At 42.0% G+C, this 135,945-nt stretch overlaps 7 protein-coding genes and 1 non-coding gene across 8 annotated transcripts; 5 read left to right on the top strand and 3 right to left on the bottom strand.

Moving 5' to 3' along the window:
* Positions 1-5,187: 5,187 nt before the first annotated feature.
* Positions 5,188-20,690, bottom strand: LOC109889083 (RNA 3'-terminal phosphate cyclase-like). Its single transcript, XM_020480258.2, has 11 exons — positions 19,914-20,690; positions 19,699-19,799; positions 19,021-19,164; positions 18,069-18,192; positions 17,552-17,610; positions 17,314-17,455; positions 11,050-11,171; positions 7,402-7,460; positions 6,629-6,723; positions 6,300-6,404; positions 5,188-6,181 (listed from the first exon to the last, which is right to left on the bottom strand). Exons 1-11 carry the CDS (start codon positions 19,956-19,958, stop codon positions 6,083-6,085), a joined length of 1,095 nt encoding a protein of 364 aa, XP_020335847.1. The 5' UTR covers positions 19,959-20,690; the 3' UTR covers positions 5,188-6,082.
* An 8,110-nt stretch (positions 20,691-28,800) lies between these two features.
* On the top strand, positions 28,801-37,549 carry LOC109889084 (lipoamide acyltransferase component of branched-chain alpha-keto acid dehydrogenase complex, mitochondrial). Its single transcript, XM_031822500.1, has 11 exons — positions 28,801-28,927; positions 29,578-29,704; positions 30,049-30,124; positions 30,305-30,486; positions 30,720-30,847; positions 31,398-31,650; positions 31,780-31,946; positions 32,715-32,792; positions 33,046-33,237; positions 33,470-33,541; positions 35,399-37,549. The coding sequence occupies exons 1-11, from the start codon at positions 28,883-28,885 to the stop codon at positions 35,564-35,566; spliced, it is 1,488 nt and encodes a 495-aa protein (XP_031678360.1). The 5' UTR covers positions 28,801-28,882; the 3' UTR covers positions 35,567-37,549.
* LOC116374067 (small nucleolar RNA SNORD94) lies at positions 35,167-35,299 on the top strand. The gene has a single exon (XR_004209896.1). It is a non-coding gene; the product is annotated as a small nucleolar RNA SNORD94 (small nucleolar RNA).
* A 106-nt stretch (positions 37,550-37,655) lies between the features above and the next one.
* On the top strand, positions 37,656-43,130 carry lrrc39 (leucine rich repeat containing 39). The gene is made up of 8 exons (XM_031822502.1): positions 37,656-38,772; positions 38,880-38,985; positions 39,132-39,288; positions 39,509-39,645; positions 40,034-40,179; positions 40,283-40,435; positions 40,688-40,860; positions 41,251-43,130. Exons 1-8 carry the CDS (start codon positions 38,651-38,653, stop codon positions 41,322-41,324), a joined length of 1,068 nt encoding a protein of 355 aa, XP_031678362.1. The 5' UTR covers positions 37,656-38,650; the 3' UTR covers positions 41,325-43,130.
* On the bottom strand, positions 39,944-50,593 carry trmt13 (tRNA methyltransferase 13). Its single transcript, XM_020480259.2, has 11 exons — positions 50,230-50,593; positions 45,735-45,784; positions 45,567-45,633; positions 44,089-44,151; positions 43,803-43,872; positions 43,607-43,713; positions 43,350-43,517; positions 43,157-43,229; positions 42,708-42,782; positions 42,103-42,526; positions 39,944-41,960 (listed from the first exon to the last, which is right to left on the bottom strand). Exons 1-11 carry the CDS (start codon positions 50,362-50,364, stop codon positions 41,786-41,788), a joined length of 1,407 nt encoding a protein of 468 aa, XP_020335848.1. The 5' UTR covers positions 50,365-50,593; the 3' UTR covers positions 39,944-41,785.
* On the top strand, positions 50,412-72,738 carry sass6 (SAS-6 centriolar assembly protein). The gene is made up of 17 exons (XM_020480262.2): positions 50,412-50,868; positions 51,214-51,274; positions 51,864-51,943; positions 52,015-52,119; positions 52,204-52,378; positions 52,704-52,781; positions 52,901-53,020; positions 54,092-54,283; positions 54,524-54,718; positions 61,513-61,602; positions 61,845-62,024; positions 62,215-62,296; positions 62,438-62,571; positions 63,072-63,197; positions 63,548-63,651; positions 63,881-63,975; positions 71,950-72,738. Exons 1-17 carry the CDS (start codon positions 50,804-50,806, stop codon positions 72,015-72,017), a joined length of 1,950 nt encoding a protein of 649 aa, XP_020335851.1. The 5' UTR covers positions 50,412-50,803; the 3' UTR covers positions 72,018-72,738.
* An 8,757-nt stretch (positions 72,739-81,495) lies between these two features.
* Positions 81,496-99,094, bottom strand: LOC109889089 (hippocampus abundant transcript 1 protein). The gene is made up of 12 exons (XM_020480263.2): positions 98,766-99,094; positions 95,719-95,814; positions 95,211-95,273; positions 94,984-95,111; positions 94,611-94,725; positions 94,151-94,369; positions 89,283-89,396; positions 87,629-87,700; positions 84,270-84,382; positions 84,080-84,177; positions 83,396-83,562; positions 81,496-82,960 (listed from the first exon to the last, which is right to left on the bottom strand). The coding sequence occupies exons 1-12, from the start codon at positions 98,844-98,846 to the stop codon at positions 82,754-82,756; spliced, it is 1,473 nt and encodes a 490-aa protein (XP_020335852.1). The 5' UTR covers positions 98,847-99,094; the 3' UTR covers positions 81,496-82,753.
* Positions 99,095-111,712: 12,618 nt separating this feature from the next.
* On the top strand, positions 111,713-115,922 carry LOC109889090 (B-cadherin). Its single transcript, XM_020480264.2, has 9 exons — positions 111,713-112,114; positions 112,230-112,360; positions 112,498-112,670; positions 112,757-112,885; positions 113,042-113,227; positions 113,407-113,648; positions 114,711-114,850; positions 114,971-115,195; positions 115,335-115,922. The coding sequence occupies exons 3-9, from the start codon at positions 112,509-112,511 to the stop codon at positions 115,496-115,498; spliced, it is 1,248 nt and encodes a 415-aa protein (XP_020335853.1). The 5' UTR covers positions 111,713-112,114; positions 112,230-112,360; positions 112,498-112,508; the 3' UTR covers positions 115,499-115,922.
* Positions 115,923-135,945: the final 20,023 nt, after the last annotated feature.

The following is a 135,945-nucleotide window of genomic DNA, read 5'->3' on the forward strand; positions in this document are numbered from 1 at the left end:
ACTTTTTCCACATTTTGATACGTTACGGCCTTGATCTAAAATTTATGATTTTTTTTATCCTCATCAATCTACACACACTACCCCATAATGACAAAGAGAAAACAGTTTAGAAATTCCTTATTACATAAGCATTCAGACCCTTTGCTATAAAATTGAGCTCAGGTGCATCCTGTTTCCATTGATCAACATTAAGATGTTTCTACAACTTGATTGGAGTCCACCTGTGGTAAATTCAAATGATTGGACATTATTTGGAATGGCACACACCTGTCTATATAAAGTCCCACAATTGGCAGTGCATGTCAGAGCAAAAACCAAGCCATGAGGTCGAAGGAATTGCCCGTAGAGCTCCAAGACAGGATTGTGTCGAGGCACAGATCTGAGCAAGGGTGCCAAAAAAATGGTGCCAGCATTGAAGGTCCCCAAGAACACAGTGGCCTCCATCATTCTTAAATGGAAGAAGTTTGGAACCACCAAGACTCTTCCTAGAGCTGGCCCCCCAGCCAAACAGAGCAATCGGGGGAGAAAGGCCTTGGTCAGGGAGGTGACCAAGAACCCAATGGTCACTTTGACAGAGCTCCAGAATTACTCTGTGGAGATGGGAGAACCTTCCAGAAGGACAACCATCTCTGCAGCACTCCACCAATTAGGCCTTTATGGTAGAGTGGCCAGACAGATTATCTGGTCTGATGAAACCTAGATTGAACTCTTCTGGTCTGATGAAACCTAGATTGAACTCTTTGGCCTGAATGCCAAGGTTCACGTCTGGAGGAAACCTGGCACCATCCCTACGGTGAAGCATGGTGGTGGCAGCATCATGCTTTGGGGATGTTTTTCAGCGGCATGGACTGGGAGACTAGTCAGAATTGAGGGAAAGATGAACGGAGCAAATATAGAGAGATCCTTGATGGAAACCTGCTCCAGAGCGCTCAGGACCTCAGGCTGGGGTGAAGGTTCACCTTCCAACAGGGCAATGACCCTAAGCACACAGTCAAGACAACGCAGGAGTGGCTTCATAACAAGTCTCTGAATGTCCTTAAGTGGCCCAGCCAGAGCCTGGACTTGAACCCAATCGAACATCTCTGGAGAGACCTGAAAATAGCTGTGCAGCATCGCTCCCCATCCAACCTGACAGAGCTTGAGAGGGTCTCCAGAGAAGAATGGGAGAAACTCCCCAAATACAGGTGTGCCAAGCTTGTAGCGTCATACCCAAGACTTGAGGCTGTAATCACTGCCAAAGGTACTTCAACAAAGTACTGAGTAAAGGGTCTGAATACTTATGTAAATTGAATATTTTTTAAATGTAAAAATAAATACATTTGCAACCATTTCTAAAACCCTGTTTTTGCTTTGTCATTATGGGGTATTGTGTGTAGATTGATGCGGATGATTTAAAAAAAATACATTTTAGAATAAAGCTGTAACCTAACAAAATGTGGAAAAAGTCAATTGGTCTGAATACATACCGAAAGGAACTGTATGTCACTTGATAGGAATTTAATAGGATCTCTATGGGTATCATCCTCTCGTGCCAGTATGTATGTGGTTCACCCCCAATGAGAGGGAGTAAGTGAGTGAACTGAAAGCAACCCCTTGTTTTTGTTGCCATCGTGCACAGTTTGGGACTACACAGAATGTATGCCTCCGGAGCTGCTGTAGAGAAATGCTAATTCTTATGTAGGTGACCAAACTATTGTTAAGGGGGGGCTACCACTCAGAGTTGAGCCTGTGGGGTCCCCTACAGGATAGCTCCCGCATTACACTAATGGCCAAAACCAGCGCACACACACATGATCTCCGTTGTAGCTGAACGTTGAATGCCCGAAGAGGATTCTACGATGACGGACAGACAACTGAGCCAATGGCGGAAGACTACAGACTACACCCCAGATGAACCAATCCAAAGATCCGATCTTCCAGAATCAACCTACATTATTTCCTATATAATAGTGGTGTACTGATTGTAACGGTCTCTTCTTCGTCTGCGCTTCCGTACGAACCAGCGGGAGAGCCGTAATTACGTTGTTCTAGATATCTTCACTCTGAATAAACTGTAGCTTGTCATACAATTTACCACCTTGTCTGAATCGATCCTTGACCGACTCGTCCGTCTACATACCAAATTACTAACACTGCTCGAGTCAAAAAAGTCCCATAAATTGACAGAAATATAATCCAGAACATGACCGGGACAAACTCTGGCCTTTCAAGGTAGGCTTTCTTAAATGGATGGTTCACTTATTACCTAGGCTTGTATCAACTCGGGTTTATTTGGTAAGCACAAAATGATGTACATTTGTATTCTTATTAAACCATTCTTTAAAGACGGAATCCGCAGTAGGGAAACAGCGTCACTGGCCACCCCTCGGATGTTGTTTTTGTTTTGTTGACGAAGCAGAGCTGAGGAGCGTCGCACAATGCGCACATTTTTTTTGTTGCTGCGTCGGGAATGATGTTCAAGGGAGAAAAAAAGTGCTCATTGTATACAGTAACTTCTTTGTAATGTCATAAACGGACGTGGCAGTTTCACTATCTGTGATAGCATGCCTTGATAATAGTAGCTGTTTGTTTCATTTTCATTCAATCACAGGATTGCAATAAAGACCGTGCCTGTTTTCGGTGGAGTTTAGAAGAGACCACATAAAACAAACCCCAATCCCAGATATAATACTCATTGATCCTAGTAAAGATTGATGCCTCTGGCAGCAGTTAGGGAGAGTGTGGTTTTCAATGGATCTAGCTCACCTGCTATGAGAGAGATCCAGACCCGCTGGGGGGCTGATGCCGCGGCTGCAGGCTGGCTCCAGTCACCGTGCTCCTGGGTCCTCCAGGAAGCAACGTCTGACATGCCTTCATTGGGGTGCAGCAAAACGGGAGGTTTGGGGGCCACCCGGGACCTTCAGCGACAACTCTGTGGATCACTGTGCGCTCCAACCCCAGAATATAAACAAGTCGATGTTTACCAAACGATAGAAAGAGGGGCTTTGTGAGTGCTGTACCCCTGAGCATGCCAGAGGAACACAAAGCTAGCAAGGTGGGATCAGGTAACCACCTCAGGTTACTGCAATGTGATCGGCCCTCACATGGGGCTCCTGTCCTGTTACACAGCAGGCAAGGTGGGAATTTCAATCTTCCTTGAGTTCCCTCTCCGATTGATCAACCACTAATGTGCCATTTACTCTATGTAGATAGAAATCCATCTGCCCTATAAATGCTGCTCACTTGTCATCTGATTGCCATGCTTTGTATTACAGTATTTCACACACACCATTCATTGACGAGTTGTTTGTATTTGATGTTGAGGCAACTTAATACTCTCCATGTCTGACATCATGGAAAAGAAGGACAAGCAAACCTGTACCTGTAAAGCAGTGGACGGCTCATAAGAATGGCTAGAACGGAGCAACTGATTCCGGTCCAGCCATTACCACAAGCCCGTCCTCTCCAATTAAGGTGACACCAACCTCTGTGCTGTGAAGAGATGGCTTACCTGCACTGTGCAACAAGGAAAGCAATTTCAGACAAGAGAATGTTTGGATGTGCATAGTTTCCTCTCATCAGTTTATTCTAAAGAACCACCAGACAATAGGAGTATTAGATCAAGAGAGTTGTCTTGACAGAGTGTTTTGCGAATTTAAAACAGTGGCGTGATGCAATTTCCCCAACCTCTCAGTGTTGGGTAGTTGAAATAGCACTGGTTTTGAAACATAGGCTTTTATGGCTCTGCCAACTCTCAGAGTAAATCTTTTCACTTCAGAAGTGTGTTGACAATAATCCCTTATGCAACCATTGTAAGGGCAGTTCAGAAAGGTTAAGCAATGGTTGACGAGGAACAACATAAGTGTGTATATTTGACAAATACAGGTTATAGTATATTGTTTACACTGTACATTTTCAGGCCTGTTCCTACACTATGAACCTGATAAGATTACTATAGTTTGTTTCTCTTGCTTTATTTGCAGTAAAAATGCTTCAACGGCCCTAAAATCATGTGGTGTTGACATACTGTATCTATCAGCACCGCCACGGTTTGTGAACACAGAGATGACTGATTGTAGGCCTGCTGTACTTTAGCAAACAAATCTTTCTCATTATCATACTTTCAAGTCCGACATCAGCTCCCTAAATGGTCTTTAAGGTTTGGAACCTTTTATTGCATCTGAGAACAGACAAACAGGATGGGTGGAGAAAAACGATGAAAAGATGGAAGGAAACAGGCCAAGATGATAACTGATAAGATTGCACAATATCCCCTGCCGTGAGTACATAGCCAGGACCTGGGGTGTCCCTGAAATAGACAAAGCAGACTAAAGTTTATATAGTGGTGCTATTATGGGTGTAGTACTTTGAGATAATTTTTTATTGAGAATTTGTAGTTTTATGTACTGTAAAATCGGTATACAATTCAGTGACTGAGCTACCAATAGAAACAATTTTGTTTCAATCTAAAACAATAGCTTAAAATTAGGAAGTTTGTGACTATCAGCAACACACGTAGATTACGGTTGTGAATAACTGGAGATTGAGAAAAAGCTCAATGTTCACAACAACCTCACCAATGAGATGTCCACACATTTGGTGGTGAGTGAAGAGAATTGGATTAGGCCACAAAAATAGCTAAGCAACCCGCCTTGCAATCAACCCTCAAGCCCTCACACATTAACCACTTTCTTAACCACTCAACAAGCAAAGCTAAAACATACCATAGTTGACCTTCTCATTACTTGGAGAGCTTGTCGAAAAAGTTGTCAAGTAGTTGCAGACGGGAGGAAAAAAAGTCAGCTTTGCTGAGAGAAGTTGCATAAGGTTTTTCACGGGTCTACACTTCACCACTGAAGACTTAGTTGTCACATGCACAAGTACAGTGAAATGCTCAAGGTGTCTGACTGCATGCTTTCCAGTCAGACAACCCTGCAGCTATTTCTGCTAATGATCTGGAATAAGAACACCAAGCACCTCAACAGTTGCAATGGCAAAAAGCAAAGGTTCTTGCTGGCGAATCATTTGTTGGCAAGTATAACATGACCATGCTATCAAGCTGGGTCAGCTAGATAGCTAATAACTATCAGACAAGCAACTCCATGCTATGGCTATGTACTCTTCAGCACATTAAGATTCCTGGAATAAGTCATTCACTGGAATTAAATAGTCTCCTGTACTAAAATAGTTTGAATCACTACCATGATATGTAAAGACATGGATTTAATTTTTTAATGCAATGAAAGGGTTACGAGTGATGACAGACATCCAGCTACGCTTTTCTGGGGGTGAGAAGATATCTGAATCAATCCATGATATGTCAGAAATCCTTTACTCAAGATCATCTTTTGTTCAGAGAAGGCAAAAATAAGGTATTTTATTCATATTTTCTCAAAACAATGTGGAAAACAAATCTCCACATTGTCTTTTAAACATTATCTGACTAATACAGTAGTCAACACAACTCTGCAGTCTAATCTGCATTACCTGAGTGACAAACAATGCACCAAAAAAAAATCTAATAAGTGAAACAATTCACATAAAGGAAAACTCCACCCAAAAACAACATATTGGTATTTGTTTCATTAGTCCATTGTTGTCATAGCCCCAAAATGTTTTGCTTTTCAGCAATCACTTTTTCAAGACATATCATTCAAAATACAGAAATCCTCCCCGTATGAAGCAAAATGGAACTAGAATGATCAACTAGGGACAGAGACCATGAACAATGTTTTTTTGTTGCCATAAAAGCCTGTATGCACTGAGACTGCTGAAACGTACACCCCTTCTACACAGAAATCGAATGTTTTTATTATAACAGTGTAAGGCATTAATACCCTGAGTTATACAAGCTACGAGGGTAATGACAGTTAATGCAATAGGGGGAAAGGACAACGATGACCAACTGTCATGTGGCTGTGCGTTTGTAAACCAATAATTCATTTGCTTGAATATCGTGCCACAAGGGCCATAATAAATCCTAATATAAATAGAAGCAGCATCCGACCGTTAGGTGACATCACAGTAGTGTCTCCAGTGCCTCTTCTATCCACGGCTGCAGGTGGAGACAACATAAAAGGGGCGGTTAGACACATGGGTGTGGCTAGAAATGAGGGTTGGTGACACCCACTCCTTGGCACTCGATGATGTAGGTGTCATTGCTGGCATTCTCGTCATCTGCCTTGGTCACTGTAAACTTGGCCTGGGAATAAGGAAAGAATTTGATATAAAAAAGTTGACTTTATAAAACCATGCACTGAGTGCTCATTTTCCCATCAATCGAGTCATTGGAAATCAATTAAAATGTGTTTTGGACCCACCTGGGTGAGCTGTTCTGCCACATGGATTGCAGTCTTTGTGTGTAGGGTGACTGGGCCAGTGCGGATTCTGGAGATGCCGTTTGCCAAGGCCATGAAAAGGATGAGCTGCCAGAGAGTGAAAGAAGAAGAGTTCAGCAGCTGACTCCAAATAGAGTAAGTTCAAGTGGCTGCTGTGAGATGGACAGTGAGGCAAGGAGAGGTATGGTGTCAAGCACCCATTCTTAACTTGAATTTGGAAGTATACGTTAATTACAATGATTCTAGATTACTTACAGGAGGACACCCAAGCTTGCTTTGTGAAATACCCGTGTGCATGGTTCATTGCTAACCTGGTCCTGCAGAAACTCGTCCACACAGCCGTTGTGCCTTATATTCCTGAGCAGCATCTCAGCAGCCTCGAAGCCCACTTTGTCTGGGTACACACCTGAGACATTGGGGGACCAGCGTTAGACAGCCAATCTGCTCAGCACGCGTTATATTTTTTCCCCCAATTATTTTATCTGGGCCCATATTTGTAGCGTCTAAGAGCAGAAGTGCTGATCTAGGATCAGGCTTCCCTAGAATAATCAAATCATTTTATGATCTAAAAAGCAAAACTGTCTCCAAATCAACAGATATTTTACTCTTAGAAGATTTGAGAATACTGGCCCAGAGGTTATCGGTGTGCGAGGGTGTGCCAGAGAGTCACAGGGGAGGTGCAAACCAGGTCATTGGATAGAGCTGGGTTGGATATTTAAATTATTCAGATACATAAACTTCCTAACTCTGCCCCCAATAGAACAAACTTTTGTTCATGTAACGGTCACAACATACAGATGCATACGATAGCAATTTGAAAATGTTAGCCAACAACATTTTCCTTTTTCTCAATATTTCCCTATTCTCTGCTGTTGACCTCTTATCTTGTATGGCTTTAGCAATGCTTATGTTGAAGCACAACTTTACTCACCATCCAAGCTTATAAAAAAAATATACAGTTTCATATCATCATAACATTGTCAAGCATGTCTTTCTTTGTAGAACGTTGCCCACTAGTGGTACATATTGGTCTGTACACTTCACTTCAAAGACCAAACAAGCATAAGAACAATGGATTTCTCACCTTTCTTGCCAAGAGCTGACCCTGCAAATATACAGCCTGTGGAAGACTCTGCGATGATTCTGGGGAGAATAGACACACCATATCAAAAATGTGGTAGAGGTGGATAGCATTTAAGATGACAGACAACTCATGGCAGTTCTGTTGAAAGTAACCTTCTCTATTGTCTATCCACCAAACTAGGGACACAAAACATTATGCAAGCCAGTCTACTGTCATGACTTTCCCTCCTGGGTGAGGATCAAAGATAAGCCCTCCCACCCCCTCCTCTCTCTCTCCCACCATGAACATACTATTCTCCTCAAATTGTATCATTTATTTACATATTAGGGTACCTGAGGATTGATTAGAAACATTGTTTGACTTGTTTGGACAATGTTAATTGGTAACTTTTGGGATTCATTTGTATGCATTTTGAACGAGGGAAACCGGTGGATTACTGAATCAAGTGCGCCAACTAAACTGACTTTTTTGGGATATAAAGGACTTTATCGAACAAAACAAACAGTTGTTATGTAGCTGGGACCCTTGGGATTGCAAACAGAGGATGATCTTCAAAGGTAAGGGATCCATTTCAGACTTTCGTGACACCTCTGCTTGTTTGGAAAATGTTTGTAATGCTTTTGTACGTGGGGCGCTGTCCTCAGATAATCGCATGGTATGCTTTCACTGTAAAGCCTTTTTGAAATCTGATAAAGCGCCTGGATTAACAAGAGGTTAAGCTTTTAAACGATGTTAGACACTTGTATTTTCATGAATGGTGAATTTTACGAATTTTGCGCTCTGCAATTCAAACGGATGTTGGCTAGCGTCCCACTGATCCGCAAGAAGTTAAGGACGGTAAAACAAAAAAACTATCTCTGAAAGTGTACACATTCACAGGGTCAGGTTTACATCTAAATGTTGTACAACAGATGATTAAATATGAAACAATTTGTGAGAAGATGAAATGTGATTTTAACCTTCTAAATTAGATAATTCTTATATAAAAAACGTTTGCCAAGTCGGTAACCACGCCCTTCAAGGTGAGTGCATAAAAGGATTCCTAATGAAATTTACAGTGGACCAGAAAACGTGGAGCGGTGGCAACACATTGAAATGGTTGCAATTTAAATATACCCCAGTACATTGCCGCGTAGCTACTGGCGTTTTAACTTCTTGACGCTACCCATCCCTGTAGCGGGATAATTGTCATAAACAACCGCTGAATTGCATAGCGCCACATTCAAATAATATTACTAAAAATATTTATATTCATGAAATCACAAGTGCAATATTGCAAAACACAGTTTAGCCTTTTGTTAATCCACCTGTCTTCTCAGATTTTGAAAATATGCTTTACAAGCGAAAGCAATCCAAGCGTTTGTGTAAGTTTATCGATTGCTCGACTAAACATTATGTACACTTAGCATCAAGTAGCTTGGTCACGAAAATCAGAAAAGCAATCAATATATCATTTACCTTTGATGATCTTCGGCTGTTTTCACTCACGAGACTCCCAGTTACACAATAAATGTTCCTTTTGTTCCATAAAGATTATTTTTATATCCAAAATACCTCTGTTTGGCGCGTTATGTTCAGAAATCCACAGGAAAGAGCGGTCACGACAACGCAGACAAATTCCAAATAGTATCCGTAATGTCCACAGAAACAGTTTTTATAATCAATCCTCAGGTTGTTTTTAAAATTTATAATCGATAATATATCAACTGCAACTGTCTTTATCAGTAGGAGAGGGAGAGGCAATGGCTGCCCAATCTCTGTTGCGCGAGCAAAACTCATGCGAACACCTGATGCGATGTTATCTTTCTCGCTCATTTTTCAAAATAAAAGCCTGAAACTATGTCTAAAGACTGTTGACACCTTGAGGAAGCGATAGGAAAGGAATCTGGTTGATATCCCTTTAAATGGAGCTTAGGCAGGCTATGGAACATGGAGCTTTCAAAATAGAAGCCACTTCCGGGTTTGATTTTCCTCAGGTTGCCCCTGCAATATCAGTTCTGTTATACTCACAGACAATATTTTGTGTTTTCTATCCTAATCTGTCAATTATATGCATATTCTAGCATATGGGCCTGAGAAATAGGCCGTTTACATTGGGAACATTATTTTCCCAAACATAAAAATAGTGCCCCCTAGCTTCAAGAGGTTAAACTACTAGCCCAGTATACGTGCAGCATGAGCTGAATACGTGACAAATGGTCTAAAACTACACGACCCACTACAAGACCCTGCAATCTAACGAACACTTCCAAAACAAAGAAAGACGACAACAAATACAAAGGACACTGTGACCTCTGGTGGACAAACCAGAGACTTCTGTCGAATGACTCCCAATAGATGGACCGGGCGATTTCAACAGAGACAACAAAGACATACACGCGTAAATATATATACACATTGCAATTGTTTTTGAATGAGCGGTCGTTCATGTGCAAAGTATTCATATTCCCATGAGCATAGCTTCACACGTATGTATAATAAATTAACATGCCCCTCCCTTTTCATTGTGTACCAAGCTGTCATATCATTTCATTGCATTATGCTAGTAATCAACATAATCTATCGTGTGTGTGTTTATGTAATTCTCTGTAATTATTTAGTTAGTAAATAATTAAGACAATTTGTGTATCACTGAAACATTTAGACTAGGGTTCATGCAGATTTGAAGTCAACGACATTCCGAAAGACTGATATGACGTAATAATAATACTAATAATTAATGAATGGATGACTAATTTTACAATATATTCTGATATTCTTTAGTTAATTCGGGAAGCGGTAACTCATGAAACAAACTTTGTGGTGCCCCAAGATTGCTAATGAGTTAATTGTTACATGATTAATTTAAACACGTAATAATTAAACAGTTAACTGATTGGATAAAATAACCATTACGAGTCACGTCACTACCTATGAATCATGTTCAGATGACACCCAATGTCCTCCACTAGTGCAACTGTTTTGACAAAGATCTTCACAGAAAACATAACCATTGATTGTGATTGATCCAGATTTACTGAGGTCATACAGGTATAGACAACTTTTAACAGTGTTTACAGTTTTATCTGGTGTCCCTCTAATTCTCCCATCGCTCTCCCCTCCCGGAGGACCATCTGGACTGATGACTCCTGGGTGTCCATAGTCCACCTGGTTGTGCCTCTGATCCAGTTTCTGTGGCGATGGAAAACCTGACCTGTTCCCCAGAGGTGCTTCTTTGTCCCGGACCTGCTGTTTAGACCCTCCCTATCCCATCTGCTGTCTCGACCTCAAAGCCAACAGACATTTACTCCTGAGGTACTGACCTGTTGCACCCTCTACAACCACTGATTATTATTTGACCCTGCTGGTCATCTATGAACGTTTAAACTTCTTGAAGAACGATCTGGCCTTAATGGCCATGAACTCTTATAACCTCCACCCGGCACAGCCAAAAGAAGACCCCTCAGAGCCTGGTTCCTCTCTAGGTTTCTTCCTAGGTTCCTGCCTTTCTAAGAAGTTTTTCCATGCTTCTACATCTGCATTGCTTGCGGTTTGGAGTTGAGGCTGGATTTCTGTATAAGCACATTGTGACATCTGCCAATGTAAAAAGGGCTTTATAAATACATTTGAGTGATAATGCAATGGTTAATGTCATGTAAATACGCTCACATGATGCCGTTGCCGCTTCCACAGGCCATGTCCTTCTCCTGCAGTGTTTGAATGTTGATGTAAAGGTCCTTTATCTCTCGCCTGATAACTCTTGTTGCAGTCGTGGCCATGTCCTTGGCAAGCTGGAGGAAAAGGAGTATTTGAGCTCACTCAAATCTGATCTCAGAAACTACTTCATTTTATCATGTGCATTTAAGTCCAGAGGGGTAGCAACTGGACAGGAAACTGCTCCATCACATGCATTTCACCTGTCCAGAAAGGTCTAATCCGTTGTTTGTAAGTACACAAGTGGAATAAGGACCAAACCGCAAAATTTCAATTTTACTTTGTCACATGCGCCGTATACAACAAGTGTAGACTTCACCGTGAAAAGATTATACAAGGAGTACCGGTACCGAGTAAATGTGCTGGGGTACCAGGTAGTTGAGGTAATATGTACATGTAGGTAGGGCTAAAAGTAATCACTACAGTGCTACATTAAATACATGCTCCGGTATTTTGGTGACTACCTCCCTATTTGGGCTGGATGTGTCAATCTGTAGCTTATACATAAAGATTTTTTATTTAACCCTTATTTTCCCAAGTTGACGGAGAACACATTCTCATTTACAGCAACAACCTCGGAAATAGTTACAGGGGAGAGGGGTGAATGAGCCAATTGTAAGCATAATGTCTTACCTCAATTAGCCACGAAATCACTAGTTTGAAAGAAACGTTTTCTTGAAGCTGCGCCATTTTCCCTAAATTTCCAACCCTTGTGGGCCAGCCCCATAGGAATTTGAGTTCTACCCAAAGAGCTTCAGCCCCTCGCATTTGAGTGACAGCTACCAAAAGGCCTGCCCAGCGTTAACCAATAAGGTTGCAGGGCAGGGCCAACAGCTCAGTGGACACAGCAGAGAGAGAGCCGGAGAGCAATGAGGTTGTGCACATGACATAGTACACAGAATCTCTTTCATACACAGCCACAGATTGTGTTTTTTTTTTTGTTTCTTTGCGTTGTTTGAAACTTATATTTTTTACTTATTTTGTACATAATGTTGCTGCAACCGTCTCTTATGACTGAAAAAAACTTCTGGACATCAGAACTGCGATTACTCACTACGAACTGGCAGGATCCTTTTTTCCCTTTAACGAGTCCAACGTGAATGACATACTGCTTTCCCGGGAACAGGCCCAGATCCCCGTCATTTGCATGAAGAGAAGGTGGAGAAAAACGGGCTGGAGGGCAGGCTGCATTCTGAGAATTCGTAGGCCAACGAATAAACCCCCACTGCCTTCCATTCAGCTAGCAAACGTGCAATCTTTGGAAAGTAAAATCGATGACCTACACGGAAGATTAAACTACCAACGGGACATTCAAAACTGTCAAATCTTATGCTTCACGGAGTTGTGGCTGAATGACAACATTATCAACATACAGCTGGCTGGTTAAACGCTGTACTGGCAGGATAGAACAGCGGCGTCTGTTAAGACAAGGGGAGGCGGACTATGTATTTTTGTAAACAAGAGCTGGTGCACGATATCCAAGGAAATCTCAAGGTTTTGCTCGCCTGAGTATCTCTTGATAAACTGTAGACAACACTATCTACCAAGAGTTTATCTGTATTTTTCATAGCGGTCTACATACCACCACAGACTGATGCTGGCACTAAGACCGCACTCAATGAGCTGTATTCCATCATAAGCAAACAGGAACACACTCCCCCAGAGGCAGCACCACTCTTGGCTGGGGACTTTAATACAGGGAAACATAAAATCACCCTCCATTTGGCAAATCTGACCATAATTCTATCCTCCTGAAACCTGCATACAAGCAAAAATTAAAGCAGGACGCACCAGTGACTAGATCACCACATCAGTCATTGGCTTCATCAATAAGAGCATCAATGACGTCGTCCCCACAGTGACCGTACGTACATAACCCAACCAGAAGCCATGGATTACAGGCAACATCCGCACTGAGCTAAAGGCTTGAGCTGCCGCTTTCAAGGAGCGGGACTCTAATCCGGAAGTTTATAAGAAATCCCGCTATGGCCTCCGACAAACCATCAAACAGGCAAAGTGCCAATACAGGACTAAGATCGAATCGTACTACACCGGCTCTGATGCTCGTTGGATGTGGCAGGGCTTGCAAACCATTACAGATGATAAAGGGAAGCACAGCCGAGAGCTGCCCAGTGACACAAGTCTACCAGATGAGCTAAATTACTTCTATGCGCGCTTCAAAGCAAATAACACTGAAAGATGCATGAGGGCACAAGCTGTTCCGGAAGACTGTGTGATTACGCTCTCTGCAGCCAATGTAAGTAGGACCTTTAAAACAGGTTAACATTCACATTGGCCGCAGGTCCAGACGGATAACCAGGACATGTACTGCGAGCCTGCGCTGACCAACTGGCAAGTGTCTTCACTGACATTTTCAACTTCTCCCTGTCTGAGTCTGTAATACCAACATGTTTTAAGCAGACCACCATAGTTGCTGTGCCCAAGAACACTAAGGTAACCTGCCTAAATGACGACCAACACAAAGCACTCACATCATTTGCATACTGCGCTGACAGATCCACAGATGATGCAATCTATTGCACTCCACACTGCCCTTTCCCACCTGGACAAAAGTAACACCTATGTAAGAATGCTGTTCATTGACTACAGCTCAGCGTTCAACACCATAGTGCACTCCCTCAAAGCTCATCAATAAGCTAAGAACCTGGGACTAAACACCTCCCTCTGCAACTGGATCAGGAACTTCCTGATGGGCCGCCCCCAGGTAGTAAGGGTAGGTAACAACACATTCGCCACGCTGAACCTCAACACAGGGGCCCCTCAGGGGTGCGTGCTCAGTCCCCTCCTGTACTCCCTGTTCACTCATGACTCATGATCTTTACTAGAGGCTGTTCGCCTACAAATCTCACTACAACCCCCCTCCGGGTCTCTGATCACTACTTTGCTTCCTTTTCGGTCTCCCTTTCCTCAAACCCTAGCTACTCAACCCCTACCCAGACGGTCATGCACCGTCGCAATTGTCGCTCTCCCACTACTCCCTCCTCCTCTATCCTATCATCTCTCCCTTCTATTAAATCCTTCTTCAGTCCCCCCGGGTGGCAATGTGGTCTAAGGCACTGTATCTCAGTGCTAGCTGTGCCACCAGAGATTCTGGTAATTCTGGAGGTCCATGGGGAGACGCACAATTGGCCCAGCGTTGTCCGGGTTAGGCAGGGTTTGGCCGGCAGGGATAGCTTTGTCTCATTGCGCACTAGCGGCTCCTGTGGCGGGCCGGGTGCAGTGCACACTGACCAGGTCGCCAGGTGTACGGTGTTTCCTCCGACACATTGGTGCGGCTGGCTTCCGGGTTGGATGTGCATTGTGTCAAGAAGCTGTGTGGCTAGGTTGGGATGTGTTTCAGGAGGACGCATGGCTCTCGAACTTTCGCCTCTCCCGAGTCCATACGGGAGTTGCAGTGATGAGACAAGACTGTAACTACTACCAATTGGTTCCCACAAAATTGGGGAGGGAAAAAAAGGGGTAAAAAATAAATAAATCCTGTCTCCTGATTCTGCCTCGTCGACCCTACTCTCCCCTCCCTTTCCGCATCCTATGACTCGCACTGTCCCTTATCCTCCTGGCCGGCTCAGCCCTCCCACTATGTGGCTGAGTGACTCATTGCAAGCTTACAGAACAGGGTTGCGGGCAGCTGAGTGAAAATGGAGGAAAACTAAACTTCCGCAGGACCTATCATACTTTCACTCCCTCCTCTGAGGGAAAGGGTGATACCTTGTCAGTTGTACAATTGAATGCCTTCAACTGAAATGTGTCTTACGCATTTAACCCAAACCCTCGGAATCAGAGGGGTACGGGGGCTGCCTTAATCGACATCCACGTCTTCGGCGCCCTAGGAACAGCGGGTTAACTGCATTGCTCAGGGGCCGAACGACAGATTTTTACCTCTTCTGTATCTGCCGCTAAAGCCACTTTTTATCACTATAAATGTCAAGCTTCTGCCTCTAACCCCAGTTAACTCTTTTCAACCTTCTCCTTGCTCCTTAATCCTCCACCCCCTCCCCGGACAACTTTGTCAGCCACTTTGAAAAGAAGGTTGACGACATCCGCTAGTCATTCACTCAGCCTATTGATTCAACTGGTCCACTCACACAGAACTTCCCTACGCCGTGACCTCTTTCTCTCCTCGCTCTCTCCAGATGAAATCCTGCAACTAGGGAGGTCTGACTGCCCAACAACCTGCCCGCTTGAACCCCTCCCCTCCTCCAGAACATCTCTGGAGACCTTCTCCCTGTCCTCACTTCATCAATTAATCCCTGACCACTGGAAGGGTCCACTCGACTTCAAAACGTCCGGAGACGCTCCCCTCAAAAATACAACACTTAAATCATCTTGACATCAAAAACTATATATTTTTTTATATCTTTCCAAAACACTTTGATCAACTCCGATAACCAGTCAGACTTCAAGACTGGTCACTCAACCAAGACTGCTCTTCTGTGTCACAGAGGCTCTCCACACTGCTAAAGCTTACTTTCTCTCTCCTCTGTTCTCATCCTCTAATCTAGCCACTGCCTTCGACACCGTGAACCATCAGATCCTTTTTTAAACACCTTTATTTAACTAGGCAAGTCAGTTAAGAACAAATTCTTATTTTCAATGACGGACTACGATTAACTGCCTTGTTCAGGGGCAGAACAACAGAGTTTTACCTTGTCAGCTCGGGGATTCGATCTTGCAACCTTCTGGTTGCAAGATCATCCCACTTCGCTGCAATCTCCACTGGCATCCAGTCGAAGCTCGCATCCACTACAAGACCATGGGGCTTGCATACAGAGCAGCACGAGGACCTGCCCTTCCCTACCTTTAGGCTATGCTCAAACCCTACACCCCAACTCCGTACAGCCACCTCTGGTCTCTTGGCCCAACCACCCCTACAGGAGGGCAGCTTCTGCTCAGTCTGGTCCAAGTTCTTCTCCTGACACCCCAATGGTAGAAGAAGCTTCCCCCTGAAGCTAGGAAAGCAGAGTCCCTGCACATCTTCCAAAAGCACCTGGAACCCTACTTCTTCAAGGAGTATCTTAAATAACCCCTCTCCTTTATACGTGTGCCTTTTTAAAAATGTATGTATTTCTGTCCTTGAGCTGTTCTTGTCTAATGATGTTCTGTATAATGTCATTCTGTATTATGTTTCATGTTTTGTGTTGACCCCAGGAAGAGTAGCTGCTGCTTTTCCAACAGCTAATGGGGATCCTAATAAATACCAAATACCTTGTTTTTAATAATACAATAACTTTCCTGAACCAGCACTTCACAAAAGTCTTGCCATAGATTTTCAAGCAGATTTAAGTCAAAACTGTAACTTGGCCACTCAGGAAAATTCAGTCTTTTTGGTAAGCAACTCCAGTGTACATTTGGCTTTATGTTGTAGGTTATTGTCCCACTAAAATATTAATTCCTTTCCCAGTGTCTGGTGTAAAGCAGACTGAAGCAGGATCTCTTGGGTTGTGCCTGTGCTTAGCTCAGGATTTCCCAAACTCTGCCCTCTGGACCCCAAAAGGTGCACGTTTTGGTTTTTGCCCAAGCACTACACAGCTGAGTCAAACAATCAACTAATCATCAAGCTTTGATCACTTAAAATCAGCTGTGCAGTGTTGTGGCAAAAACCAAAACGTGTACCCGTTTGGGTCCTGAGGACCGAGTGTGGGAAACACTGGCGTAGCTCAATCCTGTTTCTTTTCATCCTGAAAAACTGCCCAGTCTTTGCCGATGTCAAGCATACCCATACCATGATGCAGTCACCACCATGCTTGAAAATAAAGGAGGCAGTTACTCAGTGATGTATTGGATTTGCCCCCAAACATAAGGCTTTGCATTTAGGCCAAAAATAATCATTCCTTTGCCGTGTTTTTTTCTTCCTCAGTTGTTTTCACCCATCATAGCCATTGAACTCTGCAGCAGTTTTAAAATCCCTAATGGCCTCATGGTGAGTCCATATAACTTGTGATTTGTTAAGCCAGTTAGCCCCCCAAAAAACTGTAATTTGTAAAATGAGTAGAATTCTCTTTTCACTTTGACATTATGGAGTATTTTGTGTAGATCAATTTTAAAAAATACAATTAAATCTTAAATCCCACTTTGTAACGCAACAAGATGTGAAAAAAAGTTCAAGCTGGTGTGGACTTTCTATAGGCACTGTATAACAGTAACTTAGAGTAAAATGCATAGGCAACTCTAACCCATAGCCATTGCTTGGTATGGTACCTTATAGGGTAAAACCCCAGCAACAAAGGACCTTCCATAGATCTTGGAGATGGTTCCTCGTTCGGTCATGTTGACAGGGCTCAGCTCGCTCACTGGGCTAACCTTAGCCACCACCTCACCTCCGCCTTTGGGGTAGTAGCCCCTATTCAAGACAAGAACATGCACGAATGGTTATAGTTTGGGGACCAGGCAGTATTTTTTACACAAACTCTAATCTAACAGGGAGGACGATACTAACCTCATTCTCAAGTCACAGTTGAAATGTACACCAAACTTCTCCACAATGGGCTTGAATACCTGGGGGAAAATGTCAAACTGACTTTAGGAGTACATATAACGGTAACACAAAGAAACTAACTTAAAAATAAGTAGATGGCAAATAAGAGGATGTTTAGTGACAGTCATAAACCAAGCAGTCCATCTTCGTGCCTGTCTATAGACAAGGTATTTAAGAATTTGTGAGAACTAAAATTCATGATTTCCCAGGAACACAACCCACATTACGGCAGGGTAGCCTAGTGGTTAGAGCGTTGGACTAGTAACCGAAAGGTTGCAAGATCGAATCCCCGAGCTGATGAGGTAAAAATCTGTCGTTCTGCCCCTGAACAAGGCAGTTAACCCACTGTTCCTAGGCCGTCATTGAAAATAAGAATTTGTTCTTATTAACTGGCTTCTCTAGTTAAATAAAGGTAAAATACATTAAAAAGATTACAACCACTGGTACCTCTCCCAACACAGGTTAAGGTTAGCCATACCTTGATGGTGTAGTCAATCTGCGGGGCCATATCCGCGTTGGTGCCCCCCTTCAGACAGAGCTCAGAGGGGCCATCAGCGTACAGGGCACAGGGTAGAGAGACCTGCAGCAGCAGCCCCACACTCCTGGAACAGAGCAAGATAGAAGTATGAGATAGACTGACTAGGTTTCCCCTTTACCTTCCCTGTTGTACAACTAAATGCATTCTACCAAAAATAAACCCAAACCCTCTGAATCAGAGAGGTGCGGGGGGTTGCCTTAAAAATCGACATCATAGGTGCCCAGGGAGCAGTTGTTGGGGGTTAACTGCCTTGCTCAGAACGGCAGATTTTTCCACCTTGCCGGCTCAGGGGATTCAAACCAGTGATCGTTACTGGCCCAACGCCCTTAAACGCTAAGCTATCTGCCGCCCCAGGAGACTAACAGGGGTTCCATACTCCCAAATGTAAATATCCCCCATCATTATACACAAAATTTATTTCCATTTAAAAATTGACACTGAAGTATATTGTATCGTCTGTGGCAAAATTGTTTTTTCCCCTGCTATTTTGTGAAATTGTCTAACTCTACATAGTTTTGGGTAATGTTTATATGGGTATCACGTCAGATTGAAAGTAACAAGGTTTTTAACAAGTGCATTTGGATAGCCATCCACAGCTCTGTCTTTCTTTGGGGCGGCAGGTAGCCTAGTGTTTAGAGCATTGGGCCAGTAACAGAAAGGTTGCTAGATCGAATCCCCGAGCTGACAAGGTAAAAATCTGTCATTCTGCCCCTGAACGAGGCTGTTAACCCACTGTTCCTAGCCCTTCATTGTAAATAAGAATTTGTTCTTAACTGACTTGCCTAGTTAAATAAATTATTGTCTGAGATTAGGAACCAAAAACTGTGTGTCCCATACTCCCATTGAATGTGTGCCGTCAGGAATAACGGTGGTGCAGCCTAACATGATTTACCCTGCCGTTTGTGGGTCTGCGGTGTGATTCCCAGCTTTTATTTTCCCAGGGGTGAGTGTGACTTCTGTGGATCCCACTGAGCCTCCCTCAAGATTTCCACAACAAATGTCCCTCACCAACTCCAACCCTGACAGATGCTGTGGTCTAGTAGTGAAAAGGGGAAGGGGGGCAAGGGGTTAACAATGAAAGGAAAAAAACGTAGCTATTTCAATTGAATAATGACAATATGTAGGCTATGATATCATCTGCACTGAATGACACAAGGCAATGAGGGAAAAGTTTTCTAGTTCAGTTGTTGATAGAAATAAGTCAACTGCCATGTGCTTGCACATTACCAACAAAGGATCACATGAAAAATATAGCTATGAGGGTGGGCATCTGCCATTAAATATTAAACAAAAGATAAGACAAGTTATAGACCATGGGCTGTAAAACAGCTAATTGTCAGATTAAAGTTGAAGCTCTATCTGCTTGGAAAATAAAGGTCCTTTAAACCAACTTTGCTTTGTTTTCTGATTGACTAAACTTCTGTCTGGAGACGCCGGCGATTGCCCCAGGGCTATAGACTGCAACTCGAATGAAGCTTTCTTATATTAGTAAGATGACGTGTGGCTTTTGTTGTCGTCTAGCCAGCTACATACTCTACAAATTCATGACATGGATTTAGGAAATGAATACCTTAATCCTGGTGTACCTCTACCTGCGCGAATTTTGTTTATTCTGATGGAAGCGCCGTTGATGCAACTCAGTGCGGCAGATACTCTCAAAATTTGCCCGCCCTGAAAGAGGACAAAACATAATATACATAGTAAAAACATATTCTAAGTTCAATGTCAAATCATGTTGATAAAATATGTAGTATAAAGTGTATTTTAATCGTGTGAAATACTCACACCCTCCATTATACTTCCGTCCATTTCCACCATTGCTGCGGCCATTTTTGAAACAAGAAGAAAAATATTTATGTTTTTCAATGACTTCTCCACTATAAGAAATGTATGATGTCTGTCCCTAAAGATATGAAAACACGCAAATGTGGATGCTCTGCTCTGAAGTAGCTTTTTACAGCGTTTGATGTAACAGACACTCCGCCGGCGTCTGGGGTAGCTACTCCAATTGTGAACTTCCCCCAACCGTCACTGCGCAGTGCGGTAGTTATCAATGAAAGCAATTTCTTATTACTTGGGAGAGAAAAAAGGAAAATCCCACAACGATACGAAAAAACGGGTTATATTTGAACTGCGATGTTCACGTGTTATTCACATTTTTCCATGAAATGTTGCTCAGCATTAAGGCTGCTACTCTTAATCGTGTTGACTGTTTGCACATGCGCAATTGTGATCAGCAAGCAATCAATTGACTCACCCCCTCCCTGTTCAAAGTTGGGAAAGTAGTGGGAAAGGCCTAGAAAAAAGACTACAAATCATAACAATTAATTAATGCATATGCATTAAAGGGATGGTTTACCAAAATTACATTGGTGTCTTTACCTTAGATATTTAGCATTTTCGTGCTTCATGACCAATGAATTGTGAATTGTGTAATTCAACCGCCCTTTAATACGCATTACGGTGTGTGTGTGTGTGTGTGTGTGTGTGTGGTGTGTGTGTGTGTGAAAGAGAGCGAGAGAGCATTTAAGGCATGGCATTGCAACGAGCAACACCGCAGATATTGAGATGAGCGAGATGCAAGACTTTGCTTTCACACGGTCACACACAGTATCTGCGCAAGCGCGCATTTTCGCTTCACACTGTTACAGCTTAAAAGCCACGGGACTGAAACTGCGGAGAAGTTGAGCCTCGGGCTTGTTGAAGGAAATTGACCTAATATGCTGTTTACTTTCTGCATCTACGTCATATTGCTGAGTCTACCTTAATAAACACTGCCACATAGGTACAGTATGTTCCTATTATTATTGGCATTTTGGCTAGTAGCAAGTATAATATTTGTCTTGGGGTCAAAGGAGCCAGGTTTTTGCCCCATTCAGCACACCAAAAATAATACTGGATGCACTTGCACCCAATAAACATATCCATACGTTAGCACAGACATTCTATTAGGAAGATTTTCCTATGCAGTCAAGGCTCTGTCTCCTCCTCTGATCAGGTTGGATACTCTTATTGGATAAGCAACAAACACCCACATCCCTTTGTTGAGATGCATCAAAACAAAAAGTTCAACAGTGGTTACAGACCTTGTCTTTGGATAGGCATCCCATTGTTTGATTGGTTCCCAGTTTTAAAATGTATAACACATTCATAACCTATGCATAACCCATTCATAACCCATTCATATCACATTCATAACCCATACATGATCCATTCATAACCCATACATAACACATTCATAACTCATATTTCACCCATTCAAAACCCATACATAATGCATTCATAACCCATAAATAACATATTAATAACCTATAATAACCTGACGCATTCATAACATACATAGCCCACTCATAACCCATACATATAACCCATTCATAACCCATACATAACCCATTCATAACCCATGCAAAACACATTGATTAGCAGCACTTGATAATTTTGCATGTTCAAATCTGCAGTATAACAAACAAACTACATTTACTGTGTGATATATATCGGAAATATCAACTTGTGGTTGTTATTGATAATGAATGCGTTATTCATGTAACAGGGTTGGTTATGTTTCCACTTGACACAGCAGAAATATATTTATATTAATTGATTGAATTTAAATATCAATAAGGTTTTATGCCGTTGGTTACGTTTGCAGATAGGGGAAGATTACGAACATAAATTCTTCTTAGTCTGATATTGACATGCAAGCGGTAGGTCACGTTCTGAAATTCTATATTCTATTTTCATATTTACAATGTGTACGAGTTCACTATGTAAATGTCCTAATGTATATACACTGAACAAAAATATAAACGCAAGATGTAGTGTTAGTCCTATGTTTCACAAACTGAAATTAAAGAGCCCAGAAATGTTCCATATGCACAAAATTGTATTTATTTATTCTTATTTCACCTTTATTTAACCAGGTAGGCTAGTTAAGAACAAGCTCTCATTTACAACTGCGACCTGGCCAAGATAAAGCAAAGCAGTTTGACACATACAACAACACAGAGTTACACATGGAATAAACAAACATACAATCAATAATACAGTATATATTTCTTTAAATAAAATAAATAAATATGTATATTTTTTACGTCTATATACAAAATGCTAATTTCTCTCAAATGTTGTGCAAAAATTTGTTTACATCCCTGTTAGTCAGCATGTCTTCTTCTTTCACAAGATAATCCATCCACCTGACAGGTGTGGCATATCAAGAAGCTGATGAAACAGCATAATCGTTACACAGGTGCTGGGGACAATAAAAGACCCCTCTAATATGTGCAGTTTTCTGACATAACACAATGCTACAGATGTCTCAAGTTTTGAGCAAGCATGCAATTGGCATGCTGACTGCAGGAATGTCCACCAGAATCATAAAACACGGGACGAGATGTTAAAACTGTCCATTGTGCCAATAGATGGTATGCACTCACATGAGATTTGCCGTGATGTTGACAGAGTGGCATGGGAGGTTTATTTCTTAGATTGGGTTAAGATGTCAATTTTGGGACACATACTCAGTAGTGTGCCTTCGAATCAGTGGGTGTTTCGGCCTTTAATCACTAAACACCCTCATCAAAGGTGGCCAGCTAAAGGGTGGTCAAGCCTTAGCTTGTGTCCCATGCACAATTAAGATTTCCCACAGGACTATGCAAGGCAGGGGCGTCCTCTTCCCTGAGCCAGCCGTACAGCTGACCGCATACCTCATATGCCCTCCTCAAGTTGGAGGGATCTGAATTGGGTTCTCAGGTGGGGGTGGGGGGTCAGGAAGTTATAGCCCAGCAAGGGTCCTTTCGTTTGATCCAGATCCACTCGCTGCCTCTTTCAGCTGCTTGAGAAACTGCTCTGACGGTCTTCCGCAGAGCCTGTCCATGGATTCCAAGTTCTTTCAGCAACCTGATGGTGGAATAAGCCACGAATCATCTGCATCCCACTTCAACTGGCCAGACTTTTGCATTCCAGCCACACTGAGTTGCGTCTGCTGCCAACACTGTGTAACGCAGTTTCTTACGCTCGTAGGCCTCTTCAACAGAGTTTTCCCACGGGACAGTGAGCACACAGCCTTTCGTGAAGGAGACCAGAGTACCATGTCTGGCCTAAGGTTGGTAGAAGCAATCTCAGGTGGAAAAATGAGTTGCTGGCCAATATCGACAAGCATCTTCCAGTCCCGGGCCATGGCTAGGTGTCCAGTTTCTGGCTTCGTAGGAGGATGCTTGGGCCTTTTCTGTCCCTCCCGGATGAATGTTGTTGTTTTGACGGGATTGCTTGTTTTTGGAGGTAATGAATTGGTTGCACTCCTCTTGGTCTCAAGTGCTGCAGAAAGGCTCTTGAGGACCTGATTGTGCCTCCAGGTGTAGCGGCCTTGTGAGAGGCTGGTCTTGCAACCTGTCATTATATGCCTGAGAGTCGCTGGAGCTGGGCAGAGGGGGCAGGTCGGGTCCTCGCCATACCATTGATGTAGGTTTTTGGTGATGGAGGCACATCATAAACAGCTCTTATGATGAAGCTGATGTTGCTTGCCTCCATTTGCCTCCATTTGCCAAAGCTCACTCCAGTTGATCTTCCCACCGCGTCCATTGCCCTTGTTTAGCAAGAGAGACAGCCTTTGCACTTCTTGCAGTCTCCTCCTGTCTGCGCACCTCCTCGACCACCAGCTTCCTGCGTTCAGATGTTGTTGCCTTATGGAACGTTGGTTTGCTTGCTGCCTGGCCAAAGCCTCCTCTTCCATGCTGGATATTCCCCACAATGTCTTGGTGTCTCAGGGCTGATGTTGCTTGCTGCACAGCCTTGTATGATGTCCATTTCCGTCCAGTTTGTAGGGGAGGTGCAGCCTTGCTAATGGTCTGATCTTTGGAGTCCTTCAATGTCATCTGAAGTCTTACTTTAGAGCACTTGTACTCCTCCGTTAGACTTGTAAGAGGTAGTTCAAGGACCCCTTTGCCATAGAGGCTGATGTTACTCAGGCATCGTGGGACACCCAGCCATTTCTTCACGTATGAGGTAATAGTTCGCTCCATCTTCTCCACTGTTGTTATTTGGACCTCATAGACGGCGAGTGGCCACATTACCCGGGGTAGAAGTCCAAACTGTAGGCACCAAAGCTTGAGCTTCTCAAGACCGTCGGCGATGTCCTGCCTTACTTGCTGCACTTGATCTTTATCCCGGAGGCTTTCGTTGTACCATCTACCCAGGCTCTTGACGGGTTGCTCAGACATCGTTGGTATCGGGTCATCTCCAATGCAGAACCTCACATCTTCAAGCTGTGCCTTGACTATGGAGATGCTTCGAGATTTGCTTGGCCTGATTTTCATCCAGGCCCACTTGATGTTATCCTGCAGTTTTGCAAGTAGCCCCCTGGTGCATGCTGCAGTGGTGGTCAGTGTAGTCATGTCATCCATGTATGCTCGGATAGGTGGGAGACTTCAGATGACATTGAAGGACTCCAAAGACCAGACCATTAGCAAGGCTGCACCTTCCCTACAAACTGATCATGAGGAAGGTGAGGGATCAGCCCAGAACTACACGGCAGGACCTGGTCAATGACCTGAAGAGAGCTGGGACCACAATCTCAAAGAAAACCACACACTACGCCGTCATGGATTAAAATCCTGCAGCGCACGCAAGGTCCCCCTGCTCAAGCCAGCGCATGTCCAGGCCCGTCTGAAGTTTGCCAATGACCACCTGGATGATCCAGAGGAGGAATGGGAGAAGGTCATGTGGTCTGATGAGACAAAAATATAGCTTTTTGGTCTAAAGTCCACTCGCCGTGTTTGGAGGAAGAAGAAAGATGAGTACAACCCCAAGAACACCATCCCAACCGTGAAGCATGGAGGTGGAAACATCATTCTTTGGGGATGCTTTTCTGCAAAGGGGACAGGACGACTGCACCGTATTGAGGGGAGGATGGATGGGGCCATGTATCGCGAGATCTTGGCCAACAACCTCCTTCCCTCAGTAAGAGCATTGAAGATGGGTCGTGGCTGGGTCTTCCAGCATGACAACGACCCAAAACACACAGCCAGGGCAACTAAGGAGTGGCTCCGTAAGAAGCATCTCAAGGTCTAGCCAGTCTCCAGACCTGAACCCAATAGAAAATCTTTGGAGGGAGCTGAAAGTCCGTATTGCCCAGCGACAGCCCTGAAACCTGAAGGATCTGGAGAAGGTCTGTATGGAGGAGTGGGCCAAAATCCCTGCTGCAGTATGTGCACACCTGGTCAAGAACTACAGAAAACGTATGTTCTCTGTAATTGCAAGCAAAGGTTTCTGTACCAAATATTAATTTCTGCTTTTCTGTTGTATCAAATATTATGTCATGCAATAAAATGCAAATTAATTACTTTAAAATCATACAATGTGATTTTCTGGATTTTTGTTTTAGATTCCGTCTCTCATAGTTGAAGTGTACCTATGATAAAAATTACAGACCTCTACAGGCTTTGTAAGTAGGAAAACCTGCAAAATCGACAGTGTATCAAATACTTGTTCTCCCCACTGTATATATATATTCACAGTACCAGTCAAAAGTTTGGACACAACTACTATTTATTTTAACTATTTTCTACATTGTAGAATAATAGTGAAGACATCAAAACTACGAAATAACACATATGGAATCAAGTAGTAACCAAAAAAGTATTAAACAAATCAAAATACATTTTATATTTTATATTCTTGCCTTGATGACAGCTTTGCAACCCTCTTGACATTCTCTCAACCACGAAGGGTCAATGATCCACACACAATACTCTGTAATGTCTTAAGTGGAATAAAAAGTATACTATATACTATTATACTTGATTAGATAAGTATTCAACCCCCTGAGTCAATACATGTTAGAATCACCATTGGCAGAAAATTACAATTGTGAGTGTTTTTGGGTAAGTCTCTCTTGGGTAAGAGCTTTGCATACCTTCAAGCGCTGTCAAGTTGGTTGTTGATCATTGCTAGATAGCCATTTTCATGCCATCGATTTCAAGCAGATTTAAGTCAAAACTGTAACTAGGCCACTGAGGAACATTCAATGTCATTTTGGTAAGCAACCCCAGTGTATATTTGACATTTTAGGTCCTGCTGAATGGTGAATTTGTCTCCCAGTTTCTGTTGGAAAGCAGACTGAACCAGTTTTTCTTCAAGGATTTTTCCTGGGATTGCTATTATGTTTGCTTTATCCTAAATAACTCCCTTGTCCTTGCCAATGACAAGCATACCCATAACATGATTCAGCCACCACCATGCTTGAAAATATGAAGACTGGTACTCAGTGATGTGTTGTGTTGGATTAGCCCCAAACATAAATTAATTTATTTGCCACATTTTTTTGCTGTATTATTTCAGTGCCTTATTGCAAACAAAATGCATGTTTTGGAATATTTTTATACTGTGCGAGCTTCTTTCTTTTTACTCTGTCATTTAGTTTTGTGGAGTAACTACGATGTTGTTAATCTATCCTCAGTTTTCTCATATCATAGCCATTAATCTGTTACTGTTTTAAAATCCCCATTGGCTTCATGGTTAAATCCCTGAGTGGTTTCCTTCCTCCCGGCAATTGAGTTAGGAAGGACGCATGCATCTTTGTAGTGACTGGGTGTATTGATACACCATCCAAAGCGTAATTGATAACTTCACTATGCTCAAAGGGATATTGAGTGTCTGCTTCTTTTCTTTTCACCCATCTCACAATAGGTGCCCTTTGCGATGCATTGGAAAACCTCCCTGGTCTTTGTGGTTGAATCTGTGCTTGAAATTCACTTCTTGACTGAGGGACCTTACAGATAAATGTATGTGTGTGGTACAGAGGTGGGGTAGTCATTCAAAAATCATGTTAACCACTATCATTGCACACAGAGTGATTCCATGCAACTTATAATGTGACTTGTTAAGCACATTTTAAAAAATGTAGACAAGACATTTCAGATTTTCATTTTTTATTAATTTGTACAAAATTCTAAAAACAAAATTCCACATTGACAGTATGCGGTATTGTGCATATATCAGTGACACACAATCTTGATTGAATCCATTTTAAATTCAGGGTGTAACACAACAAAATGTGGAAAAAGTCAAGGGGTGTGAATACTTTCCATGCCAAAAGACACAACACGAATCTGCAGCCATCAACATACTGTCCTGCAAATCTAATTTGCTTCCTCTATCTATCGTCAGGTACTGACTGATTGTATTTTGTACTATTTTTGTCATTGTTTTGATGTTTCATTACAAAAAACCTTGTCTGATACCGACTGACAAGCAACGAATCACAAATCTACAGCCATTAACATACTGTTGTCCTGCACATCTAATGTGCTTCCTTGTGTCTATTGTCAGAATAAACACCAATAAACCTCGATCGCTGACTGGACAGTCCTTTCTTTAAAAATACAACACAAGAGAATTACGAAGTACAATGACATCTGTTACATTAACATCCCCTCAAGTAAAGTTGTACTGCGTATGTGTTATGAATTTGCTAATACATTTGACATTTTAGTAATTTAGCAGACACTCATAAGCAGAGCTACTTCCTGGAGCAATAAGGGGTAAGTGCCTTACTCAAAGGCACATCAACAGATTTTTCACCTAGTCGTTTTACCTAATCACATAGTCGGCTCAGGGACTCAAACCAGCAAACTTCAATTACTGGCCCATCACTATTAACTCCATTAACATCGCCTCAAGTAATGTTGTAACACAGACACAAGGCAAATATTTTTATTTAACTAACCTAAGAGTGTGAGATTGAACGAGATGGATTTTGGCCGATATTCGGCACATTTTCTCGTCGATTAAACATTTTTATTTCAAAACCGTTTTCTTATCCCAAAACTAAAATCTTTATGAACCGAGTGGACTAAGTTTTTTGTAGACTTTACCGTTTGCAAAACTTTTAAAAATCGCGTTGTTTAGAAGGAGTACAAAGGCGAATGTAGTTTCTGCACAGGCACACTTCACATAATATGTGTTCCCTAACGGAAATTTACAGATATATATGTTGGAACGCGCCAATAGGATCTCGCTAGCTTGTGCTTGAATCTGCCCACCTCATTGCTTTTTCTGCCCACTATGATTCTTTATTCCCATTGAAAACAATAGGCTGTGGTCTATCTTGGTTTAGTTGTAAAACTCTTTGGCTGTAGCATCCGTTCAGAACTTTTTCTCACTCCCAACTATGGTAGTGAGAGGCAGTCCAGTCACGGGTTACTTAGCCCAGTAAATACATTTATGTTCCTTAAACTAGAATATGTTAAAATCACAGTGCACTTAGTTTTAAAGACTTGACGAGCAATTCACGAGGGAGGCGTTCCCCTATTGAAATATGCAAATATATGCTACAACGCGCCAATGGGATCTCGCTAGCTCGTGCTTGGCTTTTCCCACCTCCATGCTTGTTCTGCCCGCTATGATTAATATGCTCCCACTGTAAACGACACATATTAACTATTTTGGGTTAGTTAAACATATATTTGGTTGTACTGCGTATGTGTTATGGATAATGAATGTATTATCAACATCCCCTCAAATAAAGTGTTAAGGAACTTTCTTAGTGAATCAAACAGCCAAGGTAAATGGAACACCAATTTAGTTATTTTGACTGGACTAGCAGTCCAGAATATACTAGTGGACCACTAGTCCAGTCAAAACTAACTTGTTTTCTATTTAGGAGTGGACAATCTCTTCACGCTGCCCTATTTGTGACTGATCTCCGATTGGCCATTGAAAGGGGTGTGCATTGTCCGTCAGATCCGAACGAAACAAAGATGGCGGCATTTACTAGAGGCTCATTCACATTTATGAGACGCTTGGTATGTTTGTTTGAGTTTTTCCAAATGTTAATCCCCACCTGAAAGCTTTGCATAAGTAGTTGATGATGCACAAGTATCATACGTTTAGAAAACCTGCCACTATACCTCAATCTAGAGACTTTACCCATGCAGCTGCTAGCAAACAAGCTACCTAGCTGAATGGCTAACGTTAGTTAACTAGTCTACACTACAGTGGGATTGAAATTAAATGTTTCGACATAGCATTGTTTGTCAATACAAAGCAATCTGCTCGCTACTACTAGCCAACATATGTAGCTAGCCAACAAATTGACTCAAACTCTTGACGTTGTGTGTGATGACAGAATTGAACATGAATGCCAATGGTTACAATGTCTTTTCAACAAGTTTCCAGTTAACGTTAGCTAAAGTAACTTTGATAAACAATTTAGCCATGAATGGCTACAACACTTTGGGATTGACGATTTAACTTTGTTGGATGTTAAATTGGTTAGATAATAAATAACTTAACTTGCTTTGCATCTAGTTAACTTTTGATAGCTACCCAACAGTCATGCTATATAATAACTAAAGATGCTGTGTATAGAAGTAGCGAGCTCCCGCAGTGTCCAACCCCATCAAATTAATGGTAATGACATGGATCTCTTTATTGTCAATGTTTATCATCCCAGATTTTGGAACACCGGCACAAGCGTTGCTGCTCCAGGGTCCAAACTGGCCGACCAGACTACACCCTCCATCCCCACTCTGTCTTCATCCCTCAGCTGTGCAGCACTAGGTTTTTTCGCACAAGTTATGGTGAGTAGGCTTCTGCACTAACAGTATATTCCAACTGAGGTGTGTTCTTGTGCTGGGGGGGGGTTTAGCTTTTTTTTAGACCATTCCCTTGGTCCTTAAATTAAATCTCCAACCACCCGGGCATTGTACCATTCAAAGCGAACTAGCCCAATAAGGAAGAATGCTGTTGACAGTGTACACACAGGCTGTAAACAATCGATCTTACAGGTTCAAATTATGTTAAAAATATTTTGCTTTAAATAATTCAGTTCTATTACAACAGATGTCATAGACATAAGGCTATGTGGAAGTTTTATAGGCTAAAGAATTAATGTCGTTTTAATGATCACTTGTTCTTTTTACAGTCACACCAGGACCAATTCTGCCATTCAAACTTTCAGATATTGGTGAGGGCATCATGGAGGTGACGGTGAAGGAATGGTATGTTTTCAAAATATGGTACACCGATGTGAGCACCACTTTTTTTATGAATTAGGTTTTTATAAGAGTTGCCACTAGAAGGCACACAAGTTCAATTATTACAGGGCTTTGCTGCTCCAAGATTTGCTGCTCCAAGATACATATTTTGTTCGGGTTCAATGTCTCTTTCTCTTCCCATAGGTATGTAAAGGAGGGAGACAAGGTGTCTCAGTTTGACAGCATCTGTGAGGTACAGAGTGACAAGGCATCTGTTACCATCACAAGTCGCTATGACGGTGTCATTAAAAAGCTCTACTATGAGGTGGATGCTACAGCCTTAGTGGGCACAGCGCTGGTGGATATCGAGACAGAGTCCGGTCCGGGTAGGTAGGGCACCAACACTAGAGTAATGGGAATCTCCCAACTTCTTATGTATGAAGTCGCTGACAGTGAACATTTTCAGAACAGTTGGAACTGGAAACCTTGAAGCCATTTCCTTTACCTTTTTATATTACCGTTCATCATAAAAATACAAATGTAGAATATCTGGATGTCCGAAAACAACATTGACTCCCATTGGTTGGTGGTGATGGTGACTTTGTGGTCGATCTTTCAGAGGTGGCCCATGAGGAGGATGTTGTGGAGACCCCGGCAATGTCACACGATGAGCACACACACCAGGAAATCAAGGGACACAAGACCCAGGCCACCCCTGCAGTCCGTCGTTTAGCTATGGAGAACAATGTGAGTTATTAAAACATACACACACTGTCAACACAAAGTATAGCAGCACACTGCCCCTTTAACCAGTGGTACCAATGCTTATCCTAGAGAGCTAATGGGTGTGCAGGATTTTGTGGATGTCCACTAGGGCTGGGAATTGCCAGGGACCATATGATGTTATTACGATACCAAGGTGCTGATATGTATTGCAATATGATGTTCCAAACATATTGCTCACTATATGTTCTACTACAGAGAGACAAGAGAGCATGAGAAAATTTGTTTTGATCAGTCAGGAAAATAAGTGCTGAAAACATGGTTTCTCACTGTTTAAAAAGAAGAACGACCACAAGTTATAGGTAGGAAAATACAGCAGTTTTGGCGCAGGTGCAGCCGACTAGCGCTATCTACAGTAAAAAAAAAAAAAAAAAAAAAATCAATAACATTGCGATATGTAAGTGTATCGACCCCCACCACACTAATGTCCACCTGTCTGTCCTTTTACCTCATTGCCACTCCCCATTATTCCTTTACCTCATGTTCACCTGTCTGTCTCATTACTCCTTTTCAGATAAAGCTGAGTGAAGTGGTCGGAACGGGGAGAGACGGACGGATCCTCAAAGAGGACATCCTCAACTTCCTGGCCAAACAGACAGGGGCCATCTTACCCCTGACCCCATTCCACGAGATTCAGCCTCCACTTCCCACAGCATCCGCCCCCTCTTCGGGTGTCAAGCCCAAGGCGAAGTTCCCACCAAGTGTTCCGCTCCCTGCAATCTCCAGGCCTGTCTTCTCGGGCACGGACAGCACTGAGCCCCTGAAAGGTAGAGGCAGTTTTACAGAGATGGTTAATGCTTCCAATAAATGTATTTGCTTTCTGGGATACATCTCTGATTCAGATAATAATCACTATGGGTGATCCCTTTTCCCATTGTATTCCTTGGAACGACCAGGTTTCCACAAAGCGATGGTAAAGACCATGACTGCCGCCTTGAAAATTCCCCACTTTGGGTACTGTGATGAGGTGAACCTGACCAGGCTGGTACAGCTGCGCAAGGAGCTGAAGGGCCTGTCAGAGGCTCGTGGTGTCAAGCTCAGCTACATGCCCTTCTTCATCAAGGTGAACTTTGACTCCTGACATAATATAATGATGTTGTGAGGTGACATTTGGGTGTCCAGCTGCCCCTGAACAAGGCAGTTAACCCACTGTTCCTAGGCCGTCATTGAAAATAAGAATTAGTTCTTAACGGACTTGCCTAGTAAAATAAACTTTTAAAAATGACATTATGCATCCCACTGCATCATGAGACTTATGACACCTGTTGTAGTGAGGTTGCTCTCCAGTCATAACAGAAGCCATTTAATTTGTCATAATAATAATAATATGTCATTTGGCATGGGTGGTCATAAATTGACATGAGCTTATAACACTCATTTCAATGTCATAACAATCATGCCAAATAAAGTGTTATAGTGTGGTGGCAAGGTGGCACTATAACACTTTATTTGGCATGATTGTTATGGCTTCTGTTATGACTGGAGAGCAACCTCACTGCAACAGGTGTCATAAGTCTCATGATGCAGTAGGATGCATCATGCCATTTTTAAAAGTTTATTTAACTAGGCAAGTCCATTAAGAACAAATTCTTATTTTCAATGATGTCCTAGGAACAGTGGGTTAACTGCCTTGTTCAGGGGCAGAACGACAGATTTTCACCTTGTCAGCTCAGGGATATGATCTTGCAACCTTCCGGTTACTAGTCCAACGCTCTAACCACTAGACTACCTGCCGCCCCATACCATACCATACCAAAAGGACTATGTTGGAGGATTTGGAGAAATAGTCTGTTTGCTGTGATGGTGATAAATATCTTGTCTGTTTGAGCAGGCTGCTTCTCTGGGCCTACTCCGTTTCCCCATGCTCAACGCCTCGGTGGACGAGGCTGTTCAGAACATCACCTACAAGGTAAGGCTGCCGGAAGGTCCCCCAGCTCTAGATATTGCAGTGTTATTATAGATAATGATGCATCAAAATATTCAAATAAATGGTATATTTGTGCTTGATCACGGCGAGCACAATTCTGGACGGTAGAAATAGAAGGAATCATTAACATGAACATGAAGAGTGTTTAAACTTCTCAGACCCCCCCCCCCCCCCCCCCCGTCGAAAAGATTGAGAACCCAAACTGGGTCAGCTTCTTTTTCGTCTCCTCCACCAGGTGTCCCACAACATTGGTCTGGCCATGGACACGAGCCGGGGTCTGCTGGTACCCAATGTGAAGAATGTGCAGATGCTGAGTGTGTTTGAGATTGCCGTGGAGCTCAACCGCATGCAGACTCTGGGCGCCACGGGCCAGCTGGGCACGGCCGACCTCACAGGAGGCACCTTCACCCTCTCCAACATCGGCTCGGTGAGAGGGGGTGGGGTTTGGGAGCCTTGGGAGAAACTAATGCTAAAGCTGGGAGGATGCGCTTGATAAGTAATACTGACAAATCAAACTGGTTGGGCTTTGTGGTATTCATCTAGCAATGCTTACTTGAATAGTAATTGACTGCTAGCTACTGCATTATTTGTTTCCTATGCTTGCATGGGTCGCTGTTCAGTATTTACATGTCATGTATCTGTGTATTCCCTTGAATCAGATTGGAGGCACGTATGCAAAGCCAGTGATTTTGCCTCCAGAGGTGGCGATTGGCGCTCTGGGAAAGATCCAGGTTTGTGAATCCTAAATTACTTTATCAGCTACAGTTGAAGTCGGAAGTTTACATACACCTTAGCCAAATACATTTAAACTCGGTGGTCCACAATTCCTGACATTTAATCCCAGTAAAAAATTCCCTGTTTTAGGTCAGTTAGGATCACCACTTTATTTTAAGAATGTGTAATGTCAGAATAATAGCAGAGCGAATGATTTATTTCAGCTTTTATTTCTTTAATCACATTCCCAGTGGCTCAGAAGTTTACATACACTCAATTAGTATTTGGTAGCATTGCCTTTTAATTGTTTAACTTGGATCAAATGTTCCGGGTAGCCTTCCACAAACTTCCCACAATAAGTTGGGTGAATTTTGGCCCATTCCTCCTGACAGAGCTGGTGTAACTGAGTCAGGTTTGTCGGCCTCCTTGCTCGCACACGCTTTTTCAGTTCTGCCCACAAATCTTCTATGGGATTGAGGCTCTTTGATGACCACACCAATACCTTGACATTGTTGTCCTTAAGCCATTTTGCCACAACTTTGGAAGTATGCTTGGGGTCATTTGGAAGACCCATTTGCGACCAAGCTTCAACTTCCTGACTGATGTCTTGAGATGTTGCTTCAATACATCCACATAATTTCCCCTCATGATGCCATCTATTTTGTGAAGTGCACCAGTCCCTCCTGCAGCAAAGCACCCCCACAAAATGATGCTGCCACCCCCGTGCTTCACGGTTGGGATGGTGTTCTTCTGCTTGCAAGCCTCCCCCTTTTTCCTCCAAACATAACGATGGTCATTATGGCCAAACAGTTCTATTTTTGTTTCATCAGACCAGAAGACATTTCTTCAAAAAGTACGATCTTTGTCCCCATGTGCAGTTGCAAACCGTAGTCTGTCTTTTTTATGGTGGTTTTGGAGCTGTAGCTTCTTCCTTGCTGAGCGGCCTTTCAGGTTATGTCGATATAGGACTCGTTTTACCGTGGCTATAGATACTTTTGTACCGGTTTCCTCCAGATCTTCACAGGGTCCTTTGCTGTTGTTCTGGGATTGATTTGCACTTTTCACATCAAAGTACGTTCATCTCTAGGAGACAGAATGCGTCTCCGTCCTGAGCAGTATAACAGCTGCGTAGTCCCATGGTGTTTATACTTGCGTACTATTGTTTGTACAGATGAAATTGCTCCCAAGGATGAACCAGACTTGTGGAGGTCTACAACTTTTTCTTGGCTGATTTCTTTAGATTTTTACTATGATGTCAAGCAAAGAGGCACTGAGTTTGAAAATAGGCCTTGAAATACATCCACAGGTACACCTTCAAATGACTCAAATTATGTCAATTAGCCGATCAGAAGCTTCTAAAGCCATGACATTTTCTGGAATTTTCCAAGCTGTTTAAAGACAGTCAACTTAGTGTTTGATAACTTCTGATCCACTGGCATTGTGATACATTGAATTATAAGGGAAATAATCTGTGTGTTAACAATTGTTGGGAAAACTACTTGTCATGCACAAAGTAGATGTCCTAACCGACTTACCAAAACTATAGTTTAACAAGAAATTTGTGGGGTGGTTGAAAAACGAGTTTTAATGACTCCAACCTAAGAGTATGTAAACTTCGAACTTCAACTCTATGTTGTCCATGATGGCTATGGTGAGAAGCACAGGGGTACGGAACTCGGCTGATAATGGGAGCTGAGTGTTGGTTCTTAGCTCAGTGGGCATGTGTCTGGCTGACTGGGAGGTGCAAACACGATACAGACGCCTGACTGAGCCTCATGACTCTCTCTGTACTTGTTACATTATATTTATGGTGGTTATGTATGTCTTGATTGCTTTATGAATAATAGTCTCCTGACATGTCATGCCCCTTTCAGGTCCTGCCGAGGTTTAACTCAAGGGACGAGGTGGTAAAAGCTCACATCATGAATGTCAGCTGGTCGGCAGACCACCGGATCATCGACGGGGCCACAATGGCGCGGTTCTCGAACCTGTGGAGGGACTACCTGGAGAACCCAGCATCAATGGTCCTGGACCTAAAATGAGCCTGCCTCACCCTGGACAGCCTCCTCTGGATGGAGCTCTGCGACGCAAAACCAGTCACCATGATTATGTGAAAATGGTCTCCTGTACTCTGACTCTCTGGGTAGTCACATTGACTGGGTGTTACTGGTCCCCATACTGCTCCCGCCTCCTTGGCCGTCCAAAACCTTTCTTCCTCAGAATATGAATGGCTGCACATGCCACAGACACTACAAGTTACCTACTACTCAACATTGTGAAACTAATATCTAGTTGCAGGCTGTTTTATCTTTGTGTGTGGCCTTAGTTTTATTTCTCTCTTCTGGTTGCCTTACTGACATAGGATGGTTAGGAACAGTAGCGCTTCTTGCTGAAGAGCTGAATGTTGGAAAACAGACCTTTAGTAAACCTGCTCTATTTCTGAAATACTGTATGGCTCTGTAAAAAAAGGCCCTGCACCTTTAAGGGTATTGGTGCCAAAACCAGGCAATAACCTTAAAGGTGCAAGGCCTTTAAAAAAAAAAAAAAAAAAAATTATGGCCCCACACATTCCCACAGCAACACTAGAAAGCTCTTTTCAAGAGAATGTGTGATTTAGTCCCCTTGAAAAGCATCATTGCACAACATGCACTTGCGAGTGTACACATCTGCTATGAGTGGACATAAGGCTCCTACAATAGCTCCACAATGGTTACTTTGATCAATTTATCTGTTACAGTTGCTTTTATTGCTGTCAGATAATGTATTGCTTTAAAAAAGAAAGTATAAAGTTATGGTTGGAAGTGAACACCTAGTGTTGTGCATTATATGTTCCCCAAGACTCGTGAAGCTCATTATTTTGGCAAAATAAAGCCTTTCATTTATCTATATCACGTGTCAATCTCATTCCACGAAGGGCAGAGGGTCTGCGCGTTTTCTCTTAATCGATCTACAGCTATGTATGTCAGCTCAATTTGGAAATGACCTTAGTTTCTGTAATGTTTCATCAATACAGATTGAACAGAGCCCTAGGTTTTCATTGAAAGGAAACAAACAGCAGACACTAGGACAGGGATCAACTATACTGAACAAAAATATAAATGCAACAATTTCAAAGATTTTACTGAGTTACAGTACATAAGGAAATCTGTCAATTTCAATAAATGCATTAGGCCCTGATCTATGGATATCACATGACTGGGCAAAGGTGTGGGCCTGGGAGGGCATAGGGGAGCCAGGCCCAGCCAATAAGAATGAGTTTATCTCAACAAAAGGGCTTTATTACAGACTGAAATACCCCCTCAGACGATCCCGCAGTTGAAGAAGAGGGATGTGAAGGTCCTGGGCTGGCGTGGTTACACGTGGTCTGCAGTTGTGACGCTGGTTGGACGTACAGCCAAATTCTCTAAAATGACGGAGATGGCTTATGGTAGAGAAATTAAACAAATTCTCTGGCAACAGCTCTGGTGTACATTCCTGCAGTCAGCATGCTAATTGCGCGCTCCCTCAAAACTTGAGACATCTGTGGCATTGTGTTGTGTAACAAAACTGCAGATTTTAGAGTGCCTTTGGTCCCCTGCACAAGGTGCACCTGTGTAATGATCATGCTGTTTAATCAGCTTCTTGATATACCACACCTGTCAGCTGGATGGATTATCTTGGCAAAGGAGAAATGCTCACTAACAGGGATGTAAACAAATTTGTACACAACATTTGAAAGAAATTAGCTTTTGTGCATATGGAACATTTCTGGAGTCTTTTAGTTTAGCTCATGAAACATGGGACCAACATTTTACATGTTGCATTCATTTTTTTGTTAAGTATTGATTCAGCCGTGGGGCAATTTTGTTCTTGAACAGAATTGCTAATAATTTGTAATCCTGCAAATTTACCACAAGAAGCCCAAACATACAAGATGTGACTGAACCATAATGTGTAACCTTGCTTAGATTTGTATACGAGCACATATCTCTATGTTGGGAATCATTTGGAACAGTATTTCAAAATTAAAATCACATTTTTGCTGGTGTTTTTAGAGTATTTTTTGTCCAACAATAATTAAATCTATTTTTTTGGGGGGGGGGGTGCAAATTTGGTCCGAACCTTGCACTAGGCCCTCCATGGAATGAGTTTGACTGCCCTTATCTATAGGAACTGAAATGTTGTCACCAAACCTGAAAGTAAGGCATGAAGAGAAGTACAGGTTGAACATTTCCAGTATTTATTTATGACTATTAAAAGGTCTATAGATCACATAGGCCTACAGTCTATTTCAAATGTAACCATCTTTCCATTGACCATTGCTCAATCTTTTAGTCTGTCTTTTGGATTTTGAAACAAATAGAGCTGATCCTAAATTACTCTTATTTCACTCCCTGTTAAACAGAGGACAAACATGTTGCATGGACATTGAAGGTTTTCCACCACAAACTATTTCACTCTATTCTTTCTACCGTCTCCTGAAGGTATGTGTTGTCAGGGGAGACAGAAGTCCATGTGCCAAGTTTAGCATGTGACCACCGACACTATTTTCAGTGTTCTACCCCTGACTAAAATTAGACCTCCTCTAGGGTCACGTTTCATCACCACTGACAGACATGGGACGAGGTCTATTGCTACTCTGTTAAAAGATTTTCAAAGCAAAGAAGTTATTCCATCAACACAATGGAATACACTGAAGAGATTTGTGAGGAATTTATTACAAGGTTTTTCTTGAAGCAAATCTGTCCTATCTAGAAAGTACTATTTTACCATTTCTTACAGGACTACTACAGCTGTGCTCCAATCGGTTTTGAACTCGCACATTGTGTTAGTGCTTCCTTGAACTTTACAGTCTATTTGGTGTGACAGATGTATTTAATCATTTTTGTCAATTATGTGAAAGAGTAATCTCCTCTTGATATGGAAGATGAATCCAAATAAAAAACAGGCTAAATAATCTTATGTTATCAATCATCATTATGAGTGAGTTTCCTTCTGCAGTGAATAAATCTGAGCAGAGAATTTCCTGCATCTGTCCTTGTCTAGCTCTGTCCAGCTAATTAAGGGAAGCAGTGATCAACCAGACTCCAGTCCTGTTTTGAGTTGACTTTTTTGGGAGCTGTTTGAACAGTTGGTGTAGGGTCACCATGACCGGGGTGGCAGTGTGCAGTGGCTCCGTCAGCTCTATCAAGTCCCTTTGGGAGACTAGAATTAAGAAAACGAAACAAGATCTGCAGAAGCAACAGGAACAAAGGGCCGGTGTAGGTAGGTGAGTGATATTTATCCTTCATCATCTTAATAGAAAGTGAATGAGACCAAACCCACTGAGATATCTTGGACCTGTCTATGACGTATTGCTCTACATCTATACCAAAGGGTGAGACATAACTGGGAAGATCGGATTATATTGGCCAAGCTGAAAGAGAAGGTGGTGACAGAGGAAGGACGTGTCATTTTAAGGATAGAGAAAGAAGAATGGAAGGTACCTTCCATCATCTTAACTCTATGCCGTATGATTGTGTAAAAACACTTGCTGTTCTATTTTGATGACAAACTCTACTTTTGGGGAAAATTGACAAGCATAGCACCAGATAACCTTTTTTTATGTTGAATACTCTTCTTTTACAGACTTTGCCTCGAGCCTTGGTTCACTTTCCTCAACTCATGGAGTGGCAGCTTCACAGGGTTGGACTACAGACAATCCCCCGCTTCGTTTCCAGCTTTGAGAATCTGCTTGTTCTTGACCTGTCCCGAAATGCCATCACAGAGATCCCAAAAGAGATTGGTCAGTAAACCAGTTACATGTAACATCCCCTCAATGAATGTATCACAGGCGCTGCCCACTGGGCACACACTGGTTGAATCAACATAGCGTCCACGTAATTTCATTGAAAGTATGTTGAACCAACATGGAATAGACATTGAATTGACGTCTGTGCCCAGTGGGTGATGACTTGTGCTTCGTGTCAGAACACATTACCTACTGTGTAGCTTTCCCTCTCTAGGTAAACTGACCAGGCTAAGGGAGCTGCTGGTGAGCTACAATAGAGTGCAAAGTGTTCCAGAAGAACTGGGCTGTTGTGAGAACCTGGAGAAACTGGAGCTGGCAATGAACAGGGACCTTGACGAGCTGCCATCAGAGGTACTCAACATGGCATGATTGTTGGTTTAACGTTAAAGGGAAACTAAACCATTTTTCAACTTCCTATTCATTCTCTCCAGAACCACCCCACCATCAACATATGTGAAAATGTTGCTTTTTTATTTTTTGTAATAAAAAAAGATATAGGAATTTAAGTATTTCCAATGACATCATCGGTGTGCATTGTGTGATTTTGACCAGTTGTGAGTAGGCATTGCCTACTAATTTGTTGATTTCATTGGAAACGCTTATGTTTCTCAATATTTTTTACTACAAAACATAGAAACGTGCCATTTTGACAAATATTCCTTTATTGGAACCTTCTAGGTACATGATGATTCATGTGCTTGTCCCTCACTGTGCTAATTCCCCATTCTGTTGTCCTCAGATTAGCAACCTGAAGAAGCTTTGCCACTTGGATCTCTCCATGAACCAGTTCACAGAGATCCCAGAGAGTGTGGTGAGTCTGCCTGCCCTGGAATGGTTGGATATGGGTGGAAATCGGCTGCAGAGCTTACCACATGACATCCACAGGTAGGCTTACACACATCTACCATAATCATATATGCAAGCACAGCATATTGATAGAAATACACAAGAGAAAAAAACTACATACATATGTGCTTGCTCTGTCCAGAATGGAGAAGCTGCATACTATGTGGCTGCAGAGGAACGAACTGGAGTTCCTGCCTGACAACATCTGTTACATGCAAAGCCTGGACACGCTGGTGCTTAGCAACAATAAGCTACATGACATTCCCTCAATGATGGAGGACATGAACAACCTCAGGTGAGTGCCATGTCTAGGGGTGGGAGCTATTGGTTGTTTTGGGGATGAGTGGACTGTAGACAAACAAATGTATTGGCCCAGATCGGCAACAATTAACCTAATAAAAGCGGGTAAACAAATACGTAAGCCAGGAGTCATTAATTGTATTTACAAAAGCTTTATATTCATATTAAAACTAGCAAAAGATTTCCATCAATGTATTTTATATCAAAACAAATTAATCTTCATTCATCATGGTCGCTATACTTGCAGGTTTGTGAATTTCAGAGACAACCCTCTAACATATGAAGTGGAGCTGCCTGCTGCCCCGAAGAAATCTGAGGATGAGGATGACAGAGAGATGTTTGGCCGAGATTTCATGCGCATCTACTGCCAGGAGGCACGGAAAAGAGTTAACGCCATGCTAAATATGCATCGTGTAAATCGTATGTACCAACAAATATGTACTTGAACTATATGGTGATCTGTTGACTAATAGCAGGGTAAGCTGACATATTATTGAAAAGTTTATTCAAGTTTAATCCACGCAGAAAAACAAAGTAGGCAAACAAGCTAACGTTACCACTCCCAGTCCCAAGAGGTGAGAAAAGTCCTCAACTCATCCACCCAACGTTACGTTCTATACGGTGCCATCTAGTGCAGTTTGACTCACTAGCTAGCTTCCAAAGACACGTTGTCATTTGCTGACTACTATAAATATTTATGAGGGATATTACTAATTGTTCCTGGAACAAATCGTGCCAAAAGGTATTTGCATTTTTGTAGACCCCCGGCATTGCTCTTTAATGACTGTCCCTTTGAAATGTCTGTTTCAGCACCTGAGTCAAACTACACCTCAGAACTAAATGTGACCCTTGAAGCTGTGGCAGAATCTGCACCGTTACTGTGACCTACTGTAGCAGTCATTCATGTTGGCCTCTGTCGGTTCCTGCCTTGTCTGTTGTGGACAGCGTCTCGTCTTCCGTGTGGTGACTGCCTGGTCTTGTCAAGCATGTCCTTCTGAGCATTTCTTTCTCTTTTTGGGAAATCTAACTTGTCCAACATTGGGGTCAAATCCACTTAATTTCCTGGACATTTTAAAAATAAATTTACAAAAATTAAATGACTAAACTTTAAATGGAATTGACTCCAACCATAGTCTTGTCTGCTATGTCCTGAGCTTTTTGCCTTGTTAACAGTCTGTTTTCTTCTGTTACCAGTGTAATGTTTTCTGTAACTGCAAACAGGTTTCTTGCTTTCTTGGGCTTAAAAAAAAAAAGAGGAAAAGTATCAAGATAAATAGCACTGCTCAAAATAGAGAGTTGTGCTGCCCGTGCACCGTGCAGGTTGCACTGTCAATGGAATTTATTTTCACCGGGAGGCGGGAAGTGCAGTCAGCAACACGTTTTCTAGAGAAACATCTGAGCTGGTGTAGTAGAGTAGGCGGGAGTCAAATCCCTTCTGCTGCAGGAAGTGAACCCTGCCCTGGTCAATCAGCAGCTTGCACAGGCGTCCTATGTGTTCACGGTCCTCAGCATTCAACACTCTAATAGTACAGAAGAAGAAAAAATATTAAGCAATTGAGGTTTATGTTGGACACAATGTGACGACAGGTCTTCAGTCTATGTTACAATGACTATGCAACATGGGTGAAATGTATGTCTCTACAGCTCAATGGCAATACTCACCCTTCCAAGCTGTCTAATTCAGCCTCTTCTGTCGCCTCGTGCTCCTCTTCCTCAAATGTTTGGTCAGTTTGACCTTGTGGTGGAGAGGTCTGTGTTGCTTGTCTCGAGCCACAGGTCGCCCAACTTGACATGCGCAGGAAGGCAGCGAACTCAGAGGCACCTAGTCCTTTCTCCTTGAAGAACTCCTTGCCTACATAATGCCTCCAGTCACAGCGGTGGTGGCAGCACAAGGCGATGGCCACCCCACCCACCCTCAGCTCCTGGCCGGCAGCTGTCTCCCCTGCCACCCTGGGAATGGGCTGAAGCTCCGGTCCTGTAGACTCTCCAGGCTGCTGCTGGAGCTTTGAGCGCTTGCTGGGTGGCTGATCTTTGATCCCATGGGGTGCAGTCTCCAAGCTGCCCAGTAGGCATTGAAGAGCAAGGTCTATTCAGTGCGGTGGAGGTTAGTGAGCAAGGAGTGACTCAAAGACTCATTAATCAATAACTATTCTTTTTGGAATCACTTCTATGTTGCCTTTCAAAATTCAACACCATTCAAGATTCCAGTACAAGATCTTTCCCCCTTGGTGAGACCTAGTACTCAGAGATGTAGTGCCTGGTCTTACCTGTTGCTGCGCCACACAAGTGTTTGCCCACTCCAACCACTGGAAGTCCCTTTTCTTGGAGGAGAGGAACTTGACCTAAAAGGCAAATAACAAGAAAAGGTTTCAGAAAAACTCAACTCAACGTGCCTGCTAATGCTTTGTTCAATTCTTAAATCAACTATGTACTTGGCTTTACAAATCCTTCTAATCTTCATAATATATAAGTGTGCTTCTCAGGCAATTTGTCAGTGCCAACTTGTGTTTGAAGGGCGATCTCATCGGGTACATTTTTAGAGGGTGTGGCATCTCTTTCACTGTGTTGAAAAGTGTAATCCACTTCACCTCCCGAAAACACTAACAGGGTAGGGTGCCTGTATGTGATGACGTATTTTACATGATAACTGATTGACTGTTTAATGTGAATAAATATTATTCAAATTAAAATGTGGCTTTTAAATGTAGTTACTTACGCAAATCAAGGTGCTGAATATCCACTTGTAGTCTTTCAAATTTGGTATCAGAATTCTGGTGTTTGCCATCTACCTGAATGAGAATGAATTGGGGGGACAATTACCTAACAGTGAAGATGTGTGCACAGCCAAATACATCACTTTATGTATAAACGGGTTGAAAGATAAGCTGTTTTAACAGGTGGTGTTATACTTTAAAACGAGCGCTTGATCTTTCCACAAGCAGGAAATGGATGTCGTCATAGGCTTTCAGAGCGACATGGATCCAGTGGGAAAGCTTGCCTTTCCCTGCACCAAACTCAACAAAACACCTGTTAGGTCCAAGCAGGTGCAAATCCTCCATGTTTCCTAAAAGGGACGCCTTTTAAAACAGGCAAATCATACATTAATTTATATTGAAAGATAATGTATATAAATTAATGCAAATCATGTGAGATTAAATTAAAGTACCTGTTGCTTCAGGTGTTTGAATGCAGAGTCCCCATTCTTTGGATCATTCAAAGCTTCATGGAGAGCAGGGTGAGATTGTATATTTTCTTCATGTTTGCATTTGAACCCTGCAGAAATATTGGGGGCGCATACATTAAGCACCACATTGGATGAATCATGTTCAGCATGTCAGTGAATGCTGTTAGGTATTGCTTACCTTTGACGGCAGTCTTCAGTTTTTTTATGAGCAGGTTCAACTCTGCTTTGCTGCGATCTGATAAAGGTACCTAAAAAAAGTGAATCATGTAAGTATGGCCTTAATCATGGTGTCTCTCTATTGTAGGTAATGTCAGCATCTTTCTAAGGTTCTGCTCATAAGACATACACCCAGTTTCTCGTATATAATGTCACTTTAGTGACTCAATGCTGAAATCAGCTAAGCTTCCAACACTAGCAAAATGTTGAATGGCCTTTCACGTCAATGTAAATGCATCTGACATTACCTCATCTTTGGGGGTGTCCTCAACAATGGCTGGTCCAGCATTAATATCTTGCACATAGAACAGCTACATTTGCATAGAAGAAAGAAAGATTAATCAATTTAGGCTAATAGAAGGGACATTTATGCCAATGTATTTGAGATACCTGGGTATGTTTTCTCATAATTACACTGAACAAATGGGGAATACAGATATGCATCTGTTGGTCACAGATACCTTAAAAAAGTAGGGTTATGGATCAGAAAACCAGTCAGTATCTAGTGTGACCACCTCATGCAGCTTAACATATCTTCTTTGCATAGAGTTGATCAGGCTGTTGATTGTGGCCTGTGGAATGTTGTCCAACTCCTCTTCAATTGCTGCGTGAAGTTGCTGGATATTGGTGGGAACTGGAACACGCTGTCGTACACGTTAACCCAGAGCATCCCAAACATGCTCAATGGGTGACATGTCTGGTAAGTATGCAGGCCATGGAAGAACGGCCATTTTCATCTTCCATGAAATGTGTACTTTTCCTTGCGACATGGGGCCGTGCATTTTCAAGCTGAAACATGAGGTGATGGCGGCTGATGAATGGCACGACAATGGACCTCAGGATCTCGTCACGGTATCTGTGCATTCAAATTGCCATCGATAAAATGCAATTGTGTTCGTTGTCCGTAGCTTATGCCTGCCCATACCATAACCTCACCGGCAACATGGGCACTCTGTTCACAACACTGACATCAGCAAACCGCTCGCTCACACGACGCCATCTGCCCGGTACAGTTGAAACTGGGATTCATCCATGAACAGCACACTTCTTGAGTGTACCAGTGGCCATCGAAGGTGAGCATTTGCCCACTAAAAGCGTTTACGACGTCAAATTCGAGTCAGGTCAAAACTCTGGTGAGGACAACGAGCACGCAGATGAGATTCCCTGAGACGGTTTCTGACAAATTGTGGAGAAATTCATCTCAGAAAATCCTGCAAGTGAAAAAGCCGGATGTTGGAGGTCTAGGACTGGCGTGGTTACGGTTGTGAGGCAGGTTGGCCTCAACTGACAAATTCTCTAAAACAACGTCGGAGGCGGCTTATGGTAGGGAAATAAACATGAAATTCTCTGGCAACAGCTCTGGTGGACATTCCTGCAGTCAGCATGCCAATTACACTCTACCTCAAAACTTGAGACATCTGTGGCATTGTGTTGTGTGATAAAACGACATGTTTTAGTGGCCTTTTCTCCCCAGCACAAGGTGCACCTGTGTAATGATTATGCTGTTTAATCAGCTACTTGATATGCCACACCTGTCAGGTGGATGGATTATCTTGGCAAAGGAGAAATGCTCACTAACGGATTTGTGCACAAAATCTGAGAGAAAGAAGCTTTTTGTGAGTTGGATTGGAAAATGTTCTGGGATCGTTTATTTCAGCTCATGAAACATGGGACCAACACTTTACATGTTGCGTTCATATTTTTGATCAGTGTATATTCAACTTACAGGTTTGGGTTTCTCTCTGGAGTTGCACTTCTTCAGATGTTTTGCTAAAAGATCTTCGAATACAGTGCTACAAAGACAGATGAAATCATAGATTTAGAGGTTCTCCTGAAATTGTACAATTTACCTTTATAAGATCTGGGATTTTGTCTCTCCCAAGTGCCAACTTACTGTTTTGGATCCAGAGGACATGGTATTCTTTTTTTCTCACAGTCCTTTTCCTAAACACAGCACAAGAGGAGAAGTTGCAATATGAAACGTATATCACTCCTACTAGCTAGGTTTTCATCCAATTGGCGACAGATTTTCATGTGTATATTCTAAAATCTGCATAAAAACATATGAGATAGGTTTCCATCAAATGTACAAACGTGCAGAGAAAAGGCTCTGCGTGATGACGTAATGCACATAAAAATACATTTTGCAGTTAAATTCCATGTACCGAATATAAAATACAAGTTAAATGGGTTTCCATCGCATTTTCAATTCTACTGATGGTTTTCTCACAAAAATGTTTGTTATAAAAATTGGCTCTAGCCAAAAGAATGCAGATAGAGTATTGAGCGGTTGGCTAGAGCGCATCTATAGCCTATATCATGAGATTATTATGGACAAATAAATATTTTTATTTGTCAAACGGCAGCCTAGTATCAATGATCATGTCACCTGAATAAAACCCTGCATATTTAATAGAAAGGAGAATCAAGCTCATCACCTTGCACTTTCACTACCCTGTGAAGGTCATCATAATTTATTTAATCTGTATCCTAATAAACAGCATGCTTTCCAGACGAGTTGTAGGAGGACCACAAGTCATCACGTGACTCCAAGTGTACTTTGATATGTTATTATATCCATATTTGCGAATAAAAGCATTTCCACCAACATTTCTCGCATAATTAATTTTACAGACACAAAAAAGATACCTTGTCTAGCATATTTTGTTTTGTAGACATTTGGAAAGTTCAAATTTCTTTCCCATTTCCATCAGGCCGGTCATTAAAAAAAAAGGTACTATACTCCCATTAAAAAAGGGTAGTGAGGTCTGGACAACGCATCACCGGGGGCAAACTACCTGCCCTCCAGGACACCTACACCACCCGATGTCACAGGAAGGCCATAAAGTTCATCAAGGACAACAACCACCCGAGCCACTGCCTGTTCACCCCACCCCGCTATCATCCAGAAGGCGAGGTCAGTACAGGTGCATCAAAGCTGGGACCGAGAGACTGAAAAACAGCTTCTATCTCAAGGCCATCAGACTGTTAAACAGCCACCACTAACATTGAGTGGCTGCTGCCAACACACTGACTCAACTCCAGCCACTTTAATAATGGGAATTGATGGAAATTGATGTAAAATATATATCACTAGCCACTTTAAACAATGCTACTTAATATAATGTTTACATACCCTACATTATTCATCTCATATGTATATACTGTACTCAATACCATCTACTGCATCTTTATGTAATACATGCATCACTAGCCACTTTAAACTATGCCACTTTGTTTACATACCCTACATTACTCATCTCATATGTATATACTGTACTCGATACCATCTACTGCATCTTGCCTATGCCGTTCTGTACCATCACTCATTCATATATCTTTATGTACATATTCTTTATCCCTTTACACTTGTGTGTATAAGGTAGTAGTTTTGGAATTGTTAGGTTAGATTACTCGTTGGTTATTACTGCATTGTCGGAACTAGAAGCACAAGCATTTCGCTACACTCACATTAACATCTGCTAACCATGTGCATGTGACAAATAACAGTTTATTTTATATATATATTTTTTAAATGATGTCAATTAGCCTATCAGAAGCTTCTAAAGCCATGACATCATTTTCTGGAATTTTCCAAGCTGTTTAAAGGCACAGTCAACTCGCTGTATGTAAACTTCTGACCCACTGGAATTGTGATACAGTAAAATAATCTGTCTGTAAACAATTGTTGGAAAAATTACTTGTGTCATGCACAAAGTAGATATCCTAACCGACTTGCAAAAACTATAGTTAACAAGAAATTTGTGGAGCGTTTGAAAAACAAGTTTTAATGACTCCAACCTAAGTATGTAATCTTCCGACTTCAACTGTAACTATATAGGTGTCATCTAAATTAACCCTAATTTATAAGACAGTTCTTATTTGATTAATGGTGGTCGGACCAATCTATGTGGAGCTAGCCACAATAGGAATTAGCCACAGTAGTGGACTTTGCAGTTAGCCTTCAAAATAAAATATGTAATTGACAGTGATGCAAATTAAAACAAATTGTAGAAGTATGCCATAATTGAATAGATCATGCAAAACGAGGTTGGAATGTTATATAATGTCAAAAGACAACAATTTGTTAATTTGACAAAAATCTTTTACTATACTTTATAATTGCATCGGGGGCATACTTATTTCACTGTACAGCCTTAGCTATGGATTGTGGATCAATGACATGGGGTATCAGTCTACTTAGTGACACCCAGAGAACATTAGTGTCGTAGCACTTATTGCGGGACTGAAACAACTGTGAATTGAGCCACATTTATTGTCAACCTATGTGTATTGAACAGTATTCCAGAGGAAAAAGAATACTGCGTGGATGTTTTGGAGTCTGATAACTCTGAGGAGGACTTTGGGAAAAAATATATTGGGTATTTTTTTTTTTTTTTTTTTTTTTTTTTTTTTTTAACCTTTATTTAACCAGGCAAGTCAGTTAAGAACACATTCTTATTTTCAATGACGGCCTGGGAACAGTGGGTTAACTGCCTGTTCAGGGGCAGAACGACAGATTTGTACCTTGTCAGCTCGGGGGTTTGAACTCACAACCTTCCGGTTACTAGTCCAACGCTCTAACCACTAGGCTACCCTGCCGCCCCAGTAGACTGATACCCCATTTCATTGATCCCCAATCCTTAGGTAAAGCTGTACAGCGAAATTAGACTGTCAATACACAATTGGCTGACTGGGGAGGTGATTTCACAGTCACAGTTCTGTGATAAGAGCTACAATGCTAATATTTGCGTAAACTCTTCCCAGTTGTCTTCTGTGGGCATCACTTTCAAAGGGTTACTTTTACTTTGAAGGCAAATCACAAATGCCACTATTGTGCCTAATCCTTATTGTGGCTAGCTTCACAACTTATAACCTGGTCCAGTCGAGCCTCACTAGCCAGATGAAGCTAGCTGTCTGCTTATAACATTAGCTTTGGGCAGCAGGGTTCGTGGCTTGTTGCAGACTTTTTTGTACAGCTTTGACAGTACTACTGATAGTAGTGGTGGAGCTTGGCTTGCATGTGCAAATTGAGAACACACAACATTCTATAATAGAACTGTGTTATTTGACAAGTGTCAAATTAAAAGCTTATTTAACACAAATAGTGTTATTTGACGTGTGTCTTTTTTTGACACACCAAGACCCAAACGGTGTTCCATAGTATGTTGTGAAGCTCATAGCAGTGACGCTATTGCACATGTAATACAACATTTTACGTGACGTCATTGCGTCATATAGGTATGCACGTCAGCTTTCACACCGGCGTTATACTAGACACCGGGCGGATACCGACGTTGGCATTTTTAGCTAATATCGGCTGATTCCGATATCTTCACCGATATATCTTGCATCCCTAATTTGAACCGATTACTTTAAAATCATACACAGACAATGTTATAAAGATAATTTTGTCGCTAATGCCAGCCTGCAGTACCTTGGTCAGCATTCAACTTGAGTTACTCCATGAGAGGTGGCAGCACTGAGCTAGCCTGCAACATCACTTCCTAGAGCAGGGATCATCAACTAGGTTCAGCAGCGGGCTGTTTTTTTCCCCATGACTCGATGGTCGGTCTGGAACATAACTACAAATAATTTGTAAATTGCAATTTGACCGCAAGAATCCCATATAGATCATTTCAAAACTTGCTTACATTTGTATACAAACACGTTTCTCTCTGTGTGTGAATACTTGGGAATATATTTCCTAAATGAAAATCACTTGAAGCTGATTTCCTGGTGTTTTTAGTCTTTTATGCTTAGAAAAGTTGTGGGGACAAATAAAAACCTCCTGCATGCCAAATTCGGACTGCGGAACACCAGTTGAGGAAACTTGTCCTAGAGTAACTCAAACTGTACATGTAACGTTTCCAAAAACTCCTCCATGTAGTAAGATGGTGACATGCTGAAATGACTTCCTGATAATCAAATGTGCCACTGAGCATTCTCATTGGAAACAATGGGGTGAGGGCTTCATCCATGTTTTTTTACAGTCTAGTTCACGTTCTAGTCGGAACTAGGAAACTCGGGGAGTTCAGACTTGCTAATTGGTTGTAGTTATCCACGTGCTGCATCTAACATTTGAGGTCCCTAGTTCCGACTGGCACATGAACGCGGCATTTGATTCATCCATATTTTGTTAGTCTATGGCCGAATCGATGTAGTCGGGAGATGAATTCCAGTTAGCCTGGTCTCTGCATCACTCCGTTGGTGGAGTTCATTTCAAACTTCATTCACCATGGAGTGGAGTTTAGTCAGCTATCTTCAGTTGCCATAACAGTAACATACACCAATCCCCCACGGTCAGGGGGTAGTTTATGGGGCTAGCCGTGGCTGGGAATATTTTGACAGTTGTGTCAAACAGTGTGGTGGTGTCCTGCTCTACTTACCGCATTAGCATGTTCCCCACAATATGCTTTTCCACTTCCAACTATCATTTTGCAGTATCGTTTTTTCTTTTCCACGTAAAAAGCACATCTTCCAGGCAGAGGTGCAGACACGCCGTCCGCGGTGGGGACCTCCATGTTTACAACTTCCGTATAGTTATCACGTCATCCAACTACAGTACCATAGAATGGGGACGCGTTCCAGGTGGTCTACATTTCACGAAGCTGCAACTCAATGACTGAGTATGTTTTACACATTTATACCCAGTAGTAGCTATAGAGTGTAGTTAATGTGGTGTTGTTGTAGTTTGACTGTAAGAACGATCAACAAGTGAAGCAGCACATTGTGCTATTCCACCACTCGTCTGCAATTTAGACGATCTGGAACGCGCACATTATTTCTCGACGTTACTTCCGTCGCCTCTTTCTCAAATGGATGTTTCCCCAACGGTTATTCGCGGGAGAGAAGCGCCAAACTCGAAATTGAAGAGACTATTTTTTTTTAAACCAAGGCCATACAAATCTAACCTTGGAATTTGCAATTTAGACACTACATTTTTGGGAGTATGAAACAATCATGACAGAAACACTTTTCAACAAGCGATTGCAAGTGCACGTCAAATGCAAAGATTGCGAAGAAAGGTAAGTTCGATTGATTGCTAACGTTACCGTTAACTAGCTAGCATAATTAACGTTATCTAGCTACTGTAACTACCTAGATATCAAGCAATATCGACACTTGCGGCCTAACTAGATAGCTCATCAATTTGATATAGTCGTGTCTGGGCATCAGCTAGCTACAGACTATCCAGCAACCTGTGCTACGCGTTACATTGCTAGCTAGCTAAGTTAGCATGTTCAGTAACGTTAAATGTCATCTTCGCCATTCGCCAGATGGCGCTTGATAATAACAAATATATCAATGGCGTTGTATGTTACGACTACAAATACATCGATTGAATCTTTCTGGCTATCTTTACATTACAGGAGAGGAAATATCAGAGTCGGCATTGAGCTTCAATTAACAACTAATCCAGTCCACAAAAGGGTAAGTGGTGCTTACAACCTTGGTTGGTGTTTTGCAAGGCTGGATTCTTTTCCCATCATCACCCTCCCTCCTTTTATATAGTGTGAATGAGCAGTGTTTCAGAAACCAGTGCATTGATCTCGAAATGCATTGCTTACTACTGTGGGCATGCATAAATACCCAACATAAAGATAGACTCATCAATACAACATAATACCACGGTGGGGTAACTTCCGCTGAACAGATATCAATCAACAACACAAAGTTTCCTGTCACTCACTTCATGGTACAACACCATGGAGAAGCACCAGTCCTAATTAGCAATGCATCATTACAGCCACATAACTGTTAGTGTTTTTTTTTTATGGAAGTGAATGTTGCAAAAGGGTGGTATGCATGGGTTAGATTATTCATGGACCTTAATGGTTTTCAAGGGCTGACCTACAAACATTAGCGACTGGATTCTGCTTAATGATTGACGTTAGTTGACGATGCACTTCCCCTGTTCAAGGGATTCCCTATCACGTCTGCTTTTCCCAAATGTCAGTCCTTCCCTCAAGGTAGTAGTTAGTGACAAAGCCACTGTAACTAACACAACTTTGCATTCTAGGATCTGCTGGTGAGACTGACAGATGACACCGACCCTTATTTTCTGTACAACCTTGCCATATCAGAAGAGGATTTTCAAAGGTATCTTACAATTCAGTTGTTGTGCCCACTATAATGAGCATACACTAATCCTACATCTTCTCTGTCATCAGTTTGAAAGTTCAACAGGGCCTGTTGGTAGACTTTGCGTCCTTTCCTCAGAAGTTTATAGACCTGCTAAACCAGTGTATCTCGGAGCAAGACAAAGAGAATCCAAGGTGAGAAGACTCTCAGCTCGTTGAATGTCTCCACTAACTGTGAGATCATGGACATGTGATGTCTCTTTGCTCTCCTTTCCCTAGATTTCTGCTCCAGTTGTCATCTCCATCATCCCCAGTATTAGACCACAGCCCTGCCAACCTCAATGTTGTGGAGACCAACGCATTCAAGCACCTCACTCACCTGTCTCTGAAGCTGCTACATGGCACTGACGTGGAGATCAAGAAGTACCTGGCAGTTTGTCTCTCCTGTGTGAAGGTAAGTGAATCTCCCGTAACTCCCTCAGAAACACTAGTTTCGGGGACACAGATTTAGCCTTGTCCTGGATCAAATTTAAATAAATTAAAATAAACATTTTTGATGGAGTTTTTCCATTGAGGTTGGTTTTAGTCCTGGAGTAGGATTCATCTGTGTCTGGGAAACCACCCCTAGTTGTCTTTGTGACCTCAGTCTTGGGAATGGTTGATAGCAGACCTATGAAGGACCTTGGGAGATTCCATGAAGCAACACAGACTGCAGTATACTAAAGTCTGAGAAACTTCTTCGTTGTATTTTAAGTTATCCCCCCATTTTGATCTGTCAGGAGGAGAAGCAGCAGTTGGAACAGAGGCTGAAGAAGACTGAAGATGATCTCTCGAGGCAGCTCAGCTACACACAACAGGTAAAGCAGTAGTTGATCTGAATTGATTGATTCATCTTAAAATGTAGGCGGGAGAAGTAACATCTTAAGTGGGTCCCGATTTTTAAAAAGGTCACCTTTCATATAAACGTGTCTTACAGACTCTGTCGGAGAAGAGCAGAGAGCTAGACAAGCTTCGGTCTGAGTGGACCAGCCAAACAAGCGCTCTGTCGAGCCGCCACTCTCAGGACCTCACTGCAGAGCGGGAGAACGCTTTGGAGGTATCAAGTAACTTCTCATATTATAAGTATGATGTTTAGTTAACTGCCTGAAATCGTCTAAGTGCTATTCCAGTTATCAGAAGCCATAAAACCTTGAATGTTTTTTTTATCTATTTGAGATGACTGGGGTCTCCAACAGGTTTATAGCGAGCTACCAGTAGCTCGCAGCCCACCTAATGAGAAGCTCGCCAAACAATTCTGAAATTACGTGCAATTTTCACGTGTTCCACCGAAAACTGTCATGAACAAATCTCACAAGTAGACACCGAAAGCTCCCTGCTACTATCTAATTAACACATTGAAATAATCCCGCTATTGGCTTAAAAAGCCAAACCTAACACTATCTGCCAATTCATTTCCAGAAATATTGCCCCCGTTTGTCTATCACTCCATTAGTGGCCAGTTGATGTGATAATGGTCTTGTGGGTTGACAGGAACACTTTCCCAAAAACCTTCTCAATTAAATGTTAACTGCAAAGTAAGTTTACCTGGGAGAATTATATAATGAGTAAGTATTTCATTTGTATCTATTATTTATTTGCAAACTTTGCTGTGAAATGAGCAGCAGCAGCACAGAACCATCACCAGACCAGAACATTCGATGGCACATTCCTCACTCTCTAGATGCGCAATTAAAGGGGTATTACACACAAATCTTCCAGACATAAAAGAAAGTGTTCTGTGATTTTAAGCATTGACATCAACCCAGAACATCTGTTTCTTTATGAACTATTGTAATTTTGAGAGTGAAAAACAAAATGAATCTTAAACCCGGAAAAATAAACTGAGGAACAGAATTTGGGAAAATATAAAATAGAATTTGGGAGAGAAAAAGTGGCCCCCTTGGAGTTGTTTATTAATAAACCATTATTTTACTATGTATATTGACAGAAAACATGGTACACTACATTCTCTTGTACACTAAAGACCTAGGGGAGAGAAGAATGTGCCTATTTGAAAGCTAGAAAAAATTAGAAGCTCACTTCTATTAACGTAGTTTTTGATTTTATATGATTTCTCTCAAAAATAAGTGGTTTTCTCTTGTGGTGTTTCTCATCTCGCCCTGTGCAGACACAAACCAGGCTGCAGCAGCAAAACGAGCAGCTGCGCCGGGAGCTGGAGGGAGCCCACTCTAAGAGCACCCAGCAGCTGCAGAGCAGGTTGGCTGAGCTTGAGACCTCCAACAGGGACCTGACTGAGAAGAGATACAAGAGCGAGTCCACCATCCGTGACTTCAAAGCCAAACTAGTGGGACTGGAAGAGGTGAGGGGGGGACGTAAGGGGCCTTCATTTAGTGGGGGAAATTTCATAAAAACTGCCACTTTTGTGAACAGTTAAAAAATTTAAGTCTGAAACGCTCCTAGGATAAGTATCTGTCGGTTCATATCATGTGTGTTTTTTTGTTTTACATCCATATTGAATTCCTGAATTAATAGAGAACTTGAAATCTTGCCGACCACCAATGTCTAAATAACCTGCTGACAAGTGTGTATGTGAGAACAGGAGTCTCAGCGAGCGAAGCAGCAGGCCCTGTCTCTTCGGAGGGAGAACGGCACCCTGGACACGGAGTGTCACGAGAAGGAGCGTCAGGTGAACCAGCTGCAGACACGCGTAGCAGTCCTGGAGCAGGAGATGAAAGATAAGGAGCAGCTTGTGCTCCGCACCAAGGAAGTGCTGGAAGCCACTCAGCAACAGAAGGTATATAGTCAGTCCCCTGGGTAAATGGAGAGCATTTACCCCCTCAATACTGTCAGAAAAACCAGGATCTTTGTTAAAATTAATATTAATGAATTATGTCAAAACTGTGATGTTATGGATCGATTTTCTAGTTTTGTCCCTTTAGGGTACCTGTAAACCCCCCTTGCTTACCTACGTTGAAATGCTTGGAATGTTCTTCCTGTGAAACGCATTATACAATGCCAACGTTAATTTCTGTTTCCGTCACATGTCCTGTCCTTATATTAGTTGTATACAGTGCGCTATACATCAAAACTGGGGACTAAGAAACGTTCTCACGTTTGTGCTCATCTTTGGCAGAAATTCTGAGTTAAATTCGTTATTTATTTTTTTCGCTGTAGAAAGACGCAAAAACAAAACGTGGAGCTAGCCAGTCGAGTGATGCTAGCTAGCCTTTGATGTCACAGCAACGAGAGCCTCGAGGGATAGGAAGAGTTTCGCTGCGGGAGAAAGTGAAGTCAGCTTGAGTTAAAAGAAAGAAGAAAAAAAGGGTCTGGTGTAAGGGACCGTCTAAAAAGTGTGAGAAAGAAAAATAAACCGAAAATAGGAACATTTGATGAATCTATGGAACAATGTGGAGTTCTTACCCAGAACGTTTTGAGTACTTTGTGTAGGCAAATGGAATTAAAGCAGAAGTCGTTGTGCCAACATTTTTGACTGTTTTGGGAGGAAAAACATTCAATCTACTGCGCAGCCTAGTAACGCCTGAAAAGCCTGGTGATAAATCATATGATGAAATTGTGGCTACCTTAAAATTACATTATTCTCCCAAACCACTGATAATCGCAGAGAGATTCCGGTTTCATAAGAGAAATCAAGAGGAGGGGGAATCAATCTGTTTGTGGCTGTATTTAAACAGTTATCTGAATGAACACTGAATTTGGGAGATCAATGAGTGGTACTATACGTGATAGGTTAGTGTGTGGCATGCGCAGCGAGGCAATTCAGAAACGCCTTTTGACTGAGAGTAACTTATTTATTTATTTAATTTTATTTTTGAATTTTTTACCCCTTTTTTCTCCCCAATTTCGTGGTATCCAATTGTTGTAGTAGCTACTATCTTGTCTCATCGCTACAACTCCCGTACGGGCTCGGGAGAGACGAAGGTTGAAAGTCATGTGTCCTCCGATACACAACCCAACCAGCCGTACTGCTTCTTAACACAGTGCGCATCCAACCCGGAAGCCAGCCGCACCAATGTGTCGGAGGGTGTGCACCTGGCAACCTTGGTTAGCGCGCACTGCGCCCGGCCCGCCACAGGAGTCGCTGGTGCGCGATGAGACAAGGACATCCCTACCGACCAAGCCCTCCCTAACCCGGACGACGCTAGGCCAATTGTGCGTCGCCCCACGGACCTCCCGGTCGCGGCCGGTTACGACAGAGCCTGGGCGCAAACCCAGGGACTCTGATGGCACAGCTGGCGCTGCAGTACAGCGCCCTTAACCACTGCGCCACCCGGGAGGACTGAGAGTAACTTAACATTGCAGAGAGCAATAGAAGTGAGTACGTCGATGGAAATGGCAAATAAAGACGCACAACAGCTAAGTGCATCGACCAAAGTGCATAAGGTGTCTACGTGGTTAAAAATCAAGGCAGGAGGTGGGAAACCATGCTATCGCTGTGGGAAACCAGGTCACCAAGCAGAGGAGTGTTGGTGCAATGACTTAGACTGCAGAAGTTGTGGGAAAAAGGGTCACATCGAACGTGCATGTAAAAACAAAAGTACGGAAACAAAGGAAAAGCGACTTCAGGAAGTACAAAAAGAAAGTAAAATGCATAAAATGGAGCACGCGGAGGATGAACAAAGTTATACCTTGTCTGAAGGGGAAGAATCTTTGCATGTTTTGTCCGTTTCAGACAATGGGTACGGGTACTGGGTGACACCGCTACTGGATGGAAACGCAGTACGGATGCAAGTGGACACTGGAGCAGCCATATCTTCGCTGTCTGAGGCTGTATACAAGGAGAAACTACATCACCTCACACTACAGCCCACAAGATGACGCTGAAAACACACTGGTGAGATTGCTTCAGTGAGAGGAAGCGTGATTGTTACAGTGGAGCTCAACAAACAGAAGGTAAAGCTACCACTCTACATTGTGAAAGGCAACCATCCAGCATTGCTAGGAAGCACATGGCTGGTAAAGATCAAACTAAACTGGCAGGAAGTTCACATGGTTTCAAAAGAGGACACAAACCTACAAGGGATATTGAGGAAACACACGGATGTGTTCAAAGGAGAACTTGGCAGTATGAAGGACATAACAGTTAATCCAGACAGCAAGCCAAAATGCTTCAAAGCTAGACCTGTCCCATACGCCATAAAACCAAAAGTTGAAATTGAGCTAAACAGACTAGTCGAGAGTGGAATATTGAATCCAGTGAATGGGCTACACCCGTTGTTCCAGTCATAAAAAAAGATGGCTCACTCAGAATCTGTGGTGATTTCTAAGTCACCATTAACCCAGTCTTGACTGCTGAAAAATATCCACTACCCCTCATTGACTACCTCTTTTCTGGTTTAGATGGAGGACAAAAATTCAGTAAGATAGGCCTGACATAAGTCTATCTACAGATGCATGTGGACCAAGAGTCACAAGAACTGTTGATCATAGTGACTCACAAAGGACTGTACAGGTACCGGGGGCTTCCTTTTGGAATCACCTCAGCTCCGGCCTTATTTCATAGAGCTATGGACCAGATACTGAGCGAGCTCACTGGGGTCCAATGTTACCTCGACGATCTACTCATCACCGGCAAAGACGAGCAGGAGCACCTGAGAAACCTGAACACTACACTACAGAGATTGGAGGAGTACGGTCTGAGGGTCCGGTTGGACGAATGCAAGTTTTTCCGGCCCTCTGAGTACCTGGGCCACGTCATCGACAGTTCGAGGCTCCACAAGGCGCCATCGAAGGTGAAGGCTGTTGCGGAAGCTCCATCCCCACAGAACGTGAGTCAGCTGAGATCATTCTTAGGACTACTGACATACTACGCAAAGTTTGTGCCAAACCTAGCCAACGTGTTAACACCACTGCATGAACCTTTGAATTAAACCAAACAGTGGAAGTGGACAGACCGATGTGAGGAGACCTTCAAGAAAGTGAAAACAGCCTTAGCTCAGAGGCCCTAACCCACTTCAATCCCAACTTGCCATTACAGTTGGCATGTGATGCATCGCCTTATGGCGTTGGTGCGGTTGTCTCACACATCATGCCATCAGGTGAAGAAAGGCCAATTGCTTTCGCATCACAGACCTTAAGTAAAGCCGAGAGCAATTATGCACAGATTAAGCGTGAAACACTCGCCATTGTGTTTGGAGTTAAGAAATTTCATCAGTTTCTGTTTGGCCGACGATTCCCACTGCTGACGGACCATAGACCCCTCACCTCCATCTTTGGTCCCCACACCGGCATTCCGTCGCTTGCAGCCAGCCGCATGCAGCGATGGGCGTTATTGTTATCTGCTCACCAGTACGATATCAAGTACAGAAGGTCTGAGCAGCACTGCAATGCAGACGGCCTCTCAAGGCTTCCCTTACCTGTCACACACTAAGCACTCACAGGCTGAAATCTTCTACTTCAAGGAAATGATGAACGCCCTAGTTACATCTGTCCAAGTGGAAAAAGTTCACCCACACTGATCCAGTGATGTCTGAGGTTGTGGAGATTGTCACTCGTGGAAAAGGAGATGTCGGACAGCCTACAACCTTACCCAGTGAGGAGAAACAAGCTCACAGTTCAGTTTGGATGCTTGCTATGGGGTTTTCGAGTCATCATACCGCCACCACTGAGAAGGCAGGTGCTTGAAGAACTCCATTCAGTGCACTGTGGCATGGTGCGAATGAAGGAGATTGCACGCAGCTACTTTTGGTGGCCAGGTCTGGACGCAGCTATCAAAGACAACGTTGAGTCATGTTCTGCATGTCAAAAGATGAGGAACATGCCTCAGCTAGCGCCACTACACCCATGGGACTTCCCAGAGGCGCCTTGGCAGCGAGTCCACATAGACTATGCAGGCCCACTGGAGGATTGTAATTTTCTTAGCCATAGTTGACGCACACAGCAAATGACCTGAAGTCACAGTGATGAAGAGCACCTCAGCGGAGAGAACCATAGAAGAGCAACGGTCAATCTTCAGTCTCCTCGGCTTGCCGACGCAACTCGTTAGTGATAATGGCCCCCAACTGGTTTCTGAAGAGTTCCGGTCATTCATGGAAGCAAATGGAATTCAGCACATCAAGTCAGCGCCGTATCACCCTGCTACGAAAGGCCTCGCTGAAAGGTTTGTCCAAACGATGAAGCAGGCTTTAAAATCATCACGAGAACGGCTCCCTTAATAGGCGTCTAAACACCTTGTTAAAACTTCTTTATGGCTAGGGGTTCCGCTAGCGGCACCCCTCAACAACATTCCGCTGAAAAGGCAGCGTGCGAAATTCAAAAATATTTTTTAGAAATATGTAACTTTTACACATTAACAAGTGCAATACACCAAATTAAAACTTCTTGTTAATCTACCCATCATGTCAGATTTCAAAAAGGCTTTACAGCGAAAGCACAACATATGATTGTTAGGCCAGAGCCAAGTCACAAACACACACAGCCATTTTTCCAGCCAAAGATGGTTGTCACAAAAAGCAGAAATATCGATAAAATTAATCACTAACCTTTGATCGTCATCAGATGACACTCATGACATGTTACACAATACATGTATGTTTTGTTCGATAAAGTGCATATTTATATCCAAATATTTGTTTACATTGGCGCGTTACGTTCAGTAATGTTTTTCTTCCAAAACATATGGTGATTTTGCAGAGAGCCACATCAATTTCCAGAAATACTCATAATAAACATTGATAAAAGATACATGTGTTATTCACAGAATTATAGAGATTTCTCCTTAATGCAACCGCTGTGTCAGATTTTTTTTAAACTTTACGGAAAAAGCACACCATGCAATAATCTGAGTACAGCGCTCAGACGACAAATCAATCCAAAGAGATATCTGCCATGTTGGAGTCAACAGAAGTGAGAAATAGCATTATAAATATTCACTTACCTTTGATCTTCATCAGAATGCACTCCCAGGAATCCCAGTTCCACAATAAATGTTTGATTTGTTTGATAAAGTTCTTCATTTATGTCCAAATTCCTCCTTGTTGTTAATGCGTTCCGCCCAGTAATCCATCTTCATGAGGCACAAGGTCCAGACAAAGTCCAACAGTTCCCGTTACAGTCTGTAGAAACATGTCAAACGATGTGTAGAATCAATCTTTAGGATGTTTTTAACATAAATCTTCAATAATGTTCCAACCGGAGAATTCCTTTTGTCTGTAGAAAAGCAATGGAACGAGAGCTACCTCTCACATCACCGTGCGTCACAAGCTCGTGGCACTCTGCCAGACCACTGACTCAAAGTGCCCTCTAAAGACGGTTGACATCTAGTGGAAGCCTTAGGAAGTGCAATTTGACGCCATAGACACTGTTTTCAATAGGCCAAGCTTTGAAAAACTACAAACCTCAGATTTCCCACTTCCTGGTTGAATTTTTCTCAGGTTTTCGCCTGCCATATGAGTTCTGTTATACTCACAGACACCATTCAAACAGTTTTAGAAACGTCAGTGTTTTCTATCCAAATCTACTAATTAATATGCATATATTAGCAACTGGGACTGAGTAGCAGGCAGTTTACTCTGGGCACGCTTTTCATCCAAATGTGAAAATGCTGCCCCCTATCCCAAACAGGTTAACCAGAAACACTCCCCACGCTACAACCAATGATGAAAAGACGGCTTCGCACGTGACTCGACCTCCTGAGACCTCCAAAGACAAGACAGGTTGTACAGAGAGCACAGGTGGAGAGACGGAGCAAAGCAAAAGACAAAAGCTTCATAGCTGGAGAGAGGGTTCTTGCTCAGAACTACTGCAAAGGTCCAAAATGGATACCAGCCACAGTGGTTGCACAAACAGGGCCTATGTCCTACACAGTTCACACACCAGAAAACATAATCTGGAGGAGACACGTGGATCAACTGTTGCCAGGAACCAACCTCAGAGATGACTCATGTCAAGTGACAAACCAAGATCAGCTACTGGAGACCTACCATGACTATGAGCTATCACCTGAACATCCATTGCAGCAACCTACAAATGTGGAAGGTACTCTAGACTCACCTGAACCAGCCAGAGTGCCTACTCAGGGTACTGTTGCACCCCAGTCTGGGCATACACCATCACCACTCAGACTCGGAGATAATGTGACTGTAGACTCACCAGTACGTCGTCATTACCCTGCAAGAGAAAGACGACCCCCTGACAGGTTGACTATTTAGTTCAGACTAACCTCCGACATTGGGGCAGAATAGACCCCTGGCTTAAGTCTGGGGACTGAGGCAGTCTACCCTCTATCCCTAGTTTAGAAAAGGCTATTCCGAAAAGTTCATTTATTTACATTAAGATAACTTATATTAAAAAGAAAACAAGGCAAAACAGTGAATATTTACTTTTTCCTTATGAGTCATCAAAGTAAAGGGGGAGGAATATGTTGTGTATTGATATTCTAGTTTTGTCCCTTTAGGGCACTTGTAACCCTCCCTTGCTTACCTACGTTGTAATGCTTGGAATGTTCTTCCTGTGAAATGCATTAAACAATGCCGACGTTAATTTCTACTCCCGTCTCATGTCCTGTCCTTATATTAGTTGTATATGTAATAGTGTGCTATACAACATGTGACATTCTGTGTTTGTGTGTAGAACTCAGTTGAAGGAAATGCCGAAAGCAAACAACTCCAAATGGGAAAACTGGAAGCCACAGTGAAATCCCTGTCTGAGGAACTCATAAAGGTGGGTTACTTACATTTCCAGTCATGGCTTTTTGTTATGCATGTCATGGTCTGGAAATACATGGTCACAGACTCAATCCAGTCAAGTTCAAATCCACAAGTCCTTGTCCACTCATGCACTTATTTGAGTCTAAATATTGATACCAATTTTGTCTTGGGTCTGATCACATCCCCTTTGAGAAAGAACACATTGAGCGTGGGGGTGAAGTACCGTCTTGACACTACCTCGTGTTGACTTCCTAGGCCAATGGCATCATCAAGAAGCTGCAGGGAGAGCTGAGGGGCCTGGTGGGGAAGATCAAGGTGAAGAACACTGTGATGGTGTCTCAGGAGAAGGTGCTTCAGGAGACCCAGGAGAGGCTGCACAAAGCCCATAGAGACCTGCAGGACACTCAGCAGCAGCTCAAGCATAGAGACGAGGAGGTGTGTGTTTCCATTAGTGTCCACTACCTTAAATGCGAATCTGAGAATAACAAAAATGGTTAGAAATGGCTGCCGAAAGTGTGTGTGTGCGCGCACAAGCGTAAGCCAAGATCTGAGGAGTAGTGGGCGCTGACATAATTATTGGGTGTCAAGTTTGGATTGATCTTTTTGGTTGTAACTTCCACTGTAGGTGTCGAAATTGAAGGAGCAGTTGGAGGAGACGGTTCAGAAATTAGATGAAAGCAGGGAAGTGCTGAAAACAAACGAGAATGGTATGGAAGGTCTTTTAAAGAAATGTTTAACAAAAAATACAACTACATGATTTTGCGCTTAACCTTGGCTGTTAACAAATGACCTACTGTTTGTATTCATTTAGTCTTCCCCTGCAACAATGGATTTGTCTTATCCTTCAGTTATAATGTGGCTGAACAAACAGCTGAATGAGAACCAGTTATCCAGGAAGCCAGAGACCCTTGGAACGTTTGAGACTCCTTCAACTCTCTCAGCCTCAACTGGACAGAGGATGGGCAGTGCATCTCACAACATGGTAAGCACTAAACATGTCATAGTACACGGTAAGATATGTTTTAGTTGCAGTGGGTATCGTGTTTAGTGTTTTTAATTGCAGTTTTATATACACGTGTGTAGATTTTAAAGTTGTATGCATGCGTCTTAAAGGCAGACTCTGCCATATGACATCATACACAGGCAGGGAAACTTCCTGCTTATAGACCTCAATAAAAATCGAATCTGCTAAGACGATCTGCTGCTGTTGGCATTTGGCAGATTTAAATTGGATTGTTTTCTGTTAGCAGGGATGCGTTACGCAGGCGGCAGGACACAGTTTTGGAATATTCAGATATATGAATAAACTTGTTATGCATAACAAGGAATCATGTCAGCTCTATTCATGGTATTTCTATCTGCAAGGTTTGACAATGTTGTGAATGATGACATCATATTGTCAAGTCTACCTTTTACGATTTGACCAGCAAAGTGCACACAATCAGATCAGCTCAAGTCACGTGTGCTTGACTTTGTTTTCAGCTGGACAGCCGAGCGTTTCCCTCCTCGGCCGGACAGGGCTACCCCATCACGTCCACGCTGAACTCCAAACTCCCTCTGTCCAGCCGCTCTGTCTTCTCACTACACAACCAGGGCCCTGGAGCCAAGGCAGGCTCATCTTTTCTCCTTTGTTACGCTGAAATTCTAATTAAACTTTCATGCTATATTTAGAAGTGTGTTGAAATAGGTGTGGTTTTGCAATGACACAGCCTTGAATTTGGGCCACATCATGAATAGCAACCTGGATGATTTACCTAAAGCAGGTATGGATGTAGGTATGGATAACAATGAACAATTCCTTACGTCGACTATAATTTAATCTTGGAAGAACCAATAATTCTATGAGGTGTGGGATAAGGCAGCTTGAACTCAATTTTGTTGTATTTCTAACTCGTTTCAGCTGTATTTGGGGGTTTGCTTGAATTCAGCCTTTTTTGTTGACCTGGACTGAATTGCAGGTCCAGTTTAACCCGATGAGTACCAAGTCCGGCATGTCTCCTGTGGATGTGAGGGATGGGAGCCCCACAGCACAGCATCCCCCTCAGCCCTCCAACAAAGAGAAGTGAGTCCAGCTCTCTGTTACGTTGTGTGCTTTCAGCATCAGAATTAACTTGGAAGTGTTCAGAAATGTTTTCTCTGCTCACAGTTGCATGAAAATAGCTCCGGTGTATGGATGGTCCATCACCATCAGCCCAAGACCATCTACTTTATTCTCTGGGCCTTCCATTCAGACTGCCTTTTTTCCATCTTCATAACGGTCTTATTCTTCTTTCTCTTTTTTGAACTTGTAGTGGCGAGCTTGCTGGGTTGGAGTCCAAGTACTTTGAGAAGCGAGACGACAGCATTCCCCTCCGTGGTCTGTTGTCTGGCATGCACCTCAACAGAGGTAAGACCACATCCATACCTGCTTTGTAGACACTGGGGGTTATTTGTTTGAGTGATGCCAGTTTGAGGGGAAGTTCACTCTACATGCCTCTTAACTTCTTGGTGACAGGGGAGCAGTATTGAGTAGCTTGGATGAATAAGGTGCCCAGAGTAAAATGCCTGCTACTCTGTCCCAGATGCTAATATATGCATATTATTAGTAGTATTGGATAGAAAACACTCTGAAGTTTCTAAACCTGTTTGAATGATGTCTGTGAGTATAACAGAACTCATATGACATGTGAAAAACCTGAGACGAATCCAACCAGGAAGTGGGAAATCTGAGGTTTGTAGTTTAATTTAAGTGATCGCCTATTCAATATACTGTGTCTATGGGGCCAGATTGCACTTCCCAAGGCTTCCAGCAGATGTCAACAGCCTTTAGAAAGTTGTTTGAGGCTTCTATTGTGGGTGTCGAATAACAGCTGTTTCAATAAGTGGACTAGGCTGAGGCCAATCAGTTGTTTACTACGCGGGCACGCCGTTCCTTCTTTTTCCTCTGTAATGATTACGCTATTGTCCGGTTGGAATATTATTGAAGATTTATTATAAAAAGACCCTAAAGATTGATTGTAAACATCGTTTGACATGTTTCTACAAACTGTAATGGAACTCTTTTGACTTTTCGTCTGGATTTTGCACTCGCGCATTGTGCCTTTGGAATAGTGAACTAAATGCGCGAACAAAACTGAGGTATTTGGACATAAATATGGACGTAATCGAACAAAACAAACATTTATTGTGGGAGTCCTGGGTGTGCATTCCGACGAAGATCAGCAAAGGTAAGTGAAGATTTATAATGCTATTTATGACTTTTGTTGACTCCACAATTTGACAGGTAACTGTATGGCTTGCTTTTGTGGCTGAACGCTGTTCTCAGATTATTGAATATTGTGCTTTTGCCGTAAAGCTTTTTTGAAATCTGACACAGCGGTTGCATTAAGAACAAGTTTATCTTTAAACTTCTGTGTAAAACATGTATCTTTCATCAAAGTTTATGATGAGTATTTCTGTTATTTGATGTGGCTCTCTGCAATTTCTCTGGAAATTGGAGGCATTTCATGGCTCCAATGTAATCTGAGGTTTTTGGATATAAATAGGGACTTGATCTAACAAAACATACATGTATTGTGTAACATTGAGTCCTGGGAGTGTCATCTGATGAAGATTGTCAAAGGTTAGAATTAATCACAATCTATTTTTCTGCTTCTTGTGACGCCTCTTTGGTTGGAAAATGGCTGAATGCTTTCTGTGACTAGTTGCTGACCTAATATAATGATATGTTCTACTTTCGCCGAAAAGCCTTTTTGAAATCGGACACGGTGGTTGGATTAATGAGAAGTGTATATTTAAAATGCTGTAAAATACTTGTATGGTTGAGGAATTTTAATTTTGAGATGTCTGTTGTTTTGAATTTGGCTTTGGCGCCCTGCAATTTCACTGGCTGTTGGCGAGGTGGGACGCTAGCGTCCCGAACGATCCCAGAGAGGTTATGTCCCTTCCCACTGGGCACACCACATCATTTCAACATGGAAATGTGGGTGATATTTGGTTGAGACGTTGATCAATGTGATTTCAACCTTTCTGCTATTAGATGAAGCACAGTGAAACTTAAAATGAATAAAGTACATGGTGCAAGAGATCAAGCTGTTTGAGATTCTGCACAGATTATTACAGCAATCCACAGACCTGCAACCTTTGCATGCTATCTAGAACATGCAAGCTTTCTATGATTAGATAACAAGACATTTCTAGTTAGGCTACTACATTAGGCTAACCTCAATGTTGCCATGGATGTGCTAATCATTTTAAGGTTGAATAAATACTGCTAGACCTTAGTCTGTAAATCAGCCTTAACTTTAGGCTATTTACTATATTACAAAAGTAATAATGAATTGTGTTTGGTTGATAACGCAACCAAATATAAACATTTTAATGCTTGGCTAGTTTAATCTGAGCTACTGGTTTAATCCTATTCTTTTAACTTTTTATTTAGTTGGAGATGGGTATCCAACACTTAAGTTAATATGCTATTTACTGTATTGCAAAAGTGATATTGAACTGTTTGGTTGTCAACGCAACCAAACATCAACTTTTGAAGGATTTGTATCTTTTGACACGGACTTCAAAGTTAAAGAACAGTGCTAAATAAAATCCAACTTTTATTTAAAATTTGATTTAGTCATATTCTTTAACTTTGATTTTTGTATGAGATGGAGGCGTGAAGCCAACATATTATTTATTTGTAGAAGAACTGGAATTAAAGCCAGACTAAGTTAGTGGTCCAGGTGGACCTTCAAGGGCAACTTAATATCCAGTTTGTCTACAAATAAATAATTGATATGTTGGATTCACGTCTCCATCTCAACCAAAAATCCAAGATGATAAAGAATAGACTTTAGACTTAATCTAATCAGATTTAAATAAAGTTTGATTTATTACTATTCTTTATCTTAGATTTTTGTTTTAAAATCAACCAAAGCTTGAAACCCTAGGCCTATATGCATTGTCTATTCTTTTGGTTGAACCCAGGGTTGAATTAAAACTAGTGGAGGATGACTTAGTATTTAGGCCTATATAGCATTTACAATCATTGATTTATATATATGACTTCTAAAGTATGGTTGCATTTAATTTGCTCTGTTATTAAACCTAACCTTTGGAATGACTTCGATAGGAGCAATAAATATATTTAGTTAATCATTCTCATGATGGCACATTAGTAGTAGTCTGTGACAAAGTGTTGGAGCAAAATGATTTTATTAGTCTAATACTGTTGTGACTGCAAACTCTTTGTTAGTCACTGGTCATTTCCCACAGCTGTCCAGTAACCTTGTCGTACACCCAACAAAGGAGTTATTTGTTCCTTATCTCTGTGACACTGAAAGCCATCCAGGTTGAATTCTTCTCCTGTCTGTTTGTTTAGGCTCTAAAGATCATCACTCCCCTATCTTAAGACACACAGGCTGTAAGAACTGGTTAGAACCTGTTTTTGTTTGTTTGAATGCTTTAAGGGAGTATAACTAATTACCCTTATGTATCTCTTGTAGGCTTGCCTCCCTCTTTGAGGGATAAGAAGCTTTTTGTGTTGGTGGAGTATATAAAGACGGAGGGACTTGTAAATAGTCAAGATCCTATCCGGGTTCATCCTGATAGGGAGATCATCCTTGCAATTTCTCAAATAAACCTTGTATTGCTGATAGGAGTTCTGCCTGATTCCATGACTCAGAGGTCTAAGGCACTGCATTGTCACTAAATCAAATCAAATTTATTTATATAGCCCTTCGTACATCAGCTGATATCTCAAAGTGCTGTACAGAAACCCAGCCTAAAACCCCAAACAGCAAGCAATGCAGGTGTAGAAGCACGGTGGCTAGGAAAAACTCCCTAGAAAGGCCAAAACCTAGAGAGGAACCAGGCTATGTGGGGTGGCCAGTCCTCTTCTGGCTGTGCCGGGTGGAGATTATAACAGAACATGGCCAAGATGTTCAAATGTTCATAAATTACCAGCATGGTCGTATAATAATAAGGCAGAACAGTTGAAACTGGAGCAGCAGCACGGTCAGATGGACTGGGGGCCGAGTTTGCGTCTCTGACATGGGTAGGCAGACCGTTCCATAAAAATGGAGCTCTATAGGAGAAAGCCCTGCCTCCAGCTGTTTGCTTAGAAATTCTAGGGACAATTAGGAGGCCTGCGTCTTGTGACCGTAGCGTACGTGTAGGTATGTACGGCAGGACCAAATCAGAGAGATCGGTAGGAGCAAGCCCATGTAATTCTTTGTAGGTTAGCAGTAAAACCTTGAAATCAGCCCTTGCTTTGACAGGAAGCCAGTGTAGAGAGGCTAGCACTGGAGTAATATGATCAAAATTTTTGGTTCTAGTCAGGATTCTAGCAGCCGTATTTAGCACTAACTGAAGTTTATTTAGTGCTTTATCTGGGTAGCCGGAAAGTAGAGCATTGCAGTAGTCTAACCTAGAAGTGACAAAAGCATGGATAAATTTTTCTGCATCATTTTTGGACAAAGTTTCAGATTTTTGCAATGTTACGTAGATGGAAAAAAGATCCGGGTTCACACAATTGGCCCAGTGTCGTCTGGATTAGGGAAGGGTTTGGCTGGCCGGGATATCCTTGTCCCATTGTGCTCTAGCAATTCCTGTGGCGGGCCGGGCGCATGCACGCTGACACGGTCGCCTATTGTACAGTGTTTCCTCCGACACATTGGTGTGGCTGGCTTCCGGGTAAAGCGAGCAGTGTGTCAAGAAGCAGTGCGGCTTGGCAGGGTCGTGTTTCAGAGGACGCATGGCTCTCGACCTTTGCCTCTCCCGAGTCCGTAGGGAGTTGCCGCGATGGGACAAGACTGTAACTACGAATTGGATATCACAAAATTGGGGAGAAAAAGGGTTTTAAAAAATTGCTTTTGAATGGAGACTAAATCAGTGGGAGGTGCAGTAGGAGGGGCTGCCCAGCCTGTACATTTAATAAATTTTTTAGATGGTGAAGTTTCCACTTAGTGTACAACACATTAGGAACACCACCCTAATATTGAGTTGCACCCCCTCCCCCCCTTTGCCTTCAGAACAGCCTCAATTCTTCAGGCATGGCCTCTCCAAGATGTCAAGCATTCCACAGGGATGCGGGCCCATGTTGACTCCAATGCTTCCCACAGTTGTCAAGTTGGCTGGATGTCCTTTGGGTGGTGGACCATTCTTGATACACATGGGGAAACTGTTTAGAGTGGAAAAACCCAGCAGCGTTGCAGTTCTTGACTCACTCAAATCGGTGTGCCTGGCACCTACTACCATATCCTGTTCAAAGGCACTTAAATACTTGTCTTGCTCATTCACCCTTTGAATGGCACACATACACAATCCATGTCTCAATTGTCTCAAGGCTTAAAAATCCTTCTTTAACCTGTCTCCTCCCCTTCTGCAGTCATGGCCAAAAGTTTGGAGAATGACACAAATATAAATTTCCATAAAGTTTGCTGCTTCAGTGTCTAGATATTTTTGTCAGCTGTTACATTGGAATACTGAAGTATAATTATAAGCAACACGAAGTTGATGCAAAGAGTCAATATTTGCATTGTTGACCCTTCTTTTTCCAAGACCTCTGCAATCTGCCCATGGCATGCTGTCAATTAACTTCTGGGCCACATCCTGACTGATGGCAGCCCATTCTTGCATAATCAATGCTTGGAGTTTGTCAGAATTTGTGGGGTTTTGTCTGGGGAGTTTCTTGGCCATGGTCCCAAAATATTGATGTTTTGTTCCCAGAGCCACCTAGTTATCACTTTTGCCTTATGGCAAGGTGCTCCATCATGCTGGAAAATGCATTGTTCGTCACCAAACTGTTCCTGGATGGTTGGGAGAAGTTGCTCTCGAAGTTGGTACCATTCTTTATTCATGGCCGTGTTCTTTGACAAAATTGTGAGTGAGCCCACTCCCTTGGCGGAGAAGCAACCCCACACATGAATGGTCTCAGGATGCTTTACTGTTGGCATGACACAGGACTGATGGTAGCGCTCACCTTGTCTTCTCCGGACAAGCTTTTTTCTGGATGCCCCAAACAATCGGAAAGGGGATTCATCAGAGAAAATGACTTTACCCAATCCTCAGCAGTCCAATCCCTGTACCTTTTGCAGAATATCAGTCTGTCCCTGATGTTTTTCCTGGAGAGAAGTGGCTTCTTTACGGCCCTTCTTGACACCAGGCTATCCTCAAAGTCTTTCCCTCACTGTGCGTGCAAATGCACTCACACCTGCCTGCTGCTATTCCTGAGCAAGCTCTATACTGGTGGTGCCCCGATCCCGCAGCTGAATCAACTTTAGGAGACGGTCCTGGCGCTTGCTGGACTTTCTTGAGCGCCCTGAAGCCTCCTTCAGAACAATTGAACCGCTCTCCTTGAAGTTCTTGATGATCTGATAAATGGTTGATTTTAGGTGCAATCTTACTGGCAGCAATATCCTTGCCTGTGAAGCCCTTTTTGTGCAAAGCAATGATGACGGCATGTGTTTACTTGCAGGTAACCATGGTTGACAGAGGAAGAACAATGATTCCAAGCACCACCCTCATTTTGAAGGTTCCAGTCTGTTATTCAAACTGAATCCGCATGACCGAGTGATCTCCAGCCTTGTCCTCGTCAACACTCACACCTGTGTTAACGAGAATCACTGACATGTCAGCTGGTCCTTTTGTGGCAGGGCTGAAATGCAGTGGAAATATTTTTGGGGGATTCAGTTCATTTGCATGGCAAAGAGGGACTTTGCAATTAATTGCAATTCATCTGATCACTCTTCATAACATTCTGGAGTATATGCAAATTGCCATCATACAAACTGAGGCAGCAGACTTAGTGAAAATTTATATTTGTGTCATTCTCAACTTTTGGCCACGACTACATTGATTTAAGTGAATTTATACAAGTGACCATAGTTCTCACCTGGTCAGTCTCATGGAAAGAGCAGGTGTTCTTACTGTTTTGTACACGTGTATAACGTTGAAGGTCCATTTCAAAGGTACAAATTCAACATATTTTATACAAGGGTTGTCTGTTAAATTCGTTACAATTTTGACTTAATCCTGTGGTTGAAATTTCACTCAACAGTTTGCATTGCTTATTATTTTTTTTAATTAATCCAATGTACTTTACAAATTCCATGTCATATTACGTTGACAAATTACATTGAAACCAAATTGATTCAACTAAACCCAGTGGGTTTGTTCTGCTTTTTTAAAATCATACACATTAACTGTGTTCGAATAACGATACTAACATACTGTACACTACATACTATTAGTTAATTTTAGTATACTGTAAACGAACAGTATCCTTTCAGTTGAGCGTACTAGGTCTTTGCCGGTCTACCTGAAGTTGATGCTGTTGCTATGCAACCTCTTGTTACAAATGACTAGTTAGACAGTTTACGACTTCGGGTGTGTTGTTAATTCTATCCTCCAGATTGAATTTATGGAGCGCACACTGGATGCTCCGCGGAGGAATAGGGTTGATTTGAGCGTTCTGACCTTACAGCGGCAGTCAAGCTGATGTTGGCTAGCTACTTCTAGACACAAATGAGACCACTGACCATTTTACTCGCCCTAGCAGAGCCGGTTAGGCAGTGTATTATCCAGAAAGTTGGTGACTACTTCTGGTAACAATTTTTGCCGACTTTTACTGACACCGGCCACATTCAATGGGTGTTGGCGCGCTCGTAAATTCATTATTCTGCGCTCTGGTACACTCAGACGAGAGTGCTCTGAAATCGGAGTAAATAGCCAGAGCGAATTTATGAAAGCAGCAGAATGTCCGTTGAACGCACAACGACGATAACATTGAGCTAAGAATGACATGATTAATCAAGTAAATGAACATTGGGTAGTTAGCTTATACTGTCAAGTTTGCTGTATTATTAGCCAACTAACGTTAGCTTACATACAGGTGCATATGGTTGTAATGATAAGCTATGTGGTTCGTAAGGACAGCGTAACTAACAAATTGTCAGCCAACGTAACATGTAAGGTAACTTATTTGAAAAATCATTACTTTTTACATTGTTTAACATTGTCATAATTAGTTAAAGCAATGCATTTGTATCCGCTCTCGTTGTATGGGTGCATATTTTCTTAAAATCTGAACATGTGACGCCACGCCTATTTCCTGAATTGCAGTATGGGCCCTAAAGTACAGAAATGGTGTCCTCTGCATGTATACTTAATATTTTGGCGAATTTAGTACGATAGCCGGGAACTTTTGTCATACTATATCCATATTATGACCAATAAGCATACTATATACTCAATTAACATCACACATAGTGCAGTTAGTATGAGTATTCGAACACAGCTATTGTCTTGCACATTGTCAGTAACCTTGCTGAATTAAGATTCAGATTTTGTCTGTCATACGACTTCATTTTTTTCCCCCATTTGTCTCTAGATGTTCCAAGGCCACCACCAGCCAAGCCTGGCCTGCACCCTCTGTCGTCCGCTTACTTCCCTGGCTGAGAAGGAATGGAGCCAAGAACTACTGTAATGTCCACTCCACAACACACCACTGAATACCACTGTGACTAAGGAGAGTGAATTGTTCGACCAACCACAGATTCTCACAATACCTCCGCCTATGTTAATGTTTTTAACCTGCTGTGTTTCCAAGTATTTATTAAAAAGACAACCAATCAATAGTAATTAAGCCACTTGATCGGTTTGCCAAATATTAAGTTTGTTGGTTTGTTTAAAAATGTACTTTGTCGTCACGTCTTACTCATAATTAGCATTGACATAACTAATGCTGTCATCATGTTGCTCTGGGTGTTTTCATAACTTTTAACGCTCAATAGTACTCAAGTCCTGGTACGAATGATACGTTCTACCAATGAGTGTTCCTCAAGAAAAGCTGCCGTCTGTTCTCATGGTGCAACAATTTGATAAAAAATAACCTGAGAAAAGTTAACATGTACATGCTAAGCGGAAGTCATCACCAGCATATTGATGAACAGAGCATGAACCACAGAATGATTGCTACTGAAGTGTTTGCTGTGTAAAAACTGTACATATGGGTGTATGAAATGAATCATTAATGTGTGTGTATATCTGTAGATTAAAGTTTTGTTTTCAGAATCTGTTGTCTAGTCTCTCTCATCAACTAGCTACAATGAACAAAAATATAAACGCAACATGTAAAGTGTTGGTTTCATGAGCTTGAAATAAACGATCCAAGAAATTTTCCATGCACACAAAAAGCTTGTTCATTTAAATTGGTTTACATCCCTGTTAATAAGCATGTTTCCTTTTGATATACCATCCACCTGACAGGTGTGGCACATAAATAAACTGATTAAACGCCAGTCTCAACATCAACAGTGAAGAGGTGACTCCAGGATGCTGGCCTTCTAGGCAGAGTTCCGCTGTCCAGTGTCTGTTCTGTTGTCCATCTTAATCTTTTATTTTTATTGGCCAGTCTGAGATATGTCTTTTTCTTTGCAACTCTGCCTTGAAGACAGGCATCCCAGAGTCGCCTCTTCACTGATGTTGAGACTGGTGTTTTGCGGATACTATTTAATGAAGCTGCCAGTTGAGGACTTGTGAGGCTTCTGTTTCTCAAACTAGACAATAATGTACTTGTCTTCTTGCTCAGTTGTGCTCCGGGGCCTCCCACTCCTTTCTATTCTGATGATTGTGTGCAAAGTCACAGTTCCCAAGTCCAGAACAGACTATGGGAGGCACACAGTACTACATAGAGTTCCATGTAGTCATGGCTCTTCTGCATCAAGTAACTGATGCAAGCAGTAAAAAAGCACCTTATGGAACAGACTGAAGCAACACAAAACATTGGCACAAACACATGCATGCATATGTGGATTTAGTACTGTAGATACAGTGGGGAGAGCAAGTATTTCATACACTTCTGATTTTGCAGGTTTTCCTACTTACAAAGCATGTAGAGGTCTGTCATTTTTTATCATAGGTACACTTCAACTGTGAGACAATCTAAAACAAAAATCCAGAAAATCACATTGTATGATTTTTAAGTAATTAATTAGCATTTTATTGCATGACATAAGTATTTGATACATCTGAAAAGCAGAACTTAATATTTGGTACAGAAACCTTTGTTTGCAATTACAGAGATCATACGTTTCCTGTAGTTCTTGACCAGGTTTGCACACACTGCAGCAGGGATTTTGGCCCACTCCTCCATACAGACCTTCTCCAGATCCTTTAGGTTTCGGGGCTGTCGCTGGGCAATACGGACTTTCAGCTCCCTCCAAAGATTTTCTATTGGGTTCAGGTCTGGAGACTGGCTAGGCCACTCCAGGACCTTGAGATGCTTCTTACGGAGCCACTCCTTAGTTGCCCTGGCTGTGTGTTTCGGGTCGTTGTCATGCTGGAAGACCCAGCCACGACCCATCTTCAATGCTCTTACTGAGGGGAGGAGGTTGTTGGCCAAGATCTCGCCATACATGGCCCCATCTATCCTCCCCTCAATACGGTGCAGTCGTCCTGTCCCCTTTACAGAAAAGCATCCCCAAAGAATGATGCTTCCACCTCCATGCTTCACGGTTGGGATGGTGTTCTTGGGGTTGTACTCATCCTTCTTCCTCCTCCAAACACGGCGAGTAGAGTTTAGACCAAAAAGCTCTATTTTTGTCTCATCAGACCACATGACCTTCTCCCATTCCTCCTCTGGATCATCCAGATGGTCATTGACAAACTTCAGACGGGCCTGGACATGCGCTGGCTTGAGCAGGGGGACCTTGCGTGCACTGCAGGATTTTAATCCATGACTGCGTAGTGTGTTACTAATGGTTTTCTTTGAGACTGTGGTCCCAGCTCTCTTCAGGTCATTGACCAGGTCCTGCCGTGTAGTTCTGGGCTGATCCCTCACCTTCCTCATGATCATTGATGCCCCATGAGGTGAGATCTTGCATGGAGCCCCAGACCGAGGGTGATTGACCATCATCTTGAACTTCTTCCATTTTCTAATAATTGCGCCAACAGTTGTTGCCTTCTCACCAAGCTGCTTGCCTATTGTCCTGTAGCCCATCCCAGCCTTGTGCAGGTCTACAATTTTATCCCTTATGTCCTTACACAGCTGTTTGGTCTTGGCCATTGTGGAGAGGTTGGAGTCTGTTTGAGTGTGTGGACAGGTGTCTTTTATACAGGTAACAAGTTCAAACAGGTGCAGTTAATACAGGTAATGAGCGGAGAACAGGAGGGTTTCTTAAAGAAAAACTAACAGGTCTGTGAGAGCTGGAATTCTTACTGGTTGGTAGGTGATCAAATACTCATGCAATAAAATGCAAATTAATTACTTAAAAATCATACAATGTGATTTTCTGGATTTTTGTTTTAGATTCCATCTCTCACAGTTGAAGTGTACCTATGATAAAAATTACAGACCTCTACATGCTTTGTAAGTAGGAAAACCTGCAAAATCGGCAGTGTATCAAATACTTGTTCTCCCCACTGTACCTGCTGGAATGTGTGCTACGGGTGGTGTGCAGCTATGGTGACCAACGAGCAGAGATAGCGCGGGACTATACCTAGCTGGGTCTTGTAGATGACCTGGAGCCAGTTGGTTTGGCGACGAGTATGAAGCGAGGGCCAGCCAACGAGAGTGTACAGGTTGCAGAGGTGGGTAGTGTATGGGGTTTTGGTGACAAAACGGATGGCACTGTGATAGACTGCATCCAATTTGTTGAGTAGAGTGTCGGAGGCTATTTTGTAAATGACATCGCTAAAGTCGAGGATCGGTAAGATGGTCAGTTTTACGAGTGTATGTTTGGCAGCATGAGTGAAGGATGCTTTGTTGCGAAATAGGAAGCCAATTCTAGATTTAACTTTGGATTGGAGATGTTTTATGTGAGTGGAAGGAGAGTTTACAGCCTAACCAGACACCTAGGTATTTGTAGCATCTGCTTCATCTGACCAGTTTTTTTATTGACTGAGTCACTGGTGCATCCTGGTTTAGTTTTAGCTTGTAAGCAGGAATCAGGAGGATAAAATTGTCATATTTGCCAAATGGAGGGCGAGGGAGAGCTTTGCAGATGTCTCTGTGTGTGGAGTAAAGGTGGTCTAGAGTTTTTTTCTCCTCTAGTTGCACAGCTACGAAGAATATAGATGAAAACTCTCTTGGTAGATAGTGTGGTCTACAGTTTATCATGAGATACTCTACCTCAGGCGAGCAAAGCCTTGAGACGTCCTTAGATATTGTGCACCTGCTGTTGTTACAAATATACGTAGACCGCCACCCCTTGTCTTTCCAGAGGCTGCTGTTCTATCCTGCCGTTACAGTGTATAACCCGCCAGCTAATATGTTATTCATGTTGTCGTTCAGCCACGACTCGGTGAAAAATAAGATATTACAGGTTTTAATGTCCCGTTGGTAGGATATACGTGCTTGTAGTTCGTTCACTTTATTATCCAGTGATTGTACATTGGCCAATAGTACCGATGGCAAAGGCAGATTAGCCACTCATTGCCGGATCCTTACAAGGCACCCCAATCTCCTTCCACGATATTTTGGTATTTTTCTCATGCGATTGACGGGGACGAGTGTCTTGTCGGGTGTCTGGAGTAAATCCCTCTCGCCCGACTCATTAAAGAAAAATGATTTGTCCAGTTCACGGTGAGCAATTGCTGTTCTAATGTCCAGAAGCTCTTTTCGGTCATAACAACATTATGTACAAAATAAGTTACAAACAATGCAAAAACCAAACAAAATAGCACTGTTGGTTAAGAGCCCATAAAACGGCAGCCATCCCCTCCGGCACCATCTTCTATGGCCAATGAGCAACAATATGTTTAATGTGTATTTATTTTCATTATTTATCTTCATATGACAAGGATTGAAAAGGATTTGCCAGTAGATTGTCAACTTGATTCATGACGATGACTGCTTGTCTAGTTTGCTAGCAAGATTATCAGTCCAATGAGAGCTACGGTACATATGTGTATTGATGTCATTTTATTTGTGGCCAATGATCTTGGATGGGTACTTCTAATGTAACTCTATAGCAGAACCCAAGAGGCTTGAATTTGAGCTACCCCCCATAGATTTTGTATGACGTAGTGTCCCCATGAGTGACAGAATACTGAGCCAAGCATGGCACAACTAGAGAACATGACCAACCCCTACTCTCTGGATTTTTCCATGGCTGCCCCTCCTGCCCTGAATGACGGGTCGCCACTGGGCCTGCATTCTCACCAGACTCACTCACCCTCACCCATTTGGGATGCTCTGGATCAACAGCGTATTCCAGTTCCTGCCAATATACAGTAACTTCACACAGCCATTGAAGAGGAGTGGGACAACATCAATCCTATGCGAAGGAGATGTGTTGTGCTACATGAGGCAAATGGTCACACCATATACTGACTGGTTTTCTGAGCCACACCCCTATCTTTTAAGGTATCTGTGACCAACAGATGCATTCGGAAAGTATCCCGACCCCTTCACACATTTTGTTACGTTACAGCCTTATTCAAAATTTGCTTAAATAGTTTTTTCCCCCTCATCAATCGACACACAGTACCCCATAATAACAAAGCAAAAACATATTTTTTATTTTTGCAAATGTACTACAACTAAAAAACAGAAATATCACATTTACATAAGTATTCAGACCCTTTACTCAGTACTTTGGTATGATGCTACAAGCTTGGCAGCCCTGTATTTGGAGAGTTTCTTCCATTCTTCTCTACAGATCCTCTCAAGCTCTGTCAGGTTGGATGGAGAGCGTCGCTGCACAGCTATTTTCATGTGTCTCCAGAGATCTTCGATCGGTTTCAAGTCTTTGCTCTGGCTGGACCACAAGGACATTCAGAAGCTTGTCCCAAAGCCACTCCTGCGTTGACTTGGCTGTGTGCTTAGGGTCATTGTCCTGTTGGAAGGTGAACCTTCGCGCCAGTCTGAGGTCCTGAGTGCTCTGGAGCAGGTTATCATCAAGGAACTCTGTACTTTGATTGGTTCATCTTTCCCTTCAGCCTGGCTAGTCTCCCAGTCCCTGCCACTGAAAACATCCCCACAGCATGATGCTGCCACAACCATGCGTCACTGTTACGAATCCCTTTTGTCCCGACAGTCTAGGGGGGATGGTAATGAGACCCGTAACATAACTCATGCAAATTATAATTGTGACAAAGTAAAAGTGTGAACGAAATAACCAGGACAACTGAAATCTACCGTCAAACTCAAAGTTTATTTATAAACACACGGTAATGGGGGGGGAGCAGGAAAAGGGGCTGAGCTGGACCCAAGGAAAGAAACAATAAATATACAAAAACACCCCTAAGCTAGACTAGCCTACTTTAACAACAGCTAACTAACTAACCAAAAATACAGTGGGTGGTCCGCCCAGTTCTAACTAGTGTATTTAACAAAGTTCACCTACGGGTAGTGTATGCCCATGGGTGACTTGTCTTGGTTTCCCCCTTTTCCCACCAGCAACAAACAAACACCATAACCAAAACAATACTCACAGGTGATGACAAAGTGCTATGGAGGTGCTCAAACAAAAGAGAGGTTTAAGACAAAGAGAGAGTGAAACACAGAGATCTACATACATGGCATTTACAGAGAGATTGAGCTCCCGAGCAAACAAATGATGGGGTTTTTAAACCATGGGGAAGGAACTGTGATAGGGTAGGAAATAGGAGGAGGTGTGTCTTCTGATTGATGATTGATTGTTGACTGATTGGGGAGTGATGATTTTCACCTGTGAGGGGAGAAGGAGAGAAAAGAAACACACACACAGGATACACACACACAGGATAACTGTATCCGTAACAGTCACCGTAGGGATGGTATTGGCCATGTGCGGTGCCTGGTTTCCTAGATGTGACGCTTGGAATTCACACCAGAGTGGTTTCATCAGACCAGAGAATCTTGTTTCTCATGATCTGAGAGTCCAAGCAGGCTGTCATGTGCCTTTTACTGATGTGTGGCGGAGATGGTTGTCCTTTTGGAAAGTTCTCCCATCTCCACAGAGGAACTGTGGAGCTGTCAGAGTGACCATCGGGTTTTTGGTCACCTCCCTGACCAAGGCCCTTCTCCCCCGACTGCTCAGTTTGGCCAGGAAGAGACTTGGTGGTTTCAGACTTCTTCCATTTAAGAATGATGGAGGCCACTGTGTTCTTGGGGGACCTTCAATGCAGCAGAATTTATTTGTTACCCTTTCCCAGATCTGTGCCTCGACACAATCCTGTCTCAAAGCTCTTCGGACAATTATTTTGACCACATAGCTTGGTTTAATCTCTGACTCAACTGTGGGACCTTACATAGACAGGTGTGTGCCTTTCCAAATCATGTCCAATCAATTGAATTCACCACAGGTGGACTCCATCTCAAGGATGATCAATGGAAACAGGATGCACCTGAGCTCAATTTCGAGTCTGTTTTCACTTTGTCATTATGGGGTATTTTGGGTAGATTGATTAGGATTTTTTATTTTTGTTTCCATTTCAGAATAAGGCTCTAGCGTAACAAAATGTAGATAAAGTGAAGGGGTGTGAATACATTCAGAATGCACTGTATCTCTATCCCCAGTCATTTAAAATGCATAGGGACAAATGTATTTATTTAAATTCAATCAATCAATCAAATGTATTTATAAAGAAAGCCTTTCTTACATCAGCTGATGTCACAAAGTGCTGTACAGAAACCCAGCCTAAAACCCCAAACAGCAAGCAATGCAGGTTTAGAAGCACGGTGGCTAGGAAAAACTCCCTAGAAAGGCCAGAACCTGGGAAGAAACCTAGAGAGGAACCAGGCTATGAGGGGTGGCCAGTCCTCTTCTGGCTGTGCCGGGTGGAGATTATAATAGAACATGGCCAAGATGTTCAAATGTTCATAGATGACCAGCAGGGTCACCACTAGAGGGATATTTTCAACCACCAACTTAACATCCTGAGACAAGGCCGAGTATAGCACACAAAGATCTCCCCCACAGCACAACCAAAGGGGAACGCCAACCCGGACAGGAAGATCACGTCAGTGACTCAGCCCTTGTAATAGGGTTAGAGGCAGAGAATCCCAGTGGAGAGAGGGGAACCGGCCAGGTAGAGACAGCAGGGGCAGTTCGTTGCTCAAGTGCCTTTCCGTTCACCTTCACACTCCTGGGCCAGACTACACTCAATCATAGGACCTACTGAAGAGATTACTTGGGGCGGCAGGGTAGCCTAGTGGTTAGAGCGATGGACTAGTAACCAGAAGGTTGCAAGTTCAAACCCCCGAGCTGACAAGGTACAAATCTGTTGTTCTGACCCTGAACATGCAGTTAACCCACTGTTCCTAGCCCGTCATTGAAAATAAAAAATTTGTTCTTAACTGACTTGCCTAGTTAAATACAGGTAAAATAAAAAAATAAAAAAATAAAGACTTAAAGGTCGAGACCGAGTCTGCGTCTCTCACATGGATAGGCAGACCATTCCATCAAAATTTAGCTCTTTTGGAGAATGCCCTGCTGTTTGCTTTGAAATACTAGGGACAGTAAGGAGGCCTGAGTCTTGTGACCTTAGCGTACGTGTAGGTATGTATGGCAGGACCAAATCGGAAAGATAGGCAGGCGCAAGCCCATGTAATGCTTTGTAGGTTAGCAGTAAAACCTTGAAATCAGCCCTTGCCTTAACAGGAAGCCAGTGTAGAGAGGCTAGCACTGGAGTAACGTGATCACATTTTTGGGTTCCAGTCAAGATTCTAGCAGCCATGTTTAGCACTAACTGAAGTTTATTTAGTGCTTTATCCGGGTAGCCGGAAAGTAGAGCATTGCAGTAGCCTAACCTAGAAGTGACGAAAGCATGGATACATTTTTCTGCATGATTTTTAGACAGAAAGTTTAAGATTTTTGCAATATTACATAGATGGAAAAAAGCTGTCCTTGAAACAGTCTTGATATGTTCTTCAAAAGAGAGATCAGGGTCCAGAGTAATGCTGAGGTCCTTCACAGTTTTAATTGAGACGACTGTACAACCATCAAGATTGTCAGATTCAACAGAATATCTCTTTGTTTCTTGGGACCTAGAACAAGCATCTCTGTTTTGTCCGAGTTTAAAAGTATAACATTTGCTGCAATCCACTTCCTTATGTCTGACACAAAGGCTTCCAGGGAGGGCAATTTTGGGGCTTCACCATGTTTCATTGAAATGTACAGCTGTGTGTCATCCGCATACCAGTGAAAGTTAACACTGTTTCCAGATGACATCACCAAGAGGTAAAATAGAGAGAAAACAATAGTGGTCCTATAACAGAGCCTTGAGGAACACAGAAATTTACAGTTGATTTGTCAGGGTACAGACCATCCACAGAGACTTAACATATCTTTACGACAGATAAGATCTAAACCAGGCCAGAACTTGTCCATGTAGATCAATTTGGGTTTCCAATCTCTCCAAAATAATGTGGTGATCGATGGTATCGAAAGCAGCACTTAAGGTCTAGGAGCACGAGGACAGATGCAGAGCCTCCACCATTAAAAAGTCATTTACCACCTTCACAAGTGCAGTCTCAGTGCTATGATGGTCTACAACCAGACTAAATTGCCTGATTTCCTTATGAACTGTAACTCAGTAAAATCTTTTAAATTGTTGCGTTTATATTTTTGTTCAGTATCCATTAGCTGGTTTGTCATCTTCGAACTGAGAAGTTGATATGCATCTTGTGGATTTCCTGAAATCATTTTTTTTTTTTTAGGTAAGATAAGAAACATAGCATGAGGTTAAATGTTTTCTTGGTAAAATAACTGCCTGCAATGTGTATTTGACAACAGGCGAGATGGAGTCTCCTTCCCAACACAGTATAACTTGGAAAACAAACATACAAAAGTATTAATTTATCTTATAGTGTGTACAATTAAAGAACATGCGTGGAACCTTAAAATGCATTGACTACCAGATACAGTATAGACTTGTCATACTGGTTTGGATTTGGCTCAATGATCTGTTCACCTAAAATAGCACAGGTTTCCCAGCCATAAATCCAACATACATCAAAATATTCCACTTTATTGAAATGCATGGTTCTATACTTAATGTATATTTACACGGTCAGTCAACAATTTAATGTTTAAAAGGTTGAAATAAGGCAGCAAAACAATATTACAATACATGGAAAAGAAAACAGCATACAGTATTAAGAAATTGCAATGTTTTACATAACACCAACTCATAAATAACTAGAGCACACAACTAATATTTCACAACTTTTATGATTCAATATGTACTTTCTTTTGGTATTTGGTCAATTAGCAAGTTAAAACAAGAGCGCATTGTTTGTACAAGTGAAATGGTTTATAGAAGGCCACTGGAGATGGATCTATGGATTCCGTAACTATGCAACGTGTTGGCTGACGAGATATTTAAAAAAGGCAAACCCTTCTTGTATGATCATTTCCTGTAACTGTACGATCCATACATGTCAGGGACTTGGCCGTGTACACGTACAAATGAGAATAAAAGACTAAAAATACCAAGCCAATCTGTCACACATTCCATGATTTCAGAGAGAGCGATCGGGGGGGGGGGGCGATTCAAGATCTCATTGTGGTCCCGTCAAAAAGTAACACACTCCCCCAAAGCCAAGGAAAGGCACCAGTCAGTCTGACGAAGTGGTAGTAGGAATTCATATAGGCAGCAGTTTGATATGAGGTTCAAAATAAAAGGTGCTTTAAAAATTCAGCTGTACCATTCCAAGTCCATTGCGTTTTCACATTCCATGGTTATGTGGATTAAGGCTTTTTATGCTGAGATCTGGGGAAATGCCACCTGAATTTCCAACTCGGCCCCGCAGTGTCATTTTCTCACACCACGTTCCATAAAGCTGAAGGCCCAATTCTAGAGGACTAACCAGTCTTTGTGATGCATCTATCTTTCTAGGTTGCTCATCTTTCTAGGTTGCTTTTGTTGTACAGAGATGCCCTCTTCTGATTGTGGAACACTGTGTTCAGAAACAGCCCCGCCTTACCAGGTGTACGTCCCTGAGTGAGCTACGCCCCTGTTCAATATCATCAAAACAGTCCAGGGAATATTTTTGTTGTTGTAAAAGTTCAAGGAAAAAACAAAAATCAATAAATATAAGCCATTGCAAATAGTGCCTTTGGATAGAACTTTCTCTCAAAAACATACTCCTATGTATACATATATAGTGGTAACTCTTAATATAGCTTTTAGATTGCTGTCTGTTATACCTATATAAAAGAGCTCTCTTTCTGAAGAGGGAGGGCATCTGGCCTAAGTAGCCAGTGTTACACGTTTGAGTCCTGCAGTAGGGGCTCTTTGGCCTCCCCGGGCAGCCGCAGGCTGTGAGGGTGTCCGTGGGGCGAGCTGTGCTTCTTCCAGCTGCCGGGCCGGAGGCCTAGGTGAGGTTGCTCTGGTATGAAGAGTGCCACCAGGAGCGCTAGTAGCACTGAGCATGCTCCGAAGAGGAAGGGCGGGCCAGGAATGATGGAACTCTGAGGAGAGGAGGAAATAAAAAAAGGTTCACATTTTCCATACCTGTAGTGATTAGGATCATTTAACAAATTATGGTGACAAGTGTATTGATACTTGATAACTAGTTAACATTAAATAGTGCCCAAAACCCTCTAAGTGTGCATAGTGTCTAAATAATCATAGTAACTTTTAAGACAGGGATAGAACCTCCTCATTTTTGAGGAGGTATCCTGGATGTGGGCGGAGCTGATAAGGTGGGTGTTAGGGGTGTGGCACTGGGGGCTAACCTGTGGAAAGAGCTGAAAATGTTGGAGCTGGGGGCTAACTTGTGAGAGAAGCAGAAAAGGTTGGGGAGCTGGGGGCTAACTTGTGAGAGAAGCAGAAAAGGTTGGGGAGCTGGGGGCTAACTTGTGAGAGGAGCAGAAAATGTTGGGGTTGGGGAGCTGGGGGCTAACCTGTGGGAGGAGCTGAAGGTGGGCTTGAGTATGGACCGGAGTGTCCCCGTTGCCATCTGGAGGCGCATCCAGCTCCACGTGGAAGATGTAGAAGATGAAGCCATAGAGCGCAGGGCCCAGGCCGTTACATAGCCCCCGGATCCCTGTCACCATCCCCTGGCCCACTCCTGTGAGATGACAGCCAACAATCATTTATCAATTGGATTGCATTCAACCTTTACTTCACCAGGCAAGTTAAAAGGATAGTTCATAATAATAATTTCCTTTCCTTGAAGGAAACAAAAATCTTAAATGTCATTTTGCTGAACACCCCCTTTAATCAACTGAGAACCATTTTTCATTTCCAATTACGACCAGGCCAATAGATGAATCGAAGAACATGCAAAATCAAATAAAAATGTATTTGTCACATGCGCCGAATACAATTTACCGTGAAATGCTTACGTATGAGCCTTTAACCAACAATGAAGAGTTAAAAAGTAAGAAACAATGTGCTAAATAAACTAAAGGAAAAATAGTAATAAAATAACTAGTATAAAGAGGCTATATACAAAAGGGTACCGGAACAGAGTCACTGTGCAGCGGTATGGGTTAGTCGGGGTAATTTAGCTAATATGTTCATGTAGATAAGAGGGTAAAGTGACTATGCATAGATGCAAAATAAAACTATAACAAAGTACAAACCTTGTTGGTCTGGTTCAGCAGTGCGGGAAACCAAAGCACTAATTGCTGGGAAAGTGATGCTTGACATGGCTGCTAGAGCCCCTGCTGCCCACATCATCCTGTAGAGAGATGAGAGAAAACAGATTAAGTCACTTGAAAGAGTATCTCTTCATTGACCTGAATCAGATGAGTCACTTTTAAAAAAGCTTACCATGGCTCGGAGCCAAACCCATACCAGGCGAGCTGTAGTATCTGGAACCCAAGGCCGAGCAAGATAGTGTTCTTGTTCCCGATGGAACGCATGAGTAAACTTAATACTACTGTCTGACAAAGAAAATAAAAATAACATAATTGGAAACCATTTATTTGAATGTTAATATTGCATGTAATGAAAGTTCTCATTAATGCCCAAACCAGGTTAACATAACATGGCAGAGATTGGGATTACAGCACCTTCAGACAGTGTTCATACCCCTTATTCCACATTTTGTTGTGTTACAACCGGAATTCAAAATGGATGAAATACCCCATAATGACTAAGTGGAAACGGTCTAGAAATTTTCCCACATTTATTTAGCAGAGTCAGTACTCCGTAGAAGCAGCTTTCAGTTATTTTGGGCATGTCGGCATCACCTTTGCTTATATTTATTAATCTGGATTTGGGGATTTTTTCCCCATTCTTTCTCGGATATTTTCTCAAGCTCTGTTAAGTTAGATGGGGAGTGGCGGTGAACAGCAATCTTCAAGTCTTTCCACAGATTTTTTATGGGATTCAAATTTGGCCTGTGGCTGGGCCACTCAAGGACTTTCACATTCTTGTTCTGAAGCCTTCCCAGCATTGCTTTGGCTGTATACTTGGGGTCATTGTCCTGTTGGAACGTAAATCTTTGCCCCCAGTCTAAGGTCGTTTGCACCTTGAAGCAGGCTCTCATCAAGGATTTGCCTGTTTTCACTGTTTCCTCTATCCAGTCTCACAGTCCCTGCTGCTGAAAAGCATCCCCATAGCATGATGCTGCAGCCACCATGCTTCATGGTAGGGATGGTTTTAGATGGGTGATTAGCTTTGCATAGCACCTTGCAATCAGACCAAAGAGTTACATCGTCTCATCAGACCACAGAATATTTTGCCTTATGCTCGCAGTCTTTCACATGCCTTTTTGCAAACGCTAGGGGTGCGGTCATGTGACTTTTTCTCAGGAGTGGCTTCTGTCTGGCCACTCTTGAATAAAGCCTAGATTGGTGAGGTGCTGTAGAGATGGTTGTCCTTCTGGCAGGTTCTCCCATCTTAGCCAAGGAACTATGCAGTTCTGTCAGTGGGTTCCTGGTCACCTCCCTGACCAAGGTCCTTCTTCCAATTGTCTCATTCTTCCCCACTCCTCTCCTCTGTAACTATTCCCCAGGTCATTGTTGTAAATGAGAATGTGTTGTCAAGCAACTTACCTGGTAAAATAAGGGTTAAACAAATGTTTTCCTTGGTTGCTCAGCCAGATCTAGGCAGAGTCTGTGTAGTTCCATATTTTTTCCCCCCAATGAAGGAGACAACTTCTCTTGGAAAATTTCAACACTGAAGAAATAGTTTTATAACCTTCCCCGAATATACAGTATATCACAAAAGTGAGTACACCCCTCACATTTTTGTCAATATTTGAGTATATCTCCATGTGACAACACTGAAGAAATGACACTTTGCTACAATGTAAAGTAGTGAGTGTACAGCTTGTATAACAGTGTAAATTTGCTGTCCCCTCAAAATAACTCAACACGCAGCCATTAATGTCTAAACCTGGCAACAAAAGTGAGTACACCCCGAAGTGAAAATGTCCAAATTGGGCCCAAAGTGTCAATATTTTGTGTGGCCACCACCATTTTCCAGCACTGCCTTAACCCTCTTGGGTATGGAGTTCACCAGAGCTTCACAGGTTGCCACTGGAGTCCTCTTCCACTCCACCATGACGACATCACGGAGCTGGTGGATGTTAGAGACCTTGCACTCCTCCACCATCCATTTGAGGATGCCCCACAGATGCTCAATAGGGTTTAGGTCTAGAGACATGCTTGGCCAGTCCATCACCTTTACCCTCGGCTTCTTTAGCAAGGCAGTGGTCGTCTTGGAGGTGTGTTTGGGGTCGTTATCATGTTGGAATACTGCCCTGCGGCCCAGTCTCCGAAGCGAGGGGATCATGCTCTGCTTCAGTATGTCACAGTACATGTTGGCATTCATGGTTCCCTCAATGAACTGTAGCTCCCCAGTGCCAGCAGCACTCATGCAGCCCCAGACCATGACACTCCCACCACCATGCTTGACTGTACTCCTCACCTGGTTGCCGCCCATCTGAACCAAATAAGTTTATCTTGGTCTCATCAGACCACAGGACATGGTTCCAGTAATCCATGTCCTTAGTCTGCTTGTTTTCAGCAAACTGTTTGCGGGCTTTCTTGTGCATCATCTTTAGAAGAGGCTTCCTTCTGGGACGACAGCCATGCAGACCAATTTGATGCAGTGTACGGCGTATGGTCTGAGCACTGGCAGGCTGACCCCCCCCACCCCTTCAACCTCTGCAGCAATGCTGGCAGCACTCATACGTCTATTTCCCAAAGACAACCTCTGGATATGACGCTGAGCACGTGCACTCAACTTCTTTGGTCGACCATGGGGAGGCCTGTTCTGAGTGGAACCTGTCCAGTTAAACCGCTGTATGGTCTTGGCCACCGTGCTGCAGCTCAGTTTCAGGGTCTTGGCAATCTTCATATAGCCCAGGCCATCTTTATGTAGAGCAACACATTTTTTTTTCAGATCCTCAGAGAGTTCTTTGCCATGAGGTGCCATGTTGAACTTCCAGTGACCAGTCAGTATGAGGAAGTGTGAGAGCGATGACACCAAATTTAACACACCTGATCCCCATTCAACACACCTGATCCCCATTGACACCTGAGACCTTGTAACACTAACAAGTCATATGACACCGGGGAGGGAAAATGGCTAATTGGGCCCAATTTGGACATTTTCACTTAGGAGTGTACTCAATTGTTGCCAGCGGTTTAGACATTAATGGCTGTGTGTTGAGTTATTTGAGGAGCCTGCAAATTTACACTGTTATACAAGCTGTACACTCACTGATTTATATTGTAGCAAAGTGTAATTTCTTCAGTGTTGTCACATGAAAAGAAACTCATATTTACAAAAATGTGAGGGGTGTACTTTATATAGACAGTTGTGTTTCTTTCTAAATCATGTTCAAACAATTGAATTGACAACACCTGGACTCCAATCAAGTTGTAGTGAAATCCCAAGGATGATCAAAGGAAATTGGATGCACCCAAGCTAAATTTGGAGTGTCATAGCAAAGGGGTGGGAATACTTATAAAATAATATTTTTTTTAATTTTCAATAAAATTGCACAAACCCCCATCACTAAACACATTTTCACTTTGTCGTTATGGGGCATTGTGTGTAGATGGGTGAGAAAATAATCCATTTAGAATTCAGGCTGTAACACAAAATGTAGAATAAGTCAAGGGGTACGAGTACTTTCTGAAGGCACTGTACATGTTAATTGAATGACAACTAACCTGTGCAACGATTGAAAGCAGTCCTAGAACAGCTATGAAAGCTGCAACACTTTCAGGTGAAAATCCCATAATCTGTAGAAAAAATAAATTAAAAACAAAATGCATATGATTGTACTGCCAGTGAGACCAAAGTAATTACACCCATCATCAAGCAAAGACAATGATTTAGCTAAGTAGACACCCCTGAAATTAGCGGATTTGGCTATTTCAGCACACAGCCATTCAATCTCCATAGCCAAACATTGGCAGTAGAATGGCCCATACTAAAGAGTTCAGTGACTTTCAAAGTGGCACCGCCATAGGATGCAACCTTTCCAATAAGTCAGTTTGAATTTTCTGCCCTACTAGAGCTGCCCAGTCAATTGTAAGTGCTGTTATTGTCAAGTGGATACGTCTAAGAGCAACAACAGCTCAGCCGCGAAGTGGTAGACCACACAAGCTCACAGAACGGGACCGCAGAGTGCTGAAGCGCGTAAAAATAGTCAGCACAAAAACTATTAGTCGGAAGCTTCCAAGAAATGAGTTTCCATGGCCGAGCAGCCGCACACAAGCTTATAATCACCATGCGCAATACCAAGCGTCAGCTGGAATGGTGTAAAGTTCGCCGCCATTGGACTCTGGAGCAGTGGAAACATTCTCTGGAGTGATGAATCACGCTTTACCATCTGGCAGTCCGACGGAGAAATCTGTGTTTGGCAGATACCAGGAGAACGCTACCTGCCCCAATGCATAGTGCCAACTGTAAAGTTTGTTGGAGGAGGAATAATGGTCTGGGGCTGTTTTTCATGGTTCGGGCTAGGCCCTGTAGTTCCAGTGAAAGGAAATCTTAACTCTACAGCATACAATGACATTCTAGACAATTCTGTGCATCCAACTTTGGGGAAGGCCCTTTCTTGTTTCAGCATGACAATGTCCCCATGCACAAAGAGAGTTCCATACAGAAATGTTTTGTTGAGATCAGTGTGGAAGAACTTGACTGGCCAAAGCCCTGACCTCAACCCCATCAAACACCTTTGGGATGAATTGGAACACTGATTGCAAGCCAGGCCTAATTGTCTAACATCAGTGCCCAACCTCACTAATGCTTGTGGCTAAATGGAAGCAAGACCCTGCAGCAATGTTCCAACATCTAGTGGAAAGCCTTCCCAGAAGAGTGGAGGCTGTTAGCAAATGGGGGACCATCTCCATATTAATGCCCATGATTTTGGAATGAGATGTTTGACGAGCATGTAGTGTAGCTGCAAGCAGCAAAGAACAGAAATGAACAGCGTAATGGACCATTTGTGAAATTACTTTGCAATGTTCTTCAAATTAACTATAAAACCCCCTTGACAAGTCTGCCAAATATTTTGACTATGAAGGGGACTTGACCTCCGTGACATTGATCATGGCAATAACTCAAAAAGTTAAGTTTGTCTTATGTACAGGAGACACCGTCCAATGAAATTCTTACTTGCAGGTTCCTTCTCAACAATAAGAAATCATACAAGATAAGAATACGAACAAAGTAAATGGTAGTAGAATAGAATAAACATTTGAGAATCATTTTAATACAGGAAGGGGGTGGACACATCTGACATGCGTCTCACACACACACACACACACACACTGTTTATTTGGGCCATACGTTTGACAGAATACATTGTAGACAGACCTGTCGTAAGTAGAGAAAGAAGCTGGAGTACTGGCCAGCCTCGGGGAGGTAGGACAGGAACACTGTTATACAGATGAGCAGCACAGTGGAATCCTGGCCCACTTTCCTTAGAGACTGGAGACAGAAAGCAAGGGGTTGGTGATAACAATATGGTGTACAATGAACACCCATCCACTCCTTCACAAGTCTTATGGCAGAAAGGAGGCCTTCTATGAGAACTGGGTCACAACCAGAGAGCAAGTGAGAGGGAGAGATTTCACTCAGACTAAAAATAAAAAAATCCTTTAGCCTCATTGTTGTAGGTCAATCCAGGGCTCTAGACTAGCTTTTTCCACTAACCTTTGGTCGCACCAATTTTTAAATGACCTGACTAATAATGACTAGCCATCTTGGCATGCCCTTCTGTTCTTGCATTGATTTGGATATATTTACTCAGGGTTCAATGTTCACTTTTTTTCCTCACTGGCAGCTAAATGCATTGGGGTGTATGCTTTCTCTCTATATCCAGCTAGTAATAGGCTACATTTGGTTATTATTAATTATGTATTAAAAGCTGTATGATATAATTTTACAATGCAAGACATTGCTCTATTTGATACAATTGCTTTAGATTAAATGCGTAAATGTTTGTTTCTAAAGCAGGTCTGTAATTATTTATTACATCTCAAAATAGGATGTTGCCCCTTTAAGACCGACTGCTTTTCAAAATAGATATTGATACTGTACGCCTACAGTGGGCTAGCCAAGGCCTACCGTGGGCTAGCCAAGGCCTACCGTGGGCTAGCCAAGGCCAATGCTAGGTATCTTTTTGTAGCTCTCTCTTTATAGACTATCAACAATAGCCAGTAGAATATAATTGTTTATCAGTGACAAGACAGACAACAGATGGTAGCCTATGATTAAAAAAGTAAGCCATTTCATCTAACATATGCAGCGAATAATGGGAGTAAGGGTAAATGTATTCATACGGAACATTCGGTATGGGGACCTTGATTCGGTCCGCACGATGAATCCGAATAAAATAAATTATAATAATCAAACAACGCCTATAGGCTCTGCACGTTGTAATCAAAATTCGGGAAGTAGTTCTGTACGATTACGAGTGATGGGGTCGATAAATCAGGATTCTCCATCATCGTCTAAATCTCCAGTTTGAAAACATTTTGGCTTCACAGTAGATTACAATGGCGATGGACAGAGAGTTAACAATACTATGTAGCCACTGCTCAACCAGAATAGCCTATGCAGCTCCCAGCACCTTAAATATATGTTGACACATTTACACCGACATCACCAAAGTATTCATACCACCGGGAGCAAGGTGGAAACGCAAAAAGTAAATAAAAATAAACTTAATCTCCCCTCTGCATTCAAGCAGCTCTTCGCAGCGGACTCTGACAGGGCCAAATAAATTACAATAGCGATAGGCATGTTTAGCCTATAGCCATGGATATGCGCCCATTCTCTGTGGTTTAGAATAGGGGATTTCAGCACCTTGTTTACGTCCTAAGTACTAATCCTATTGATTTGCATATCTGATTTCAAATTGGTTATTTTTCCTGCAATCGGAACAGACTGGAATCTTATATTTCAAGCCACCTTCATAGGTGAAAAGAAATCTGATTCCTGGCCATGTGACTTGTGTCTGAACGGTCAAATCTGATTTATTTGCCCTCAAGTAGTTAAGACTTAAACATATCTTGTTGCTCGGTAGCTACACTGTTGACAGTTTGACAAGAACATGTGGTAGCTAACTACCTTGTAAAATGTTTACAAACACAAACAAATATGTGAATGTGCTAAAATGCTAAACAGCTACCTAGTTGACTGCTGTGGCTAGCCAAAAAGGACTTGTTTTGAAAGTTGGAACATCTTATCCTTTGAGGATTTAAGTGTTTCTACACTATGATTTTGAACATTCAAAGCAACTGAGAAACGTCCATGATTGGAAGGGTTGTCACCTTAGAAGTTATGTTTCAAACTGAGTGATAGGAAGCACAAGTACCGCCACCAATCAGCCAACACCACTGCACACACACACCTGTCGTTACTATGACAACTAGCATAGCCATGTCAGTAAATGACTGCTGTCTGATCACACACAAATCTGATTTGGTCACTTGTAACCTGCTGTTTTGACCATCAGTAGTCCAAAACAGATTTGAGCATTAAGGCTTGCAAGGCTTTAGTGACAGCCCATCTCATTGCCCCAGAGTGGGAGAAGTACTGTGCTACAGACAAGCCCCCTTTATGAGTCTCAAGTGTGCATATTTTTCTCTTTGTAAGAAATCCTTATAGCATAGGCCTATACAATGTCCGAGCCATGTTAACATATTGATTTCACACACATTGCACTTTATTTTAGTGTTGTTGATTAATCATGTTTTCATTTAAGAAAAGTTGCTAATCCTGATTGTGCTCTCATCAGGCATTACATGATCATATATGGAATCAGGAATATCAGCACTTTGTATGCATTACTTAACTACAGTAACGGTTGGCATTTCATTTTCCCGCTGTACCGAAACGTGACCCCAAAACTGCAATACGTACCGAACCGTGGGTTTGGTGAACCATTACACCCCCACTTAATAGTTAACTACCGAAAAACTACATGATGTGTTGAATTGGCTATCTCGTTAGTCTGTCATTTTTTATGGGCTAGGCCTACCTGCTGTAAATGTCTAACTCTCTCCTCTGGCACACACGCAGCTGATGCAGACACCAAGAATTTTCTAAGAATTTAATGACCGTACAAAGACTGTTTGCTGACCAAATATGTGCTATAACTCAGTAATAGCCATAACTCAGCAAGGAATATCAACAAATGTGCCCACGTGAGTCTCAGTTCCCCCCTATATTCATTTAGCAGTTGGGGACCACTCCAAAAAATCTAGACAAATAATTACAATTGTAATCATTTTTCAGGGTAAACTTAAAATGACTAAAACCAGATATAATGTATGTAGAAAAAGATAATGGCAATATATATATATTTTTTTTTAAAACAAGATATTTGAGAACTAACAACCACCAAAATAAAACATTGACAGTCAGGAAGAATATAAAATTCCAAAAATGTCATGGCATTGATTGTTATGTTTGAGTCGCTCAGCATACGAACACAGCATAAGCCACAGCAAAATGTGTAGAATTTCAGGAAATTCTCCCTCAGCCCCATGACAAAGTGAGTAGAATTGCATGAAATTAGCTAAATGTACCCCCCCCCCCCCCAATTCTGATCAGAGTAATTGTTTAATATGATCTTAGATTTGTTTTACTTGTCCATTCGGTCAACTCAAATCTATATTTTTCTAGTCAGACTATTTTTCTTTTCTTGTTCCGGACAAGCATTAATGTCGAGCCCTGTGTGATGTTGATTTATTTTAGCAACATAGCCTTCCCACTCAACATTGCCTGAGGAAGACCTGTTAAGTTGTGCCATGAGTAGCTGCTGTACATTGTGTAATTTAGCTTCAAACATTTAGTGGTGCAGCCCCTAGGCGATTTGGAGTATTATGACATGTGCTTTTCAGACCCCTCTCTATATATATAGTATGTTAATAATTCCCCTGTTTTGCCTCTGTGTATGTAGCACTCCCTCCCCCCTTCAAACAACAGTTTGCGATGTCCCCCCCCCAATGAAATTGTCATTTCAAATGGTTACGGTAAGAGTTACGTTTAGGGAAGGGACATCCCAAGGATACCAGATAGCATGGACCATCAAAGGGTAGCCTAGTGGTTAGAGCAGTTAACCCACTGTTCCTAGGCAGTCATTGAAAATAAGAATTTGTTCTTAACTGATTTGCCTAGTTAAATAAAGGTTAAAAAAAAAACTTTAAGAAAACCCATTTTAGGAGAGTTCAGGTTTGCATGATGTAGAACACACCCTGGTCTAAAGGCTTGTTCCTTATGCCAGGTAAATCCCATTGTGTTTTTCAAAAATGATGTTTGTGTGCCATTTCAGCACGGTTAACCGGTTTTGGGCACGGTTGGTTTCTATGCCCAATTAGAAAGACATTGTTCATAACTAAAAGCTGAGGTACACTAACATGGCCTGTATCAAACAATTCAGTCCAAACACATTAACAAGACCAACTGAGGTGTTGTATGCATTTGTGAAGAGAAACTGACCAATTGTAATGTGGTTAATTGTAAGGGTGTAACCTCTTGCAACTTAACCACATTACAATTGGTCAGTTTCTCTTCCCAAATGCATACAACACCTCAGTTGGTCTTGTTCTTTTATGAAATCTAATGAAAACATTAAGTGATGGAGTTATTGTGGAGGCAAATGGTAAGACTCAGGAGGACCACTGGTAACATGAGTAGCTAGTTGAAAGTGTCAACATACAACCAGATGCTATAATGCTTCCATAAGGGAAGCCATGGCCGTCAGTCAAGAGGACAAGGTCTTGCAGCACAGCCATTCTCACCACAAATACCATTGTCTCCCCCCCACACGTTATTTTTGAATTCTAAACTTTCCCCATCATCAGGACTGTGACGCGGTAGAAAGGAAATGTCCATGTTCCTCCTCTGTCTCAGAGACCCACCAAAGCCTAATACAAATACTAGCTACTACCACTGATCAGTGCCAAAGTGAAGCACACACCTTCACAGGTTTGAGAATGTTTCCCAAACAAGCCAATATATTTGTACATTGGTAGGACTGGGCTAACCCTTTACTTCTTGAATCCTCATGTAATTTGCCATAAATATCGATGTCAAGAGAAGGCATCTTATCTGGCCAATCCAAATCATGTTGAACTCTAAAAGCACACTAATGGGGTACATAAACATAACAGTTGGATAACTCATGGGGTAGAGAAACTGACAGAACCTTTAGAAGTAGACCATGTACTCACAGCAAAGGGGTCGGCCTGTTCCCAGGAGATGGGAGCCCCCCAGGATGCTGGCCGCATCTTCTCGGGCAGAGACTCGGGCACGGCCACCAGGATGAAGCAGATGTCCAGCATAGCGATTGCTGAGGCCAGCACCACCACCAGGCCGTCACCATACACACGGCCCAGGTAGGCTCCGATGGCCGGGCTCGTCACCAGGCTAGCAGCAAAGGTGGCCGACACCTAACGAACAAGAGTAGAGGTGGTTTACTGACTAACTCTTTAAATAAAATTGGAGTTTCATTTTCTTGAGTTTGTGCAAAATGTCTACTTTGTTAAGTGGGACCAAATTGCAAATAGGTTCTAAAGGATATAACTATTTTAGCCACAAATGGACCACAGATCACTGAATCAAAAAAGGTGAGGTGGTAAACTTGAAAGTTGAAGATTAGAATAAATTGTGTAGGTAATGTCTGATACACACCAGTCCATAGGCCATGCTGCGTTCATGCTCCTGCGTTATGTCAGCCACATAGGCAAAGACCACGGAGAAGGTTACAGCAAACACACCGGACACAGAGATAACTGCAAAATACCACCTGAAACAGAGGCAGGATATGGCACTCAGTTATTATTACACTTGACTCTCAGTTCCATCTCAACACATCACATTATATTATATTAGCTAATGCATCTTGCAGAAAATATGGAATAGTGCAAAGTAGAACAGTGTGAAATTCAGCACGAAGTTCAGATCTTCCCAATTGGTTTAACCACAGTAGATTCCATACAACTATGATTCATTTGAATGGTGATCTCAGTAACTATGGACTCTCTCTGGTTGCGTGCCATCGTACCAGGGGCTTATCTTCATCAGTGGAATGGGAGCGCAGGTGAAGAAAACAGTAAGCAGGAGAAAAGACTTCCGACCCCACACATCAGACAGGGCACCAATCAGCGGAGCACTCAGGAAAGACAACAGGCCCTGAAACACAATAAGAAGACACACCCAATGAATGGAAATAGAATTGAAGTGCAACTTGATGTGCTGTTCAAAATAATAACACCTGTTCAAACACCATACCTTTACCCCTTGGATCAAGCCATTCATTAGAAACGTATGCTTCGGGAATGTCTCATGTAGGACCTGGATAACAAGGGGATAAGAACACATAGTAGAGACTTAATTTTGATTATAAACTGGGTGGTTCAAGCCCTGAATGCCGATTGACTGACAGCCAGCAATAAGCAATAAGGCCCAAGGGGGTGTGGTATATGGGCTCGAACCACCCAGTTTATAACAGACCGTATACCACGGGTATGACAAAACATGTATTTTTACTGCTCTAATTACATTGGTAACCAGTATATAATAGCAATAAGGCACCTCAGGGTTTGTGATATATGGCCAATATACTACAGCTAAAGGCTGTGTCAAGGCACTGCGTTGCATCGAGCATTAAAAAACAGCCCTTAGCCGTTGTAAATCGGCCATATACCAATCCCCCAGGGGCCTTATTGTTGAAATAGTTTCATCAGCAGCCAACAAATCACACTGTATGAAATAATAGGTAATAAAGACGACAACCTACCACCAAAGTGGGTGCTGTAAGAAGGCCCCAGGCAAAAAATTCCAAAAAGATGACAATTACAGCATGGTAGACGCTGGGAGCTCCGAAACCTTGTGCCTGGTGAACAGAGTGGAACCGTTATGCAAGTATGTCAACAAGCAATACTCAATGATCTTACTTTCAAATAAGATATATTTAAAAGGTAAACTCAGCAATAGGACATCATTATACACAGTGTGGCAACTTCCTGCTTAGTCATCAACAACAGAATTCACATCTGCCACTATTGACTCTTCTAAAGTAACATTTCCCACATTGGAAGAGCCAGTAGTGGCAGTCTTGACAAATTTGACTTCTGTTAACAGGAATATGATGACCTGTGTATGATTATACACTATGGCCAAAAGTATGTGGACACCCCTTCCAACTAGTGGATTCAGCCATTTCATCCACATCTCGTTGTCAGGTGTATAAAATTGAGCACATGGCAATGCAATCTCCAAAGAGAAACACTGGCAGTAGAATGGACCGTACTTATGAGCTCAGTGACTTTCGACGTGGCAGTCTAGGGCTGGGCGGTGTACCGTATTTTACGATATACCGGTATTGATGCATGGGCTGGTTTGGGTTTTTACTTTACCTTCTATAATGGCATTTGAATGTTTGATTTGTTAAATGTGATACGCCGTGTTTAATGTACATTTTTATAGTTTATTTCGCTACTTGAGTCATCTCTCTCTGCTCTCTCTCCATGCAGCTTTCCACCCAGACCTAGCCCCGCCCTGCCACTCAAGGAGCGCATTTGTTGTTCCTCGACCACAAGACACTTGCGTTCAGTCTGCATGATCAATGCAGCACATGCAACAATGTTTATGACAACAAATCTGTTTTCAATTTGCTTCTTCATATAAATCCAGTAGCGTTCTATAAATTACACTATTAGTTTGTTTTGCTCACATCTGCAAGCAGCTAGTTTGTCTTTTCTTAGCAAGTTGGGCCTAAATCTTGTTAGCCGCTAATCGCTAGGTAGCTCGCTAATAAATGTACGGAGTCAGAGAAGACATGCCTGATAATATCAGTGATTGTGTAGTTCTAAATCAGCATGTTGTTTGTGCAACTGTACCTTCTAAATCAAAGAGGAATACAAGAAGCATTAATATGTTAGCTACATGAAGTAGCTAAGAGAAAACAGTCAATGTAGCCAAAGATTATAGGGTCCCATAGGAAACAATTATCAACACTTTGGTTCCTACCCTATCACAATAACTCCTCCCTGGCATTTTCCTTCGTTTTCATGTCAAACAACACTATTCAAAGTGCCCACTATCATATTCTAACTATAGAATTAGAATAATCATTCCATAATCATTCCATTTCCATGATTCCAACAGTTCACTCAAGTGTTTTGCTCTAAATCATGTCAAATCACTATTGCAACATTTGGTTCAAAATAAGATTTAGATTGTTTGCCCATATAGTGCAGCCCTACATGGCAGTGTGGAAATTATCTCAAATGATGCAAATAATGCAGAAATTTATGAAAATGCAAAAAAATATTTTGATTTGAATTGAACAGTATAAAACTAATCAAAATGGAGAAATACCCATTTAAATCACTTATAATGTATGTGTTGCCACCCTGAGGTCATGCACTACTTATAAAGCAAATCAAATAAAAACATAAAATAGTGTCATTTTTTTTTTATATATACACCGTGATATAGAATCTTGGCCATATCGCCAAGCACTACGTGGCACCGTCATAAGCTGCCACCTTTCCAACAAATTTCTGCCCTGGTCAACTGTAAGTGCTGTTATTGTGAAGTGGAAATGTCTAGGAGCAACAACAGCTCAGCCCCGAAGTGGTAGGCCACACAAGCTCACAGAACCGTACCGCTGAGTGCAGAGGCGCGTGTTTAAAAAAATAAAATAGCCTGTCCTCGGTTGCAACACCCATTACAGAGTTCCAAACTGCCGCAGGAAGCAACATCAGCACAAGAACTGTTCGTCTGGAACATCATGAAATGGGTTTACATGGCTGAGCAGCTGCACACAAGCCTAAGGTCACCATGTGCAATGCCAAGTGTTGGCTGGAGTGGTGTAAAGCTCACCGCCATTGGACTCTGGAGCAGTGGAAACGCGTTCTCTGGAGTGATGAATCATGCTTCACCATCTGGCAGTTTGAAAGAAGAATCTGGATTTGGCAGATGCCAGGAGAACGCGACCTGCCAGAATGCATAGTGCCTACTGTAAGGTGGAGTAGGAATAATAATAGGGCTGTTTCAGGGTTCTGGCTAGTCCCCGTCGTTCCAGTGAAGGGAAATCAACAGTACAGCATACAATTACATTCTAGACGATTCTGTACTTCCAACTTTGTGGCAACAGTCTGGGGAAGGCCCTTTCCTGTTTCAGCACGACAATGCCCCTGTGCACAAAGCGAGGTCCATACAGAAATGGTTTGTCGAGATCAGTGTGGAAGAACCTTACTGGCCTACACAGAGCCCTGACCTCAACCCCATCGAACACCTTTGGAATGCCAACTGTGAGCCTGGCCTAATCGCCCAACATCACTACCCGACTGCACTAATGCTCGTGGCTGAATGGAAGCAAGTCCCCGCAGAAAGTTCCAACATCTAGAGGGAAGCCTTCTCAGAAATGTGGAGGGTGTTGTAGCAGCAAAATGTGAGACCAACTCCATATTAATGCCCATGATTTTGGAATCAGATGTTCGACGAGCAGATGTCCACATACATTTGGTCATGTAGTGTCGCTACCATACTGCTGAGTGAGAAGCTATACCTTTACTAGAGGATAGCTAGCTAACGTTACACGGAACTAAACAAACAGACAACGTTAGTTAGCACCAGCAGATACGTTAGCTAGCTGACGTAGCTAGCACTGTTGTTTTTGATAGGACTAGGAAGAGGCATCGGAACTTCCCTCAGGGCGCTGGCAAGCAGAACGAGCTAGCGCGTTACATTTCACATATTGTAGACAGACATACCACATGCGGCAAACTAAGCTCAAGAAATACGATGCCAAATAGTGCGATTTTGGTGTAAACTCACCGTTCCTCCATCCTTGATAATAATTTTTTTCGCCAGCAGGAGACTGCGATTCGCCCGTTTCTTCTTTTTGCTCTGTGTCATATTACCATTCTAGTTATTTGTTTAATAAGAATATATTTGTAAAGAAATTTTAGACACACTATTTAAATCAGATTATGTTGGATAAGAAACGGAATAAATCAAATGTTCGAACTAAAAGGGCTGTTTCGTCCATTCACTCAGCCACCGCCATCTTTGCAAAAACATTGTTAAAACGTAATGACGTCTCATCACACGATGTTCTGACGTGCATGTACCCGCAATCAAAGATTATGCCGCGTTCAAAACAACTGTGACCTGGGAATTTGAAATTCTCCGATTTGTGCGTTCAAAACAACTGGGAACTTGGAAAAAAACGAGCTCCGACTGGGAAAAGTACATTTGAACGGTTATCCAACTCGGAATTTCATCTCCTGAACTCGGGCCTCTTTCTTGAGCTCAGACCTGAAGATCACTAACGTCATGAATTGACCTCGTATTGCCGCGTTCAAAACTACTGGAATCTCGGAAAAATATATATATATATATTTATAAGGTCAAATCATGACAAACATTTTCAGTTCATATACATATTATTCATATTTAATTCAGTGATCGAAATGATGACACCATCCTCAGTAGCCGATTCCAGCAGGCTATTGGGAAAGAAGTACTTCTTACCTTGAAATTAATCTTAAACAAGCTGCTTAATCGTTCAGGTTACATTTTGCCTACATCTTTTCTAGGCTACTGTAGACTACTTGAAATTAGATGTAGACCTATCAAGGGCTATAGGCTTCCTGCCTTTATCTAAGGAAACCATGGCAAAGTCAAATTACAATCATAAACCCAGATTTTAATCTGCAGCCTATGCCTATTAAAATGTAAATCTTGCAAATGGGCCATTTATAACGGTTTGAAGTCTTAGACAGCGGTCTAAGGCACTACATCGCAACGCTAGAGGTGTCACTACAGACCCGGGTTCGAACCCGGGCGGTATCACAGAGGCCGTTATCTGCAGTCCCATAGGGTGTCCCACAATTGGCCTAACATCGTCCAGGTTAAGCAAGGGTTTGGCCGTCATTGTAAATAAAAATTTGTTCTTAACTGGCTTGCCTAGTTAAAGGTTAAAGGCACATAATGACAGCACAATTGCCAGAAAATAGCCTAGCATCCGTTTTTTTAATGTTCTTCCAAATGTTTCTTGCTCAGAGATTGAGATTCTGTCCAACTTTCATCCCTCAAACTTTCCTGTTGGATGTATCTATGGTAATGCACATGCACAAAGGGGATTTATTTACAATTATAAACTGGGTAGTTCGAGCCCTGAATGCTGATTGGCTGAAAGCCGTGGTGTATCAGACAGTATACCACGGGTTTGACGAAACAATTGTTTTTACTGCTCTGATTACGTTGGTAACCAGTTTATAATAGCAATAAGGCCCCTCGGGGGTTTGTGATATATGGCCAGTATACCACGGGTATATATGGCCAGTATACCACTCCGCGTTGCGGCATGCGTAAGAACAGCCCTTAGCCATGGTATATTGGCCATATACCATTCCCCCTTGTGCAAATGATCTGGCGAGCTAAATGAGGGCAAATTATATTTTCTCTTGCAACATTATTCAATTTGATTTTATTAAGTCATGTCATAGCTTGCAATAATTATTATTTTGAGGAAAACTGAACTTTGCTTCTTTACACCGAACCCAAACCGGCTGCGCGCGTGTGCTATCGTGCATAAATTTATTTTGTCCCCCTACACCAAATGCGATCATGACACACAGGTTAAAATATCAAAACAAACTCTGAACCAATTACATTAATTTTGGGACAGGTCGAAAAGCATTCAACATGTATGGCAATTTTGCTATTTAGCTTGCTAGGTAATTTGTCCTATTTAGCTAGCTTGCAGTTGCAAGCTAATTTGTCCTGGGATATAAACATTGAGTTGTTATTTTACCTGAAATGCACAAGCTCCTCTACTCCACCAATTAATCCGCACGTAAAACGGCCAACCGAATCGTTTCTAGTCATCTCTCCTCCTTCCATGCTTTTTCATCTTTGAACTTCCAGTGGGGAGAATAAGTATTTGATACACTGCCGATTTTGCAGGTTTTCCTACTTACAAAGCATGTAGAGCTCTGTAATTTTTATCATCAAAAATCCAATTGTATGATTTTTAAGTAATTTCTTTGCATTTTATTGCATGACATAAGTATTTGATCACCTACCAACCAGTGAGAATTCCGGCTCTCACAGACCTGTTAGTTTTTCTTTAAGAATCCCTCCTGTTCTCCACTCATTACCTGTATTAACTGCACCTGTTTGAACTCGTTACCTGTATAAAAGACACCTGTCCACACACTCAATCAAACAGACTCCAACCTTTCCACAATGGCCAAGACAGCTGTGTAAGGACATCAGGGATAAAATTGTAGACCTGCACAAGGCTGGGGTGGGCTACAGGACAATAGGCAAGCAGCTTGGTGAGAAGGCAACAACTGTTGGCGCATTTATTAGAAAATGGAAGAAGTTCAAGATGCCGGTCAATCACCCTCGGTCTGGGGCTCCATGCAAGATCTCACCTCGTGGGGCATCAATGATCATGAGGAAGGTGAGGGATCAGCCCAGAACTACACGGCAGGACCTGGTCAATGACCTGAAGAGAGCTGGGACCACAGTCTCAAAGAAAACCATTAGTAACACACTACACCGTCATGGATTAAAATCCTGCAGTGCACGCAAAGTCCCCCTGCTCAAGCCAGTGCATGTCCAGGCCCGTCTGAAGTTTGCCAATGACCATCTGGATGAATCAGAGGAGGAATGGGAGAAGGTCATGTGGTCTGATGAGACAAAAATAGAGCTTTTTGGTCTAAACTACACTCGCTGTGTTTGGAGGAAGAAAAAGGATGAGTACAACCAAGAACACCATCCCAACTGTGAAGCATGGAGGTGGAAACATCATTCTTTGGGGATGCTTTTCTGCAAAGGGGGCAGGATAACTGCACCGTATATAGGGGAGGATGGATGGGACCATGTATTGCGAGATCTTGGCCAACAACCTCCTTCCTTCAGTAAGAGTATTAAAGATGGGTCGTGGCTGGGTCTTCCAGCATGACCACAACCCGAAACACACAGCCAGGGCAACTAAGGAGTGGCTCTGTAAGAAGCATCTCAAGGTCCTGGAGTGACCTAGCCACCTGGTCAAGAACTACAGAAAACGTATGATCTCTGTAATTGCAAGCAACGGTTTCTGTACCAAATATTAAGTTCTGCTTTTCTGATGTATCAAATACTTATGTCATGTAATAAAATGCAAATTAATTACTTAAAAATCATACAATGTGATTTTCTGGATTTTTGTTTTAGATTCCGACTCTCACAGTTGAAGTGTACACATGATAAAAATTACAGACCTCTACATGCTTTGTAAGTAGGAAAACCTGCAAAATTGGCAGTGTATCAAATACTTGTTCTCCCCACTGTATATGGTGATTGGCATCTAAACTTTCATAGTATTACCACGACTACCGGCAAACAGTTTGTCTTTCAATCACCCACGTGGGTATAACCAATGAGGAGATGGCATGTGGGTACCTGTTTCTATAAACCAATGAGGAGATGGGAGAGGCAGGACTTTCAGCGCAATCTGCGTCAGAAATAGAAATTGCTTCTATTTTAGCCCTTGGCATCGCAGACGCTCGTTGGCCTGTATGAGCAGTGTGAGTGTAATAATTGAATAACATGGATTTCTAAATGTATTTTGTGACGCACGCGCACGCGACGTTTCCGGTCTGGTCAGCATGTAACGTCCTACAAGTTGCTGTGATATTCCTTCTTATTTGGCTCGATAACATTATGGAAAAAGTTTATTGTATAAATATGGCAACTGGATGGCCAGATAGCTACCAACAATGACAAGAAACTGCCATGTGGGGAATCATAAGTGACTCGTTTCAGATAGTTTAATCTTGTTCTTGATACCATGGCTGCATTCCAAACACTTAAGACACACCAGCTGTGTTTCAAACTCATAAAAGACACACCCTAATATACTTACCCTCACCTTATGCCCTTGGGGGAATCCCCTTGACCATTTTGTCGTAGGTCCAAATGATTAGCCAAGCAAGAAAAGTTTGCAACGTAAACCCCACTGCCCTCGTTTTTAAATAAGTTTGCGAGTGTTCAATTATGTTCACTTCGGTGCCTGAAACACCCCATAATGAAATTTGCGATGATTGTACATCCTAAGAAAAAGTCAGCCAAAACTTAAAACCTCAACATGGAGTCAACATACAAGTGTAAGTAAAAATAAATGTAAATAAGTTAGAAATTGTCCTACTAATAATGCACAAACACGTCTCGTAAAAGTAATTATGTTTTTGTATGGTTAGCTTTTGGAGAAATAAAACATTTTCCTTCTTCAGAAGATCCAGCTAGGCAAGCTGACGTAAGTTAGCTAATTAATTTGTGTAACAGTATAGCTTCCGTCCCTCTCCTCGCCTCTACCTGGGCTCGAACCCATCATGCCAAAAAAGCTGCGGCCCTTGCAGAGCAAGGGAAACAACTACTTCAGGTCTCAGAGCCAGTGACCTCACCGATTGAACCGCTGTTAGCGCGCACCACCGCTAACTAGCTAGCCATTTCACATCGGTTACATTTGCTAGCTATCATACAGTAGGCCTATATTAATAATTATATAGTTAATATAAGTAGACATGCAATCATAATTGACCGTAGGGCATATAAAGCTCCCACAAGCTACCGGTGGCTGAAAACACAATCATCGCGGCATGAACGAGTGACGAATTTCCGGACAAGGGTGGTCCATTTAAAAATCCTTCCTTCCTTCCTCCCTTGCCATTTGCCCTGCAAGTGTATACTCGTCAGATGTCATGAAGCGTCATCAGAAGTGTCCACTTAATATGAGGGCTGAGGGGAGTTGGTGGCTGCATTCCAAACACTTAAAAGACATACCCTCTCTGTATGATAGCTTGCAAATTAATTAGCAAAATAACGTTTGCCTGCCTAGCTGGAACTTCTGAAGAAGGAAAATGTTTTACTTCTACAATTTCCAAAAGGTAACCAAACAAAAATATCATAACTTTTACGAGACGTGTTTGTGACGTCATGTGCATTAGTAGCACAATTTCTAACTTATTTACATACATTTTTACTTACAGTTGCATGTTGACTCCATATTGGCGTTGAGGTTTAAAGTTTTTTTTTATACAATACAATCAATACAAAAAGTACATTGGGAATATAAGTACATGGAGTATGTATAACAAACATACAAAGGACATTTGGGCTAGGGGGTACAATATCACATTACACAAGGACCTTAAGGGATATACACACATTTATAATTCTAACAGCTTTAAAAAATAATAATAATAAATTGTATTTAAAATATAGTTTAATTTATTTTTGCAAGGTAATAAAATGTGGTGTTTTGTTTGTAAATTTACATTTGTGAATATGACATTTGGCAACAGAATAATGAAATGAATTACATAAAATAGTTTCAACTTATTTTATCATAAGTAAAGAATCCAAGCAGCACATCTCTCCATAATAGTGTAAAATCTTCAAAAATGTGTTCAATTATAAATCTACTGATGTCTTGCCACAAATTCCTTACATGAATACAATGCCAAACAAAACGCAACACTTTCTGGGTGGTCATTACAAAAGGTACCATTTCAATGTATGTTTAAAAAAAAGAACTTCTTCATGTAGTGGATGGCAGGATAATATTTATAAATAATTTTAAAAGAAACTTCTTTAATTTTGTTAGTAAGTAGGTATGTGTGTGGCAACATCCAAACTTTTCCCCAACAGACATTATCAACAAAACCCATTCCAATATGGCATGACGTAAGGTACAACATCCTTTTGAAACAAGGCTTGTATAGCTCCTTTGTTGTTGAATGGACTAAAAGAAAAACAAATCGTTCCTACTGAAGAGTCAACAGGGGTAATCGTAGGAATATTCTCAGGGTGAGGTCTTGACCCGTTCCCGAATAATAAAGCAACACCTGAGGGAATGGCATCTAAAACAATTGCAAAATCTTTAGATGTTACAGGAATCTTGTAAAGTGATAAGAATTCCTTATAATTAAGTAAAAGACCCTCTGCATTTACAAGTTGGCTCACCAATAGGATATTATTTCGGAAACAATATTCTAAAAACAAAGAAGTATATTTATACACTGCTCAAAAAAATAAAGGGAACACTTAAACAACACAATGTAACTCCAAATCAATCACACTTCTGTGAAATCAAACTGTCCACTTAGGAAGCAACACTGATTGACAATAAATTTCACATGCTGTTGTGCAAATGGAATAGACAACAGGTGGAACTTATAGGCAATTAGCAAGACACCCCCAATAAAGGAGTGGTTCTGCAGGTGGGGACCACAGACCACTTCTCAGTTCCTATGCTTCCTGGATGATGTTTTGGTCAATTTTGAATGCTGGCGGTGCTTTCACTCTAGTGGTAGCATGAGACGGAGTCTACAACCCACACAAGTGGCTCAGGTAGTGCAACTCATCCAGGATGGCACATCAATGCGAGCTGTGGCAAGAAGGTTTGCTGTGTCTGTCAGCGTAGTGTCCAGAGCATGGAGGCTCTACCAGGAGACAGGCCAGTACATCAGGAGACGTGGAGGAGGCCGTAGGAGGGCAACAACCCAGCAGCAGGACCGCTACCTCCGCCTTTGTGCAAGGAGGAGCACTGCCAGAGCCCTGCAAAATGACCTCCAGCAGGCCACAATGTGCATGTGTCTGCTCAAACGGTCAGAAACAGACTCCATGGCGGTGGTATGAGGGCCCGACGTCCACAGGTGGGGGTTGTGCTTACAGCCCAACACCGTGCAGGACGTTTGGCATTTGCCAGAGAACACCAAGATTGGCAAATTCGCCACTGGCGCCCTGTGCTCTTCACAGATGAAAGCAGGTTCACACTGAGCATGTGACAGACGTGACAGAGTCTGGAGATGCCGTGGAGAACGTTCTGCTGCCTGCAACATCCTCCAGCATGACCGGTTTGGCGGTGGGTCAGTCATGGTGTGGGGTGGCATTTCTTTGGGGGGCCGCACAGCCCTCCATGTGCTCGCCAGAGGTGGCCTGACTGCCAATAGGTACCGAGATGAGATCCTCAGACCCCTTGTGAGACCATATGCTGGTGCGGTTGGCCCTGGGTTCCTCCTGGGTTCCTCCTAATGCAAGACAATGCTAGACCTCTTGTGGCTGGAGTGTGTCAGCAGTTCCTGCAAGAGGAAGGCATTGATGCCATGGACTGGCCCGCCCGTTCCCCAAATCAAATCAAATCAAATTTATTTATATAGCCCTTCGTACATCAGCTGATATCTCAAAGTGCTGTACAGAAACCCAGCCTAAAACCCCAAACAGCAAGCAATGCAGGTGGAGAAGCACGGTGGCTAGGAAAAACTCCCTAGAAAGGCCAATACCTAGGAAGAAACCTAGAGAGGAACCAGGCTATGTGGGGTGGCCAGTCCTCTTCTGGCTGTGCCGGGTGGAGATTATAACAGAACATGGTCAAGATGTTCAATGTTCATAAATGACCAGCATGGTCGAATAATAATAAGGCAGAACAGTTGAAACTAGAGCAGCAGCACAGGTAGACCTGAATCCAATTGAGCACATCTGGGACATCATGTCTCGCTCCATCCACCAACTGTCCAGGAGTTGGTGGATGCTTTAGTCCAGGTCTGGGAGGAGATCCCTCAGGAGACCATTCGCCACCTCATCAGGAGCATGCCCAGCCATTGTAGGGAGGTCATACAGGCACGTGGAGGCCCCACACACTACTGAGCCTCATTTTGACTTGTTTTAAGGACATTACATCAAAGTTGGATCAGCCTGTAGTGTGGTTTTCCACTTTAATTTTGAGTGTGACTCCAAATCCAGACCTCCATGGGTTGATAAATTTGATTTCCATTGATAATTTTTGTGTGATTTTGTTGTCAGCACATTCAACTATGTAAAGAAAAAAGTATTTAATAAGAATATTTCATTCATTCAGATCTAGGATGTGTTATTTTAGTGTTCCCTATATTTTTTTGAGCAGTGTACAATATGTCCCGATTATTCCAAATATAATATATGTGTGGAAAAAAATTATGCTTATAAATTAAGGATCATGACAATGCTGATGAAAAAGCAGAGTTTCACTGGAAATTTGTCAATATTATAGTTGCCAACATGAAGTTAAGGCCACCAAAAGTAGAGAAGACATAAAATTCCACGTAGAATTGGGTCTTCTTGGGAATTTCTTTATCCAGTTGATCTTAAAAGTATTATTTAAGTCCAGAAAATTCAGCCCACCATACTCATAAGTGTTCATTACAACAGTTTTCCTAATGTCATGGGTACGGTTTCTCCACAGAAAGTTGAAAAGCATCTGGTCTATCTCTTTTCTTATTTTACCGTCAAGATATAAAGTTAGAACGGCATATGTTATTCTAGAGATACCCTCAGCCTTGGTTATTAGGACTCTTACTTTTAAGGATAAGTTTCGCTGTAGCCATTTATTTAGCTTCTTCTGTTTATTTTGTGTTTTTATTTTAAATATGAGGGTTAAAATTTAGTAAGCCTTTAGACTTCTGATCCTTAGTAATGGTTATGCCTAAATATGTAAGTTCTTCTTTCACTGTAATACCATAATATGAGGGTGACATACAAACTTTGACAGCCATGAGTTCACATTTATCAATGTTAAGATATAGACCAGATGCTTTGGAAAAGGATTCAATCACATTGATCAATATTGGAATCTGACTAGCGTCTTTCAGAAAAAGTATAGTATCGTCAGCCAGCTGGCTTATAATAATTTCTTAACCAGCTATGGAAATACATTGTACTATATATAAATAATTTGTAAGAAGTTTGATGATTAATAAAAACAGATATGGTGAGATAGGACAACCTTGCCTAATTCCTCTCTTTAACTCAAATCTAGGTGAGGTGCCATGTTTTAGTTTGATAGAGCTGTTACCATTCGTATAGAGAGTCTTAATAGCCTTACAGAAAAAATCTCCAAAGCCAATTTGCTCAAGGGAGTGGAAGAGGAACTGATGCTTCCCTGTGTCAAATGCTTTATAAAAATCTAAAAATAACATTAAGCTATCCTCGGTTATGAGGTCTGAGTAGTCACGTACAGTTGAAGTTGGAAGTTTACATACACCTGAGCCAAATACATTAAAACTCAGTTTTTCACAATACCTGACATTTAATCCTAGTAAAAATTCCCTGTCTTAGGTCAGTTAGGATCACCAATTTATTTTAAGAATGTGAAATGTCAGAATAATAGTAGAGAGAATTATTTATTTCAGCTTTTATTTCTTTCATCATATTCCTAGTGGGTCAGAAGTTTACATACACTCAATTAGTATTTGGTAGCATTGCCTTTAAATGGTTTAACTTTGGTAAAACGTTTCAGGTAGCCTTCCACAAGCTTCCCACAATAAGTTGGGTGAATTTTGGCCCATTCTCTTCCTGATAGAGCTGGTGTAACTGAGTCAGGTTTGTAGGCCTCCTTGCTCGCACACGTTTTTTCAGTTCTGCCCACACTTTTTCTGTAGGATTGAGGTCAGAGCTTTGTGATGGCCACTCCAATACCTTGACTTTGTTGTCCATAAGCCATTTTGACACAACTTTGGAGGGATGCTTGGGGTCGTTGTCCATTTGGAAGACCCACTTGCAACCAAAGCTTTAACTTCCTGACTGATGTCTTGAGATGTTGCTTCAATATATCCACATAATTTTCCTACCTTATGATGCCATCTATTTTGTGAAGTGCACCAGTCCCTCCTGCAGCAAAGCACTCCCACAACATGATGCTGCCACCCCTGTGCTTCACGGTTGGGATGGTGTTCTTCAGCTTGCAAGCCTCCCCCTTTTTTCCCCTCCAAATATAACGATGGTCGTTATGGACAAACAGTTCTATTTTTGTTTCATCAGACCAGAGGACATTTCTCCAAAAAGTACGATCTTTGTCCCCATGTGCAGTTGCAAACCGTAGTCTGGATTTTTTATGGTGGTTTTGGAGCAGTGGCTTCTTCCTTGCTGAGCGGTCTTTCAGGTTATGTCGATATAGGACTCGTTTTACTGTGGATATAGATACTTTTGTACCTGTTTCCTCCAGCATCTTCACAAGGTCCTTTGCTGTTGTTCTGGGTTTGATTTGCACTTTTCGCACCAAAGTACGGTCATCTCTAGGAGACAGAACGTGTCCCCTTCCTGAGAGGTATGATGGCTGTGTGGTCCCATGTTTTTTATACTTGCGTACTATTGTTTGTACATATGAACGTGGTACCTTCAGGCATTTTGAAATTGGTCCCAAGAATGAACCAGACTTGTGGAGGTCTACAAAACAAAATCTGAGGTCTTGGCTGATTTCTTTTGATTTTCCCATGATGTCAAGCAAAGAGGCACTGAGTTTGAAGGTAGGCCTTGAAATACATACACAGGTATACTTCCAATTGACTCAAATATTGTCAATTAGTCTTTCAGAAGCTTCTAAAGCCATGACTTTATTTTCTGGAAATTTCCAAGCTGTTTAAAGGCACAGTCAACTTAGTGTATGTAAACTTCTGACCCACTGGAAATGGGATACAGTGAATTATAAGTGAAATAATCTGTCTGTAACCAATTGTTGGAAAAATTACATGTGTCATGCACAAAGTAGATGTCCTATCCGACTTGCCAAAACGATAGTTTTTTAACAAGAAATTTGTGGAGTGGTTGAAAAACAAGTTTTAATGACTCCAACCTAAGTGTATGTACATTTCTGACTTCAACTGTATGTTTTTCCAGAATAGTAACTTTAGATCATGGTCTGATAAGCGTATCACTCTTCTGGAACATTTTTGCTAGCTTGTTAGCTAGCTTGCACTCCCACCAGTGTTAGAGCTAACATTAGCATTTCCATTCAGAATTAATTAGTATTTAGCATGCTGTTAGTGATTAGCCATTTGTTAGCATTTCTCACTATTTTCTGTGCATATCGCTCATGCTAACTTTTTACTACAGTGGGCTAAATCAAGGTCACATAGTGTTTCTTGGTAGTCTTAAACAAATCTATTTTGAAACAAAAGTACTCACCTCACACACATGGTTATGGGCACAAAAAAAGAAGGCAGCTGTACCATGTCAGATATAGAGTTGAAATGTATTAAATGTTGAGTTTGCATCCCAATATTACACTTTATATACATCCCAGAAAACTGAAATATAACAAAACCGTTCGACACATAAACATCGCATTCTCTGCATTTTGTTTATTAGTTATATTAAATATTTACATTACACCCATGAATCCACTAGAGGGCGATTTGACCACTTGACTGCAGGAAAGGGGTGTGTTAATGTTGTGTAGATGTACTGACAACACTGTACTGTTTACATGAGTATATTTACTCAATTTACTTGTCTACAAGTTCTATAGCCTCTGTTGGTTACTGCCATGTGAACACACATTTCCTGCTACAGTGTATAGCCCGTGCTTTTATACACAAGTCTGTGCTATCTTGTTAAGCATGTCAGTGCTATAGTCTTAAGTTTTACCTCTGTTTTCAGAACCACAATCCTTGTCAGACACAATTACCGTCAGAGTGATGTTGGATTTGTGTGTGTGTGGATCATTTATTTAACCCCCTGAAACTGAAATACTGACTCCTTGTGTTCTGGATGGATACCGGGTGGTGGTTGCTACTGACCTAAAACCAGCTCCCATATATTTTAAACTATGCTTTGATTCTACAATCTAGCCATATTTTTCAGATCCTATTGGGGAAAACATTATCCCAAAAAAACCTCAAATGCATCCAAGTTTGTAGTGTCAAAAGCTTGATGTAGAATATGCAACCAAATACTAAACTTTGACGACTGTAAGTGTATTGTCCAAATACTTATGACTTCTTCAAATGGGGGGACTGGATGTATAAAGTGCTTTCATTTTTAAACAGGGGAACAGATGTGTATGAAAATATGCTCAAGTAAAAGCTGGCATTCTGTACTGCTGTATAATATGAAACATTCTCTCTCAAATGTAAAAGGCTGGAGTGTTGAGACACATAAAAACGTTTAACTTCATGGCACAATAACAATATTCCTTTTCCTTCAAACCTCAGGGTTGGGCCCTGGGGAGAATGTCTGAGACTTTACAGTCAGGAAATGGCTTTGACTATCCACTGACTGGAGGGGAAGAAACTGAGGGTGACCTATTTGACTGTTTAGAATATTGGCTAATAAAGGAGATTTGTCAAATCAAGATTATTTTAATATGCATTATGCAGAGTAGTAGCAACATACTGTGGTGGCATTGTTTGCTTTAAAACAGTTCATATTAATTTGATCTCCTCACAGAGGGCTTCGGCCATGAGGATGCTGGCATTGTCTCTCAGGTGAGAATGTGGTGCTTACAACTTAGTGTCAGTTTCATTCCTCAATAACTCTATTCATTTTTGTCTTCCACCTGCATAAGTGCCATAGGGCTGGTCTTATTTTTCTAATTTGTAAATATATTTTTGGCACAGCCTAAATATCTTCCATTTCTAAAGTTTACAAAGCCTTTGGTAGGTCTGGTGAGAAGGAAAAGGGATTGGGTCTTTACACCCATCAACTTCCCAGAGATCCACAGAGACTCCTTCCCCAATAATATGGCGCAGGTGAGTGATTGTAGATTTATGTTGAAAGGACAAATGGTTGGTTCAGGATTTTACTCTGGTTTTAACATGGTTAATATTTATACATTCAGATCAGGTCCACCATTGATAAAGAGGTGAAGATACAGTTCAGCATCACTGGTTCTGGAGCAGATCAACCCCCTGTGTGTCACGACTCCCGCCGAAGTTGGCTCCCCTGCCTGTTCGGGCGGTGCTCGGCGGTCGTCGTCACCGATCCCTTTTTCTGTTTGTTTTGTCTTATTAGTTGCACCTGTGTCTTATTGTGTTTTCCTGATGTGCTTCCTTATTTAAGCCTAGTAAAACCCGCCCTTGTTTTGTGCGGGATTAATTTTGTGTTACGTGTTGTGTCGTTGGGTGTGTTAGTGCTCCTGACCGCGTACCCTGTGTTTTGGGTTGGTCAGTGTTTTCGCGCCCTGTGTTTTGGGCATTGTATTTCGGTGCCAGATTAAAGTGCACTTTTCCCTTTGGAACTCTCTGCTCTATGCCCTTGATTCTTACCTCACACACACAGTCCCTCGTGACACTGTGGGACTGTTCACTGTGGACAAAAACTCTGGGATTCTCTATGTGACCAAGCCTTTGGACAGAGAGAGACAAGACCATTATGTGGTAATGTTTGGAAACAGAACAAATATCTGGGAATGTTAGTTTGTGTTTTACCTTTTGAATTCTAGAACTTTGAATGCATGTGTTGTTTTGATTACATTTTTATTTTCCCCTTTAGCTTTTGGCTCATGCTGTTGCAGATGGTACTGGTATATCAGAAGAACCAATGGAGATTATTGTTCAAGTAATTGATATGAATGACAACAAGCCAGTTCTCACCCCAGATGCCTTTATAGGGATCCCTACCAGGTGTGTCTCAGTCAACATTGAGTCAAATGTACTAAGCTGAGTTTTGGAATAAAAGTACAATTACAATATTCAATATCTTTTTTTTATTGATGTCATCCATGAAAATAATTTATTACGTTGAAATATTTTCTTCTCAGGCTTTGAGGTCATGGAGGTCACAGCCACCGATGCAGATGAGCCTGGCTCAGCCAATTCTGATGTCAGATACACTATTATAAATCAGGAACCTGAGCTGCCGAGTCGCAACATGTTTGTCATCAACCCTGTCACAGGAGGGATTCGGGTCAATGCTGCTGAACTGGACAGAGAGGTTAGTGGCTATACTACTAGCAAACCATTTTAATTTACAGTAACCACTACATTTCACAATGTGCTCCATCTGGTGTCATTTTCCAGAATATTCCAAAATATACATTGGAAATCCAAGCTGCTGATTTGGAGGGCAATGGTCTGACATGTTTTGGAAAATCCATAATTACTGTAACAGACAGCAATGACATAGCTCCTCAATTTGAGAAGTCTTTGGTAAGTGTACAATCAGCAAACAGTACCGCTCATTAAACAGTAAAGGTGACTTGAAGAGGGAAATATTTTGTTTGAAGGAGCTGACTTGAGGAAAATTTGAACTTGATAAATGGCATACATACATATACATGTTCTCTTCATGTATTTTCCTTTCAGAACACGGTGTCTGTCCCAGAGAACAAAGTGAATGCCCTGGTGGTCAAAATGCCAGTGAGTGATGGAGATGAGCCACACTCTTCCAACTGGGCCACCAAGTACAGGATTGTAGATGGAGACCCAGGTGGAATGTTCACTGTAAACACTGGACCTAGTAGACTGGAAGGAATCATTACCACAGCCAAGGTACCTGCTTGGTTTCTTGGTTTCTTTGTTCAGATGAGTATGTGAATGGAGCCAAGTTACAGCACATATGTATTTGACTGTGGTCTGAATTTCACTGTAGAACCATACAAATATTTGACAAAATTGTTGATGTTTTTGTCATTGTGTCATGAACCTGGCTGTGTCTCGTTCCCATTTAGCCCCTTGACTTTGAGAAGGACAATCGCTACACCCTGTTGGTGACTGTGGAGAATGAGGTCCCATTTGCCACCCCCCTGCCCACCTCCACCTCCACAGTCCAGGTGAATGTGGAGGATAGGAATGATGCCCCTGTCTTTGACCCAGTGGAAAAGGTTGTTTCTATATCTGAACACCTGCAAGTGGACAGTGATTTGGTTCTGTATACAGCCATTGATCCAGACATCATGGCACATAAACTCAGGTGAGTTCATGAAACTTTATTTTATCTGCAATTTATTTAATTCAGTTGAGTTGAGGTCCTTGAGTTGAGGTCCTGGTATAAATGTGTATAAATGTGGACATCGATATGCCTATATTTTAACTAGGCAAGTCAGTTAAGAACAAATTCTTATTTTCAATGACGGCCTAGGAACAGTGGGTAACAGCCTTGTTCAGGGGCAGAATGACAGATTTTGTACCTTGTCAGTGTAGCGTGGTTCATTCTGCGTTGTGTACTTTTAATTAGGACGCTGCCACAACTAGCTACTAGTTGAATTATTTTTATTTGCCCTGCACACGAAGAGACAACATACATTATGTTAACCCTTGGCGCGGTCCTAGCTCTCAGGCACCTGCGCAAGCACATGGAAACTCACTCTAACACTGTCCCAAGTACTCACAAGTTACAATAGATACACTAGTTAGCGAGCTTTGTGAAACTTGTTAACATAAATCTTTATATTATCCACATAACAAACTTATGGTAGCATAACAGTACATTGTGTAACATTATGACTGTTTAATATTAAACAATTTCGGAGCCAAGGGCAACATAACTTACTATCTGAAGGTCAGGCAAAAGAGAACAATAAGGGGGTAAGGAAATACAGGCAACCCGCGATGGACCAAACCAAAATATACAAAACTTTTACAATCACATGTATGTACAATATTGATATGAAAAAGTGTTTGTACACCAAACAAAAACATTAGCTATGCAGCTGTAATTAAATAAAAAAATACACTGAATTAAAATCCCCTCTTGACATGGCCGATTTGAATTGGTCCTTGTGTGCAACTTGGTGCATAATCTAGGGGAACAACATCTCATTGCTACATCAGCTCGGGGATTTGATCTTGCAACCTTTTGGTTACTAGTCCAACAATATAACCACTAGGCTACGGTGCTGCCCCAGATACATTATGCTGCTAAGTCAATTCAATGATATACATGCCCTTTATGATAAAGTACATTCAGATGCATTAAGATTGCAAGAAGCCTTGTGAATGGTGATGTTTTAACTCAATGTACTGTATATTCTAGGTATCGCATGGACAGAGATCCTGCTAAATGGCTGGACATCAACAGTGAGACCGGAATGATCAAAACCAAACACTCCCTGGACAGAGAGTCTCCCTTTGTCAAAGATGGCAAATACAGAGTTCTCATTCTCGCCATCGAAGGTGGAATTCTGAATTCGTTGTAATCTTGTTCACCAGCAGGCTTCAACCAAGGAACAAGGTTCATTTAGTTGACTTCTTCATTTCCCCATTTGATAAAAGTATCTTGTTTTGGGTTATCAGATGAAATCCCTGCAACTGGAACTGGAACCATTCTGATAGAGCTGGAAGATGTAAACGACAATGCTCCGACTATTGGTGACACCCCGTTGAAGCTCTGCAACCAAGACCCCCGTCTAGTGCGTTTGGCTGTGACAGACAGAGACGGGCCAGGATTTGCTGAAGCCTTCAGTGTAGAACTTCTGGAAGGGTCCAATATGTATTGCACTGCCCAAATGGACGAAACAGGTGTGTATTGCTTTTCACATTCACTCTACATTAGCCTGTTCATTTGTATTCAGAATAATATCAACAGACCAAGTATGTTCTTTTGACAACATTCTTCACATTCAAAGTTGAAATGTGTCCAATTTTTCTCCTGTCCCAGGAACTGTGGTTGAATTGACATTCAAGGCCATGAGGGAGCAGAGAAACTTCTACATTAATCTGAGGGTCACTGATGCTGGCGGGCTGAAACAAGACCATGTCATTCACGTCACCATGAATGAGGACAGCTGCATGACCTGGGGGGATTTCTGTGTTAGATCCTGACCTATATGACATTTCCTTAGCATTTTTATAGCTTGCAGAGCTGGATTGCTTGTTTTGGGAAGGTTGTCACTTTTTTTGACAGCAGGGGTATGTCACAAAGCCAGAAATTAGTAGGAAAATTCACAGCTAATTTGCCAGTATTTTTTCCATCAAAGTACTGAACGTTTTTCGGAATTACATATGTCAACGCATGTTATTTTGTTCACATTTTCAATTTTTTTTGCTAGTTGTGTGTGCATTTTTACATTTCAAGGCAAATATGGGTTTGTATACATTTCCTCGGGAACTGCTGATATATTTTACCATTGTTGAGAAGGTTGCTTGTTTTTTATTTCCATGGAGAACATGATCATTTGCATGCTTGCAGAGAGCTTTATGCATGCTTCTAATATAAATTGAATAAAGCCTTTTTGGTTCATTCTCACCTTTTGTTTCTCTGTCCTTGTACATTGAAACCTGCGTCTCTTTCCTATTGGTTAACTGCCCTCATACAACACACAATCTTGATATGCATCTTGCCTTTTTGATCTAGCCTAGTTTTTCAGAACCATGGAGTGATATTTGTGTCTTATTGTGTATACTGTACAGGACATCAGTTCCCATCTGTTGGCTGTTCCATAAAGCAGGATCATTAAGCTAACCAGCCAAACATTCAGATATATTTATTGATTAAATATTTTTGTTTCATTTAGAAAGCTAAGCTTCAATATGGGTAGATTATACCGAGCAAATGTTCAGTGAGCCCCCTTTTCTACAAGCCTTCTACAAATGAATCTACAAACATTCAGAACATAGCCATGTGTTTACTGGTATTCTCCTCATTCAGACTTCAGCAGCATTTTGCAAGGAGCTCCATTGCTCTGCAGTTAGTAATATGAACACCAATATCAGGTTCAAGATAAGCGAGGATCCTGCTGGTCAGTAAGTCAATGCCACTAGAAGGAGTAGCTGCCACACAATCAGTATCAACATTATAGTTTCAACCATGTTGAGGCTATACAGTGTTAACATTTCGTTTACAAACATTGGCGAACAAAACATGCTCTGATGGGGTATGGCTGAAATAAGTTTGAGACATTTAAAAACAAATTAATCAAGAATCAATGGGTAGGTATCACTTAAGTCCAAAAATGGATTTTAACAACTGCTGATTGCCCCTTTAAAAGCAATAAAATATTTCAGAGAGGACTGGCTGGATTGGAACCTTGTACATGAAAGGTGAGTGCAGCAGTCTGTTACAAAGAGGAAAATGTGTGGTGTGACTGTTTGAAATCAATATGTTACAGCCTTACTCTAAAATATATCACACATTTTTTTCCCTCATCAATCTACACACAACAAAGCAAATGTTTTTTGTTGCAATTTTGTTACAAATAAACAAATACCTTATTTACATAAGTATTCAGACCATTTGCTATGATGCTTGACATTGAGCTCAGGGTGCATCCTGTTTCCACTGATCATCCTTGAGATGTTTCCACAACTTGATTGGAGTCCACCTGTGGCAAATTCAATTGATTGGACATGATTTGGAAAGGTACACACCTGTCTGTATAAGGTCCCACAGTTGCCAGTGTATGTCAGAGCAAAAGCCAAGCCATGAGTTTGAAGGAATTGTCTGTAGATCCCCAGAGTCAGGATTGTGTCTAAGCACAGATCTGGGAAAAGGCTACCAAAACATTTCTGCAGCATTGAAGGGCCCCAAGAACACAGTGGCCCCCATCATTCTTAAATGGAAGAAGTTTGGAACCACTAAGACTCTTCCTAGAGCCGGCTGCCATGCCAAACTGAGCAACCGGGGGAGAAGGGCCTTGGTCAGGAAGGTGAACCTGATGGTTACTTTGACAGAGCTCCAGAGTTTCTCTGTGGAGATGGAAGAACCTTCCAGAAGGACAGCCATCTCTGCAGTACTCCACAAATCAGGCCTTTATGGTAGAGTGACCAGAGGGAAGCCACTCCTTAGTGAAAAGCATATGACACCCCGCTTGGAGTTTGTGAAAAGGCACCTAAAGGACTCTCAGATTATGAGAAACAAGATTCTATGGTCTGATGAAACCAAGAATGAACTGCTTGGCTTGAATGCCAAGCGTCACGTCTGAAGGAAACTAGGCACTGCTCATCACCTGGCCCATACCATCCCTACAGTGAAGCATGTTTTTCAGTGGTAGGGACTAGTCAGGATTGAGGGAAAGATGAACAGAGTAAAGTACAGAGAGATCCTTGATGAAAACCTGCTCCTGAGCACTCAGGACCTCAGACTGGGGAGAAGGTTCCACTCCCAACAGGACAACTACCTTAAACACACAGCCAAGATAACAAAGGAGTGGCTTCTGGCCAAGTCTCTGAATGTCCTTGAGAGGCCCAGCCAGAGCCCGGACTTGAACACGATCTAACATCTCCGGAGAGACCTGAAAATAGCTGTGCAGCGACACTCCCCATCAAACTTGACAGAATTTGAGAAGATCTGCAGAGAAGAATGGAAGAAACTCCCCAAATACAGGTTTTCCAAGCTTGTAGCCATACCCAAGAAGACTCGAGGCTGTATTTGCTGCCAAATATGCTTCAACAAAGTATTGAGTAAAGGGTCGGAATACTTATGTAAATGTGATATTTCTGGCTATTTACAGCCTAAAAATTCTAAATATTTTTTTGCTTTGTCATGTACCTATAACTGGGCTAATAACTCGCTAACTAGCAAAGAATATCAACAAATGTGCTCTGTGTTCTGATCTGAATAGCATATTCACTCCAGGGTAATTGATTTGAAAGACACTTGAGGGATACCCATCAATAGAATTGCACTCAGTTGAGATCTGGCTCTGCCTAAAACAAAACCATAGACTCAATCTTGCAAAGTTAGATTTGTTTTATTGTTTTTGCATTTAAAAGGGTCTGATAAAATGTTGATTCGATCCCCGAGAAACTTTGATCGATAAAGTGCAAACTTATGGGGCGAACTCAGTGAAATTCAATCTCTTGCGCCACTGCACAGTTTAGAGGGAACATTGCAGTTAATACATCTGTTTTCATTCATTGTTAATTCACTAGAACATGTCATATTTTGTCTTTCATTTTAAGTATGTAGCTGGTTGTGCACATCAGTGAAAATAAATTAACATTTGATTATTTCTACGCATGAAATTAAGGCAAGAAAGCAAAAACTGGGTGTGAAAAATTCCACTTGGGCACTGTTGATATAATTGACCATTGTTGTGAAGGTTGCTTGGTTATCATTTGCATGCTTGCAGAGAATAAAGCTGTTTTGGTTCATTCTCACCTTTTGTCTCTGTCTTTGTACAATGAAACCTGCGTCTTGATCTATTTGTTAACTGCTCTCCATACAACCATGGAGAGTGAAGTGGAGAGTGGAGAGTGAAGTTTGTTCCTGAAAGCAGACTCATGAATTAAGTTAACCAGCTAACCTTTCAAATATATTGACTTATTCTTACATTCATTTAGAACGCGAGGCTTGAATATGGGTTGTTGGTTATCAAGTAAATTATATAACTCCAATTTTTGTACCCTATATTTCTCGAAAACATTAATTTATTACAAGAGACAGAAACACGGTAAAAAGTCTGATTGCAGTAAAATCAGAGTTGATTTACTGTGTGTGGAATATACAGCACACAAGCAGAATATGACCGTACTCCACAGATCTGATAAGGGCAGTGAACCAACTGGTCATCCACTGAATGGTGTGTGCCAGCCGCATCGACACATTGATGCCATCTCCCACAGAGTTTCTATATAAATTGTACAGTATTTCATCTCCATTGAAACTGATCTGAGTGTGAGAGAGAGTAGATCCCAAGTGCCATCCCAGATAGTTAGCTGATGGGACCATGGGAACCTCTTCCCCACCCTGGAGTAGCAATGCCTATGTCTGATTGAGATGCATGCTATCATTGCTCCCATGTCCTCACCATGCACTTTAATTGTATTTTAACACTGATGTTGTCCATTTCAATAACTGTCCTGGTTAAAGAATAAATCAAATGTATGTGACATCTGCGTAGTTCAGGGAAATTGGCTTGGACATAAAACTATTTCCTACACTCTTAAAACTAACCAAAAAGGGTTATATTGCTTGCTTCATATATGGCACCCCTAAAGTTTCTATATAGAGCCTTTTTGTAGGGTTCTTTGAGAACTCCAGGGGTTCTTTTTTAGTGATCCAAAATTGGTTCAATATAGTTTTTTTTTTTACCAATTTCGGTTCAGAACCTTAAATGGTGCCATATATGAAGCAAGCATAGAACCGTTTTTGGTTCTATCCAGATACTTTTTTTCTAAAACTCCAGTTTGAATAGTTAAGAGGAAATTGAAATACAACAAGTATTTGAGGACAGTGGGAGTTGATAATGCTTCTGTAATATTAAAAACAATGTGTTTCGACCTGAAGACTTCATCAGAGTTTAACAGATATAAAAATGAGAGGCCAGTTTGAATAGGTCAAATTACAGCTCTTCTTACTTCCTCAAAATGTGTAAATGAGCTCAATAACACAATAAAGCTACACGATGGAAAAGTTTATTTAACAAACTCCACATTGTCAGTGATCATTTTTGAGAACAATATGCTTTTTCTAAATGTTCAAACTGGACTCTTTAATGGGGAAGGTAAAACTGTTGTTTTCATTTTAACAAAGCCTTTTGGGTCATAGTCATCTTCATCACCTCCAGTCTGTATAATGAAACCTCCCAATGGCCACACACTGGTTGAATGGATTTAAAAAAAAAAGTTATCAGGGTGGAATTACATCTAAAGGATCATGTGTCCATGATAGCCAAATTTCAACATAGACAAACCTTAAATAAAATATGTTGACTTTGTTTCTTTAATGTTATTACTCCAACCTCGTGAATGTGACAAACTGACAGGTTTTCAAATGACTGCCTTTGATTTGATTGCCTGCACATGAGGTTTGGAGCGAGACGAGTGATATACCCAATGAATTATTTCTGCATCTGAGGTTATCCAGCCAACGATGCCATGACATAACCTACAAGTATGATCGGGAATTTCTATTGGAGAAGCAGTTTCTGCCTATCTTCATATTGTCTATAGCTACCCTTTGGTGTCCCATCCAGGGTTTTAAACAAGCCCTGTTTAGCTATTGCATTTGTCACTGTGAGAATGATTGCTGAGAGATCTCCACTTAAAAATTAAATAGATTCACTGTTACTATCAAAGTCATTCCAAAGGGTAGGTTTAACAGAGCAAATGAAATGTAACCATACTTTATTAATCATATACTGTATCATCAATGATGCTATTTAGTCACCATCAGCTATTGTTTCAATTCAACCCAGAATTCAACTCACACTAGAAAATACAATAGGCCTAGGGTTTCAAGCTCGGGTTCATTTCAAATGTGACAATATTGTAGCAAATTCCGGGGGTAGTCCGAACCGAGACTCAAACCCTGTTTCATCAACTGTCAAGCCAACACATTAACACCAAGAGTTCTGAACCTCTTGACGAGGTCGATAGGTGTTGGGTTATGGTTGCTATATTATCCCCTTCCTTCAGGAGAGCTTGTCCCCACGCTTCTCTAAATCAAGTCCCTCACATGTACACTTTCCCATGTTTACTACAGTATGTATTGTATGCTATGTTTACTTGTCAGACTGCACAGTAGCCTAAAAAACAAATGCAGGTGGCTTTTATCTTCAAAGTCATTTAAATGCTTTATTATCCAAATGTAAAAGCATGTACTGTATTTCTTAATCCACATCTTTATGCTTTTGTTAATAAAATAATGAAAAAATACTCTTTCAAAATGCTGATGGTTACTTCGTTATGGATCCATAATCAATTACTTGTTCAAATATTCCATGATATTCTTTAGATATGTGTGGACTGAATATAAGCAAGTGATGTCTGCTGAATAATCAGGTTAGGTTTCTCCAGAAATAAATAATTCTAAATACCAAACTGGCTTTATTTACAAATTAGTGAGAATGTCTCACCCTGTGTCCAAGAATGGCCGTTTTCTCACTCACTCTAGGTTAAATGCAAACGAAATCTCCAAAATATTGTTACTTTGAAACAAAGAGATTATTATTATTATTATTAATTAATTTGGAATTATATAAAAGCCCCTTAGGATCTGTGAGAATATCTAACGGAAAATGTCCCTTAGATATGAATTTAGAGTCCTCCAATCCTCTAAATGTAGTTATTGGCGGAGAGTCACGTCATTGAAATTGTTTTTTTTCAATATACTGTGGGACTTACTTACGTAGCAGGCAAAACCCAGAGGACTAACTGTTACTGTTACTTTTTTGCCTCTGACTCTTCCCTCAGTTGTCTTTGCCAAGGGATATTTGATAGGAACCATTTTTCAGTTCCTACCACTTCCACTGGATATCACCAGTCTTTGGAATTTGGTTGAGGTTATTCATTTGTGCAACGAAGAAGAAGCACATCCTGGAACAACGTTACACTATTGAGAGTTGCGCAAGACGTAAAAAGGAGCATGGTTTGTTTACTTGCTGTATTGAATACAGATTGCCCCGTATACAATTTGATCGATTATTAATGTTTAAAAATACCTAAAGTTGTATTTACAAAAGTATTTTGAAATATTTTGGCAAAGTTTATAGGCAACTTTTGAAATGTTTTGTAGTGATGTTGTGTTTTTGTAAGCTGTTTTTTTCTGGATCAAATGCGCTTTATAAATGGACATTTTGGGTATATATGTACGTAATTAATTGGAAAAACTGACCAATTATGATGTTTATGGGACATATTGGAGTGCCAACAAAAGAAGCTCGTTAAAGGTAATGCATGTTTTATATTTTATTTCAGTGTTTTGTGTAGCGCCTGCAGGTGTAGCAAAAGCCTACAACTATTTTAGCACTGTTTCGCGCTGCTCTGAGGCAAGCATGGGGACTGATCTTGAGAAATCAATGAGATTTTTACTTTCACTTAATCTCCATTTGGGTATTGGTTAGACAATAATTAGAAAATTTATGTTATGCTCTTAGTGTAACCTTTATTTAACTAAGCAACTGTACTGTACTGCCGACCGTCATGTTTTACAGCGCCATATTTTTCATTCCATCCTGATAATCTTTCTTGGAATAGAAAAAACATAATATTAATCAAATTAATTAAGCAAGTACCAGTCAACAGTTTTGACACACCTACTCATTCCAGGATTTTTCTTTATTTTTACTATTTTCTACATTGTAGAATAATAGTGAAGACATCACAACTATGAAGTAACACCGGTTTCCCGCGTGACCTGCATTCTGTAGTACAGACATGGCCTGCTCTCCCTTATGTAAGGACTTAGCTACTTTCCCATGTTTACTACAGTATGTACTGTAGACTGCACAGTAGCCTAATAAACAAAGAAACACATTTCATGAATAAAATAATGACAAAAAAATACTGTTTCAAAATGCAGATGTTGATTTAGTTATGGATCCATAACGAATTACTATGGGAATAATATCACTGATTTACAGAAATATTGGAACAAAGTTGTCTAATGAAGGCAAACAATTTAGAATCCTCCAATCCTGTTGCCTACTCCCACCATCACATTGTACAGCACCATATTTTCCATTCCATCCTAATGGAAACCCTGAGGGTTTCGTTTTTCTCTGAATAGAAACACCATAATATTAATTCAATTAATTACGCCATATACTATGTTATTACAAAAAAGGTTTTAAATTCTCTGGTAATGCCAATACGGAATACTATCAAATTCTTCTCAAAGATGCCCTTCGGTGGTCAAACTAGCAATAACTTGCAGTAACAGAAAAAATGGCTGACAATGAAATGACGTGCCACAGAATGCTGCGGCAGCACGCAAGGTGTGCCACAGTATGCCGCAACTTTTAAAGGAGGAACCACTGTACAGACCCCTCCAATGGCCTCACGGGCACCATTTTACTTCTGACACCAATTAAGCTCATTCAGGGGGTAGCCTTGCTCACAGATGAAACTGAAGAAATGCAGAATTTACATTACTAATTAATTGAAAAACACTCATTTATAATACACGTAATACATAACATAAATAGAATATTGAACAATTGTAAACATCACAGGACATTCTTCGTGATGGAAATTTAAATATTTTAATGTGATATTAAAAAATATAATTTTTGGGAGAACCATTTAAGAGCTAGAGTTATTATACAATCTGATAGCAGTGGGTAGAGTGGCATTTCGCAGGCGGTTCATACAGGCAGTTATACAGGACAGTTGGTGGCTGTTTCTCAGGAGCCTGGTGGTGCATTTACCTCTTTTTGGAGGGAGCAGTTCATTCAGTGGATGGTCAAGTGTGTGCATGTCCTTCACCAGATGCACTGCAGCCTGCTCTCGCCTGCTCTCGCCTGCTCTGCAGTGAGGGGAGCTGTGGTTGGACTGCTCCACCTCTGGAGATGATCCTCAAGGCCCTCTTCTGCACCCTGTCTAGTTGGGCCTGCTGCTTTTTACTGCATCCAACTAACAGCACTCAACCGTATTCCAGACAAGGCCTGACCAGTGTAGTATAGACTGTGACCAGATCTTCAGTGGGTAGGCCATTTCTGTCAAGAACATTCAAAGTGCAGGTGTTTTGAGGCCTTCCTCACTGACTGCTCCACATGTGTGTCACCACTGAGTTAAAAGTCTAGATGAAAACCAAGATTCTTAGTTATTGTTACCACTGGTACTTCCTGTCCTCCTAGGATTAGTGGTGCAGGTTGTGGGTGATCTCTAGAAAAACATATCCGAATTTCCAGACTTTTTCCCGTACAGGAGCATGTTGTTGGATGTGGCACAGTCTTCCAGCTGCTTTGCCTCCAAGCCAGTGGAAATGTCCTCTTTGATGCTGGTTAATGTTAAGGCTCAGCACAGCCCTACATCGTCTGCATACCCAGTGTCCAGTGTCACTGAAAACATTTTTTGTAGTCTGTAGCTGTCAGCCAGGAGTGTGTGGCTTTCACAAGGGCGGTAGTAGTGCTGGACTTTGGGAGGTAGGCATACTGATTAGTGCCCTCAGATAAAACTATTGGCATGAGTTGTTTTTTTATGAACCTCTCCTGGATTTTTCGAAGGCATGATGTTAGAGAGATGTGCCTCCAGTCACTCGTTGTACATGGGTTTGACACTTTAGGTATGGGACACACATTGGCACTATTGTGTGGGGCTGTAGAGCACGAGAGGTTTTGACTAAACGAAAACAAACTGTACTGCCGTCTCCTGCCTGGTCATTTCTCCACAACACAAATACTACACCCACGACCTGTAATCTCCCTCCTGATGTTTTCTTTCGTCACCAGTCCTTTGTTAATGTAGTCCCACCATTCCTTAGTGTTTTTCTTCTTTAGGTCCTGGATTTCAGTTTTGTAGTAGTTTGTCTTTGCTTCTTTGATAAGTGTTTGCGCTGTGTTTCTGTATTTTCTCCATTTCAATGTTGTACCTCATCTGTTGAAAATCATCTGTCTTTTCCTGATTGTGGCCTTTATTCTCAGTCATCCAGGGCTTGTCCAGTGCTGTTGTTTTCTTATTTCTTATTAGCATGCATACATCAAGTGCAGTTTGAATGCAGGAGTTGAACATCTCCACCTTTGCATCAATGCTCTCCACCTCATATACGGCAGACCAGTTAGTACAGGCCATACATTGTGCCGAGACCTCCTTTCTGTTCTGGGTTACCAGACGTCCTTTTTCTGCTGCACCTGGCTTCTTCCTCCTGATGTTGTGTTTGGGGAGAACAGCAGAGTACGATGGGGGTGTTGTAGTGATTCTTCATATTTGCAATGATCAGATCTAGGATGGCGTCCCCTTTGGTCTTGTCTTTGACCACTTGTTTCATGTCTGGATGGGAGTTTGTCAGCATCTTGATGGGCAGGTGATTAAAGTCTCCACACAAACCAATTTGGAGATAGGACATCCTGATCACAACAGTGTTGATGAGATAATCCACAATGTTCTGCTGAAGTGTTTTCTCATTTGCCCATGGTGGATGGTAGAGTACTCCCATGAACAGAATTGAAACTGAGCTGGGGAGTCGTTTAGGACGGAACTGAAGCCACATACACTCACTTCTCTTTGCCTGTATACTGTGGATCACATACATAGCCACACACCCTCCTCTCATCCCCTCTCGAGACCTGTCATTTCTGAACAGCTGATAGTTATACAGTGGGGCAAAAAAGTACTTAGTCAGACACCAATTGTGCAAGATCTCCCACTTAAAAAGATGAGAGAGGCCTGTAACTTTCATCATAGGTACACTTCAACTATGACAGACAAAATGAGAAAAAAACTGTATATGAAAAGAGATTCATCTGGGATATTTTCGTGGGCCCAAGTTTCAGTGACACATCCAATGTCTGCATTTACTAATTGAAGAAGCAGTTCAAATGCATCCACTTTTTTTATCAATGATCTTGAATTACAAAAAAGCACATTTGGAGTCTCTGGGGCATTCTGCGACGTATTTGCGACATCACATAATTCAGTTAGAGCTCTGCATTGACGTGAGCGATTGTGTTTTTGATGCATTTTAGGTCTGTTACCTTCTATTGTCAGTATTTTCCTGTGTGCCCTTACTAGCTGTATTCCCTCTCACCCAGCTTCTTGCCACATTATCCCGAAGCACTGAAGTTTGTCTCGGATATGCAGTGCCAGTGGAGGTGCATGTTTTTTGTAAATCTGTAGAAAATGTGATGAGTTTTCCACAACGTTTGTACAATCAATCCATCGTTGTCAAAGCAATGCTTAATCCGTTTAAAAGCAGGGAGCAGTGCGACACAACAACAAAAAACACAATTATATCAAACATTGTACACATTTGACTCTTGAGCGGCTGCCTGGAATCACCATGAAAGGAGGCCCGAAACTCTTGACATGGTGGTTAGGTGTTGGATTAATGTCGCTACAGTGCTCAGTAATTTCTCTTTGCCAAATCCCTTACTTGTACATGCCACTCCGATGGCCTCACGGACACCATCTCTCTTTTTGACACCAATGTAGTGAATTAGGATGAGATGGAGATGTGAATATCACTTTTGAAATACAATAAATAGCCTATTAACTACTCGTGGACAAGTTAACATATGTTGGATTCACCTCTCCGACTTCAACTCAACCAAAAATCTAAATAAAAAAATGGGATTAAACATGTTCAAGATAGCATGCCATGGTTGCAGGTCTGTGGAGGTCTTCACAATTGCTATACTAATCTGTGCAGAATCTTGAATGGCACTGATCACTTGCACCATGTACTTTTAACGCCTTATCTCAGTTCACTGGTCACGATGGCAACACCCATCCGTAGTACGCGCTCCAGCAGGTGTATCTCACTGATCATCCCTAAAGCCAACACCTCATCCGGCTGCCTTTCGTTCCAGTTCTCTGCTGCCTGTGACTGGAACGAATTGCAAAAATCGCTGAAGTTGGAGACTTTTATCTCCCTCACCAACTTCAAACATCTGCTATCTGAGCAGCTAACCGATCGCTGCAGCTGTACATAGTCTATCGGTAAATAGCCCACCCATTTTTACCTACCTCATCCCCATACTGTTTTTATTTATTTACTTTTCTGCTCTTTTGTACACCAATATCTCTACCTGTACATGACCATCTGATCATTTATCACTCCAGTGTTAATCTGCAAAATTGTAATTATTCGCCTACCTCCTCATGCCTTTTGCACACAATGTATATAGACTCCCCTTTTTTTTCTACTGTGTTATTGACTTGTTAATTGTTTACTCCATGTGTAACTCTGTGTTGTCTGTTCACACTGCTATGCTTTATCTTGGCCAGGTCGCAGTTGCAAATGAGAACTTGTTCTCAACTAGCCTACCTGGTTAAATAAAGGTGAAATAAAATGAAAAAACAAAAACAAACATGTAATCGCATCTGCAATCCAGGTCATTTGGTTCTACTATGAGATGAAGCACAGTGACAACACTTGAATATGTTGTATAAATATACAAAATATCTGACATTGTATTCCCATTTGAATTTTTCTGTACTTTTAAAATGGTTAAAGCGGAACATTGGAAATTCAACTGTCTTTTTGAGTGGGTGAATATAGGTTGTAATCGCATTGATCATTTCAACCAAATATTTCCCAATTATCCCTGTTGTAATTATATTTTTATTTTATTTATGTGACCATTATTTAACTGACAAGCCAGTTCAGAACAAATTCTTATTTATGGTGTTGTACCCAGTGGCCTGTGGCTACCACACAACCCTTGAATCTGCAAACATGCACAACACACTCTCTTGGTCATTTGTTTTTTTTTACCAAGACTGCAAGACAGTGTCATTTCTGCTTTTCGTTTCAAAACATTGTTGTGCCCTACTGATCGTGGCCCTTCATCTGATTACTTGTCCAGTCATTAGTTTATAGATCTGAGGCCTTGTTTGTAAAACTTAAGTATTTTCAATACTGTAGTAGTGATAGTTTTGCAATATCTTTCAGTCCATGCAACTATTCATAACCATGTGGTCTTTTGAAGAGTGTCACTTTTAGTTTCCATCAGGAAGTTGTGGCAAACTGACATTGAATGCAAAATTGGTTAATGATAAGTGTCGCTTTAGCCGAATTGAGTTATTTTGTCACGTTTTTAATGTTAATCAGTTATTGAAATTACTAGTATTCCCGAACGATGTCATATGACATTACCATCTTCCTGATCTGGGTGAGCTCTGGCTAAATTTGACTAATGAATAGGTCTATATTTTAATGTTTACTACAAAGTAAAATCAAGAAATTTAATATTTTCTGAATGTGGGGACACAAGTGCTTATATACTCTACAACATTTCTAAATATAAAGATTCATTTGCTGTACCGCTTTGACATGACAGGTGAAGTACGATCCCCTCAATTTGTTTTTGGACATTGAAGCTAAAATTTAAATATGGCTCTATTCTACAGCATTTTGGACTTGAGATCAAATGTGTCAGATGAGGCGACAGTACAGAATGTCACCTATTATTTGACTTTTTCTTTTATACATATTTGTTTTACAGTTTAGAAATGAAAGCACTTTATTTATCTAGTCCCCCCCATGTTAGTAAGTCATAAATATTTGGACAAATTCTCTTATAGTCTATAAAAGCAGTCAAAGGTTTAGTATTTGGTCCCATATTCCTTACACGCAATGACTACATCAAGTTTGAGACTCTAATCTTGTTGGATGCATTTGCAGTTTGTTTTTGGTGTTTTCATGTTATGTTTTGCACAATAGGAACTAAACAGTGAATGGTGACTTGAATAATTTCCTTCTAAGATGTTTCTGAACATTTCTAAATAAATCCTGATAATGCCATGATTAAGAAAAATCATGAATAAATTATAAATAATGATGAGTAAGATCCCTTTCAGAGGCTACAACAAACATTCTAACATCTTATCATTACCAATAACAGGGGAAGTTAGCATTTTAATGGTGAAAATGCTTACCCCAAATGTGAAACTCACACGCAGCCTATGTATGCCGGTTAGGCTCAACACTGGTTATAAAGCTGATTAATGTGCTGAACTACCCCCTTCCTTCAAGAGAGCGTGTCCCCATGCTTCTCTAAATTAAGTTCCTCACATGTACACACCCTGAAGGCCACCAGTGACTGTCAGTTCAACAGTTTTTTAGAGGGTATGATCCTTGTGCCTCTGTAACCTTTTAATTCACAGTTCATTCATAATTATCTATAATCATGGTAGCATTCACATAAAAGTACACGTGTTCATAAACATTTTCTATTCTTACTTAGAATAAAATTGACTCCAAAATGGCACAAAACAGTATTCGCCATTCTTTTAGTTCCTATTGGTCAAGGTCACACCAATCAGTTTTATATCAGCCTATCAACAATAGAATTCCCGGGACATTCAGTGTAGGACCCCAGCACGGGCAGGCAAGATGTCAGAAACGTGCTTTCCCTACCATGATGAGCACTCCTATGACCCTTCTTCCTGTGGTCACACACCTTAGCTGTCTGATATTTTACTGTGCGCACATCTAAAAATAAGTGCCTTAATATGTTTATGTCTTGTTGATTTTGGAGTTTAAGATTGCCTATTGTTGTAATCAACATTTATGTGGGGATTGTTAGCTAGCTCGCTAGCTTTAGAATTTCCATTTCCATTATTTAGCATTCCTGTTAGCGATAAACCACAGTTCTCACGAGTGCTGCAAGGCTATTTTCTGTGTACACCGCTCATGGTAAATGTGTTCATGTTGTGAAGACGTACTTACAATACTGCATTGTTTACATTAGTATATTTACCATTTTCTACAAGTTCCATAGCCTGTGTAGGTTGTCATGTGAACACACATTTCCTGCTACAGTGGTACAGCCCGTGCTGTTATATACAAGCCTGTGCTAGCTTGTTAATCATTTCCTGCTACAGTGGTACAGCCCGTGCTGTTATATACAAGCCTGTGCTAGCTTGTTAATCATTTCCTGCTACAGTGGTACAGCCCGTGCTGTTATATACAAGCCTGTGCTAGCTTGTTAATCATTTCCTGCTACAGTGGTACAGCCCATGCTGTTATATACAAGCCTGTGCTAGCTTGTTAATCATTTCCTGCTACAGTGGTACAGCCCATGCTGTTATATACAAGCCTGTGCTAGCTTGTTAATCATTTCCTGCTACAGTGGTACAGCCCATGCTGTTATATACAAGCCTGTGCTAGCTTGTTAATCATTTCCTGCTACAGTGGTACAGCCCATGCTGTTATATACAAGCCTGTGCTAGCTTGTTAATCATTTCCTGCTACAGTGGTACAGCCCGTGCTGTTATATACAAGCCTGTGCTAGCTTGTTAATCATTTCCTGCTACAGTGGTACAGCCCGTGCTGTTATATACAAGCCTGTGCTAGCTTGTTAATCATTTCCTGCTACAGTGGTACAGCCCATGCTGTTATATACAAGCCTGTGCTAGCTTGTTAATCATTTCCTGCTACAGTGGTACAGCCCATGCTGTTATATACAAGCCTGTGCTAGCTTGTTAATCATTTCCTGCTACAGTGGTACAGCCCATGCTGTTATATACAAGCCTGTGCTAGCTTGTTAATCATTTCCTGCTACAGTGGTACAGCCCGTGCTGTTATATACAAGCCTGTGCTAGCTTGTTAATCATTTCCTGCTACAGTGGTACAGCCCGTGCTGTTATATACAAGCCTGTGCTAGCTTGTTAATCATTTCCTGCTACAGTGGTACAGCCCGTGCTGTTATATTTTTGTATTTATTTTTTATTTCACCTTTATTTAACCAGGTAGGTAAGTTGAGAACAAGTTCTCATTTACAACTGCGACCTGGCCAAGATAAAGCAAAGCAGTTCAATACAGAGTTACACATCAAATCAAATCAAATCAAATTTATTTATATAGCCCTTCGTACATCAGCTGATATCTCAAAGTGCTGTACAGAAACCCAGCCTAAAACCCCAAACAGCAAGCAATGCAGGTGGAGAAGCACGGTGGCTAGGAAAAACTCCCTAGAAAGGCCAATACCTAGGAAGAAACCTAGAGAGGAACCAGGCTATGTGGGGTGGCCAGTCCTCTTCTGGCTGTGCCGGGTGGAGATTATAACAGAACATGGTCAAGATGTTCAATGTTCATAAATGACCAGCATGGTCGAATAATAATAAGGCAGAACAGTTGAAACTAGAGCAGCAGCACAGTCAGGTGGAAGTTGAAACTGGAGCAGCAGCATGGCCAGGTAGACTGGGGACAGCAAGGAGTCATCATGTCAGGTAGTCCTGGGGCATGGTCCTAGGGCTCAGGTCAGTTGAAACTGGAACAGCAGCATGGCCAGGTGGACTGGGGACAGCAAGGAGTCATCATGTCAGGTAGTCCTGGGGCATGGTCCTAGGGCTCAGGTCCTCCGAGAGAGAGAAAGAAAGAGAGAAGGAGAGAATTAGAGAACGCACACTTAGATTCACACAGGACACCGAATAGGACAGGAGAAGTACTCCAGATATAACAAACTGACCCCAGCCCCCCGACACATAAACTACTGCAGCATAAATACTGGAGGCTGAGACAGGAGGGGTCAGGAGACACTGTGGCCCCATCCGAGGACACCCCCGGACAGGGCCAAACAGGAAGGATATAACCCCACCCACTTTGCCAAAGCACAGCCCCCACACCACTAGAGGGATATCTTCAACCACCAACTTACCATCCTGAGACAAGGCTGAGTATAGCCCACAAAGATCTCCGCCACGGCACAACCCAAGGGGGGGGGGGGCGCCAACCCAGACAGGATGACCACAACAGTGAATCAACCCACTCAGGTGACGCACCCCCTCCAGGGACAGCATGAGAGAGCCCCAGCAAGCCAGTGACTCAGCCCCTGTAATAGGGTTAGAGGCAGAGAATCCCAGTGGAAAGAGGGGAACCGGCCAGGCAGAGACAGCAAGGGCGGTTCGTTGCTCCAGAGCCTTTCCGTTCACCTTCCCACTCCTGGGCCAGACTACACTCAATCATATGACCCACTGAAGAGATGAGTCTTCAGTAAAGACTTAAAGGTTGAGACCGAGTTTGCGTCTCTGACATGGGTAGGCAGACCGTTCCATAAAAATGGAGCTCTATAGGAGAAAGCCCTGCCTCCAGCTGTTTGCTTAGAAATTCTAGGGACAATTAGGAGGCCTGCGTCTTGTGACCGTAGCGTACGTATAGGTATGTACGGCAGGACCAAATCAGAGAGATAGGTAGGAGCAAGCCCATGTAATGCTTTGTAGGTTAGCAGTAAAACCTTGAAATCAGCCCTTGCTTTGACAGGAAGCCAGTGTAGAGAGGCTAGCACTGGAGTAATATGATCAAATTTTTTGGTTCTAGTCAGGATTCTAGCAGCCGTATTTAGCACTAACTGAAGTTTATTTAGTGCTTTATCCGGGTAGCCGGAAAATAGAGCATTGCAGTAGTCTAACCTAGAAGTGACAAAAGCATGGATTAATTTTTCTGCATCATTTTTGGACAGAAAGTTTCTGATTTTTGCAATGTTACGTAGATGGAAAAAAGCTGTCCTCGAAATGGTCTTGATATGTTCTTCAAAAGAGAGATCAGGGTCCAGAGTAACGCCGAGGTCCTTCACAGTTTTATTTGAGACGACTGTACAACCATTAAGATTAATTGTCAGATTCAACAGAAGATCTCTTTGTTTCTTGGGACCTAGAACAAGCATCTCTGTTTTGTCCGAGTTTAATAGTAGAAAGTTTGCAGCCATCCACTTCCTTATGTCTGAAACACATGCTTCTAGCGAGGGCAATTTTGGGGCTTCACCATGTTTCATTGAAATGTACAGCTGTGTGTCATCCGCATAGCAGTGAAAGTTTACATTATGTTTTCGAATAACATCCCCAAGAGGTAAAATATATAGTGAAAACAATAGTGGTCCTAAAACGGAACCTTGAGGAACACCGAAATTTACAGTTGATTTGTCAGAGGACAAACCATTCACAGAGACAAACTGATATCTTTCCGACAGATAAGATCTAAACCAGGCCAGAACATGTCCGTGTAGACCAATTTGGGTCGAAGATTGACTGTAGAACAAACATACAGTCAATAATACAGTAGACAAATAAGTCTATATACAATGTGAGCAAATGAGGTGAGATAAGGGAGGTAAAGGCAAAAAGGCCATGTGGCGAAGTAAATACAATATAGCAAATAAAACACTGGAATGGTAGATTTGCAATGGAAGAATGTGCAAAGTAGAGAGAAATAATGGGGTACAAAGGAGCAAAATAAATAAATACAGTAGGGGAAGGGGTAGTTGTTTGGGCTAAATTATAGATGGGCTATGTACAGGTGCAGTAATCTGTGAGCAGCTCTGACAGCTGGTGCTTACAGCTAGGTGAGGGAGATAAGTGTTTCCAGTTTCAGAGATTTTTGTAGTTCGTTCCAGACATTGGCAGCAGAGAACTGGAAGGAGAGGCGGCCAAAGGAAGAATTGGTTTTGGAGGTGACCAGAGAGATATACCTGCTGGAGCGCGTGCAACAGGTGGGTGCTGCTATGGTGACCAGTGAGCTGAGATAAGGGGGGACTTTACCTAGCAGGGTCTTGTAGATGACCTGGAGCCAGTGGGTTTGGTGACGAGTATGAAGCGAGGGCCAGCCAACGAGAGCATACAGGTAGCAGTGGTGGGTAGAATATGGGGCTTTGGTGACAGAACGGATGGCACTGATAGATTGCATCCAATTTATTGAGTAGGGTATTGGAGGCTATTCTGTACATGACATCGCCGAAGGCGAGGATCGGTAGGATGGTCAGTTTTAAGAGGGTATGTGGAGGATGCTTTGTTGCGAAATAGGTAGCCAATTCTAGATTTAACTTTGGATTGGAGATGTTTGATGTGAGTCTGGAAGGAGAGTTTACAGTCTAACCAGACACCTAGGTATTTGTAGTTCTAAGTATTCTAAGTCAGAACCGTCTAGAGTCGTGATGCTGGACGGGCGGGTAGGTGCCAGCAGCGATCGGTTGAAGAGCATGCATTTAGTTTTACTTGTATTTAAGAGCAGTTGGAGGCCACGGAAGGAGAGTTGTATGGCATTGAAGCTCGGGTTGTTAACACAGTGTCCAAAGAAGGGCCAGAAGTATACAGAATTGTGTCGTCTGCGTAGAGGTGGATCAGAGATTCACCAGCAGCAAGAGCGACTGTCAGGATTTGGTCAGGATTGTTCTGGTTTTGGCCACTAGATGTCCCCATGGTGCTTTTTTGACCCTTTTGTTTTCCCTTGTTTCCAGTTATTATTTGCACCTGTGCCTCGTTTCCCTTGATTGTATTTAAACCCTTAGTTTTCCTCAGTTCTTCGCTCTTTATTTGAATGTTAGCACCCAGCCCCAGCGATGCTGTGAACATTTGTTGCTCCAGTTGGACTCTCTTGTGGTGCGTCACCTGAGTGGGTTGATTCACTGATGTGGTCATCCTGTCTGGGTTGGCACCACCCCTTGGGTTGTGCCATGGCAGAGATCTTTGTGGGTTATACTCAGCCTTGTCTCAGGATGGTAAGTTGGTGGTTGAAGATATCCCTCTAGTGGTGTGGGGGCTGTGCTTTGGCAAAGTGGGTTGGGTTATATCCTTCCTGTTTGGCCCTGTCCGGGGGTGTCCTCGGATGGGGCCACAGTGTCTCCTGACCCCTCCTGTCTCAGCCTCCAGTATTTATGCTGCAGTAGTTTATGTGTCGGGGGGCTAGGGTCAGTTTGTTATATCTGGAGGACTTCTCCTGTCCTATTCGGTGTCCTGTGTGAATCTAAGTGTGCGTTCTCTAATTCTCTCCTTCTCTCTATCTTTCTCTCTCTCGGAGGACCTGAGCCCCAGGACCATGCCCCAGGACTACCTGACATGATGACTCCTTGCTGTCCCCAGTCCACCTGGCCGTGCTGCTGCTCCAGTTTCAACTGTTCTGCCTTATTATTATTCGACCATGCTGGTCATTTATGACCATTTGAACATCTTGGCCATGTTCTGTTAAAATCTCCACCCGGCACAGCCAGAAGAGGACTGGCCACCCCACATAGCCTGGTTCCTCTCTATGTTTCTTCCTAGGTTTTGGCCTTTCTAGGGAGTTTTTCCTAACCACCGTGCTTCTACACCTGCATTGCTTGCTGTTTGGGGTTTTAGGCTGGGTTTCTGTACAGCACCTACAATCTAAGCTAGATGCCCTCAATCTCACACAAATCATCAAGGAACCCACCAGGTACAACCCTAACCCTGTAAACAAGGGCACCCTCATAGACGTCATCCTGACCAACTGGCCCTCCAAATACACCTCCGCTGTCTTCAACCAGGATCTCAGCGATCACTGCCTCATTGCCTGTATCCGCTACGGAGCCGCAGTCAAACGACCACCCCTCATCACTGTCAAACGCTCCCTAAAACACTTCTGTGAGCAGGCCTTTCTAATCGACCTGGCCCGGGTATCCTGGAAGGACATTGACCTCATCCCGTCAGTTGAGGATGCCTGGTCATTCTTTAAAAGTAACTTCCTCACCATTTTAGATAAGCATGCTCCGTTCAAAAAATGCAGAACTAAGAACAGATACAGCCCTTGGTTCACTCCAGACCTGACTGCCCTCGACCAGCACAAAAACATCCTGTGGCGGACTGCTATAGCATCGAATAGTCCCCGTGATATGCAACTGTTCAGGGAAGTCCGGAACCAATACACGCAGTCAGTCAGGAAAGCTAAGGCCAGCTTCTTCAGGCAGAAGTTTGCATCCTGTAGCTCCAACTCCAAAAAGTTCTGGGACACTGTGAAGTCCATGGAGAACAAGAGCACCTCCTCCCAGCTGCCCACTGCACTGAGGCTAGGTAACACGGTCACCACTGATAAATCCATGATTATCGAAAACTTCAATAAGCATTTCTCAACGGCTGGCCATGCCTTCCGCCTGGCTACTTCAACCTCGGCCAACAGCTCCGCCCCCCCCGCAGCTCCTCGCCCAAGCCTCTCCAGGTTC

Source organism: Oncorhynchus kisutch, linkage group LG4 (genome assembly GCF_002021735.2).
Source record: "Oncorhynchus kisutch isolate 150728-3 linkage group LG4, Okis_V2, whole genome shotgun sequence".
NCBI lineage: Eukaryota > Metazoa > Chordata > Actinopteri > Salmoniformes > Salmonidae > Oncorhynchus > Oncorhynchus kisutch.

Coding starts and splice junctions, on each gene's coding strand:
- trmt13 (XM_020480259.2), bottom strand. CDS start 50,364: ATGGAGGTCCCCACCGCGGACGGCGTGTCTGCACCTCTGCCTGGAAGA. Junction 45,785..50,229: donor GTGGGGAACATGCTAATGCG/GTAAGTAGAGCA, acceptor TGCTGTGTTTAG/GAAAAGGACTGTGAGAAAAA. Junction 43,230..43,349: donor GATCAAGCGCTCGTTTTAAA/GTATAACACCAC, acceptor ATTCTCATTCAG/GTAGATGGCAAACACCAGAA.
- LOC109889083 (XM_020480258.2), bottom strand. CDS start 19,958: ATGGCCGCAGCAATGGTGGAAATGGACGGAAGTATAATGGAGGGT. Junction 6,724..7,401: donor GTCAGCTCTTGGCAAGAAAG/GTGAGAAATCCA, acceptor CCAATGTCTCAG/GTGTGTACCCAGACAAAGTG. Junction 6,405..6,628: donor ACGAGTTTCTGCAGGACCAG/GTTAGCAATGAA, acceptor ACTCTCTGGCAG/CTCATCCTTTTCATGGCCTT.
- lrrc39 (XM_031822502.1), top strand. CDS start 38,651: ATGACCGGGGTGGCAGTGTGCAGTGGCTCCGTCAGCTCTATCAAGTCC. Junction 38,773..38,879: donor CAAAGGGCCGGTGTAGGTAG/GTGAGTGATATT, acceptor TCTATACCAAAG/GGTGAGACATAACTGGGAAG. Junction 40,436..40,687: donor GAGGACATGAACAACCTCAG/GTGAGTGCCATG, acceptor CTATACTTGCAG/GTTTGTGAATTTCAGAGACA.
- LOC109889084 (XM_031822500.1), top strand. CDS start 28,883: ATGGCGGCATTTACTAGAGGCTCATTCACATTTATGAGACGCTTG. Junction 31,651..31,779: donor CAGCACTGAGCCCCTGAAAG/GTAGAGGCAGTT, acceptor TGGAACGACCAG/GTTTCCACAAAGCGATGGTA. Junction 32,793..33,045: donor TTCAGAACATCACCTACAAG/GTAAGGCTGCCG, acceptor CTCCTCCACCAG/GTGTCCCACAACATTGGTCT.
- LOC109889090 (XM_020480264.2), top strand. CDS start 112,509: ATGGAGGTCACAGCCACCGATGCAGATGAGCCTGGCTCAGCCAATTCT. Junction 112,671..112,756: donor CTGCTGAACTGGACAGAGAG/GTTAGTGGCTAT, acceptor GTCATTTTCCAG/AATATTCCAAAATATACATT. Junction 115,196..115,334: donor TGCCCAAATGGACGAAACAG/GTGTGTATTGCT, acceptor CTCCTGTCCCAG/GAACTGTGGTTGAATTGACA.
- LOC109889089 (XM_020480263.2), bottom strand. CDS start 98,846: ATGACACAGAGCAAAAAGAAGAAACGGGCGAATCGCAGTCTCCTGCTG. Junction 95,112..95,210: donor GCTTGATCCAAGGGGTAAAG/GTATGGTGTTTG, acceptor ATTGTGTTTCAG/GGCCTGTTGTCTTTCCTGAG. Junction 82,961..83,395: donor ACCTTCAGCTCCTCCCACAG/GTTAGCCCCCAG, acceptor TCCTCTCCTCAG/AGTTCCATCATTCCTGGCCC.
- sass6 (XM_020480262.2), top strand. CDS start 50,804: ATGACAGAAACACTTTTCAACAAGCGATTGCAAGTGCACGTCAAATGC. Junction 51,275..51,863: donor CTAATCCAGTCCACAAAAGG/GTAAGTGGTGCT, acceptor TTTGCATTCTAG/GATCTGCTGGTGAGACTGAC. Junction 61,603..61,844: donor TGTCTGAGGAACTCATAAAG/GTGGGTTACTTA, acceptor TTGACTTCCTAG/GCCAATGGCATCATCAAGAA.